This window comes from Elaeis guineensis, chromosome 5, assembly GCF_000442705.2.
Source record: "Elaeis guineensis isolate ETL-2024a chromosome 5, EG11, whole genome shotgun sequence".
NCBI lineage: Eukaryota > Viridiplantae > Streptophyta > Magnoliopsida > Arecales > Arecaceae > Elaeis > Elaeis guineensis.
The window spans coordinates 23,178,833-23,323,011 of NC_025997.2; the positions used below are offsets into that span (position 1 = coordinate 23,178,833).

Sequence of the window (144,179 nt, forward strand, 5' to 3'; positions counted from 1 at the left end):
TTCGATATGCTCCTTCAATTTCGAACGGATTATTTCTATACGTTTATTCGATGATACGAAGCTATAGATATCTCCGATCATCCATCGAATGATTAAATTAAATTTTGATCCTCAGTACCCCTTCCTTCCACTCAAGCTTAAACCAGCACAGAAGGGTATATTTCGATATGCTCCTTCGATTCTTGAATGAATTATTCCTACTTGTCCATTTGATGATACGGACATATCTACACCTCCATCCCATCTATCAGATAGGAAGATTGACTTTTAGTCCTAGATCTCCTTTCTCGACTCAAGCCTAGCTATGTGAAGCTTCTAAATATAAAATTTTAAAGCAAGTAAAAAAATTTATTAATACTGCTTGACTTACCTACTGTGATGGCTATGACAACGAGCTCAGCTGATCACACAAATGTAGATCTTGAGAATCTCAACTACTATATCACACGATGTTCCAGAAGCTCTAAGGTCGTTGACAAAAAAATCTCTGCACGACCTCCTCGACATGTGCATCGCCCCACATTGGGTCGTCGAGGTCTGAGAGGAGGACGTCGAAGATCAATGAGCTGTTGGAGGGTTGAAGCTATGTCCGAACCCTATGATCCGGCTCTAAGTAATCCCTTCGATGTCCCTAAGCCATCCCTCGAGGTCAAGAGGGACTGAGAGGACGGGTCCTCACCATGCCGTGTCATGATGTACTCTGCATAATCCACCTACAAAATTTAAAAATTTATTAGTGCTATTATACATATCAGTATATATAAAAATTTAATAAATAATATTTTATTTTGCCATGATTCATCTGGACTTAGAATCTAAGTATTCATGGTTCTTCTAGACTGATGCGTGGCATCCCACAACTGCAGCTACTGTGGTACATGGCCCTGCTATTGTGTCTACAATAAATAAAGAAATCAAGTTAATAGAAACTAACATATGATCAACTAAAAATAAGATTAAAATAAATTTAAAATTTTTACTAATCTATCTGCAATGACATGTGTGCCAACAGAGCCGTTGATGTGCTTGATCGATCCTATCGGGCGACCCAATTTTGTCGTGCCCTCTGTCGTCTATCCAGGGCCGGCCCTGGGGCAGATCGAACTGAGCGACCGCCCCAGTCCCAGGCCCTGCATTAATGTTCCAATGGGGTGCAAAGATGGCTTTCTACGATATTATGATAAGAAAAATAATTAAATAGATTAATGATGGATTTTACATGCTGTTTAATGAACATATCTATAAAAAATTATTGCATGTAGATTAATTTTTCAATGATAATTAATGTTTAAAGTATGTTAATTTTTAATAGAGAAGTTCATTTTTTCATTTGATCTCAGGTCTAAAAAATGTTAGGATCAGCTCTGCGTCTATCTGAGTACTCTTCACTGCTCCACTAGTCATAGAGGGCCTCCCAAACATCCCTCCTTTATCCAGTGATCTGTGAAAAACTTTCAGTCCGATGGTGACTCGAAACTGGAGAACTCAATGATGGACACCTGAGGTAGTATAGCCCATCACGAAGCCGGCGTGTGGCAACCTTCTCAAAGGTCTGACGATCAGCCTCCTTATCCTAAGGAGTCTTGAATGATAGTATGATTGCAAATAAAAGATGACATATATCAATAAATAGAATATAAGCATATCGTGAATTTAAAAAATTAAACATCTTTGATTTATCAAAAATATCTCCTATATAGCATCACGAGCCCCTGACGACCAATTGAAGAACTCGTTCACCGACCCCAGCATCAATCGTCGGAGGATTCTGATAATGACACGAGACACCCTAGGCTCCCTAAATGTCATGTAAAATTAATTTTAAACAATAAATATTGATTCTAAAATGATAAAAAAAATTTAAAATATTGATAAAAATCTAGTACTTACATGCGGCTCTGAATGTGAATTGGCTCACTATCCTCTGGTCGAGTCGGAGGTGCCGTGAGCCGGATGGGTCCTCTGCCATAGTGATGAGGCTCAGAGCTGACCGTTGCTCTATGTGACTGTGGGATCAATGGTGACTCTACATCGTCTGAATTGAGAGTAGCAAAAGATCATAAAGAATATTATATTAGATAGTAAAAAATAAAATAACCTAATAAAAAATTTTAGTGTTAGATTTTAACTCATGGTGCAAATGCTGTAGAACCATATGAGCTGCCTCACGAGAGCTCTCTTCTCTGGAGTTTTGTCCTCTAGAGCTCTCTCCTTAGCTAGCACAGCTCCATCCTCTAGAAGTACTCATCCCATAATCTCTGAAAATAAAAATAAATAGATTCATGGATTAATTATATAAATATGGCACATAATGAAATAATTGAAATGATGCAAGGCAAGTATGAAAAGCAAATAAAATAATTAAAATTATTCAAAAATGGCTCCATCTACCCTGGGGCTAACTCCTGCTGCGTGCCAGTCTTCTCCAACATGTCGAGTTGACTCCTTTATTTTTGGGGCGACTCCTTCTTTCCTGGGATTGACACTCATCTTCCTCTTCAGATGTTTGGTACTTTTCGGATCCTTCTTCCGATTCCTCCTCTTCCTCTTCTTCACCTTCTTGGATAGGATGCTTCTTAGAAACAAACTCAGTATGATCTACCTCCTCATATTGGCCATCATGTAGGAGAATTTCTGGAGCATCCAACTCTGCATTTATTAAATGCTGATGAACTCCTAATGTTTCATCTTTCTGAAAGTATTCTGGTAAATAGGGCTCTTCTTCTTCTTCGAGCTCGTAATGAACGGCTCGAGACTTAACTTTACATACAACCCACCAATCTTTTCTTTCCTCTCTCTCTTGATGAACAAGGAGTATAATACACTTGAATAGCTTGTTGAGCTAGCACAAAGGATCGTTGATATATGCTTTTGATTCATATTTGATTTCTATAAGCCCATGCTGTGAATCAACCTTCATACAATTATCGGTATCAAACATCGGTACTTAAACAAATGACACTATTACCTCCAAGGTAGGTCAACTTGATCATTTCTTTGAGGATTCTATAGTATGTAGTCACTCTCCGCCTCTGCCCTTTATATGCACATCAATGTTCATTGTACTCTTATGATATCTATATTGCTGCATATGAAATTTGAAATCATTTATGTTACAGCCATTATAACATCTCACGTACTTTGTTGGCCTGTAACCAATGGTTTTAGCTTCTTAAGTATGGATTCGTTCTCTTGCATGACCTGCATATTAAAAAAAAATAAATTAAAAAAAATTAAAACCAATAAAATAACAACGGTCGTTCATCAGTTGATGGAATTAATTTGCAAAGTTTTATAAGCATTGAGTAAAAATTTCCTCATCACTTATCAGTGGATTGTCCTGTCTCAGCATTTCATCATATTGCCTATACATGCATAAGATAAGTACAAGATGATAAATGATTAAAGAGTTGAGATTATGATGGATACTTACTCAATATATGGGTCAACTTTCATACAGTTTAGCAAAATATATGTCTCTGCCTGTCGAATTTTAGTATTAGTTAATACGTAGTGAACCTCGTGCCTAAATTTATGAGCAGGATAGACAAATATTGAGATCTTCGCCTTTGATCCCTCACCACCACCATCATCATTTTGTCTTACTGGAGTCAGCTTTGTCTGCACACTGGGGTTAAAGTAGTGTTAGTTGAAATTAAAAATTTCTTCAATTATATAAGCCTCCATAATAGAATCTTCTACTCTGGTCTTATTTTTCACTTTCTTCTTGAGATTGTGCATATATCTTTCAAATGGATACATTCACTTGTACTGCACTAGTCCCTCGATTTAAGCTTTATATGCTAGATGAATTACAAGATGTCCCATGGAGTCGAAGAAACCAAGAGAAAATATTTTCTCCAACTTGCATATAGTCTCTACACTGCTAGCCTCAAGACTAGAGATGTGGTCAGTAGATAGTTCGGTAGTACAAATATCTTTAAAGAAAAGACTAAGCTCGATCAAAGAACTCTATATAGGATTGGAAAGGAAATCATGTCAAGCCAATAGGAGTAATCATTGTATGAAAACATGACAGTCATGGCTCTTTAGCCCATACAACCTGCAATCTTTGATATTGACGCACCAAACTAGATTACTTGCATAATCATTTAAGAATTTAAAATTTTTGCACCATTTACATATGTCCTTCAACTGCTTCCTCGTTAAGATGTAAGTTGCTTTCGGCTTTAAAATTTTTTCAGAGACACCTCAACCAGCTCTAATAGAGGATAATTGCATATGTTCTTTATATCCGCTTGGACCTTGGATTTGTCCTTCATCTTGCCCTTGATATCCATAACAATGTAGAAAATATTATCGAAGATATTCTTCTCAATGTGCATGACGTCAAGATTATAATGGATCAAATTGATGGACCAGTATGATAATTTTTAGAAGATGCTGCACTTCATCTAGTTATGAGTTCTATCGAACCTTCGAGATTTTTGCTTGTCAAATAATATGCCAAACTAGACTTCATCCATTGAGATACCCTCTGAAATACTTTCATGCCACTGAGTCGCGGGGGTGCCATATCCTTCTTTATTTTATTCCTCCTGAAACTATCTCGCTGCTTTCGAAAATGATGATGTTCGAAAAGAAATTGATGATGACAATCAAACCAGCAAGGCTTACGACCATGCTCAAATTGAAATACTTTTGTATTCTTCATGCAATAGGGACATGCTAGCTTCCCATGAGTGCTCCAACCGACAGCATCCCATAAGTAAGAAAATTACTAATAGTCTACATTAATGCAGCCTTCATCACAAAATTTTGCTTCTTTGATATATCAAAAGTGTGTATACCATCGGACCACATGAATTTCACTCATCAATAAGAAGCCTTAGATATACATCAATACTCTGACCAAGGTGTCGTGGTCTAGAATAACTAATGCAAGAAAGATGTTATATTCTTTCATGCATATCCCAAGTGGCAGATTGTATAGAGTAATAAAGATTAGCTAACATGAATAAGGAGCCGCTGTAAGATTGAACGATATAAATCCATCAGTAGATAGATTCAGTCTGACATTATGTATTTTCTGAGCAAATAAAGGATGGCAAGCATCAAATTTCTTTCATACCTCACTATCTGACAGATGAGTCATCATATCGAGTGCTTGCGAATCCTTCTTTGTGCCATCTCATCTGTCCGATGTACTCTTAGATAAGTAGAGCCTTCGAAAATTAGGAATGAGGGGCATGTATCGAAGAACCTTGTATGGTATGTCTTTTTGATTCTACTTCTTGCCTCAGCTTAAATCGACTTTTACCGCATGTAGCACATGAGCTTTTCGATAGTTCTCCTTATAAAAAGTATGCAATCATTACGACATGCATCTATCTTCTCATATCCATGCCTAATCTTTTACCATTTTCTTTGAAACATAAAAATTCTAACAAGCTTCTCATCCTTTGGTAGCATTTTCTTTATGATTGCTACCATTCTATTATAATAGTTGACTGTCATATTAAACTCGACCTTCAAGTTTAATAACTTTGACACAGCCGATAATATAGTATATATTTCACACTGCGACCATAATGGTTCATCAACATCTCTCAGTATTTGACAGAATCATCACTGCCAGCTTCTGGATCTTCTTCTATATCCCAGTTAAATCAGAACTTGCAGCATTCATAACCATATCTACCATTCTATCTGTGTCCATATCCTACTTATTTCTAATCCTTGCAACTGTCTCTCACGTCTCTCTATGCAGGTACCAATGTTTATCGTTGGGCATAAATTCACTCTTATATAAATGGATAGTCATTGTATCCCTGTCAAGCATTTCTCTATTGCCAATCTCTTACAACGACAATGAGCCCGCCTTGATGGAAGAGTGCCGCATTCCCAAAAGCATACTCACACAAGTACCCTACATCCTCCTTGTATTCAGTAGAAATCGCCCTATCGACTACACGACGGTTCGTCCAACTATGATCCATGACACACTATCTAAGGATTTTACATATACAAATAAAAGATAATTACTAAATGATTATTTTAATATTTCTAATGGCTTATATAATAATTGCATCTTACCATCAATAATAGGTATAGAAGGTCCCATCCTATTCAAGAATTGTATTAATTCTATAGGTCAAATACAGTAATCAAACGATATGCAATAGAGATTGAAAGAAATTTCAACAGCATCTCCCTTTAGTTCTCTCCCACATAGCGTAAAATGTATGAGAAAACTAAAAAAAAATACTGTCCGAAATTTCTCTCAAACCCTCACCATATCGTTTTTACTGTAATGCACTATTTTCAACTGTCCATAGAATTAATGATCTATAGAATTAATTATATTTTTCAAACTGTCCATATTGGACAATCAATTGATCAATATACATAATTCTTCTATCCATATAAAAATATATAAATGTATGAATGCGTAGAATATGTACATTAATTAAAAGACAGATTTATAGTTACATGCAATGCACTATTTTTAAAACTTTTAAATTGGTGGGTTCTAAAGTATAGAGCATCATTGCAAATGGGGACGGTCAAGATGTACGTCTTGCGCATGCGGATTTGGAGCATGCCAGATGATATGCCATGCGAGCACACCAGCATGGCATCTAGATAAATTCCATCCTGGAGGTTCCAAAGTACCGAGCGGTATTGCATATAAGGCTGGAAACAGGCTGGGGTGGGCCAGGCCACACCTCTCCTTAAGTCTGATTCGAAAATTTTTTTGGACTTCGGACCAGGCCTAGGCCTAGAATCCGATCGTCGAGCTGCTCCAACTACCACCGGAGTAGATGAGCTAGCCAGAGCTGATCCGACGGTGGCTCAGCCTCGAACCCCTACTATTGAAGGCAGTAGGGCTACTTTCGTCGGAAAGCTTCCCAGAGTGGTTCTACTTTTCAAGAATCATATCAATTTAAATAATAATATTAATAATATTATTTAAATTAATAATATTTAAATTTAAATATTATTAATTTAAATTAATCATATAAATCTAATTTTAAATATTTAAAATTTAAAAAAGTAGGAACAGAGCTGTCACCGTCGCTAATACTCACTTGCGCATTCTGACGGTGGTGCGGGTTCGACGGCACGGCGCTTCGACAGTTGGGTGCTCCGAAAGGGGGAGGCGAGTGTGCGGGTCTGGCAACGTGACGGGGAAAGAAGGGGGAGGTGGGGCATGGCCGATCCAACAAGGGGAAGCACGATCCGGTGGGGCACAACAGTGGAGAAGGAAGAGGGGAGGTCAGAAAGAAGAGGGGAGGATGGGCAGTGGGACCCCAGCTCCAGGAGGCGGCCGACAGCACTGGGGAAGAAAGGGGTGGGGGCTCGAAAAGCTTCGATCCAGGGCGGAGACGTCAGATCCAAGATGGGGACAGCTGCATGAGGTTGGGAGGAGGAGGCTAAGGGCTCTAGCGACGTGGGGGGAATGGCGACGAAGAAAGGGAGCTGGGGGGGAGAAAGGGGAGCGGCGGGGTTTTCTATGAACCCATCGGAGACCAGAGAAATTATTTAGGTTTTATTATTAAGACGGTAAATTTTGTCACTAAAGCCGTCGCTGATAATAATTTACTTATTAGCGACTTTTAAGCCGTCGCTAATAACAAAATCACCGTCGCTAATAACTATTTAAACTTATTACGACGAATCGATTTTTTATCATAATAAATTATCGATAAATATTTTTATTAGTGATGATTAATTAGCTGTCGCTGATAAATTATTTTTTTGTAGTGACTTTTCAACAAAAGGTCACATAAATCATAATTTTCAGCATTGAATTAAAGCTGTCTTCGATTGTTATTGAATGCATATTGAAATGCATGTCCTATATACATGCTGGGGGTGCAGGCATTCAAAGTTTGCAAGTGGATTTTGTTGAGTCTAGCTACAAATAGTCACAACCTTAACTTGAATAAGACTGGGATTCCACAAAACCCCAATCCTTCCTCTTGCCAATCAAGGTTGAGCCAAGCCAAGTTCGAAAGATTAAATTTGATTTTTTTTATCAATAATAATTTTTATTGGAATTAATGGATCATGGTTCTCAAGTTTCATTACATTGGGTCTAATTTTATGCATGATCCATAATGATCTCTGTGCATCCATCAATCCTTTAATTGCTTCTTCATTGTGATGGAACGAACATCACCGATAAGCAATTAATTATTTAATGTTCACTAGAAGATCTAAACTAACAATCATCTAAAGCCTAATCCAAATTCAAATAATTTAAATCCTGAGAATTAGTAATGCATCTAAAATAGAAAATGATATTATATGCCGGAATGACCGCCGACAATTATATTAGGACCGTGAGTCGTCTTAACTTAAGAACTCCAGAGTCAACTTCAATCTCAACCCGAAGCCACCCATTGGCTTCAAACCCCACGAGATCGTCATATTATGAGGCCACTACAGATAAAAAGCACCTAAAAATTGTTTGATTATATGATTCACTTTTGACTTAGGTGCACAAAAACAAACAGTACGTCAATTGGCATCATCTCTAGGCTTCGCAAATATATTGGCAAGCACTACAAACACGGTTTCTCTGCTAGTGGATCCAAATGGTAGGAAGGAAAGAAATAGAATGATGGGTATGAGAAAATATTTCATGGAGATTCTCTCTTACTTGCAGGTTGAGGTTGTATCTTTCATGCAAAATCGCGACTTCATTCATCTGGATATTGCGTGATTCAGTGGTTGACATTGCAAGGTACAACTCGAACCCTTGCTTGTTCTCGGACACGCTTTGGTGAGAGGTGGGAGGGGATTCTTCTATCCTTCCTTCCTAATTATTAAAAAATAATTATCCAAAAAGTGCTTCGGCCATCATGCAGGTTCAAGTCTTTCCAAACCGGACAACAAAGCATTCCTTCTCCGGGTCCCAACTAAGGAGATTAGGCCACTATGCATCAGATTCCAAAGATTTGGAATGGAGACAAATGGAGTCAAAACCAAGAAGAAAAAAAGTGCAACCGGTATTAGAAATCATTGGAGGCGGAACGCGGTGGGAGGAAAAAGAAATCTCTCTAGAAAGAAAGAGGAGGTGGTGACGGTGCATGGCTACAAGTGGGTTGTCGGTGTTTTAATGTGAACTGAAGCAAATTAAGGCAGCTACAGGAGTCGAGCCCGCTGCCAGAATTTGACCGAGCCTGGGCGATCCATGTGCCTAACCTTGGAATGAAGGCGAAGACCTTCTGACCTTGGGGGCCAGTGCGTTTTAAGCTATCAACACGATATGAACATAATTTCCTGCGGCAATTTGGTTCACAGAAAAAATTTCATGCAGTGAGTTCCTTTACGCACATGAGCAACTTTCATGTCGTAGTTTTTTTTTGTGCAATATGCCAATATTTCTTGATATGATATTAGTAGATCATGTATGATATAATAATACTTCGAGCATCAATATTCGAGACAAGCAAATAAGCAAAATTGTTTCGTAAGGAAAAGATGAGCCAAAGTTTTTGAAAAATGCTACATAGAGCTGGTATAGGAGGATATCCTATGCAAGCAAGTAAAATAGTACTTGTTTGATAGCCATCTATTTCTGATAGTGGCCATCGAGTGTTGTATGATACTTTTTAGTGCACTACAAAGATGATCTAATGTGCCGAACAATGGATGATGTCATCACTGAAATTAGTATCAATCATGGGAAGATTTGATTGATTGTGAAGTTGCTAGCCGGCCTACGCAACAACATATGCAGCTAACCAGCGCCTGAATCATTTCCCGAATCTTTTTATCCCTTTGCATGCATATCTCCGGTAACATTTCTTTCTCTCTTCCAATTTGGCATGTCAACGGGCTGAGTAATGGCCTAACCAGACGTGAAAAATCCTAGCCAACCCATTTTAGTGCCCGAAAATATTTATTCCACGAGACCTCATTTTTTTAATTTCCAATCCCAACCCAACCCAGCGAGTGCAAGTTTGACCGGTTAAATTCTGATCTAATCTGATCCAATCCGACTCTGATAGTGCTGAGTTTTTTTTTTTTTTCCTCCTATAAAAGATATCTTAGTTCTTTTTTTTATCCAAAAAGATATCTTGGTACAGTCAGTTATCATGGTATAATTTCTCATACAAGTTTTAGATGCATCTTATTATGTGTAAAATGTAGGTATTTAAATATTGACCAATTTACGCCAGCCTGATCCCTGATGATTTTAGTAATGTAGTGAGAATGTTACTCGTGGTATTCTGTGAGAGAGTTGCGCATATAACTCTAGTTGGTACTTTCAAAGCCACTCAATTTGTCAGTTGTCACCGCCAGAGGCTACAAAAGAACGAAGACCGGTGAATCACCTCCTCCATATTCACTGAATAGGTCAACAAGAGTGGCTCGAAACCTTTGAACTTGCTTCTTGGCACCGTCACACTAAATTCCACGATGAAAATTTAATTTATATATATATATATATATATATATATATATAGAGAGAGAGAGAGAGAGAGAGAGAGAGAGAGAGAGAGAGATTGGGCTCGATCATATCTAAGCCCAAATCCAATCAACTCCCCAACCCTCAGATTGGTACGACTATCGATGCATTCAATTTTAACTAACAAGGGCTTCCATGCCATTTAGCTAATAAGGTTTTATTTTTTTTTAAAAAAAAGACTCATTGATAATGATGGGACTGTATTGATCTTTATTTGGATAAGGTGACATTTAAAAATAAAAAATATCTTAATTAGGATAGGACATGAAAAGTTAAGCTTTCTTTCAAATGACATTCTTCCCTCTCTTGCAGGCAAAACTCTCCTAATTCTTTCTCCCACTTTGTCTCTCGCCAGTAGAAACTTCTCTTCTCTCTCTTATCCTATAAATACCTTTCATTCTCTCTCATTCCATCTCTCCCGACAGCACAAACTCCTCTCATTCTCTCTCTCACCGTTAAAAACTATCCAAGCTCTCCCTCTCCCTCTCTCTCATCGAAACCATGCCCATCCTCTCATTTTCTCTCTCCTTTCTCTCTCTTCATTAGAACCATCACTTGAGATACCTTTTCCCCTCTCTTTGTCTCGCTAGTCATTAGAATTAATTCTTTGTTCCCCGCTTCTTGAGTGCAAAGTATATGTAACTATTGTTACTTTATTAGAGGATAAGTATTTTTTGAGTGTATGAAATATATACATAATATTTTAAAAAATAAATATTAAATAATAAATAAAATTTTATAACATAATTTCTTTAGCGGTGGATTATGATACAATATTTAAGTGACAATTACTTCAAAGTGCTTGTTAGAATAAGAATATTATCAATTCAAATGCAAACTCGCTCAAAATTAATATTCTACATAAGCTAGTAGTTGCATATTCGAATATGTAAGACAAACATTAGCAAAGGCTATGTCTTTTTAATTAATTTGTTTGTGTTATATTTTGATAGAATCCTTTTGTCGTGACTTACAGGTGATTGTACTTTATGTAGATAGGTGATTTCAGCAATTTATCCAAAAAAGAGTAATTCGACGACCGTGTAGACTCATCAATATTTTAGATCATGTGCTTATAATTTGTTAATTATGATGAGCACTGTTTTGACTTGGATAAGTGCTATATGTAAATGATGTATATGATGTTTTAGCTGTTAAGATGTAAAGATATATGTGCATATAGTTGTGAACAAATGTATTATTGTTACACAATGGTATAATTTATTTTATTTGATTTGTATATTTAACGTTATGTTGATGATTGTGTACTTCATATATTAGTTAGTCTTTATAATAGATGATGCAAAGTGATTCAGTACAAACTGATCCATGTTAAAACTCTATTTTCAAGAATAAGCAGAGACTCTCCATAATAAAAATCTCGAAAAATTAGGTCATCTAATGGTCCTCCATGATTAACAACAAGAGAGGAGGAACATAGCTTCTGATGAAATAAACACAAAATATATAGAAATAAACACAAACTCCCTGGCTAAATACAAACAACTTAAATAAACACAAACTTAAGAGTTGCTCTCTGTCTTACATGGGATCATGCCAAAATAAGTACAAACTATCCAATAATAATATATATTTTATATAATAAATATAAATTTTTAAAATAAATACAAATTCGATAGCGATAAATAGATACCGTCCAAAATAAATATGAACTTGACTCTCTAAAACTTCAGTTATCCAAGGGTTCCTATATGATAAACAACAAGAGTGAATGATCGATAAATACTAACTTTTTGTAGAAAAAAATAAAGTATGTAAAATAAATACAAACTCTCCAAAGTAAATACAAACAGCAAGGATAAATACAAATCTGGGGAGTTACTCTCGATCTTGCATAGAATCATACTAAGGATAAATACAAACTATTACAGAATAAACAAAACTCTATATGATAAATATAAATTCTATAAAATAAATATAAACTTTACAGGACAAGCAGAAATTATCCAGAATAAATATAAACTCAAATCCCAAATTAGATCATCCAGGATCCCCCATGATAAACAATAAGAGGAGAGGATAAACACTAACTTCTGACAGGATAAATATCAACTTTATGAAAATAAATACAAACATCCAAGTAAATACAAACTGGCCCAAGATAAATAAAACTTAGAAAGTTACTCTCTATCTTACATGGGATCATACTAGGATAAAAAAACTACTCCGAATAAATAAAAACTCTATATAATAAACTCTCTAAAATAAATATAAATCTATGGTGATAAATAGAAACCATTAAGAATAAACATAAACTCAGCCTCTAAAAATTTAGATTATCCTAGGGTCCTCTCATGATAGACAATAAGAGAAGAAGATTCACTACAAAAAATTAACTAATAGTGACGACTAATTATCGTCGCTAATAGTCAATTTACTGTCGCTAATGCTATTAGCAACAGCTAGCCATTGTAAAAATTCGATAAAAATATCCTAGTCCTAATTACATTATTACGATGGTAAAATTATCATCGCTAATAATAATAATTAACGATGACATTAGCGATGGCAGTGCCATCGCTAATAATTTTTTTATTTTTTAATTAAAATTTTAAAAAAATATTAAAGTGGCAGTGCGTCGCTAATGATTTTATTTTTTAAAAAATTTATATTTAAATATTTTAAAATTTATTTTATAATTATTTTTTAAAATCTATTATAAATAAAATAATAATTATTTAACATAATATAAATAAAAAATTAATTATATTATATTAAAAATATAAATTTTATAATTTTAAAAATCTACTTTACAAGTTTAAAAATTATATACATATAAAAAAAATAAGTAGCATATGGATGTAGCATCTCCATGATGAGCATCTTAACAATTGAAATCTAAAAAATAAGTACAAGAAGAAAATATACTAGAAAAATTATGTATAGCATGCAATCAAAATAATAAAATGGTATTGAGTGATATAAACTAATTAGGGTTATTATAAAAATTTAACATAGTTTCAACATGTAAAAGAGAAATAAACAAATCATGAGATGCTAGCATTAATAGAGATGGAGATTTTAATGACTTGCTAGCTAATGCATGCTTTGATGCAATAAATAAAAAATAAAAAAATAATATATATAAAATTGATGCTCACATATTATAATAATTTTCCACATCATCCAATATTAATGCCTAAATTTAATGAAAATGAAGTTAACAGAATATCTGAGGAATAAATTTTTCTTTTCGAGGTCATCAGGATTGGCATAGATAACAACAGCCCTTCTAATAATAGAATTTGGTCCACTAAGAGAATCTGCAAAAAGAATAAATATGAAAAAGTTTAAAAGATAGAAAGAATAATATTTATTAAAAATATATTAAACATAAAAAAAAGTAAATAATCTGCTTGTCAAAATGCTAAAATTAACAGTCCTTAAAATATCAAACCAAAATCACATAAACATTTAGTATTCTAGTAACTAGCTATACATAATGCTTCAGTAAACCTACTCAAGCATAAGTAAAACACCATTTCTAATACCAAGTTATCATTTTTAAATATTATAAAACAACAATGCAGCATCATAAAGTGGCCATGAAAATAGATCATACCATCCTCACCAGCAGTCACATTTTCATGATCACCAGTAGGACGGTTCTCATCTTCAGGTGTCCCATGTTCCCTCCCAGTAGGATTAACATTGGGCTCTGTATTTGAAAAAAATATTAGAATAACCCACAAATCAAGTACTTCAATCACAACAATGTTGAATCTCAAAACAAAGCTTGCTACCAGTAGACATGCAATCATTGGTAGTATCACCAAGAGCGTGAATATGGAATCATGAAGCCCTTGAGCCCAAAGATGCTTGCAATTACCTTAATAGGATCGCGATCGGGGCTTGGAGAGGCAGAAGCGGGAGGGGGCTCTCGATGGGGCTCGGGGAGGCGGAGGCGGTCAGGGCTTGGGGAGGTGCCGAGTGCGCACGATCGGAGCTCAGAGAGGTGGGAGGTGGCCGGGGTCTTACGATCGAGGCTTGGGGAGGCAGGAGGTGGTCGGGGGCTCAGAGAGGCAGGAGGCGGTCGAGGGCTGGGGAAGTGATGAGTGCTCATGGCTGAGGGCTCAGGAAGGTGGGAGGCGGTCGGAGACTCGGGGAGGCAGGAGGCGGTCGGGACTCGGGGCTTGGGGAGGTAGTCGGGGGCTCATGGTCGTGGGCTCGGGGAAGCAAGAGACAGCCGAGGACTCGAGGAGGCGACAGGAGGTCTGATCCGTCAAGGGGAGGCGGTGGGGGGCTCGATCCAACAAGGGGAGGGGCGGGAGAACGATCCGACAAGGGGAGGTGGGGGGGAGGCAGTGGGGGGCCCAATCCAGTAAGGGGAGAGGGGGCCAATTCGGCAAGAGGAGGCAGCAAGGGATCGATTCGGCAAGGAGAGCGATGGGGGGAGAAGGGGGAGGCGATCAACGGCTCGATCTGGCAAGAGGAAGCAACGGGGGGCCGATCCGACAAGGAGAGGCGATGGGGGGAGAAGGAGGAGGCAGTCAACGGCAAAGGGAGAGCTCAGGGAAGATGATACGCGCGCAGGGAAGGGGTGGGGGAAAACCAGGGTGCACGAGGAGGGGCGTGGGGGAAAATAAGGGCACACAAGGAAGATAATAGGTGGGAAGAAAGAAAGTTACAAGCGATGGCTAAACACTATCGCTAATAATAAAACAATCCGTCGTAAATAATCATAGGCCAAATTAATAAAAAATCTATCGCTATTTTTCTCTGAATATGGTATAATTTTAGAATTTAAAATCTATCTTCATCATTCATTATCTAAATAATTATCATTAAAGTATCATCACAAAAATTATCTCGATCCGATAGCCCTAGCAATGTCAATCAACAAAATTTAATTTCGACGGTCACAAACAATCGCACGATGATCTGATAGATAGAGACCATCGATTGATCTAAAAACTTACAATGATGATCTCGATGATATTTATAGCATACTATCAAAATTTTACTTCAATCGGACATCATTATCATGATCAATTTAGCATGAAATAATTTCAACTGTTAAATAAAAAATGAGTGATCAAAAGGCCAAACAATATCCGATTAAGATGATTTTTCAGATAAATGGTCTTTGCTACTACTTTAATCATTTGTATGATGATAATCATAAAATTTAAATCATGTATATATGAACCATCCATGTTAAGCAAATCTTACAAAATACAAGTATAATTACTTAAAGACTTTAAGAATGAATATAAGAGACGATAGTTTTGGATCGTTCATATATGCACAGTTTAAATTTTACGATCATCACCGTACAAATAATCAAAATAGTAGCAAAGATTATTTATCTAAAAAATCATCTTATAATCGGACGTCGTTTGACTTTTTGATCACTCATTTTTTATTTAACGATTCAAATCATCTCGTACTAAATTAACCATGATAAATTGTCTGATTGAATTAAAATTTTGATAGTATTCTATAAATATCATTGAGATCATCATTATAATTTTTGGATCTATCGATATTTTTATCTATCAGATATCACATGGTCGTTTATGACATCAAATCAAATTTATAGATCAACATAGCTAGGGCTATCAGATCAAAATAATTTTTTGTGATGATATTCTAATGATAATTATTTAGATAATGAATAATGAAGATAGACTTAAATTTTAAAATTATACTATATTCAAAAAAAAATAAAAAAAAATTATAGATTATTAGCGACGGAGATGCCGTCGCTAATACTCTTCCTACCATAGCTAATAAGTTTAATAAATTTAAAAAAAATTATTAAAATGATGATAATCGTCGCTAATACTCTTTCATGGTCATAAGTTTAATAAATAAATTTTTTTTACAACGGCTAAATCCATTGCTAATAGTACTGTCGTAATAATCATCGTTAATAAATTTAATAAATAATTTAATAAATTTAATAAATTATTACGACGTAAGTATTGCCATCGGTAATATCATCGCTAATATCCTCTATTAGCGACGGTGAAAATACCATCGATAATGACCATCGCTAATAGTCGTTGCAAATATCTTAATTTTTTGTAGTGATAGATACTAACTTCTAATGGGATAAACATAAACCCCATAGAAATAAACATAAACTCTCCAGAGAAAATATAAACTAGCTTAAGATAAACACAAATCTAGGGAGTTACTCTTTGTCTTATGTGCAATCATATTAGAATAAGCACAAACTGCACCAGAATAAACATAAACTCTATATAATGAGTAGAAACTCTCTAAAAAAATACAAACTCTATAGTGCACTGTCTAGAATAAATACAAAATTGATTCTCAAAAATCATAGAATTTGTATTTATTATGGACAGTTTTATTTACTACCATAGAGCTTATATTTATTATATGAGATTTGTGTTTAGTTTGAAGTAGTTTGTATTAATACTAGAATGGTTCCATATAAGACAGAGAGCAACTCTCTAGGCTTGAGATTATCTTGAATTTGTTTATATTTTTTCTGAAGGGTTTGTGTTTATTTGTATGGGATTTATATTTATCCTACTAGAAGTTAGTATTTATCTTCCTCTCTTATTATTTATCATGGGAGATCTTTGGATGATCCAAGTTTTAGAGATCTAGTTTGTATTTATTCTGGATTGTTTCTACTTGTTGCTGTAGAGTTTATATTTATTCTATAGAGATAATTATCATACAAATTTTTGTTTATTCTAAATAGTTTGTATTTACTTAACATGATCTCATGCAAGATAGAGAGCATTAAACATTATGATAATATAAAGAAATACAAATTTCATATAATAAATATAAACTTTATACAATAAATAATTTTTTTTAAAACAAACATAAATATCATGGCAATAAATAGAGCCATTTAAAATAGACACAAACTCATCCTTAAAATTTGGGTCATCCAAGGTCTCCTCATGATAAACAACTAAAAAGGAGGATAAATACTAACCCATGTTGGAATTAACATAAAGTATGTAGAAATAAATATAAGCATTTTAGAGTAAACACAAACTGATCTAAGATAAATACAAACCTAGTAAGTTAGCTCTTTGTCTTACATTTTGGACCATGTCAAGATAAACATAAACTGTCATAGAATAAATAGAAATTTATATAATAACTCTCTAGAATAAATATAAACTCTATGGTGATAAATAAAATTATCTAGAATAAACATAAATTCAGCCCCTAAAACTCAGGTCATCCAAGGATCTCCATGATAAACAACATGAAGGAGGATAAATACTAACCTCTAATGAAATACATACAAATTTCATACAAGTAAATACAAACTCTCTAGAATAAATATAAATAGATCCAAGATAAATACAAATCTAGAGAGTTGCTCTCTAACTTGTATAGGACATACCAAGGCTAACACAATCTATTTCAAAATAAATACTAACTTCACATAATAAGTACAAACTCTATGATGATAAATAAAATTATGCATAATAAATATAAACTCTGTGATTTTTAGATATCGATTTTATATTTATTTTGGATGGTTTCTGCTTATCACCTTATACTTCATGTTTATTCTAAAAAAATTTATTTATTATATTAAGTTTATATTTATTTTGGGATAATTTATATTTATCTTAGCATGATCCCATATAAAATAGAGAGTAACTCTTAGATTTGTGTTTATCTTGAGTTGTTTGTATTTACTCTAAAGAGTTTGTATTTATTTCTATGAGATTTGTATTTATCCAACCAAAAGTTTGGGGGGCCGAGTTTGTATTTATTCATGACGATTTTTATTTATCATCCAGAATTTGTGTTTATGTAAAAGAGTTTATTATATAGAGTTTTGATTTATTCTGAAATAGTTTGTGGCATGGTCTGATGTAAGACATAGAGCAACTCTCTAGGTTCGTATTTATCCTAGATTTGTTTGTTTTATTCTAAAGAGCTTATATATATTTATTTTTATATAGTTTATTTTATCAAAAATTAGTATTTATCTTTTCTCTTATTATTTACCATGAGGGGATGACTCAAATTTTGGGTACTAAGTTCGTGTTTATTTTGGATAATTTCAATTTATCATCATAAAATTTATATTTATTTTAAAAAAATTATATTTATTATATTGAGTTTGTATTTATTCTGAATAGTTTGTATTTATCTTAGTATGGTCCCATGCAAGACAAGAGTAACTCCCTAAGTTTACATTTCTCCTTGGGTTGCTTGTGTTGACTTTAAGGAGTTTGTGTTTAGTTCTACATTTTTTATGTTTATTCCATCAGAAGTTAGTATTTATCCTACTCATTAGTTATCATGGAAGAACCCTTGGATGACCCAATTCTTCAAAAAAAAAATTATGTTTATTATGAAGAGTTTTTGTTTATTCTTGAAAATAGAGTTTAAAATGGGTTAGTTTGTGCTGAATCACATTGCATCATCTATTATGTATGAAACTAAATATTTGAAGTTTATAATCATAAATGAATATTAAATGTACAAACCAAACATTATAAATTCTGTCATTGTATAGGAGTAATATACTCATTCACAACTATTTACAACATATATCTTTACATCTTAATAATTAAAAAATCATGTACATCACTTATATATAACACCTATCCAAGTCAAAATAGTGTCAATCATAATAGAATAAACATCGGTGAGCCTATATGTTGTCACCCAATTCTTCAAAGCAAATTTTGTATTTATCATGGAGAGTTTCTTTTTATTCTGGAAAATAGAGTTTAATATGGGTCAGTTTGTACTGAACCACTTTATATCATTTATTACATACGAAGACTAAATATTTGAAATTCATAATCATCAATGTAACATTAAATGTATAAACCATCGGTGAGCCTATATGGTCGTCACCCAATTTTTCAGGAGCAAATTTTGTGTTTATCATGGAGATTTCTATTTATTCTCAAAAAAAAAATTTAATATAGGTTAGTTTGTATTGAACCACTTTACATCATCTATTACATATGGAGACTAAATATTTGAAATTCACAATCATCAATGTAACATTAAACATATAAACCCAATAGAACAAATCATATCATTGTATAGGAGTAATATATTCATTCATAACTATATACAACTATATATCTTTACATCTTAATAATTGAAAACATCATGTACATCACTTATACATAACACCTATCTAAGTCAAAATAGTGTCAATCATAATAAAATTATAAGCATATAATTTAAAACACTGGTTAGCCTATATAGTCATCGAATTTCTCTTCATCAGATGAATCATTGCTGATATAGGCTTCGAAATCATTTTTCTATGTAAAGTACAATCATTTAACAAATCATAAAAAAGAAATGTATCAAAATATAATACAAACTAATTAATGAAAAAGATGTAGCTTTTACTAATATTTGCCTTGCATGTTCGAATATGCAACTACTAGCTTATATAGAACATTAATTATGAGCGCATTTGTATTTAAATTGATAATAATATTCTATTCTAATAAGCATTTTGAAGTAACTATCACTAAAATATTATATCATAATCTAGCTAAAGAAATCATGTTATGAAATTTTATTTATTATTTAATACTTATTTTTTGAAATGCCATATATATATTTCATACACTCAATGAAATGTTTATCTTTTAATGAAGTAACAATAGTTAAGGTAAATGTTACGCTCAAGAAGTGAGAAACAAAAGATTGTACGATCGACGAGATGAAGAGGAAGAAGGTATCTCAGCTGGATGGTTTGATAAGAGAGATAAAGAGGAGAGAGGGGAAAGAGAGAGAATGAGAGGACGAACTATGATTCTGGCAAAGGAGAGAGAGTTTCAAATGGGGAGAGAGAGCTTCGGTAATTTATGCTGGTGAGAGAGAGGGAGAGAAAATGAGAGAAGTTTGACCGACAAGAAAGAGGGAATTACAGAAAATGAGAGGTATTTGCATCGGAGAGAGAGAGGAATTTCTATTGGTGAGAGAAGAGAGAGAGAAAGAATGAGAAGAGTTTTGCCGATGAGAGAGAGAAGAATGCCATTTAATAGAAAGCTTATCCCTTTCGTATCCTATACCCATTAATACATATATTTTTTGTTTTCAAATGCAAGGTCATCTAAATAAAAGGTTTATATTTTTTTTATTTTCAAACCCACCTTATCTAAATAAATGCCAATACAATCCTATCCTCATTGATGAGCTTTCAAAAAAAAATTTAAAGTCAGATCAACCAAATGCCTGTAGGAGCCCCTCCATTAGTTAAAATTGAGTGCATCGAGTGTTGGGGAGTTGACCGGATTTGAGCTCAAATCCGATCGTCCTGAGCCCAATCTCTCTCTCTCTCTCTCTCTCTCTATATATATTATATATATATATATATTATTTTTTTTTTTTTTTTTTTATTTTATATATTATATATATATATATATATATATATATAAAGCCTAGTCTAGGCCTAGGGTAGGCTACATAATGACCCAAGCCGAACCCAAAAATTTTATAACCTCTAATTTTGATATAAAACCCGATCCAAAATTAGTTGGGCCTAGCCCATAGCCTGACCCAAAGGCGCCTCGGCCCACTTTCAACCTTACATGGGAAGGGAGGAGAAGGGAATAGATCTTTTTCCAAACCCTAGGTCAAGTCTAGTTGGTTGGACTGTAATTAGGTCAGATGTAATCGGGTCAGATTGGGTTGCACCCTAACATATCCAACTTGGACCATAGTTGCCAGGTTAAGGTATTGTAGCCAGATCGCCATCTGACCCAACCAGTGGTTTGGATAATTATCCCCAGGAATATGCGTTTGTTCGGATGAAAAATAACAAATAGATCAGAGTGGTTTATGTATGATGAGTGTAGATGAGTCTTTGAAAGAAACCATTCACATTTGACTGACTATAACATTTAAGCAGAAACAATTGATTATAACCTCTAAAAACTCTAACAAGACACAGGGCCCATTGACATAACCATTTTCGATACAAACCAAACCCTACCAAAATGACAGACATAAACTATAACATATATCTTCAAACAATTTGAAACACATGCTTCATAGATGGAAAAAACATAATATCTACTTAATTAAATCAGCTGTGAAAGTCACACCAGTAGCCGGCAACCATGACAGTCCATCGATGAACCTCCGCACTGTAAAGAAGCTGGCCAGTGATGCATCACGTATCACATGATAACCGGGCCACCGGACTCGCCCACTAAGAGCAGCACCTGGGCCATAGTTCCTGTACTCCCCATACCACAAAGTGCTCAGTCCAAAATTCCCAGCCCACTCCAACCACCCAGCGGTTGCACCTGTGAGCTCAGGAACGACTGCATGAACACGTCCTTGAGTATGGCTTCCATGGTCGGCCGAGGTACGTCGGGTATGTAGCGTGTACAAAGCTATTGTGGATCGAGAAGCCCGTGTTCTGATTTGGATCCTTTCGGCCTTGGGCGGTGATGGTGACCTTCTGGTAGGGCAGTGGCTTTCGGGTGTAGATGTTGCAATGTTGAAGCACAACAAGGCCGTTACCAAAAATGAAGTCAATGGTTCCATAAATGTTGCAATCGCGGTAGAATTGACGAAGGGAGTGGGCATAGAGAGTGTCCTGGTAGCCCTCAATGCTGCATCGGAAGAAGGCCGAGCGGTCCGAGCCAACCCGGAGGGCAACCGCTTGGTGGTTTTGTGGGCCAGCAGTGTTGCGGAAGGTTATGTCCCTGGCAACAAACCCCTGGCCAGAGACGGCTGCATGACAGAAAAATTCTAGCCGTTAGCCTGCAACGATATCTTGGTTCCACTAAGTTGGTGGATTGGACAAATTGGGCTCGGATAAGTTATACGGTAAACGGGTTGGGCTGCCAAAGAGGCATACCAATGGCGCTCATCAAACATGCTGAAAGAAAATTAGGAGGAAGAAAGAAACAGGTAAAGATAGACAAAAGGAAATCAAAAATTATATAGCAGGGGATGGCATAACAAAGTATGTAGTATTCATAACAGAGGATTTGTCATTTGCTTTTTCAATATCCTATTGACTCTGTAAAACTTTGAAAATATAGGATGGGACTAAGAATGAATGTGAAGAAATTCATTACAATGAGCTGAATTTAGTAGTAAGTATTTTTTTTTTTAATTGTTTTCAAATTTAGAGGCCTAAAATGATTTATATCATTTGAACCATACTGAAAACTAGCTGATAAAATCCATGCATAGCTATTGATCTAAGTATTATTGCAATAGACCACGTGGAGAAAGAATTGCATCAAAAAAATGATATTATGTTTTTCCTCATCCATGATCTTCTTTCGCATGCAACTGTGCATATCAAGAGAAAAAAAAAAAAAAAGCAAGGCTTATTAAACGGAAACATAAAATGATGTTGGCGGCCACCCTCGAACATGGAACTAGAATCAGATCTACATTTCAACCTGCTTTGACTGAACCAATTAATTGGGTCGAGTCATTCAGCAGGTCTTATTCTTTAGTGTAGATTTTTTTTTTTTTTTTGGGTAGAAAAGTGTAGATCTTGGTTGATCTAATTAAGGAAGCCCAACCTTTGCATCCCAATTCCAAGTTAGCTTAAGCCTACATTATTCCAATACCTCAATCATAAGCAAGGTAGGCCTATTTTATAATACTAAAGACAAACTTTTGTCAATCTAAAGAAGAACAGAACGAGCCCCTTACCAAACGTGGCAGTCCTGAAAGTGGTCCACCCTTGCATGAAATTCCTACCTCCTGTGATCACCGTCTGGCCAACTCCATCCCCAACAAGCATAATATTGGTCTTCTTCTTCTTCAATTCCACATTCTCTTTATACTCCCCCTTCTTCACATAAATAACGTGCCTCTTTGAGCTCTGACTTGGTGCTCGGTTTACTGCCTCGTGATGGATCTAAACCTACCACTGCCATCCAAGGCCACCACTGCATCCACATGCATTGCCTTTGGATCTGCATGCACTAGCTCTTCTCCAATTTCGACCCATGGTGGCAATTCTAGATCCTGACTACTATCACTAACATTTTTAATTGGTACATGGGGTAATATACTATGCATTCTCTTGTACATCATGAGCAAATTGCTAACAAGTTGTGTCACTTCTCCCAAGCTCCCCTCGATGTAATGCTTGAGCCGGCCATCGGTGCCCTCGAAGCCCTCCAAGCATGTGTCCTGGTTGCTGAGCGCGGCGCTAAGCCATGCACGTAGATTCTCGTCATGGTGCATGTTGGTGGCCTCTGACTGGATCCAACTCATTTCAGCCAAGGACCAGTCAAGTTCATCTACTGAGTAGCTGAGAAGCTCCAAGCAGTCATTGATTGCCATCTCCTCACGAAGGCTATCAGAAACTGCAGTGAGCCCCGATATGTTGTCAATTGTACGTACCACCTCATCGATCGTTCCCTTGAGGGCACCATGGAGGACCGAGAAGGGACCATTGAGCCCCGCCCGATGGCGTTCGGTGTGGATGCGAGTGGTGCAAGTCTCAGGATTTGTGGTGTTGAAGCAAGCTTGGAGTATCAAGGATTCTTCGAAGGCATTTGCTTCTTCTTGAGGGAAAGAGGTATGGCTTGAGAATGCATCAAGGGCGGGAAGGAAGAGGAGGAGGAGGACAATGTTCTTCACCAATGCCATTGGAAAAAATATGATTTTAAAACTATTGGCAGCGCTCTTTTATAGAGGTTCCTTCTTCTGATCCTAAGGAGGGTATTGTTTGCATTGGAAGAAAGGTGTCTTTTTCGCTTTATACTTTTCTTCGTATTCTCCCTATATTAAAGCCAACTTATTCTGTGAGCCTAGGTTTCGTGGCTTTAATCCACCACATGATGCCGCAAACTTTAGGATGTAATCCTTTTGAGCCTTACTATTAATATAAGACATGACATCTAAACTCGAAGGTTATGCATTGGACTTGTACGTGTTGGTGGGTTATTCCTTAGTTTGCTTCAGATGGTTAACTTGGGGATTCTCTCACCGTAACAAACATAGACATCTTTAGGCTATATGCATTGGATTGGCAAAAGTGCTTCAATGTAGGTTTTTGCATGATACTAGATGCAAAACTAGATATAGTTTGGGAAAGGACATGTGGTGCAGCTTTATCTCCATCGAAGGATATAAATTTGCAACTATCTTATGTGTTCAAAAGTAAAACCAAAGGAAATCTGTTTCTATTCAGCACTTCTTTACCACTAATGTTAAGAAAATATCAACCATTCTCTAGAATCGTAATGAACCCTTAATAATTTTCCAAGTTGCACCATGGGCTGAAGAAAACAAATTCCCATTAGAGGGTATGCATACCATGATGGTTGCGACATTTGACGTCAGATCAAATGAAGATATTATAGATAGTTATCATGATTTCGACAATCATCAGTTGGAGAGTCCAATGGGTCCCATGAGCGTCTAATGTGAAGGGCGCCTTATGATGGACATTCCTTGCTCCAGGCAAGGGCTGAGGCATGCTTCACGTCTTATTTTATTCCTTCCACTGGGTCATATGGCATTGTGCAAGGCACGTGATAGCACTCTCTAGATTGACAAAAGTTTGCTACATTTGATAGATCTTAACGTTTTCAGGGTATAGTCCAAAAATAATAGATTTCCACTGAAGTTTTTATGTGCCACACTATTGCTAAAACCAGCCAATATCCTGAAGCAAAACACTGCAAAAAATGATCTTTTCCTGATGGTCATTATTTTGAAGAAAAAAAAAAATTGTGCATCTCTTAGGGACCTGGATTTTTGCGGGATGCTAGCAATAAAATGGATGGTGAAGCCCTTAATGAACCACTTATCCTCATGTATGGCGCACAAATCTAGTCTGGCACTCATTTGAGGTACATGCATGCTAAGGGATGCACGAAGCAGTGCTCTTATATTTATCTACCCATATTGCTATGATGCTTCATTAGATAAGGTGATCATTGCAAATTTGTATCATGTAATAAGGATATACATTAAGCCCAGGGGAATCAATGCACTTAGCCAAGACAAGTGCGAATACACCCATTAGGTAATTTTAAGTACACCGTGACTCGCTAAACATGTTTTGCTTAGCTGATTAGCATTCCTCTCCTAAAAGGGAAGAAACCAAATTCAACTCCATATGGTAGCATTCTTATTGTATTTTTGGCAGCCAAATAGCCAAACTCAGTTTAAGATGGCTTCCAGAAACTAAAGTTATATTTTTTTTGTTTAAAAAAAATTATGAATCTGGTTGCCTTGCTAATTATTTCGTGATTTTAAAAATAATTTCTAATTTTAAAATAATAGAATATATTTTTCTAAAAAGAAAATGTAGCCAGGTTGCCATCTTTGAGACGAGGAGATGTCTACCTGTCCTTTTTGAAAGTCCAGTTGCACTGTTTCTAGATGTGCCCTAAAGAGTGTGGCCTGCTGCCTAACAACACGACAACAAGCACCGTAGCAAATTCTTTGTGCACGGCGGCCGGCGTAGAAAATTTGACATTATCATATTATTTAATTGATTTATATAATTATTATTTTTTAATATATATTTAATATTATATAATAAAAATATTTTTATTTTTTAATAAAATTATGACATTCTATGTCCATATTATAACATTCTGTATTTAAAAAATTATAATTTTTATTTATAAAATATTAAAATCTAATACAAGATGTTATAATATGTACATTATGTCATAATTTTTTTAAAAAAATAAAAATATTTTTATTATTTAAAATTTTTAAATAAAAAAATAAAATTATAGATATTAAATACGTATTAAAAAATATTTGGATAAAAATATCTCTTTCATATTATGATATTCTGAATCATATTATGGTGTTCTGAACTATAATATCATAATTTTAAAAAAAATAAAAATATTTTATTATATAAAATTTTTAAATAAAAAATTAATTTATTAATATTAAATATATATTAAAAAATAATAATTATATAAATTAATCGGATAAAAATGGTGTGCTCCGCGAAGGATTTTCTGCGCGGCTGTGCACAAAGAATTTCTTCGGGCACCGTTAGATCCGGCTGGCCTCGTGACCTCCTAACTGGCTATTGAGTAGGCCTGGCTTTAGCAATCTTAATTAATGCTCCGATTGAGAGGACTGCATGTTTTTTTTTTATTTTTTTGGTAAAAAGGACTGCATGTTTCCACCATTCAAAACAAAACAAAGAGAATATGACAAGATGTTAGGGCCGTACCTTCAGCCGGAGAATATATTTTAGTATGCAAACCACGCCGGCCGGCCTAGTCTGGTGGAATAGAAGATAAAGGAAATAATGTAATAGTTTGTAGTAGTTAATTTTCCAGATTACATCAAAATATTAGGGTAATATTTATATTAGGAGAACTAATAATTATTATTGCATAATAATAATAATAACTAAACAATGATCATTAATTAACTTTATGTTGGACGTATGCATATAAAATGATACATTAGATATCAGGATTCTTCAAAACCATGGTAAGTGGCTGTTCATTTGTTGCCATGTGTAAAATAGGAAAAGACGAACCAAAACTCTAATGTGACACCAAAATTACCAAACAACGTAACATGCATTCCATCACACGTAGCTATCAGTTCACTGTCAAGTCTTTGTGGTGTACCATGCCTCCAAACTGCAAATGGGACAACATCTAGTACAAGCTAGCCCCTCACAGAGTCAAGCCAATCACATTGAGGGCCACATATTATCTGCGACAGAATGAGATTTCCACAGTGAGAGAGACCTTAGCAACTAGGTTGGTGGTTTTCTGGGTAGAGCAACTAAGTTGGTGGTTGATGCTAAGATAAACCAAGATAACAGTTGATCTAGGTTAAGACTCAAGACCAAAGGTTGGAAAAATCAGATTATGAGCTGAGAAACTGTGACACCTCTATCGACATTATAAAAGCATTACCATAATAACCAGCCATTATATTAAAGGTGAGAACACCAACAATTTCATGATATAAATTTAGAACTAGAACACCAACAATTTCATGATATAAATCTAAATATCTGATGGTTGAAATTAATTTCAAATATAATAGATAATTTAAGCGAAATGTCATCAAATATTTTTTTATTATATTAGAGGGGAAAGTGGCATAGATAATATTAATCCGGATCTGTTATCATATCTGAATCACTTGGAGTATAGATAGAAATTTGAGGATCTGATTAATATCTATATCCATATCTATATCCATCAAGGAAAAATAAATATGTATATGAACGACAACTATCCAATTCATATCCGAATATCCGAATCTATCTGTAACTCTATATAATTTTATATAGTATTTTTTAATTTTTAAAAAAAATATACAACAATATAAACTTATTATTAATTTGATTTATCATCTATTTACTAATATCTTTATTTTTACTATCATAAAGTTTAATTATTCAACTTATATTCATAACTATATACATTCTTTCAGTATTCGAATTATATTCATATCCGTTTAAAATAAATATGGATATAAATTTTTGCATTCAAATAATATCCATGCTCGTATTTGTATTTATCAGATAAAATAAATATGGATATGAATATATGCTAGTATTTGATCCCTATCTAATTCAGTTTCAGTTCTATATTATATTAGTTAGTTTCCAATGATGGAGAAACCATGATTCAACTAATCTTATTGCACTTGTTATCAAAATATTAAGAATATTGCTACTGCTCTCTAAGTAATTTCCTATCCTTGGTGGCATTAGACTGTGCAATATCAACACTCTCCCTCCGAGCTTAATGATCCCAAACCTTTGCTGCAATTAAGAATTGATACGACATAATAAGATCCTATTTAGATATTCCTAAAATATGGCCTATAGAAATTAAGTCTATTGTCTGCCTAACCCAGTCCTTAAAGGGTTCACTTAAGTCCTGGTCTAAAATTCTAGCTTATGGGTCTATTAATCCACATGAAGGAAGAAACATAGAAAGACCAATGAAGGATTCTTTTTTTTTAATATTCTTTTCTGCAAGCTTAGAATTAGAAGGTGATGAATTGATATAAACCATATCAAAATGAGCTGCTCAATCTATAAATTTAGATGGAAATCTAAAGAACAGCACCTTGCTTTTTTGTATAATTGGAAAAAGTAGAGAAAGGAGATGGATTTTATTTATCTTTGGACAACGGCTATGAGATTTTTGGTGCTTAATCAATGCTATCTAGCTATTAGGTTCGGGTTCTATTTTTTGTGTGAAAAAATGATTGATTTTTTTTAATATTAATTATTAAATTTATCATATATAATTTTTAAAATATTTTAATTTTTTTTATCTATATAAATTTTTAAATGATAATTATGTTATTCAACTATTGACAACGTGAGAAAAAGAAAACCGTTCTTTCGCACTAAAAATGCAACCCAAGCCTGTAAACATCACTCCCTTTGTAATGAAATCTAGACTTGCAGGTAGATGGCCTGGTGCTCACGATACCAAACAACATAAGAGAAATTTTTTATACACCATGGGCAATGTTGGGATAAACTGATCGATTCTCATAAATTGATTGATCTCCAGTACAAACCGACCGACATTCGATTCTAGTCCCATAAACAGAACATCGATCAACTGAGCGAACCGCACCGATCTATTACCGACTGATCGATTAATGATTCGACTACTATCGATCGACAACAGACGACTCAGACCATCGTATAACAGAACTACTAGCCAATGGTTGCTCATGGATTCTATCGATATATAGTCGGTTCTACCTTCATATGATCAGCTAATCTGCTCAACATACTATAACTATCACGAACGGTTACCGACCGCATATTACGACGCGATGAGTGAGAATTAATGATTCACTACACGATTATGGCCCGATGATTTAGCACCTAAAATATGAGACCACGTCCGACAATTACAAAAACCTCATCTATAAAAGGGGATAAGAGAACAGGACTGGTAAGCCAACTAAGAGCCAAAACTCTGCTATTGCTTACATTCAACTCCTGTTCACCAACTTCCTTCTCTAACTTAGGCATCGGAGGGTCTCCGTCGGACACAAATCCGATCTGCATGGACGCTGTTTTGCAGGTGTTCGTTTTCGACGACAGGTGATGGAGAGTTGGCCGCAACAGATTGGCACGTTAGGAAGGGACAATAGCAATCGTATTCACTATGGTAAAAATCAGGACCCAGTATTCTACTACAACCAGATCGGCGAGACACTCTTCCCATCGAAAAGAGGTTCCTCCCCCTCCTTTAGTAGCAAAGCCTAGTCCTTCATATCTTGTGATCACCACGGATGTCCAGATCGCTGCACTCGTGTAGCAAATGATTGTCCTCACGGAGGCAGTCAAAAGCCTCCAACAGCAACAAACCCAACAGCAACAGCCATCGACGGAGCAACCGATGGCACAATCGATGCCGTCCAGGCACAGTCGCCGTCATCTATGGTGATCACCATCTCCTTCTCCAAAATGACTATCTCTGCTTTTCCGTCAACACGAACAACGATATTCTCGACACTCTCAATATGTCACTCATCGTTCCCGACGTTCTCCCTCTCCTTCCAATCTCAATAGTATTAGGAAGGGAAAACGACCGCGAACGCCCTCCGTGTCTCCTTCAAACTCGTTGGGTAGTTCTACCCCCAGAGTTTCCCAATGATGATTTGATGATTATGAACGTAAATTCCAAGAGATCAATCACTAATTCACTCAACTTCAAGTGAAAGATCGAAAGTCCTCCAATGACTACGACTTCCACACTGCCCAACCACTTTTTCAACACGTCTTGGACCAACCGATCCCATCTCAGTTCAAGATACCTCAGGTGGAGCTATTCGACGGATCCACCGACTCGATCGACCATCTTGAGAGCTACAAAGCTTTTATGACGATTCAGGGGGCGACCGACGTCCTCTTATGCATCGACTTTCCGGCATCTCTTTGGAAAGCTGCTTGAGCCTGGTACTCCGGGCTTCAGTCGGGAAGCATATATTCTTTCGGATAGCTAAAATATTCATTCGTGGCTCACTTCAGCACCAGTCGAAGGCCACTATGAACTTCTAATAGTCTCTTCTCGATTAAGCAAGGAGAGATTGAAATACTTCGAGATTTTGAGGCTCGTTTTAATGCGGCCATGCTTGAGGTCAAAGACCTCAATGAAAACATGGCTATCTCGGCCATGAAAAAAGGTCTGAAGGGATCTCGATTTATATATTCTTTAGACAAAACTCTCTCTTGGACGTATACTGAACTCTTAGAGCACGCGTACAAATACATGCGCACAGACGAAGGAGCCTCCGATTGGGGTCAAACCGAAAGCAAAGGTCAAAAGAAGAAGCAGAAGAAGAGTGGGGCTTCAGTCGAATCAAGTAGGCCCCTGACTAATAAGCAAGCCTCACCCCGACGATAGAGTCCAAGGCTGACATATAATAGGTATGACTCTTATATCCTTCTTTCTGCTCCTTTTACACAGATCCTCATGGAGATCGAAGGGGCAGAATATCTACGGTACCCTCCATCGATGAAAATGAGGAACCACGATCGAAGGAAGCATGTCGGTTTCATCGTGACCATGATCAGGACACCGAACAATACATCTAGCTCAGGGATGAAATAGAGGTCCTGATACGATGAGGCTATCTCAAAAAATATCAGAGAGATCCGCCGACTCAACCTCCAGCCAATTGAGGAAGCTATAAATAATCAACCGACTGCGGGAGTCATCAATATGATCTCTAGACGATTGAACTAAGGGATAACTCTCGAAGAAGAGTCAGCAAAACGATAATAACTCAATGTAATAACTTTCTCAGAAGAGAATATTCGGAGAATTCAAACTCCTCACAACAATGCTGTTGTTGTTTTGACAATTAGCTAATAAAAGCATGATAGATGTTTTATTCTACTCGACTTCCTTCCGAATGCAACTATTCGGAGAATCAACTACTTTAGTGTCAACTATATTTCGGTCCTTTTGCAAAAATTGATGTCCTTATTGTGATTTTAAAGCGACATCAATTATGCAGGCTTTCACTGTAAAAGCTAGAGGATCGACTATCTCGACACCGAACATACTTCGACTTTCACTGTAAAAGCCAGAAGATCCACCATCTCGACATCGAATATATTTCAGCTTTCACTATAAAAGTCAGAGGATCGACTATCTCGACACCAACTATATTCCGATTTTCTTGCAGAACCGACTTATCGACTTCAACTGGAGGCCAGCATCGACGATGCAGACTTTCTCCACAAAAGCCGTGCTACCCTCATAGTCGGGTCTCCATTGAAGCAGCTGGCTAATTTGCCGACTTAGTATCAACTAAGAAAGGCAAAATATCAAGATGACCAAGATCGGATTGGAACTATATTGACATGGCCATAGTCAGTCGAGGGATATTCGGCTTGCCACCGATTATCAAATAATACGGCGTATAAATCAGATCAAGCTTCGGGTAATGGATATTCGACATACCATCGTTATCCTAATTAAATACGTCAGAAATTATACGACCAATAGATTCTACAAAATCTCTGAAATGGTCGGATCTACGATCTACATTCAGAGATTGTCCTACAAACAGACATTGCAGACTCGACGATACAGATGAGCATTTCAGAACAAAAGTACTTCTTTCATTATCAAAAAAAAAAGATTACAAAATTAGACCGAAGTTTGATTATATTTTTTTTTACAAAAAGAGAAATCAAAAACACCGACTAATCTTTGTCGCCGCCCTTCGTTCCACTGAAGAATCGACAGGCCCACCTTGAATCGACTTCTCTGACAAACTCCACCTTCTAGCTCGGGGGACAATACGATTCGAATTAAGCTGTGAAGATGGTTGACCAATCACATTGCTCAGCTAACCATATCGACAGCTTGACCCACTCGTACGAAAACAGAGAGGGTCTCATCCGATCGACAACCACACCCTCCTCATATAAGAGCTAAAGGAGGGCTTCAGATTTTTGTCCACCACTAAAGATGACCTTGATCGTGCAGCTGAGATGGGGATACGGGGTATACGGTAACAGATTGTTGACCCCACCATCGGCACCAAGAGTGAAAAACTGACATCGGTCCAAAGTACAATGCCGCTTCCGAAATCGACCAACAATCGATCTGAGAATAAGAAAACTCTCAGGCCCGACAAAAAATCGTTGGTCGGAACCTCCGACCAACCACCCCCTGCAGGAATCTCACCTATTGGAAGAACTATCAAAAATCCAAATGAATTCAAAGAGAAAACGACAAGGAATGTTTTCACACGAAAGTAGCTCTCTGGCAGAGCTCTCCCACTAGAAGAGACAAAATGAGGGATGGATACCTGACTGACAGCAGTCTTTTATATAGAGGAATGCCCAATGGCTCGGACGAAAGCGGCCAAATCAAGACAGCACCGGATGATGACACGTGGTAGCATCCGGACCCATCATCGATCTGATGGTTCGACGTGCCTGCACCAGATTAAACCACATCACCTCCATCCATGTGTACAGCTCCAACCCAATAACATCCCGACACGTGGAGAAAATCTACATGCCAAAATTAAATCGCACGACGTCGGTTTGCCTTTCCGATATAACGCATGGTGCCGGCTCACCTTCCGCAAATGATGCCTGACACTAAATCTTTCTGCTGATACGATGCTCTAAGACGGCAAAGTGATTGATCGACCGTACTCCAGAGAATGTGGTGGCAGAGTCAGGATTCAACTTGACAAATAACAACTCCTTTCGTTCAAAGCAACTGACCACATGGCAATGCATGCGGCGACTCACCATTGGACTCAGAAGTGGGGGGGCAACTGTTGGGATAAACCGATCGACTCTCATAAACCGACTGATCTCCAGTGCAAACCGACCGACACCCGACTCTGACCCCACAAACAGAACATTGACCAATTGAGCGAACCACACCGACCTATTGCTGACTGACCGATTAATGATTCGACTACTACCGATCGACAGCGGACAACTCAGACCATCGGCATAACAGAACTACTAGCCGATGGTCGCTCATGGATTCTCCCGACATATGGTCGGTTAATTTGCTCAACATACCATAACCGTCACGAAAAGTTACCGACCCAATATCACAGTGCAATCAGTGAAAATTAACGATTCACTACGCGATTATGGCCCGATGATTTAGCGCCATAAAATACGGGACCACATCCGATGGTTACGAAAATCTCATCTATAAAAAGAGGTAAGAGAAACAGGACTGGTAAGTCAACTAAGGGCCAAAATTCTACTATTGCTTACATTCAACTCCTGTTCACCAACTTTTCTCTCTGACTTAGACATCGGAGGGTCTCCGTCAGACACAAATCCGATCTGCATGGATGCTGTTTTGCAGGTGTTCGATTCCGAAGACAGACGATGGAGGGTTGGCCGCAACAGACGGTGTAAAAAATTCAACATAGAGTATACTATCTCATCCGATTGGTCTACGTAGCCTAATCTTTTCAATGTATATTTAGTATTTGCAGATCAATTTTTTCATTTAAAAATTTTATATGATAAAAAATATTTTTTAAAAAAAATTACAATATTTTATATCCATATTATGACATCCTGCGTTCATAATATGTACATGATATTATAATTTTTTTAAAAAAATAAAAATATTTTTATTATTTAAAATTTTCAAATGAAAAAATCAATCTGTGGACATTAAACGCGCATTGAAAAGTGGTTGAACATAAATACTTTTTTAATATTATGACATTTTGAACTATATTATATCATAAAATATTATAATTTTTTAAAAAAATAAAAATATTTTTATCATATAAAATTTTTAAATAAAAAATTAATCTAAATATATTAAATATATGTTAAAAATAATAACTGTACGAATTAATGGGATGAAACGGTATATTTCAGGCTGAATTTTCTACACCGCCTGCAATGCATAAAGAATTTCGCCACAACATCAAATCCAACCAGGATACCAACAACGTCAAACTTTGATTATTAGCAGATGGATTTTATTAAAATTTTAAAAAGTAAAGAATAAAAAAGTTGCAATGGTGGCCATCCGCGGAGATGCTGTGGCACGGGCCTTGATGTAAGACATTGGGGCAAAAGCAAACAACCAAGGAGTATTTTACCAGGAGGACCGTGTCGGTTGGGTCGCGTGAACGCTCAAAACCTACAAGCTTTCTTCATCGAATCTATGTGTCGGTGAGCGCGTGGCTGCCAGTTGTATCGGATTCAAGACTTAAAAGTTCTTAAAAGGGAGCATCTGACGAATGCTTGGTTCCCTTCGACGTAGTACGAACATTTATTTATTTTTAAAACACTATTATACAGTTCATTCATCAGGATATTTGCAATCATGCTTTTGTCTTGTTAACATCATGATCTTTTAATAAAACAAAACAGCTCCGATCCATGGCTGCTCAACTAGAGAAGTTGTTTTTGTGCTGGGTTTTATTTGGATTACTCGGCCAAGCAAGATGCTCTAATAAAAGAGCATGATCAGAATTTCATAAATTATTTTTCTTTGGTGACAAAGATTCCTATATAATGGATGTTTCCACCTCAGTGGGACATATTAAATGGGTTTTGTGCTTCTCATTGATGTGCTCATGTGACATGTTGGAAGAACGCGGATTAATCAAGGACAAGAACAAGTGAGACATTAATACGCATGGACTGTATTTTTGAAGAAAATGTAGCAATATTTACCCAAAAAAGAAAATGTAGCAATAAGACTAGCTGATGGCAGCCGCACAGAGCGGGGAGACGGTCGTAAATTGGAAATTATCGGAAATTAGTCTTTATTGGAATTGGAGATCTGTCTCTAAGAGCTCCTACCGGGATAATAGAGATTATTTGATAGAAACTTAATTTACTTTTAATGTAAAGATAAATATGACAAAGGGTACCAAGTGATCTTAGCTAGCCTATCTAATTACTATCTCCCCACATGATTTAATATTCAAATTTAAATACTTTTGTCGATATTATCATTATATTTTTGAAAAGAAGAAGGAAGAAAAAAATGATGCAAGATGAGCTTTAATCTTTTGAACAGCTGATTAATTGGATGAGAATAATTTTTATTTGGATAGGATGGTGGAGTTCGTGATGCATTAGAAAGCACCAGAAATGAAACACAAATCTTGAAATCCCTTCTTTTGCCCCCATTTTTATAATATAGATGATGCATCCTAATGTGGACTGTCCACTGCAGTGCTAGCGATCCTATGACGGCCCTACACGTGTCGTTAACAACACACAAGAAAGCATCTATTTAGCCTCTACTATGTGAACTCCAACAACCATGCTTAGGAGAACTCTAGAGCCCTCTATCCGCTAGACGACAAGCAACTAGCCATCTCACCGCCGCCCTTCTTTCTCCACTCAGCGAGATCCGTGATTGCAGTAAACTCCAAAATGTGTAGAGCTGTTATTCTGTAACAGCCAAAGCATATCCACATGATCTCCACTTCCTGATTACAGCGCACATACACGCACATTTTGGAAGGCAATAGATACCCACCTTCGTCTATAAAACTCAACTCCCCATGACCCTCCAGGTAAGAGGAAGAGAGGAGAGAAAAGAGAGAAAAGAGGTGAACTCTTACTCCACATGCCAACCTCCTGACATTGGTTCCGCACGAGCTAGAATCCATGCATCTTTCCCTTCTTAAAGCTCTGAACAGCTCTGACTCCATCTCTAAACTCCACCTCTACATAGCATCCTCTAAACTCACACTCTCCACCTTCTCACTCAAACTTACTCTACTTCATATTCGACTCCCTTGCCAAACTCTTTGGAAGAGCTCGGACCTTTTATGTTTGCTTCCATAGAAAACTGACTTAGGCATCAGAGGGTCTACCATTGAGGAACGCCCCAAGTGTGAGGATTTTTTTGTCTTTAATGGTTTTGCAGTATCCAGCTCATGGGATCAATTGAGAGCCAGATGTCGGTGTCCTGTCTGAAGATCTCGCTCGACCATCTTGCAATCATCTTTCTTCACTCTTAGTGACTCCAGCTCAGCGGCCTACACCAGATCAATATATATCTCGATGGTAATAGATTGGTGATAGAGGAAGAATCTAACCCACATCTGAGGTCATGAGTTCTTCCTTCCCTACAATTAAAGTATAAAGAATAAGAAAACTATGGTGACGTCCTCCATCGTCCACCTGGAGGTGCCCGTGGAGCCCATTGACCCCAATCCGGATCATCAGGATCTCAACATTTTAGAGGCATTCACTATCCCAATCATCACCTCTTAGCAATTTCATCAACTCCTGCAACACATCCAAATACTGACCGCCACGATGTGCGACTTGCAGCAGTCAACTCACCAGTCAGTCCTGATGCTGAGTGGACACCCAATCCTAAAGCATCTCGATCCTCCTCCTCCCTCAAGGAGCTTGAGGCAGAGCATCTCATCTTGCCCTACCAGCCCAAAAGGGACTCCCTGGGACTCCTAATCCACCCATCGAAGCTCTGAATGATTTTTGCCTCATCACCACTCTTGCCCCAAGGGTAGCGAATGAGATAAGGAGTGCAAACCCTCTCTTTTTCGCTCTCTTCTTCCTCGCAGGATTTGTCTGCAAGTGGGTCCGCAAGCCATTAGCCACGAAGGAAGCCTCATCGGTAGGATGAGCTGGATCGAAAGATTCAGGAGATAACTGTCTATCTCGAGATCTTCCGCTAGCACCAGTTGATTTTGGGGAAGAGACCTTGTCACTACTTGCCCTCTCTTTTCAGAGCATATTATGAAGGAGCCAATCCTTTACCACTTTAAGGTGCCATCCATGGGAGTCTATGATGGCACCACTGACCCTTTTGACCACTTAGAGAGCTTCAAGATCCTCATGATGCTGCAAGGGACCTCAGATGCACTGTTGTGCAAGTCCTTTTCTGTCACTCTTCAGGGTGTTGCCTGAGTCTGATACACCAAGCTTCAACTGAACTCCATCCATTCTTTTAAAAAGTTCAGCCAAAAGTTTGCAACTCAGTATCAAAGCAATAGGAAGCCAAGGAAGGGTACTAATGCCCTTTTCTCCATCAAGCAAGAAGGCGAAGAATCTCTTCGGAGCTACATGAGTCGTTTTAAGGTGGCCATGCTGGAAGTCTGTAATTTGGATCACTCGATCACGATGTCAGCCTTCAAGAAGGGACTGAAAGCCAATGGTTTCTATTTCTCTCTTGCAAAGAAGTTCTCTTGTGACTTCTTCAAGCTCCTCATCTATGTTGATACATACATTGACGACAAGAAGGGGATGGTAGAGAAGCAGAAAAATAGAGTGAGCAAAAAAGAGCTAGGAAGGACCACCCTACTCCCTAGCCGAAAAAGTAGAAACACGACGGGAAGCCTTCTCGTTGGTCTCGGAGCCCTTGATGCTTCGAGGACCATGGCATTTAGAGCCCTCGATGCTTCGAGGACCATGACATCGAGGATTGATTCCAACTGAAGAGAGAAATAGAAATCCTCATTCGATGAGGCTATTTGCATAGCTTCATCAATTGTCTAAAGGACACCGAAGCCTCAAATCGTGAACTTCATCAGCCTACACTCGAGCCTCCAATCAACGATCAACCCATCATCGGAGTCATCCATGTAGGATTTTATGGTACCCCCATAGCTTTGGAGGTGACCATAGGGATTTAAAGGGATGCCATAAAACAACGATTGGTCGATCATTCTTCTCCATGCCTCCACCATCCTTCTTTATTTAAAAATCATTTTGGCTGCCATTTTTTCATCTCTTCTCTCTCTTCCACTCCTCCACATCTTATCTACGCTAGCCATCTAAACACCCAAAAACCTCCGCAATCCATCACATGCCACCCCCTCTTCCATCTCCAAACCTCCAAACAACTAACCTAAAGATCTCTTCTTCTCCACAAAAATTTCTTCCTCCAACTTCTGAGTTCTTCTCCAAGCCTGTGGAAAAAAGTCTACAGAGTTCTAAGATGAAGATTGTAGCGAAAAGCTTCCCAATGACCGGTTAGTCATCACATTCTAGGAGATCTCTATAATTTTGTTTCGACGGTGCTTTTTATTGTGAAATCTTATGTATTCCTCTTTTAATATGCAATGAAGATTGATTTTACTTGCGTATATTTTTATGTCTTTATTTTCTGTGCGTAAATCTTTAATCTAGAATAGTCTATTATCCTTGAGATGAGCTGTGATCTACGGATACAATTCATGCTCTTGGGATAGATTATCTTTAGATAAAGATCTCTCTTTTGTATCTAAATAATTTAGACTTGCATATTGCATTAAGGGATGGGCCGTGATCCAATGGGTATGGGCTTTACTCTCTAAAATAGACTATATCTTTATTATTTAGATACCTAAGTAAGGCATATTAAAGAACGGTACCAGCTGTGTAACAAGAAAGTAGTTGAGATCTTGAGAATTTCCTTCTATACTTACATCCAACTTTTAATTAATTTTTTTATTTACTTACTTTTTTATCTATCTAAGTAGTCTTTTAATCATCTTTTATTTTGCTATTTAATCTAAAATTAAATTCTTCAAACGTAATTAACACGATCTCTGTAGATACGATCTCGACTCATCCTAGCTATATTAGTGAGTAGAGTTTATTTTTGACCGCTTACGACAGTGATCAGTAATGATCTTTACAGTGCAGTAGCCCATCATTATAGATTCAACCATAGAAGTTGAGTACATAGCCACCTCTGAAGCTGCTAAAGAAGCCTTTAGTTCAAGAAGTTCATTACGGAGCTGGGTGTGATGCCATCAAATACCATTACACTATATTGCAACAATAATGGCACCATATCTCTTGCTAAGGAGCCCAGATCTCATCAGAACTCCAAGCATATAGAGCGACAGTTCCACATTATATACGAATACCTCGAGAGAAATTCGTCAAGATATAGAAAATTGAATCCACATAAAATGTGATGGACCTACTGACCAAGCCTCTCAACCATCAGAAGATCAAAGCTCACTTTGAGAAGATGGGCCTTAAGTATATGGTCAATTAGCTTTAGGTCAAGTGAGAGTTTGTTAGAAGAATATCCTAGAAGTCAATTATTGGCTGATATATTTTATAATTTTAAGACTTAATTTTTACTTATAATATTTTTATATTAACAAAGGATTTTCTTTTTTCAATCATGTTTATATATCCATAATTTATCCTAGAAATTAATAAAGATAATTTTTTTATATTCTCAAAATATTGAGAATTTGAGACATACATTAATTTGTAGTTAATTTCTAAATACTCCTGATCAAAGGATCATCACGAAGGATAGTGATCAATCCATTTAAGATTGATGCACTATTCACCTCTCTTATGGACAGATGAGTCTCGAATCTGCAGTGTAGGGACACTGAGGTAAGAGTATGGATAGTTGTTAGAGAATAACTTATACTGAGCGTGATCAACATAAAAATTTATTTGGATGTCTACTCACTCGTCAGTGGTTATCTCGATGCTACAGTAGAGTGAGTGATCTTTTGATCTGCGATGTCATCGGCTATTCGCGGTGAGGCTACTGAGTTTGACTGCATATTTTTTGGTTTCTAGTCATTCGAATCCTTACTGTGTATGTTGGCTATAGTCGGTTCAGATTCACTGTTAGGAGTACGATGCACCTAAAAAGAATCTATCGATCTTGATAGAAAAAGAGAAGTCCTATGCGATTTGCGAGACTGAATTCAGAAAATCTTTGATCAAAGCAAATATGAATACTGAAAAGAAGTTTTCACGAGATTCATAAGTGAATTCAAGTCGAGTCAATCTAACATATAACTGACGATGGGGTCTGACGAGTTTTTCATGACCTCCATCAAGTCGGGACTCACGATAGAAGGACTGAATCATATGATAACTATACCTAGGAGTTCACACTTTCATTCTACTAGATTGCTACTACATACTACTAGATGTCACTGGTGGATTGTGCGACTCATCGAACGTCGTATTGATGATCGATGACCCTCGAAAGGTAGAGCTGAAATTGTTCCAACTCATCGAAAGTAATTTTGATGATATTGTGATGAAGATCACAATATATCTCACTATCAGATAGAATGAAATCATGAGGTTACATATTAAGAAATTTAATCTTGAATTAACCAATTGGACTTATGAAGTTCTAATTGGATAAGGACTTAGAGAAATCTAATTGGGTTTAAGAGAATCATGCTAACACATGGTTAAACCTAATTATTCTCTAAATTTTGATTCTTTATTAAATAAGAATTAGATCAAGTCCATTACCTTGAACCTAATTTAAATCTATTTTGATTTAATTTTAGCTGGACACCCATTTGAGAGCCCAAAAGGATTGGATCAAGTCAATGAGTTGGCAAACTAATCCTCTTATTTTCTCTCTTATTTTTTCTTTTGTGATGAGGATTAATTGGAAAGAAGAGATGGCACCTGCCCTCGGATAGAACGTAAGATAGAGAAAGGGGCCCACTTCCTCTCTTACTTAGGCGTAGAAGGAGAGAGAGAGAGGGGCCATGCCCCCTCTCTTATGCATGAAAACCCTAAGGGGACGCCAAGTGTTGGCACCCCAACTACCTGCCTAATAATTCATGTGGCGCCCTCTCATCTTGCCTTATAAGATGAGGGTGCCACATCCACTTGACTTTTAAAGCAAGGGCCTTTCCAACTAGGTCTGATTTTCTTAGAAAAAATTAGATTAAAAGGTAAGAAACTTTATAAGATAAGGTCTAACTTTTTTAGCCTGATTGGATAACAATTTGAAATCATGAAAGGTCTATTTAAGGAGATGATCTCCTAAGGTTTTAGATGAATTGAATTTTGGGAATTAAAAACTCCTCCTCTCCTTCTCCACACCTCCCCTCTTCTTCCTCTCTTTCTAACACCTAAGTGTTGGGCATCCCTTCCTCTCACACGCTCAAGGTGAAGGGTGTCTTCTTCTACACCAAGCAAAAGAGAGAAAAACTGCAGTTCAAGTGTTAACACCACAGTCAGAGATCAACGCGTGATCAAAGATTCAAAAGGCTGAGATCTTACTCGAAGAAAAAGGATCTATAATAAAAAGAAGAGTTCAAAGTTGATCCCGATGGATATCTATAGACGCCGGACATGTGGGCGGCTCAAGATCCTTCAGATCTAAGATCATTGGTTGCGATGAATTTTAATCTATGTAAGGAATTAAGATCTGATCTCAATTTTATTTTAATTTTTAGATTATATGTATGTTTTAGATCCAGAACTCGGATAGATGTAGTTTAGATCTACTGCATATAGGGTTAAAGGGTTTAACCTAGATCATTTTTCGCTGCTACTTTAAAAGAGTTTTGAAATCTATACATGCAATCCTATTCGATTTTCTAACACCATGAGGCCCTCTCAAGAAAAGAGATGAGCGCACATCCCCCATAAATATATGCACTCGATTGTATTCCCAAGTTATAGCTCCAAAGAAGCAATCGCAACATTAGGATGAACCTTAGAATTACCATGCTTGGAAGACTCCTACAGCCTCAGAGAGCCAATCTTGATAGCCAACTCCACGTCAAGTATAGGGGCATCCTCTACTTCCTTCGCCCAAGTCAAGGAGATGCCTCGACCTCGAAAGTAGGAGGCAATTGATGCATCCTAATGTAGACTATCCATCGTGGTGTTGGCGACCTTATGACGGCCCTATGCGTGTCCTTGATAGCGCATAAGGGAGCGTCTATTTAGCCTTTGCTGCGTGGACTCCAACAACCATGCTTAGGAGAACTTTAGAGCCTTCCATTCGCTAGGCGACAAGCAACTAGCCATACTGTTGCCAGCCTTCTTCCTCCACTCGACAAGATCTGTGATCTCAACAAACTTTAGAACGTGTGAAGTCATTATTCTCTAACAACCAAAGCACATCCACATGACCTCCGCTTCCCAATTACATCATATATTCTGAAAGGTGATAGGTACCCACCTTCACCTATAAAACCCAACCCTCCAAGATCCTCCAGGTAAGAGGAAGAGAGGAGAAAAAAATGAGGAAAAGAGATGAACTCTTACTCCACATGCCATCTCCTTGAGATAGGTTCCACACGAACTAGAATTCGTCTTTCTCTTCTCAAAGCTTTGAACAGCTCAGACTCCATCACTAAACTCCATCTCCATATGGCATCCTCTGAACTCACACTCTCCACCTTCTCACTCAATCTTACTTTACTTCATACTCGACTCCTTTGCCAAACTCTTTGAAAGAGCTCGAAGCTCTTCTATTTGCTTTCACGAAAAACTGACTTAGATATCAGAGGGTCCACCACCAAAAAAACTCTCCAAAGCAGGAGGATTTTTCTATCTTTGATGATTTTATAAGATCCAGCTCATGGAATCGACTGAGGACCAAATACGGTGACTTCAGCTTAGTGGCCTAGGCCAAATCAACTCCCCAGTGGCAATAATAGATATTAAGTTTTTTACCATGTATACTCCTTTATTTAAACATGGCTCAAGGATCTGATAGTTTTTTCAGATTCTAATTTGTCAACTTAGAATATACATGCTACATTTTCACATACCCCATTATATTTAGGGCATCTTTGGTTGAGAAAAGTTAATTGTGGAAATGAAGTAAAAAAATGAATGACTTCTATTCTAGCTATTTAGTTGAGAGATGATCTATTTCCATTCCAATTCTAAGGAGAGGAATAGGAATGCCCCAATTTCTCAAAATTCACTCTTTCTCCTAACATTGAATTTCGATTCTGATTCCACCTTTGGTTAACGAACTAAACATGCGTGGGGAGATGGCCATTCATATTCCCATTCCAATCCATTCTAATTCTGAATAATTTTTATTCCAATTTCAATCACGAACCAAATGCATCCTTAACTTTTCGATACTGCATTACAGTCAAGAGATGTTTGTTGAGGGGAGTTGGGGCATAAAATGAAATGAGAATGAGTACTTCCTATTCCAACCATTTGGTTGAAGGAAGTTCTATTCCAATTTCGATTTCGAAAAGGAATAAGAATAGCCTAATCTCCCAAAAACTCGATCTCGACTCTCTCTTAAGGATTCAAATCTCAATTTCGATTGTGATTTCGATCACGATTCAAATGTTTCAGAGGATATAACCATTCAAATTTCCATCTCAATTTTGATTCTGTGAACCAAACATCCCCTCGACTCTTCTTCAGCCCCATTGATGAAACTTCAAGTGCCATATCACTATAATTGATTAGTCGAGTCAAATAATGCATAGTTAATGTCCAATTTAGATAGGGATAGATTATGACTCATCTATCAACCTACCTATGAGCGACCACTTTAAGCAAATTCATATTTGACATAAATAAATTTGGGTCATCAATTGATGAACCTATTTAGACCTCTCTAGTACATATGTTTGGTTCAAGTTTAGATCTTTTAACTCATTTAATATATTTTAATCTATTTAACAATTAGATCATATCATAATTCAACCTATTTAATCCATTTAAGATCTATTTAATTTATTTAAAATTTACTAATATATTTCTATCATATTTAACCTCAATTGTTTAACATGTTTAATCCATTTAAAATTATTTAATTCATTAATAATTTACTTAACATATTTAATCTGTTTGAACTGGCCTAACCTATTTAATAAATAAATTATACGGTTTGGTTCAAAATATCTATTTAATCAATAATATTTAGATTTAAATTTTTTATCTATTTAATAAATAAATCGAGTTCGGATGGATAATTTTTTAACCAATCTATATCTAATCCGATACTTATCCCATTTGATCCCATTCAACCGAATGCCATCCCCAAGTTTAGATCCTTTTGTAGCACTGAATTTGCTTTGAATGTTAGTCAATTGTTTATGTCATCTTTCTCACAAATAACATGTTCCAATGGTAACATGTATCATATAGGCAAGAGGCGTTCTCCTTTTTTTTTTTTTTTTTTTTTTTTGTAGAAAATGTCCTTTCCTTATTTGAGCGGTGAGGAAGTTATTTATTTCTCTACATCCATTTATCTCGTAATATAATACCTCTGATTGACTCGATTAAGTTATTTGCGCAAATAACTGGGAAAATCATCCAAAAGAGCCACTCGATCGGTTTCTTAAATGACCCTACTAACATCCGTGAGTAGAGATGGCAATGGGTAGGATTTGGGTCGGATAGTATACTACCCATCCCCAAATCCGAACTTAATACCCTATATCCAAATCCTACCCGATATCCAATCGGATAAGAAAAGAGATACCCATCCCCATACCCAACGGGTTCGGGATACCCGTGGGTAACCCATTTCCCCATACCCAATCCATACCCACCCCATACCCAACCCATACCCGTCCATTCTATACCCAAAAAAAAAGTAAAATAATTTTATGCATATTATCAATCAAAAATAGAATTACCAATTATATATATATATACATACATACATACGCACATACACACTTCTAACACACACACATACATACATGCATACATATATGCATGCATACATATACATACATACATATATATAATTATATATATATATATATATATAGAGAGAGAGAGAGAGAGAGATCATATATATGTGTGTGTATATGTGTGTATATATGTATATGTATGTATATATGTATATATATGTATATGTATATGTATATATATATTCGGATATATATATATATATATATGTGTATGTATATATATATATATATGTATGTATATATATATATATATATATATATATATATATATACATATATATATATATATATACATATATATATATATATATTATACATATATATATATATATACATATATATATATATATACATATACATATATATATATATATATATATATATATATATATACATATATATATATATATATATATATATATTCGGATATGGATTCGGATATTATCCATACCCATAGGTTCGGATCGGATTCGGGTAGAAAATAGCACTACCCATATCCGTACTATAGTTTTCGAATTTTACCCAAACTCAGTCAAACTCTATTTTTCGGGTTTGATCAGGTTTGAATAGAATGTATACCTATCAGATCGGATTAATTTTGTCATCTCTATCCGTGAGTTACCAAATTAAAGCTTCTTTACCCGTTGCGGACCGACTGCGTGTCTCAAGTCCAATGGCCACCAGCTGCGTGATCCAATAGCAAATAAAAGCTTCTTTACCCATTGCGGACCGACTGCGTGGTCTCGAGTCCAATGGCGATAAAAGACCAACAAAAGCTTGTCAGTTGCCAGGCTTGTATACGAGAAATTATTGCCTGCAATCAGGGCTGCACAGTTCTGCACTCAATTGACCTGTGAACCCACTAGCGCTGTCAAGCTGTATGCTTTACTCGAGAGTAGATAGCAGCTTGATGCCATTCTATGTTCCAACGTGCTTCTCCTTTTATGACGAAAAACCATTTTATATATATAATGAAGGACGAAAAACTTTATGTTCCGATGGTCAGTATACATAAAATCTGCAAGCCTCCCTGCCGACTCCATCCACGATTCCGCACTTCAATACGTGGCAAGCCCTAAGAAAAAATTCATATGGAGTGGGTATCAAAGGGAGACTATATATATATATATATATATATATATATATATATATATATATATATATGTTTCATCTAATACTCATTTTAAAGTAGAAATTTAAAAGTTAAAAATTATTTCTACTAATAAAATCATTATTTCTATCATAAAAAATAAAAAAATTAAAAAAATCATGTATAGTATTTTTTTATTTTTAAAATATATTTTTTATCAGTACGTACTATATGATCGGATAATACGCACCAAACATATATATTAATAGTCATTTAGTGGACTAATGCATTAGTTTACGTAAATCAATATATAATTTATAGAATATTATATTCATCAGTACACAGGATACGGTCAGATGGTACATACTTAACAAATTAGTTACCTAACAACTCAATACATACCTTCAAATAAATTGATATATTATTTTTAAAATATTATATTTATCGATATATACTACATAATCAGACATTACATACTTTCAACTTCCTAATACGCACCGCAAGTTTTTTTAATACATACTTAGTAGTGATTGAATACATACATCATATAAATCGATATATAATTTTAAAAAATACTTTTATCTGAAGGTATATCTTAGATTACTATTGACTATATGTCAAAGAAGCTTGAAATATATATTAGGAAGTCGATGAGTATGTATCATCTAGTCACATAGTGTGTACCGGTAAACATGATGTTTAAAAATTATAAATCAATTTGTATGGAGATGTGTATTAAATTACTATATTATTAATTTGCTAAATATGTATCATCTAACCATATGTTATATAATGATGAACATAATATTTTAGAAACTATGTATCGATTCATCTAAATATATATTGATTTTATAGATGGCAAAATTATTTTGTCTATATTATTTGATCATACAATATATATCGATAAAAATATATATTTAAAAAATAAAAAAAATAAATATAATATTTTTTAATCATAAAATGATAATTTTATGTTAATATAAAAAAAATTAGTTTTTAATTTTTATTTTAAAATATGTATAAAAAATTGATAAAAAATAAAAAAGATCCATCTTATATTTCCTTCTCTGATGCCCCATATGATTTTTGCTGCGGCAAGCCCCGTTTCCCCCCACCCATCTCCCCTGTCTCCGTCAACTCCGCGTATTTTTTAACCTGTGGAACGATATCTCCTCACCATGCACGTGAAGCGGGTCCCATGCCCACTCATTCATCAACTTTTCCACCCACAAAACACCGCAAATCCCACAACCCGGATACCGTCACAGTTCTCACCATTACTCTCCCACCTAGACGGCTCGCGTATCCATCCATCCCTTCGCACAAAAATATAAGACCAAGAGTCAGCTAAGAGCTCTCAAGTCTCATCACTCTCCTTCTCTTGCCCTATTTCTGTCACCATGTTAGCATCACAAGCCAAGCTCTTGTTCACTATACTTTCCATCTTCTCTCTCTTTCTACTACTACTAGTAATTCCCATAGAACGAAAACCCTCAGCCAATGGCCGCCGTCGCCACCAACTCCACGTCCATTCCCACCTGCAAGCCGCCGCCCGGCATTGCGACGGCACTCTCTACCCAGACCTCTGCGTCTCGACACTCGCCGACATCCCCAACCTCACCTCCAAATCCCTCCCCGACGTGATCGCCGCCGTCGTCAACCGCACCGCCAACGACGTCCGCTTCTCCGCCTCCAACTGCTCTTCCTACCTCCGCCGCCGTGGCTACATGGACTCCCGCCAGCGCCTCGCCCTCAACGACTGCCTTGAACTCCTCGACCAGACCCTCGACGATCTCCGCACCGCCGCCGCCGACCTCACCTGCGGCAACGCCTCCGTCCACGTCAGCGACATCCAGACGGTGCTCTCCGCCGCCATGACCAACCAGTACACCTGCCTCGACGGCTTCGCCTACGTCAACGGCGGCGGCGTCCGGCCGTCCATCGAGGGCCGTCTCAACCACGTCTCCCACCTCGTCAGCAACTCCCTCGCCATGGTGAAAAAGATCCGTCGCCGGTGGCGGGGAAGGGAGGCGTTCGAGGGGTACGGCGAGGTGGCAGGGGGGTTTCCGACGTGGGTGTCCAGGAAGGACCGGCGGCTGCTGCAGGCGGCGGCGAATGCGACGTCGCCGAACCTGGTGGTGGCGAAGGACGGGAGCGGGAACTTCACGACCATCGGGCCGGCGGTGGCGGCGGCGCCGAACAACTCGGCGACGAGGTTCGTGATCTACATAAAGGCCGGGGCGTACTTTGAAAATGTGGATGTGGCGAAGAACAAGAAGAATTTAATGTTCATCGGGGACGGCATCGGGAAGACGGTGGTGAAAGCTAGCCGGAATGTGGTGGACGGCTGGACCACCTTCAGGTCGGCTACTGTTGGTGAGTTACTCTTTGCTCAACACTCATCGATTCTTAGCCATCTATTTCTTTTTTTTTCAAATTTCGCACTTATCAAATTCTTAACCATCTAGTTTCTTTTTCTTGATAAATCAGTTAAATTAAAATATTCGAAAATATTAAATATATGCATGAAAATTAGAATATAAAATATTAAAAAATTAAGATAGCAGATCTGATGTAGCCTCGTGATATAGTTTTGGTATGGTTGGTCGTTGAAGTTGTCATTCTTTCAGTGATATTGTTAACTTTTCTTGTATTACCTCTAGCCAGAGCATTAACCATCTAGTAAGAAATATATTACTGTTACCGGATAGCGTATAGTTGTTTTACTGCACGGTTGACTCCAAAGGGACACTTTCCTAACCATATTTTTTGTCGGAAAAGGTTTCTCTACGAGGCTATTTTTCCTTTTTTTTTTTTTGTTTTAATTTGTATTCGCTTCAGTGACTCTATGGTAATTTTCTGACTTTACCCGTGATGTGACAGTTCTGTACACTAATGTAGGACATCTGCTCGACTACAATTTAGGTACACTTTGCTCTGAGAGACAGACAGGGAGAGAGACGTAGGAGGTCCCACTACATGGATCTAGAATTTTTTAGGATGTCCCACTCGAGAAACGGAGTCCAAAATGGAGGTAGACCACCGGGTAAATCCCAATTCGTCTTTGCTCCAAGTGAGCCGCAAAATTCTTACCCAAAGGAGAGCCCCTAAAATTCTTGTAATTAAAACGGATAGCCAGAATTTCACACAGATCCATGAATGCGAATTTTTATGTGGTAGAAAATTTAATGTCTATCATGAAATGGACCCAACTCAAACCCTCATGTTTAAGTTGCACGAGTCTGGCTTGGGTCTCTACACAATGGAAAACATGCAATAACTTCCATGTTCGGCACTGAAGATATAGCTTGACAATTTAGCAAGAAAGGTTGCCAGGCTCAGATTTAATCTCTAAAGAAATTTTTGTTAAGAGTAACAATTTATTTTGTGGAACGATCAGGGTGCATTGAGAGAGCCCGTGAAGATACCTCAGGATCTGATATTATTCTATCAAGCGGATGCCACATGAGTTCATGGGTAGGTTAAACAAAAGTTCCCTGCTCGTGACTTCAAATTCTGTCAAATATTAGCTCACAAAGTGTGTTAAAAATAAGATAATCGAGCGAGCTCACATGCATACAAGTGCACAACATGACCCCTGTCCCTTCCCTTTCTTATAGATAAGATAATATTTATGCCAAATGGCATGGGAACATAGGCCAAAGTCATGAGATCAATGCGAGATGATGAGATTGGTTGTGATGTAAAATACGTTTCTCATCTTCACATGTCGCAATAATCTTTTAAATATCATGGCTGGCCCCAAGCACTTTTAAAGTTATGAGGTTTGACATACTTTTGATTTATATCAACAACGTTAAGGACCGGGGCCGGAGAATAACGTGCAACCTACTTAACGCCAAGGAAATTGCCGGCCTGGGTCCACCAGAGCAGTGCGATCTTGGTTAGATCACGGCGCATCAATCTGCGCCCCATGTATCTTTGCAGTTTTGAGTACGCTCGCGAGACATGCGTGGTTTGTCGGTGGGCACCAACTGATGAAGATTAGAATTCTTTACTTTTATATGAATATCACGAGGATTAGCATCTCCATCCTTCTATAATAAACTATAATAAAAGTAGTAACATAATATAATAATCATAACAACAATATTATCAGAATATAATAATATTAATCACAATAAGAACAACATTAATAACAGGATCAGTAATAGTATCAAAAAATATTAGTTTAGTTGAGTTGGATCTGTCTCTTAAAAATTTGTTCTTGAAAAATGTAGAGAATTCGAATTCTGAATGCTGCTTGGAGAAAAAAACTTCGACAGTAACGGTAATAATGTTAGAAATAGTACAGTAATAACAAAATAAGCACAGCTAGTAGTAGCAAAAGTAACACGATATTAATATATATATATATATGTACACACACACACTACAAAACTTTCTATATAATTCAAGTCAAGAACAATGGCTTGTGTGTCAAATAGTCCGGTTCTCTTGAGGGCACAACTTTCATATGAGATAAGATTTAGCGTTTTTTTCCCAGGATTGTCGGGTGTGTGCTGATTATGCAATAATGTGAGATGCAAGGTGACCGACATATAAATTTTTTTGGATTAGAATAAACTTTGTACGTCGAAATAAGACATTTTTTTTTTCAAACACTAGAGCAAGGGTTTTTCAAAGAGTAACATAACGTGTGACACACTAGAACAAGGTATTGAACAAGGGTTTTTCAAAGAGTAAGATAACATGTGACCCAGTTTTGCCAGATGTAGGCTTGACTCAAACAAAGAACTGGATTCAAGTTTGTCCTAATCGCAGTAAAAGATTAAGAAATGATCTGCTCGCTCATGCGGTTAGGATATAGTAGTTAGGATACGTAAGTTAGGGAACAAATGATCATACACGACATTGGACTAATTCACGATTGCAACCCATACTATAACATCATTAGCTTCTCTGACCCTAACACATCTTGAAGATCCTGCCGTAATCCCACCGGCAAAACCCAAATCTTCGGGTTCCTTTAGCCGTTGCCAACCACAGTGGCAACACAGTATTGGGTTAACGTCATGCTCAACCACTCATCCCTGGACGGTGAACTTCGCCACTTGGAGCTATCGGTGTTGAATTGGCACCACGAACAAACGTCCGTCCTCAGGTCACGTCACCTTTGGTGACTTTGGTCCACATTTATAGTTTTCAATGAGCTTATAGGATTGAGCTGTGAATCGTGCATATACAACCACCCCTTTTTTATTTTTTTATTTTTATTTCTATTTTTATTTTGAGAGTGCAAATTAGAATAGGGAGCGAGCTCAAAACCCACAAAAGGGCAAAAGAAAAAAAAAAAAAGTATATAGCGAAAATTGGAACAAAACTTTTAAGAAACTGCACCCATGCATCTCGGCCTAAAGTAAGGAGTTGAGCTGAACTGGAATAGAAGAGTCTTCCATGTAATCCACGTCTCCCAAAATTTCAGCCAATCTGCTGACTGGTTGCCGACATGAAATACATGAGAAGCTTTAAGGACTCGTTTGGTTGGCGGAAAGTAGAGAAGGGAAGAGGATGAAAAGTAAAAGGGGTCTCTTATTTGATTAAAGTTTTAAGAGAAGAAAAAATTAAAAAAAAATTCATGAAAAATTACTTCTCACATTTTATGAAAAGTGAAAATCCATGAGAAGATGGATTTTGGTACTTTCTATGGGATGAAAAATAGTGATACTTTTTTTTTTACAAAATATCCTTTTAAGATCTATGGTTAAGATTTTATAAAATATCAATAGATAGTTATGATAAAATACTGAATGGTGATATAATATTACATTAATATTATAATATTTATTATATTTTAATATTATTTTAATATTTATATTAATATAATATTAATATTAATATTAATATAATATTTATATTAATATAATATTATATTTAATATCGATATTAATAAATTATTATATTAAAATATTAATATAATATTAATATATATTAGTATTATGTTAATATAATAAATTATTATGGTCAAATATTATATTATAATATATTAATATTATATTTTATATTAATATAAATATAATATTAATATTTATATAAAGTTTAGGAGTAAAAATGTATGGTCTTATATCTATTAAAGATATAATAGGTATTTTATATAATTTTTTTAAAAAAATAGATACTTAAGTAAATATAAGCTTCTCTATAATTAGTCATTTTTTCATGATTAATTAAATATATCAAAATTTTATTCTCAGAAAATTAGTTCTTGAAAAATTACTTTCTGAGAAAAAAAGTTCTTCCTACGAAAAAAAATTCTTCCTGCAAGTCAAACAGGTCCTAAATACTTGAACAACTTTAATTTTATCTTTTGAGTAGAGGTAGATGAAGAGGACCGTAATTAAAGGATCGATTAACATCTGATGTACGACTATATAAGAGTCACCTTAGTGGCCTTATACCAGAACAAAACTGTGCAAGTACCTTTCCATTGCTTGTAGTTTAGCTTTGATAATTGTTGATGAGGGCAGGCAAATTGATCTAACATTAATAAATTTTCCATCGTGATCTCTAATCAAGAAGCTAGGACCTGCAAGTTGATCTTTTGTAGAACCATCAAAGTTAACCTTCGATACTCTAAGGGGATGACCAATAAATGTAATCAGAGAAGAATGAGAACGGTCCAAAAGTATATTTTTATGATATTATTATAAATTTATATCTATATTTTTATAATATTATTATATAATATATTATTTTTATTACATAATAATATGATATTATTATTTAGTATTATAAAAATATATTATTTATTATAATATAATTATATTATATTACATAATAATAATGATGGCAATATAGTGTTATATAATATCTTTTATTATATTATTACTATATTGCATCAGTAAAACTATTATTATAAAGTATTGTTCACTTATAAATTATTTTTAAATTATTATTATTTTTTTTAATTCATCATCCGACATCACAAGTAGAGCTTTTATCCAAAAGCTCCAATAGTGGGCTTTTTTCAGATTTTGGAGGATTCAAAACGCCGTTTCAGATTTTTATTAAACGGGCGGTAAATCCAGATGCTCAATTTTTCATGTCAACTATGAAATTCTTCCAACTCAATAATGATTTTATTTGACGCTGAACTGACTGCGGCATGTTTGGTTGGGCTTGGGCTGAGAGGGAGATATGAGGTGAAAAGGCAGAGATGATTATCATATAAAGCAAGTTCTATTTTTGGCGTGACTTAAAATTAATTTCAAGCCTGGATTGTTGATTCAAACACTGCTCATTTTACTTCGAATAGAGCTCCAATCGCGCATGTGAGAGAGAGGCAAGCTCAATCTATTTAGACCATTAGCACCTCCAACTAAACCCAAAGTGTCCAAGTGATCATAGTTCCTTTACAGCAGTTGATTTGATGATCTTTCTTACATGCTCATCCAGCTCATAGAATGAGGAAAAGGGAGGTTTCCCACACATTCATTAAGATTATAAATAGAGATAGAGAACCATGCATCTCTTTGGAGTATTATTGTAAACAGCGAAGAGTACTAATATTGCTGGCTGTGAGCCTGTATCATATATGGAACCGTAATCTTTGCAGTATTTCTATGAATTTGTAACATTTCTGAGAACCAAGGCTCAACTCCAGTGATTCACATCGACGTGGAGGTTTGTTAAAGTTCATTCAAAATTAGTCTTCTATAATTGATCTAAAATATGATCATCTCCTCTGCATTGGTTGCAGCTGTGGTTGGCGATGGATTCCTTGCGCGAGATATCACAATAGAGAACTCAGCAGGACCAAGCAAACACCAAGCTGTTGCCCTGAGGGTTGGCGCTGACCTCTCCGCCTTCTATCGTTGCAGTTTCGTAGGCTACCAAGACACTCTATACGTCCACTCTCTTCGCCAATTCTACAGAGACTGCGATGTTTATGGCACCGTGGATTTCATCTTTGGGGACGCAGCGGTGGTGTTCCAAAACTGCAACTTGTATGCTCGAAAACCCGATCCAAACCAGAAGAACATATTCACAGCCCAAGGGAGAGAAGACCCCAATCAGAACACTGGCATTTCCATCCAGAAGTGCAAGGTTGCTGCAGCTTCTGATCTCATCCCGGTGCAATCGAACTTCTCAACATACCTTGGCAGGCCATGGAAACAATACTCGAGGACGGTGTTCATGCAGTCCTACCTTGGTAGTTTGATAAATCCTGCAGGGTGGTTGGAATGGGATGGTGACTTCGCATTGAGCACTCTATACTATGGAGAGTACATGAACCTGGGGCCAGGTTCAAATACCTCTAGAAGGGTGACATGGCCAGGATACAGAGTCATCACAAGTGCAGCAGAAGCTAGTAACTTCACTGTGCAATCATTCATACAGGGTGATCAGTGGTTGGGTGCAACTTCCGTTCCATTTACTTCAGGGTTAATGTGAGAGGGGATAATTTAGTTATTGAATCTTTGGATTTTCAGGAATAAAGGCTATCCTACTCTATCTTGAGTTGATTGGTTAATTGTTGTAATATTAATGTTTGGGGAATTATGTTAATCAAATTACCACCTTCCGCTATGGGCTGTGATTAATTTGCTCGAAAGAATGTGCTCTTGATTTAATTTTGAAATTTAATTTAAAATGTGGTATGGGATTGAATTAAGAAAAAATCATCGATGTTGGGATCATCCTTAGGGTTGAATTTAATTGAACACTAGAGTCCAAAACCTTTTTAATTAGAATAGGGTACGTTGCACGATATTTTCTTGTAATATTGGCTAGGCGTGGATCCCGTCATAGGCCCATGCGATACAATATGAGTGTAATTAGCCCATTAGATGTTGGACTACATACGACTTTGCGAGTGCATCTTGATGACTCCTTGGACAGGCTTCCTCCCACACTTTTCACGTCCAGCAACCAGACCAAGAAATCCATCAAGATGTTCTTAATTCCATAACTTTTAAACCCTGATCCAAATTAAATCATTTCCTAAGGTATCGTGCCAATATCTCCTAGTGTAAACTTGGTATGTGGCTAGCTTGATTCAGTTGTCCTAATGAATGTCTGGTTATGATCCCTTTCTTAGGTTATTGCAGTGGCCTTTTTCGGCTTAAAAGACTTTGCCGATCCAATTGATAGGATGAGCAAAAATTTTGGGTATTAAATTTAAGGATAACTATTATCACGTTATTAGCTTTGGAAAATCCCTAAACATTTAGCTGTCGAGAAAAGCTGACCCACGGGCGTCAAAATAGAGAGATCATGGGTGGTTGGAATTATTGATCCTCTCAAAAATATTAATAACTCAATCAGTTAAAATATTGATTTAACTTTAAATTTTCAGCATATTGGGACCTGTGGCCTCTTTTCATCTCTCAAGTATCTTGGCATACTTGCTTTCTTTCTCACGCATCTCGCATGAGCTTATCATACTATGAAATAATATAGCATTCTCAAATAATACAATAATTGAACTTGATCTAATAATAGATCAATGAAATGAACTAATAGGATTGTCCCAGCAATCATGCCCCTCTATTTAGCAACCAGAAATTCTCGATAAGGGTCTTGGATTGTGCATCCCTAATAGGGCCCAGTTAAGCATCCTATATATAGGTCTCGTTCTTTTTATCTCAAAAAATAATTATTTAATTAAAGTATCATAAAAATCTATGTAGCATTGTGACCATGGTTTTGGACAAATGGGGCCACAGTGAAGCCTTCGTTGCTGTTAGAATACAAATAGAGCTAATCATGGCCGGATCTCAAGCATAAATTATATATATTTTTTGTCAGACTTTGGCTGGATCTATTTAAAATTTATCGTTGTATGTGCCCAAATCCAGCCCATGATGGGATAAGGATAGTTTAAAGATGGTATCTATTGCCACTAAACTCCGATGAGATAGGTAGATGATTGAACTGGAGATCAATACGAAGACGAGCTGAATGTTCGATGGGAGACCGAGATGAATGGCTCTTTCAATCTATAACTAACAGTTCACTTGCTGAAATTTATTCGATGGAGAATCTTCTTATGTCTAAATCAGTTTAAGGAATAATGAAATGAGAGAAAAAAATGATGAAACATGACCTCTATGTTTAAAAAGACTTACCTAAGGATGTCCTCTACCTCATTATATATAAGAGAAAATACACAAGCTATTACCCTAGGTATTAGGGGTGCAATTAATACATTAATGGATTGAAATCGTTGGTAGTTACCACAGCCACGTTGAGCTATTGTGGACATAATTTTTGCTGAGGAGTCAGATCGATACAGAGCCAAGATCAAAAAATTCACTTATCCCCATGTCAGTACAATATAAATTGAACAAGATAACGGCGGAAAAAGAAAAAGAAAAACGGGGGATGTATGAGACCCATTTTGATACAAGGCCCAAACTTTGTCATAGAAAATGCCCCACCAAGCATGCTTTTCTTTCGTCTATTATTAACTCCCAGCAATACGACCTAATAACCTCACCGCTGTACGGTATGCATCCCATTAAATCTTTTATGGAGGAAGTTCTCTCTCACTTCCTCCATTCCACCCTGGGAAACAGATGCCGGTCCTCAACACTACTCTATTCCCCGTTGGGAGCACCAACCCTCGGTGGCAATTGGTGCGTGCGACACACGGGTAGTGTAGGTGACCAAAGGTACATGGACTGAATCAAGGAATGGACTGGTGAGGGGGAAGCATGCCCTGCGGCATATGCGAAGACGATAACTGGCCGGTGGATGGCGTCACACCAACCCAACCGAGTGAACGAATCCCTACGAGCCACGTGGAATGCAAGCAGTACATCGTAAACCCATGGTATGTTTGGGGCCCCACTACTCTAGTACTCCGGATCTTAATTGAACTTTGGATGCGTCTATAGCGTAACGGCTAGTAGCCGTTTGCTCTCCAACGGCATTGCGTCCCGTTTAGGCAGGGGAGTGGGGTCCGACCGCTTCCACCCCTCCTCTACGGCTCTACCTTTACCTTTTCCCGCCGAAATCAGCCGAAAACCCCGCGACAGAGGCAAAACTGGAGGCCCGGAGAAAAAGGAGACCGCATTCCACGGCGGCAACGTTCACCTTTTCCTCTGCGGGACTCCCAAGGTGGTGAGGGCCTTCTAATCAATCTCAGCCAGTCTCTGCGAGACTATTGGTAGACGAGGGATGGGAGAGGAGCATGTGCGAGATTTCAGGCAGCACATGACCCTAATCAGTGGCTCATGCCGAAGGGCCCCTGCCTTGGCCACCCCTCTATCCGGTCAAGTCTGTCCTCTATGCTTTTTATGTTCTCTGAGTCCTCTCTTTAGCCAACATGCTAATAGGCTAAGACCAGAGAAATTGGGAAATAAATATATCATTTTTTTTTATATATATTCTTATAAATTGCAGGCTATCTGTCATTTGGGGATATGTAATCATCGCTACATTGGAGATTGCTTGCATCGTCCAACACCTGCTTATCTTACTAAAGTCTTATGTTTGACGTATAAATTTAAGAATCAGAAGTTGGCTGTGCAATGGTTAGACTTGCTGCTAGGAATTTGTACAGAATTGCAGGCTTGTGGGGTCTTTATAAGTGTAATTTTGCTTTGGAGGAATTATTAGTAAATTATCGCTCTCCTTTTGTGTTTCCTCATGTTTCCGTACTGATGCCCTTCTTTGTTTTGGTAAAAGGTGGTGCCAGGGGGTCCTGACCAAAATAACTTCTACTTGCGTTTTTGGCAACGCTAGAAGATTATGGCTAAGGATCCTTTACTCACTCGCCTATTGCTTTCTTCTTCTTCATAGAGATTCGCCATGAAAAGCTATACGATTGTTTGTTTTTGTAAAAATGGTCTACTTAATTGAAAGATGGGCAAATAGAGTAGTAGATAGGTGTTTTTCGAGAGCCGGGTCCGAACAGGCTTGGCCTAGGCCATGAGCCAGGGAGTGGTTGGTCTTGGGTCACGGTACTTACGTGCCCTTTTGAGCGTTTCGTCGGATGTGTTCTTGTTATTGGCTACTAAATGTCAGTTCCATTGTCGAGAATTGGGTTCCTGAGCTAAGAGGAGGAAATTAATTAGTTTGCCAATGAACAATGTGAAAGGTTTATATACTGCAGGTGTATTCTTTATAGTTAAATAAACGTGCAGCATTATATTTTTTTTCGTTCGATGACACAATGATTGCTTATTGGTTTTTCAAATGGTATCATGCAGGCAAGATACCCATACCTGTTTTGTTTTGGGTGGACGTGAATTATAACCTGTCTTTGGACTTCTCAGCAAAATTATTATTCTATCTTTAGGCACAGTCTATTTGGAAATATGATAAGACCAAGTAATTGCCATTGGATTATGGACCTTGCACTTGCTAAATTGTCTACAATCAGAACAGTCATGGAGATAAATATTCGAATCCCAACACATGTTCAACCGCATACATTTAGAAGCTAATTTTCACCTCCGGATAAATATGTGAGGTTTTGTGGAATTAATGTCATTCCCTCAGTAGGACCACGCTTATGCTACAGTTAGATGTCAATGCATTATAAAAATCTCGTTTGGCATGATTGATAACTGTCTTTTGATCAGATTTCTAAGAATATGCTGCATGAGTTTATGATTAAATATTATATATCACCGTTCTAGGTGCATTTGTATGATTTACATATCCAAATTGTATTTTCTTCTATCCTTTTCTCAAATCTTTGAATTTTTCTGATTTTTAGTAATATAATATTCTCTGTTTTTGATGCATGTCATATTGTTTAATATGAGTTCAATTGAGACCGCTTTTGCTAGGAGTTAGATTGCCATTGGTTACCTCCAATATGATATATGAATAAACTACTTTATAATTTACATTCTAAACTCTCTCCCACCACCCCCCCCCCCACCCTCACTCTCTCTTTCCGTGGGTAATATTGATAAGGTAGAACTTCAAAAAAATAATCAAAAATTAACACATGAAAAGAGAGAATGAAGAAAAGGGGTGCTTAGGCACACGCGTTTAGATTTACTTTAATGTATATATATTCCCTGATCCTATTGTCAAAACAAAAGGAAAGCAGACCTCATAACCAATCTAAGGCCATGTCACTGTGCATGACTAACAAATTAGAGCAGAAAAAATATACAAAAAACAAATAAATATGAATTTCGGGTTGACATGACTATCATAAAGCTACAAATATGGAGAATGGAAATAAAGTCTACTCAGAACCTTAAATTTTAGATTTTATTTTTTTAAATTTCGAAATTAGATACGAGCTAGAACTAGCTCCCTAGCACAAATTATAACATGAGCAATGTTGGACCTAATCTGTCCTGGTATATAATATAAAATGAATTAACCAATATTGCAAGCATCAAATTTAAAGCTAACTAAAACCATACCTTATTTAATTTCTATGATAGTCCTCTTTTGATAGCCTAAGAGAATCGCAGGTCATAAATCCCCAAAGACGAGATGCATCGATCTATTAGACTATCCTAATAATCAGCATTAGAATTGCACTCCCTTGCCCGAGAACTTCCTCCAGCTAGACTTGCTAAGAGCAGTAGTTACGCAGGTTTAAACTGGGGGCAATATCACAGCCCATTTTAACAATGGTGGGATAGCCCAAATAATTCAGGATTTTAATAAACATAAAGTCAAGAAGCCCTAGCCTAACCATGCCACTCTGACTTCTGGAATTCCAACTAACATTAACTGTAACATAATAAACTAACATGGTAGTTAAAACTTACAAGTCTACAACAACGTTAGGAAAAAACCAAGGCGAAAACCAATCCCACGGTCTGGTAGGATACCCCACATTAAATGTGACCGTTAGAACCCCAAAGCCCTCATAAAGACAGCCTAGTCTCGATCACTGTTTATACACCACCTATACCCAATGTGGGAAAGAAAATCCTAATCTACTAATGGATCCTAATCGGCTAATGGATAAAGTGATAAAGTATATTGTTCATTTCCCTAAAATCCCCTGATACCCCAACAAATTTATTGTGGATAGACTTATTCTAGGTGGGCATAGAGATATTCCATAAGGGCATATTGGTCAAATAAGATAAGCCACGGGGAATTAATTTAAGCCCGGTTCTCTCATGTGACCCATGGGTACACAGTGAAAGACCTAATAAATGAGAGGCGAGGCTTTTAAAGCGTGATTTCCAGTGGCAACAATAATGGCAGAAGAAGAGAGTGGTATTGGGGAGTTTTTGGCTCTATAAATAGAGCTATTTCCTAGAACACTTCTGCACTGCTTGTGTGGCTCATCTCAGTTGGGGTTCAGCCGGGTTGGTTTAACGGCCAAATGGCTCTGTCCCCTCCCTTCCCTCTGCTCCTCTGTTTCCTCCTCTCTCTGTTTCTCTCCACTGCCTTGGCCTTCCCAGCCCAAGGGCTCAAACGCCACCCTCACCATGGCCCCGCCAAACAAAACTATAGAGATGCCCTCGCTAAATCCATACTCTTCTTCGAAGGGCAGAGGTCAGGGAGGCTTCCCCCCAGCCAGAGGATGACCTGGAGGAGGAACTCTGGCCTCTCTGATGGCTCCACAATGCATGCAAGAGCTCTAACTCAAACCATTCTTTGTTCATTGTCTTCTTTTCGGCTCATTTTATGGGGAAAACTGATGTGGTTTTTTGTTGGGATAACGTAGGTGGACTTGGTGGGTGGGTACTATGATGCAGGGGACAATGTGAAGTTTGGGTTCCCCATGGCTTTCACCACTACCATGCTCTCTTGGAGTGTGATAGAGTTCGGGGGGATGATGAAAGGAGAGCTCCAAAACTCAAAGGAGGCCATCCGTTGGGCCACTGACTACCTCCTCAAAGCCACTGCCCACCCCAACACCATCTACGTTCAGGTTTCCCTTCCCTTCGCCCATTCCCTGTCCTGTTCTCATTTCCTCTGTTTTCTCTCTTTCCGAGAGCAATGTGGCTCCTCTGTTGATCTTATGCTGAAGAAGAACTCAAATGTAGGTTCTCTCTTAAAGTGTAAAAATGCAAGAAAGTGTTTCCGAAATATTTGTTTCCTTCTCTTCGTAATGCTGCAATGTAGCACCAAATAGCACTAGTCTTCACTAAGAAAAATGGTATTTTAGAGCTTTAGCTCCTTTGTTTTTGAACTTTTGCGGAGCTTTTGAAGCATGTTATCTTTGGGGGTGTTGGTTTCAGGTGGGAGATGCAAACAAGGACCATGCTTGTTGGGAAAGGCCAGAGGACATGGACACCCCAAGAATAGTCTACAAGATAGACAGCAGCAACCCTGGCTCCGATGTCGCTGCCGAAACCGCCGCAGCGCTTGCCTCCGCCTCACTGGTCTTCAAAAAGTCTGATCCATCCTACTCCAAGCTTCTCCTCAACAGAGCTATCAGAGTAACACCACCACACCCCACCCCTCCCCCCCAAAACTCAAAACAGAGACCCATGTTAATTACCCTTCTCAACACCCCCACCTCTGAAACCACCTTTCTTCTTTAAATGGCTTGCAGGTGTTTAAGTTTGCAGACGAGCACAGAGGCGCCTATAGCAACGGGTTGAAGAACGCTGTCTGCCCCTTCTACTGCTCCTACTCTGGCTACCAGGTTTCTGAGTTTTCTCCTCTAAAATATTTGATAAACCCCCACCACTTATCTATTTCTAAACCCAAATACTATGTTTCCTATGATGAAGGATGAGTTATTGTGGGGAGCTGCTTGGCTTCACAAGGCCACCAGGAACCCAACCTACCTTAACTACATTCAGGTCAACGGTCAAACTCTTGGAGCTGATGAGTCCGACAACACCTTTGGCTGGGACAACAAGCATGTGGGAGCCAGGATCCTCCTCTCCAAGGCATCATTCCTCATCACCTTTTAGCCTTTTCTCCATCGTCTTATCATTGTTGTAACGAAAGGTCTTGTTTCCAACTACCAGGTTCTAACCAAGTTTTCTTTTATTGGGTTTGTAGGCTTTCTTGGTCCAAAATGTGAGGTCCCTTCATGACTACAAGGGCCATGCTGATAACTTCATTTGCTCCTTAATCCCAGGGACTCCTTTCTCTCAAGCCCAGTACACTCCAGGTCTCTCCTCCATCTTATAGCATCGTTAGTAACAATTAATGTACATGTGGCTTTGATTCAGCTAAAAGTGCTCTTGTTGTGGAAATGGGGGGAGAACAGGGGGGCTGCTGTTTAAGATGAGTGATAGCAACATGCAGTATGTGACCTCCACCTCATTCTTGCTGCTGACCTACGCCAAATACTTGACCTACTCCTCCAAGGTGGTCTCCTGTGGTGGAGTCACCGTCAACCCTAATAAGCTCCGCAACATCGCCAAGCGCCAGGTGAGCCCATCCCCGCCACTTGAAGCCGCTCGAGGGAAACGCGTTCCCATGGGTTCCAGCAGTTCCTTGCCGCTCGTTTCCCCCGAATTACTTCACAAGTATTTCCTGGTGATCACGTGACCTGATGCTAAATTTGGTGGGGTTACCACTGTTGCCCATGTACTGATAAGAACCATAACAGGCATCTGGTCACATGGTCACCAGAACGGGGGAAACGTCGTGTGAAATGGACGAGGGAAACGCGACGTGTTAACTTGTCCCGCGGAGTAACTTTTACTGACTGTTTCTGTGCTCTGTGTGGTTGTTGATGTGGGCTCCCAGGTGGACTACTTGCTGGGGGACAACCCGGAGAGGATGTCGTACATGGTGGGCTACGGAGCAAGATACCCACAGCGGATCCACCACCGGGCCTCATCGCTGCCGTCCGTGGCGACCCACCCCGCCCGGATCCCGTGCTCGGCCGGGTTCGCCGCGCTGAACTCGCCCGCCCCCAACCCTAACGTCCTGGTCGGGGCCGTCGTGGGCGGACCGGACGCACAGGACCGGTTCCCGGACCAGCGGTCCGACTACGAGCAGTCCGAACCGGCCACCTACATCAACGCCCCCCTCGTGGGCGCCCTCGCCTACCTCGCCCACTCCTTCGGCCAGCTCTAGACCCAACCACTTATATAACTAATGGAATGTATTAGTCCCAGTATTATCTATATAGTATTATAGACTTAGGTTTAGGTGCAAGTTTGATTAAGAGGTTTAAGTATGGAGTTAAGGACCCCAGTGCAGCTAAGGAGGGCACGGGAGGGTCTGTTATTAAGTGTTTTGTTATGAAGCTTTGTCTAGGAGAGCATGAGTGAGAAGTGTGGATGTCTGTGTAGGTTAGTTGGGGTGTGGTTTGATGTATGGGGTATTATGGGGCACAGGACTCGAGAGGGGTCACTTGGGAGTGTTTGGGGGCGTGAGCTTTGAACGGCGTTTGTACGGGAGAAGGGGAGGTGCGGCATTGACCCTTGTAATTTCTTGTCCACATCAATTTGACAAGGAGCGGAGCTTCTCTCTGTGTGCCATACCTCTAGTCCCTATTGGTTTGGATGGTGTTTCTTTATTTGCGTCAGCACTCTTTTTTTTTTTTTTTGAGACAAATTAAACAGTGGAATCCATTTTCTCGCGGAACAAAAGTATGTTTGAGTGGGAGAAGTTGGAGTTTGAGCCGAAAATAAAAATGACTGCGTGCACTTAGAAGATGCGGTGGTGGAACAGGGTGAGTATTTTTATTCTAACCATTTTATCAGAAGAACTCATATTGATTTTAATTATAAATTAAAAATTAAAAAAATATAATTATTATATTTTTATTTTAATTTATTTTAATTTTAATTATAATTAAATCAAACACCTGATTTATTTAGTCGAGGGAGTTCTATTTACGTTTCCATTCGGGGAGAAAATGAAAGTCTCTCAAAATCTAATTTTTGACCCCCGTTTGGTATTCAAATTCCGACTCCAGTCCAGAATTAAATATGTAAGGGAATACAATCATTTTGATTACAAAATGCACCTAAGAATCCTTGCTATCTTACCATCCCTGATCAACCACATGCATCCAAAGATTCTTTCCATCTTACCATCCCTGACGAACCAATGTGCCGTTTAGGTTTCTTTTGTTTATCTAGTTTGTTCTAGCATCAATGGATATTATATAGTCTTAGTTTCACTCAACTTGGATTTACCAAGGATGGGTACCTCTGCACAGGACACTCCCCATTCTCTTTCTGCAAAGAGGGGAAACGTTGCATGAGCTAATTTTGTTGTTTCTAGAGGAAAACAAGAGTTACTTAAGTTATGCTCTCCACCACATTTAAGTTCATCGTATTATACTCCCTTAAATAGAGTATCAAAGTTCAGAACAAAGCAACTGTTGACAATAGTGCTCACAATCGTCATGCTAAATCCATCCCTCCACTTGAGTGGAAAAATAATAGCCTGTGGCATTGGAATTCATTGGAAGAGAGCAAACTATTGGAGCCATATGAAGGATCAAAGATGTGCCCCATAAGCACTCCTGGATTGTCACCCCTTCGCCTCATTGCAGACTCAAAGTCATCATGATATGCAGTTGTAATACAAAGTGGAATGGAATTCAAGCACGTGAACATCTGTTGTTATACTCATCCCAAATATTAGAGATTTGATATAGTCCACTTGTAACTTAATCATTTAAGATAATTTAAGATAATTAAGATGATAATGAATAATTAAATTTTTTTTGAGATAAAGATAAACTGAGATAAAAAAAAAAGATTCCAATTCTTTGATAGAAGGAAGTTGTATTAATCTACAAGAATCCCTAATCTAGTCTATACATATAGTTTGTAACTCCCCCATCGAGTATAGATATTGAGATCCTTTGGTATAAACTAAAAAAATTCTTTTGTAGGATAGAAATAAAATAAATTCATTTATAAGATTCATCTTCCGATATTCTTGCAATTTTCTTCATCTTTGATTTGTTTTGGACTTGAACAACAAGGCCTAGATGCATATTTACTTTTGTATTCAAAATACATTTTCTATATCTAGTGATATCAGAGCCACCTTTATGCTATTTTGTTCAATCCATTGCTCTTGTTGCTATATGAAAAATTTGTATATACCATATTTTATATTTATTTTTGACATATTAAAGATTGTATGATTATTATTTATGAATAAAATAAAGAAGAAAAAGATTTTTATTTCTTCTTCCCACATCAAAATAGATGAAGTTGACTGTAAGTATTGAAGCCATAGCATTAAATGTAGATCTGACTAACCATCTTAGTCGATCGCTTGAGATTGGAGTTATCTCGATTTGGATCCATTTCCTGATATTGTAACAGATTTGTTATTTATTTATTTATTTATTTAGAGATCCTATGATTTATTTTTAAGGCTTGATTATTGTTTAAATAAATAAATAAATAAGCATTTTGATAAGGGAAGAAGAAAGCTAACACCCTCCTCCACCCACCATGGTGGCCAGGCTTCCTCCCTATCGCTGGTGTCCTCGTTTGATGAGGACAGCCAAACCTCCAGCCTGCAACCACCAGCCACCATCCCTTAATAATAATGAAAAAAAGGAGAAGAAAGGAAGAAGGAGCCATCAGATCTAGTTCACCGATGGTTATTCTTTCAAATCATCGGGAAGCCGAGCAATAAGACGCAGAGGAAGCCGATGGACCATGAATTAAAGGCCTTCATTGGCCGCCAGCCAAGGGAGAAGTGCCAGAAAGCCGTGTCTAAGATGGCAATTAGGGTTTTTCTTTTTTTTCCCATGGCCGCCATTTGGTTTTGAAGAAATTTGTTCGACCCTTCTATCATAAGATCTTGGGAGACAGCTCCCACCGATTAAGGTATTTTCAACAGCCTCCAGCTGGCATATCAGAAAGGAGGGGGCATTCGATTTTCAACTCTTCCGTCACTCCTATTTGGAAGAAGGGAGAAAAAATGGCTCCTAGCAGTCAAGACGGTGGTTTCAGGCCGACCGTCGGTGTCTCGCTGGAAGTCGATTTGGGTGGTCAATCAATGTCAAAAAATGATTTTCAGAGTTTTGATCGAGAGAAACAAGAGGAGGAAGAAGGAGATTTGGATCTAATGGGCTCGGATTTTGGGTTCCAAACCGAAATCCGAAACCCAGTTACCCATTTACTAAAATAGAAAATTTTGTAATTTAACCCTTGATAAGTATATAATCAGTAAAAGCCCTATTAATTGACTGAATCAAACTAATTTAATTTAATTTAGAGATATTTGCAATTTAGTCCCTGATAAAATAATTAATTCCATAAAGATCTTTGAAAATTACATTTTGATCCCTATGATAGAGTTATTACATAAAGATGTTAAAAAATACTATGATTTCGTATGTAAAGTTTAAAAATTTTTCTAAACCTTATGCAGTGAAAATAAATAAATTAAAATATTTTTAATTTAAATATGTACCAGATCTGATTTAAAAATCATAGCTAGGATCTTGACACGAATATGTTACCATGATCTGAAATCTGAAAAAAAAAATAATCGTTAGTAAAATCAAATCGAAAATCAGATCTCCATACCTTGGATCCTGTGGATGTCCGGGGTTCTAATCATAGCCGCGCACGCGCCTGACCTCTGCTGGTATCCACATAGAGACGTCTGATCGGAGCATTGAGATCACCGGTGTGCTAGCACCTTGTAGAACTCACTCCTCAACTTTAAATCTACATCTCTTCTTCTAGATCTTGAAGAAGAAGATCGCTGCGTGAACTCTTTCACGCAGATCCATCGGGATCTGAAACAGATCATAAAAAAGAGAAGAAGAACTTTTCTTCTTCTCTCTCTTTTTCACTCTTAGATCTGATCTCTATCAGATCTGGACGTTGGGAATGAAGGGGAGAAAGAAAGGAGGTGTTGGGATGAAGGTTATGTGGTAAGAAAGAAGACCCCATCACCTTAGCGCACGCCACATTTTTTTTCTAAAAATTTTGTCGCACCCTAAGAAAGTCCTCATGCCCCAAAAGAGATAAGATCATATCTTATCAAAATAAAGAAACTATGGTGTGGAAAAGATGAAGAAAATAAGTTGTGCGCCAAAGAGAAATCGCGTGAGATCTCTCACACAAATCTTTTAGCGCACGCCCACCTCTTCTTATATTTTGTCGCACAAAAAATATCCCACGCCTCCTTTTCTAATCTGATTAGAAAGTTTTCTTGATAAGACATCTATTCAATCATATTTGGATAGTTGTCTTAAAGAAAGAGAGTCCCAGAAAAATGAGGTGCCAACTATTGGCGCCCCTCTTCTCTTCACATGCACAAGAAAATAAAGGGGCGCGTCTCAATGCATTGGCACCCCTCTTCTCTTCACACGCACAAGAAAATAAAGGGGTGCGTCTCAATGCACGTCCTCCCATTCTTGACATAAAAACTAGAGAGAGAGTCTTAGAGAACTTGAGCTCTCTGAGTCATGATTCTTCTGATTCAAGTTGGATCTTAATCGGATTCAAATCGAGTCTGAATCTAGTCAAATTCGAAAGGCTGTCAAGCATGATCCAGTCAAGCTTGAAATCTAAATCTGATTTAGATAATTGAATCCAATTAATATTAAATTAAATTAAGTCTAATTAAATTAAATCTGATTTAAATTAATTAAAATTTAATCTATTATTTAATCAATCTTAATAAAATTATAATATTTATAATTAAGTCCCTGCGCTAACAATTAGCAGCTGCCAAAACTGTAACGATTACAAATTAGCAGTTTCTAAAATTCAAACTATCAATCCGATTGATAATTCGAATACGATCCAAGCCATTGATTAGATCATGCTTCTTTTGTGTGTGACCCCTCAGGTTCTATTCTGTCTGATAGTGAGACATATCGTGATCTCCATCACAGTATCATCGAAACTTTTTTCGATGGGCTGAAACAATTCCAACTCACCTCAACAAGGATCGTTGATCCAAAAATGATCCTAGTGAGTTCTCACGATCCACCAGTGACGCCTAGCAACATGTAATGGCAATCCAACAGAATAAAAAAATAAACCCCTAGGTGTAGTTATCGTGTGATACAATCTCTTTATCATAAGTCCCGGCTAGTCGGAGGTCATAGAGATCTTGTCAAATCCCATCGTCAGTCATATGCTAGATTGACTTGACTCAAGTTCATTTATGAATCTCGTGAAAATTTTTTTTCAGTATTCACATTTACTCTGATCAGAGATTTTCTGAACTCAGTCTTGTGAATCGCATAGGACTTCTCCTTTTCTATCAAAATTGATAAATTCCATCTAGATATATTCTACTCCAAACAGTGAATCTAAACCTACAATAGCCAACATACACAGTAAGGATCCGAATGATTAGAGATCAAGAAAACGTGCAGTCAAACTAAGTAGCCTCGTTGCGAATAGCCAACACACCATAGATCAAAGAACCAGTCACACCACTGCAGCATCGAGAAAATCACTGATGAGTGAGTAGACATCTAAGTAGTTTTTTATGTCGATCACGCTCAGTGCAAGTTGTTCTCTAACAACCACCGCACTCTTATCCCAGTGTCTCTACACTGCAGACTCGAAACTCATCTGTCCTAAAGGGAGGTAATCTGTGCACCGATCTTAAATAGATTGATCACTGTCCTCCGTGATGATCCTTCGATCATGAGCATTTAGAAATTAACTACTAATGATGTATGTCTTAAATTTTCAACATCTTGAGAATATACAAAATCATCTTTGCTAATTTCTAAGATAAATCATGGATACAAATGACATGTTTGGTTATAAAGACTGCCTATCAAGTATAAAATATGTCCTAGAGAAAAGTGTGTATCAGTCAAGATTAGCTTCTAGGGCATACATCTAACAAACTCCTATTTGCACTAAAGCTAATTTGCCATATACCTGAGCCCCATCTACTGAAGACAAGCTTCGGTGTTTAGCTAGCTAAGTGACTCGAGCCCACCATATTCTATGTAGAGTCTACTCTCTGTACCTCCATGTATTTCTACTTGAGGTAATCGCGTATATCCCTGCTCTATGTGCATGGACTTCTGATGAGACCTTGGCTCCTTCACGAAGGCCATGGATCATTATCTTTGCAGTATAATATCATAGCATCTAATGGTATGACATTCAGTTCCACAACTACCATAAGAACCAGAACATATCCTACACATCTATAGCATATTCAGCTTTCCAGTAGTCGATTGCTTGAAATCCTTTCAACATACCGAACCAACATAACTTAAGAATACATGCTGATATAGATATTCTACCATCAGCATCAGTATATCCTCTGACTCTTAGCTCTAATCCTTCTTCAAAGATGATGAATAATCTCTCAGTGCTTCTCAAGTACTTAAGAATATTTTCACAGCAATCTAACGTTTCCAGTCTGAATTCGACTAATATCTGCTCGTGACTTTCACAGCAAGATATACCAAGTCGAGTACATAGCATGATATATATCTATGCCTAAGAGGATAACGGATCTCTTTTGGAGGTTTCAATACTGAACCCTTTCAGCACCTCTTCTATATACATGTCTGTGAAAATCAAATATCCTTTTAGGATCTATCTCTATAGACTTTTATTTTCAGAATAAAAGATGTTTGATCTAAATCTTTGATAAAAAAATTCTATATATAATCATATCTTAATCGATGTCAGTATGGGACCCTCCCACTAATCCTCATAAAACTACATGATTCCTCATATCACGTCGTTGTAGATTTTGAGATCATCCTTATGTTCTCAATCTCCCTCGAGAAATACTTTTTCTTAATCCTTTGTAAGAATACCAAGTACCTTTCTAAAGGATGAGAGATCCTACTAGATCTATGAGGTGGAGGAGGTACTATATATACTGGCTCATCCTAAATAGATTGTATAGGTCCTGTGACTCGTTGTTCTTCAGAGACTTTCTCTTTGGATTCATCCTCCCACTGTTTTCAAGAAAATAATATGATTGTTCACAATCACATTGTGAACCACTGGGAAGAGAAAGTGACATCCCAAACTCTTTTGGGATACCCCATAAATGAGTTCTCACAAACCTATTCTCTAACTTGTCCACCATATCATATCTCATATGGTGTGGTGAAACCAATTTTAGAAGGAACCTAATTTAAATTTTAGAAATTAAATCTTGTTCCTAAAGAAATAATAGTTGAACTAGTGATGTTTATGATGGACCGGATCATATCTCATACAGCACCATTGCTCCTCACATATACATCGTTGAGCTGAGGTGTACAAGGAGAATTCCATCATGAAACTATGACATTCTCTTTAGATAATCAATAAATTTTTTATTTGGTATTGCGTCCTCGATTTGATCGAAGTACCTTTAGAGTTTTTCTGATTTATCTTTTCTACTTCACATCTGAATTCTTTGAACATTTTAAAGTCTTTCACATTTATATCTTACATACATACCTATACCATGACTATTCATCGATAAAGGTGATAAAGTCATAATAATTTTTTAGTCTGGCTCATCAAATGGGCCATTCACATTATATGTGTAATAGGATAAATATCTCAGTGGTCCTATCCCTTTGACCTATAAAGGGTGGCTTCATCATTAATCCTCAAAGAGATGATTTACAGACTAGATATGACTTAACAGTCAATGAGCCCAAAGATCTATTTTCTCAAATTAGTAAATCATTTTTTCTCATACATGATCTAGCTAAAAGAGCCATCTATATACTTCAGGTTATTTCGTTTTGGATCTCTTAGACCCAATGGCATTCACTATTTGCTCAAATAAGTTCACAAATGCATCACTATGCAAATGATAAAGAATTAAGTCCAAAATGGTAATCACTGAGGTTAAGTGTCTATGGCCACAGTGTAACTTTTGCACCATCGCCGACTCAAAAGAGTCACTTTACCTTTCTTCAGTCCTCTTCCTTTCTTAGATCCTATACTAAAGTGCGTAATATGCACTAGAGTCTAATGAAAAGAGAAAATCATAAGATCAAATTTGAGTAATTCGACATACCTTCCAAAGGTGTGTCAATATTTCTTCAGGTTCTCCAGATATATATCTCTGAATTTTTTAAGATCCCTTAGTTACCAGCATATTGATCAATTTAGTTAAGATGCTATAATATTTATTCATATAATAGTTTCACAAACTATCCATCTGAATCAGAAATTGTAGGATGAAATCTATTAGTAATTTCTTATGCATGATCATGTTGAACTTTTTTAGCTCTTCAATATTCTTGATCATTGATCATAGATAAACTGCCCATCACGCATCTCATGCACTGTGCGACTCTGATCATCTCACAACTATTGCAGATGAATCAGTTTGTCATTGACAGTCTACATGTCCTTATGCATATATTAGATTTCATCAACTATGGAGTCCAATTTATAGCACCTAACCTAATTATCAATATCCAACCATTTGTCAAGGATAGCTCGTTGACCATGGATTAGACAAGCTAATGATATTGAGTTAATCTGGTTAAGAACATGGCTTAATTTGTAAAAGCTAAGAACTATTCTTAGATTCCTGAGCCAAAATATGTAATCGATTTTGATTAAGTAGTTGATATCTAGGATTCGAGTAAGAGGATTGGAAGCTGACAGAATTGACCATAGAGAGTAAAGATTTAATTAAATGATTATACTTGTAATAGTTTGTTCTAGAGACTTTAAAAATAAATAAAAATTTTTACTAATTTTTTGAGTTTCTCACACTCCTTGGATAGATAAACGAAAATCCTAACGTGATAAGTGGTTCTAGTGGGTACTGCGGTCCCATCAATGTATGGCACCTCACCTAATAGTTATTGATGACATGTATATCAATGCGTAGATAATTTTTTATCCAGATGCTTTTCCAAGCATATTGCAGCAACTTGATCTCTAAATCTTGTAGTCTTACTTAACAGTTATTGGCATATTTCTTAGTTAAGCCCAACCCACCGTTCATTAGTGAGTGCAAAGCCATCATTGAATCTCTCACCTAACAGTTATTGAGCCCAACCCCATCTTTACCTTGGGGCATCTAATGCCAATAGAGTGGTTTGCCTTCCCGATGCAACCGAACCACTGTAACCATCCGAAAACGATCAACATCGAAAAAGGCATCCACATCTCTACAATGATAGAAGATCAGTAGACTTAATATTTAGTGAAAGATTTAGGTTCAGATCTCTTCTAATTAGTCACATATATATGATATAATGACTAATATGGTTTAGGTCAACATATTTCATGTCTGACCAACCTAGTCGGCATGGGTGAACTCGGATCAACAAGTAACCTAATACAAAATATAATCTTCCAAAATATCCAGGCAAATGAAGATGAGTGGGGGTCCCTCTGTTGCTTTCCTTAGACACCAACGAATTGATCAAGTCAGACAACGAAACCAATTAAAGAACCACCATCTAATACTTATCTTAGACACCAAATTGATTGATTAGAATGAATTAGGTTAACCTATGGATCCGGACTCGAACCGCTAAGCCAAATTTGGTCTTGACTTAATCAATTCACATCAAATGTGAATCAATTTGGCCAACTACAACTAAATTCAATTTTAAATCTTTTTGACCTAATCCTAATCAACTCTTGATTAGGTTTGATTAACTGCTCAAAATCGAAAAGGATTCTAACATGATCTAATCAATGACTTTAGTTGTAATTTAGTCTCTAAACCTAATTTGTTCAATCCATATCTGAAATCTATATTTTATGCATTGAAATTTAGATCTTAAATTCATAATTTTAGATCTTATAATTTTGAATCTTAATTCTCAATTAAGTACATTATTTACATGGATTTAAGTTTAGATTTTGAAATAATTTCTGATCTAAACAATTTATATAATATCTCATACAATTTTATTGTTTGCAAAATCTAATCGATTCATCTTAGTACACGAATTGATTTGTGTCACATTGAGTCAGTATAATACTAAGATAAATAAAAATCTGTAGACCTAACCTGCACAATTGAGTCGGCTCATCAGCAAATGAGCCGACCTATTAGGGTCTTGAGTTGACTCTAATAAAAATAAGTCAACTCATCAAGCACTCGAGTTAACCCAATGGAGAATCGAGTCGACTTTACAGACATACCAGTCACAGTTTCATATTTTCATACAAACAGAACATAAGGTTCTAGATCTAGGACTTTGCAGAACTTAAATTTTAGATCGTGTGTCAAAATAATATATCACATATAATTTTAAGTGATCTAAAATACATAAAAATATATGCATAATCTGATTTAAATCTAAAAATATAACACATACAATTTTTCATTTGCTATTCATCTTCATAAAAAATATTACAGCGGTATCCCTACACGTCATAAGAGAGAACCCATCGAATGGGCAAGAGAAGAACTTTAATCCCTTTATCTTTCTATGATCGGATGGCCATGATAATTATCCCAATTCAATTATTAAGCTACTAAGAGATTAATCTAATATATCACATATGTAATTAATTAAAAATCAAATCTAATTATCTTTCACATGTCAAATATACGACAATAATATTAAATCTATGTATGTAAAAAAAAAATCAGTAATCATACTAGATCCAAATTAAATTTTAATTAACATATTCATATCTAAAATTAATTTCAGATCTGAATAATTTATGATTTATTTCATATCTGAAATAATTTTAGATTTAAAATAATTCTGTAATCATATTACAGCATGCAGAAAAATTAGATCTAACATTAATCGATGTTCTACATCATTTTAGGACAACCGTTCAGTATATCAGGATTATACCTGGGCAACCTTATTTTAGAATAATGTTAATCATCTTACTAACCTTCAGATCTGATTTTTACAAATCAAAATTCAGATCTGAAAAATTTTCATGTCTGTATCAGAATCTGGCTCTGATACCACTGTTAGAAAATACTATGATTTCATACGTGAAGTTTAAAATTTTTTTTAAACCTTATACAGCTGAATTAAATAAATTAAAATATTTTTAATTTAAACACATATCGAATTTGATCTGAAAATCATAGCTAGGATTTTGACATGAATATGCTACCATGATCTGAAATCTGAAAAGAAAAACAATCATTAGTAAAATCAATTCGGAGATCAGATCTCCATATCTTGGATCCTGTGGATGTCTCGGATTCTGATTGTAGCCGTGTACGCACCCGACCTCTACTGATATCCACACGGAGATGTTTAATCAGAGCATCGAGATCATCAGTGTGCTAGCACCTTGCAGATCTCGCTCCTCAGCTTTGGATTTGCATATCTTCTTCTAGATCTTGAAGAAGAAGATCACTGCACGAACTTTTTCATGCAGATCCGTGGGGATCAGAATTAGATCATGAAGAAAAAAGAAGAACTTTTCTTCTTCTCTTCTTCTTTCTCTTTTTCACTCTTACATCTAATCTCTATCAGATCTAGGCATTGGGGATGAAGGGAAGAAAGAAAGGAGGCGTTGGGATGAAGGTTATGTGGTAAGAAAGAAGACCCCATCACCTTAGCACACACCACACTTTTTATTCTCAAAATTTTGTCGCACCTTAAGAAAGTCCTCACACCCCAAAAGAAATAAGATCAAATCTTATCAAAATAGAAGAACTATGGCATTGAAAAGAGGAAGGAAATAAGTTGTGCGCCAAAGAGAAATCGCGTGAGATCTCTCATGCAAATCTTTTAGCGCAAGCCCACCTCTTCTTATGTTTTGTCGCACAAAAAATATCCCACGCCTCCTTTTCTAATCTGATTAGAAAGTTTTCTTGATAAGATATCTATTTAAATCATATTTGGATAGTTGTCTTAAAGAGAGAGAGTCCCAAAAGGATGGGGCGCCAATTATTGGCGCCCCTCTTCTCTTCACATGCGTAAAAAAATGAAGGGGAGCATCTCAATGCGTGCCCTCCCCTTCTTGGTGTGAAAATTGGAGAGAGAGTGTTAGAGAACCTGGGCTCTCCGAGTCATGGTTCTTCTAGTTCAAGTTGGATCTTAATCGGATTCAAATTGAGTCCGAATCTAGTCAAATTTGAAAGGCTGTCAAGCTTGATCTAATTAAGCTTGAAATTCAAATCTGATTTGGATAATTGAATCTAATTAATATTAAATTAAATTAAGTCTAATTAAATTAAATTTAATTTAAATTAATTAAGACTTAATCCATAATTTAATCAGCCTCAATAAAATTATAACATTTACAATTAAGTTCCCGCGCTAATAATTTGCAGCTACCAAAACTGTAATGATTACAAATTAGGAGTTTCTAAAATTTAAACTATCAATTCGATTGATAATTTGAATATGATCTAAATTATTCATCAAGTCATACTCTTTTTGTTATGCGATCCCTCAGGTTCTATTCTGTCTGGTAGTGAGACATACAATGATCTCCATCACAGTATCATCGAAACTCTTTTCGATGGGCTGAAATAATTCCAACTCACCTTAATAAGGATCATTGATCTGAAAATGATCCTAGTGAGTTTTTGCGATCCACCAATGATGTTTAGCAGTATGTAGTGAAAATCCAGCATAACAGAAAAAAATGAATCCCTAGGTGCAGTTATCGTGTGATACAATCTTTCTATCATGAGTTTCGACTAGACAGAGGTCATAGAGAACTCATCAAACCCAATCATCAGTCATATGCTAGATTGGCTCGACTTGAGTTCATTTGTGAATCCTGTGAAAACTCTTTTTCAGTATTTACACTTACTCTGATCAGAGATTTTCTGAACTCAGTCTTGCAAATCGCATAGAGCTTCTTCTTTTCTACCAAGATCGATAGATTTCATCTAGATACATCCTACTCCAAACAGCGAATCTGAACCTATAATAACCAACATAATAGTAAAGATCCGAATGGTTAGGGACCAAAAAAATATGCAGTCAAACTAAGTAGTCTCACTGTGAATAGCCAACACATCACAGGTCAAAAGATCAGTCACACTACTACAGTATCGAAAAATTACTGACGAATGAGTAGACATCCAAGTGATTTCTCGTGTTGATCATGCTCAGTATAAATTATTCTCTAATAACCACCTACATTCTTACCTCAGTGTCTCTATACCACAGACTCGAGACTTATTTATCCTAAAAAGAGGTGATCCGTGCACTGATCTTGAATGAATTGATCACTATCCTCTGTGACGATCCTTCGATCAAGAGTATTTAAAAATTAACTACTAATAATGTATGTCTCAAATTTTCAACACCTCGAGAATATACAAAATTATCTTTGTTAATTTTTAGGACAAATCATGGACACAAATAACATGATGGTTATAAAGACTGTCCATCAAGTACAAAATATGCGCTAGAGAAAAGTATGTGTCAGCCAAGATTGGCTTCTAAGATATACATCTAACAAAAGACCCTTGGATTATTATTTAGATATAGTAAAAATCATAAAAAGATTATAAATTAAAGTATAATGACATGCGAATAAAATTATAATTAAGTTATTAGAGATAATTAACTTGATCCATATGGAGTGATTATTTTTATGATTTAATTAGAATAAGATGGTAATCTAAATATTAAGGACATATTTTTTCTAGACCCACAGATATAGAAATTTACTATCTTTTGACATCTATGTTGCTAGTCTTATTAAAATTCGTTGAAAATTTTAATAAGAACGTTGAAAATTCGTCCGTCCGCTACCGTACTTTTTCCTTTATCAAGTTATAGTCATTCTTTTTTACCAGCTTCCGATCCCCCTACCGCCCGAAAATGGGGAAAGTTGGGAAGTTGGCAAAGAAAATCCATCAGACAAGGGTTCCAAGCAAAAGATACCAAAAGGGAGTGGTCAAGTCTTTCTGGCTAGTGCCGAGATACTATCAAAAGATCTCTCTATTACTTCTATTCTATATCCTTCTAAAAGGAAAATTCAAGCCGTAGCGCGCGTACTCTTCTTTACTGAGCGACCCATTACTTAGAAAAAGTGAGCCACCGCCCTGTGGTTCTGCACAGCAAAAACATTTGGATTAAGGACATATTTTTTCTAGACCCACAGATATAGAAATTTACTATCTTTTGACATCTATGTTGCTAGTCTTATTAAAAAAGTATGAGTAAATTCTATGCATAATGCATCTCTGTCCACAGAAAGATTAAAATTTACTACTACCATTAATATTGATTATTTCATATTATAGTTTATGCTTCACAGCACTAAAGTTTTTTATGCTTATTGATTTTACAGCTAATCATACTACATATATTAATGATACTGCTCTTATTCCAATGCTAAGTGGCGATAACTTTTTTGACTAAAAAGAGTGTTCTTTACACTCTTGAGTATAAAAATATTGACCTAACACTTTGATGCGTAGTCGTTGATTGCACCAAAAATAACTCTACTCACTACGTAGGTAGGATGAGTTGAGATCGTATCCTCAGGGACCTTGGGCTAAGTTGAGATTGCAAGATAAAAGAAAGAAGCGTTGTTTTTGATTTAAAAAATAAATTATCATAAAATTGAGGTAATTAAAAAATAAAGAGCTCGGAAGTTTTGAATTAATTTGCACTAGCAGAGTTGTATCTCTTTTTTAACTAAATAGATGTGATTAATCTTAAGAAAAATATCTGTCTTTCCTCGGCACACTCCGTACCCGTAGATCACGGTGCGTCTTCGGAAAGTACTAGGTAACCAACTCTTCTTTCCTCGGCACGCCCCGTATCCGTAGATCACGACGCATCTCCGAAAAGTAAAAGTTGTTCCTAATATTAATCTAACAAGAAAGCATAAATAAAAGCATATGATAGGGAGCAAATAAAGAACTCATGATAATTTAAATAAAAAGCATAATCTTTATTGCATATAAAGAAATACAGAAAAGTTTAGAACAATAAACCATCTCTGTGTCGTTACAAAATTTCTTCTCCACTCCCAAGACTGCTAGCCTAGCTGCTCATGAAGTAGTCCCTTTCTATTCCTCTATGCAAGGCTCTAGAAGAATTTCTGGGCTCCTCCCTTCCAATGAGAGTACAAAAGTCTTTTTATAGGTGTTAGGAGGGAGGAGTTTTACATGATTTTCCGATGTGGGACTAAAAAAATACAAATCTTTCAAAATATTTCTAAATATTATTTTTTTCCTTATTTTGAACTTGTCTGCCGTGCGCCCACACCCGCATCAGCGCCCGTCCCGCTTCCACGCTGCGTCCCGCGTCCGCGCCCCGCGTCCACGCCGCGTCCCGCGTGTTCACGCGCGCCCACGAGCCCATGCTGCCCACATTCACGTGCCAGCTTTCTTTTGTTTTGAATTCACGTCAAACCGCGCCCAAAGCTTTTGAATTCACGTGAAACCGCCCAGAGAAAATCAACGTGAACCACCTTTTCACATACCAAAAAGTTTCTTTTTGGTATACTTGAATTTTGCTCGTCCTCGAGTAAAATAGATATATCAGCATTGTGTACTGACTCGGTTTTGAATCAAAAATTAGGTTAGGCATCCCAAAAGGTAGATGATACTTGGTCAGACCATTAAAAAGATATTTCATTGGATTATCAATTTGACCCAATTAGTGGTTGAGTATTAACTAAAGAAATTTCAGAGCTTTTCTTTCACCAACTCCCCACTTTACTCTTTAAATCCTCTAACTTAATGGGAAAGAGGTTTATTATCTTCTTGCAATTTAGTCTCCTTAATATATATATTATTATTTTTTTTTATTATTATTATTATATAACATTGCCTACCTTTTTACGCGAACCACAATGCTTACTTAGGCGAAAGGGCCCGGTTACTCAGTAGGAAACCAATATTTTTTTTTTTTTAAGGAGAATTTTTTTTAAGGAGAATTTTTTTTTTTTTTTTTGCATACCTCGATCTTTCCACCCAATTTCTCATGAAGCAGATTCTTTATTGAAATCAGTAAGAAGAGGGTTTGTAGAATCACTCCTAAAATTTGATCTAGTTTAAATCCTACCATTCATTGGGTTTTCTTAATAATTTATTCTTCAGTATCTCTAAAATTATCTTGACCGTTAATCATTCATTTATTAGGATGCCTAATAAAATTTGAATCCACAAAACTAATTATTTCTGACCATACTCGAGGATTTGATTAATTTCCTCCCCCCCCAACTTAATCTACATTGTCCTCAATGGAGTAGGAAAGCAAAGAAAATAAAAGGAGAGAGTGCACCTGGGATAATTTTGCTTTGGAAGTTGAAGATAGCTTCATTGATTAATAGGCTCTTGTTCTAAATTCCTGCAGCTGCGGTAAAGTAAAAAAAAATATGAAATCATTGGGTTGCCTCCCAACAAGCGCTAAGTTTTATGTCTTCAGCCAGACGTCAAGTTTATTAACAGACTCTTCCATACAGAGTGGTCCTTTATTCTTTAAAAAAATGATGATCAGTTAAAATAAAATAGAAGAAATTTGGGTTGCCTCCCAAAAAGCGCTAAGTTTTACGTCTTCAGCCAGACGTCATATGCAATAAAACCAACAAAAGATGGGTAATGGCTCATACTTGATTGTCCATGGAGGAGTGGTTTTATCATGTGGTGTATCCAACAATATGTTAACTTCTTTCATATATCCCTTAAAGTCATACACTCCAAAGTGAGCCAAGCAAGTATCTAAGGGTTCAGGTGCTAGAATTGTGGGTGTTGCATCTTCTATAATATCTTCTAGTGTATCTACTTTGAAGCAAGTATCCATTGATGGTCCTTGAGAAGCACCAAACACATTCAGTCTCAGTTTCTTATTCCCAAACGATACGTCCATGACTCCTGTCCTACAATTGATGCATGCATTTGCCGTAGCTAGGAAGGGTCGTCCTAAGATAATGGGAATTTGTCTGGGGTTGCCACTTAATTCCATATCAAGAACCAGAAAATCAACTGAAAAGTAAAACTCATCTACCTTGACCAAGACATCCTCAAGCATTCCACGTGGTTCCTTAATTGATCTGTCGGCTAATTGTAATGTGACTGATGTGGGTTTCAGTTCTCCGAATCCAAAGAGTTCATACACCGAACTAGGTAAAAGATTCACACTTGCCCCTAAATCTAGAAGAGCTTTTTCAATGTGATAATCTCCTATAACACAGGAAATGATGGGGGCTCCTGGTCCTTAAGCTTCGGAGGAGTGGCATGCTGGAAGACAGAACTAGCCTGTTCAGTGAGACGTATTTTCTTTGGGATTTGTGATCTAGATTTACGTTTTTTGATGCACAAATCCTTCAAAAATTTGGCATAAGCAGAGACCTGTTTGATTGCGTCTAGAAGGGAAAGATTAATTTGGACTTGCTTAAATAATTCCAACATCTCATCAAGTTTTCCTCCCTTCTTATCTGCAGGAAATGGGGCTTTCAGGGCATCCGGAAATGGAGCTTTAGGCAAGTAAGATGACTCCGGTGCAGTTGGTTCCTTCTCTATTTTTAGGTCCTCTTTGTTCTTGGATGATTTGGATTCGGTTAGAGGTTTAGGGTCGGTCTCATTGGTTTTACTAGTGTGTTCAATGACCTTCCCACTTCTCAGAGTCATGATTGATTTGGCATGTTCAGAAAAAGTTTCTGGGGTATTAGAACTCTCAATCATAAATTGTCCTCTTGGGTTGGTCTCGGGTTGGCTAGGTAATTTTTCTTCTTCCCTCCTACTGAATGCAGTCGCTAGTTGACCTATTTGGGTCTCTAGCTTAGCAATGGATTGTGTGTGGGAGTTAAGGATCTGAGTGTTGACTTCTAATCGTTCTAGTGCTTTCAGAACTTTTTCCTCAAAAGCTGAGCTATGACCAGTAGTAGATGGTTGAAGCGCATTTTGAAATTGATGGTATGATCCATGCCTATATGTTGGATCCTGATATTGAGGTCGAGGTGTGGCAGGACCAACCACTGGTTGTGGTCTCCAGGAAAAATTTGGATGGTTTCTCCAGCCGGAGATATAAGTGTTCGAATATGGATCATTTCCTGGTCTGCGAGCTTGTTGGACTTGAGCTTGCTGAACCTGCTCGTGCACAAACTCAGAAAATTGAGGTGCGGCTGGGCATTCACTAACAAAATGGTTCGGACTTGCACACAATGCACAAACTTCTTGGATTGGATTAGGTGGAATCGGGGATTGTCCAGTGTTTAGAAGACGATCTAATTTTTGGGACAGTTCATCTACCTTTTGATGGATATCTATGGCATTTTCTACTTCATATATTCCACCTCTTTTTGAGTTTAACATGGGTTTATCTCTAATAGAGGCAGACATATGATGTAATGAATTTTTACTTAAAATTTCAAACAGTTGCCATGCCTCATCCTCACTTTTCAGCATAAATATCCCACCGCATGATGCATCGACCATTTATCGATGTCTTTCAGAGAGCCCATCATAAAAATATTGGATTAACTGCCACTTTGGTATAGCATGGTGGAGACATTTTCTAATAAGATCTTTTAATCTCTCTCATGTTTCATGAAACATTTCTCCATCTAATTGGAAAAAACTAGTTATGGCTTTCCTTATTTGATTAGTTTTTCCTATGGGAAAGTATTTCTTGAGAAACTCTCCTTGCAGCTGGTCCCAGGTTGATATAGTCATGGAATCCAAAGTATGTAGCCAGTATTTGGCTTTGTCCTTAAGTGAAAAAGGAAATAATTTCAACCTAAGAGCATCATCGGAGAAGTTGTGAATTTTGACAGTTGAGCATATCTCAAGAAATTCTTCAAGATGTTTATAAGGGTCTTCATTACTAAGTCCATAAAATGAAGGTAACATTTGGATTATACTGGACTTAATTTCATATTGAGTGGCCTCCACAGGGAGCACTTGAATACAAGGAGAGTAGGTATATGTGGAAGGAGTAAAGTACTCCTTCAATTGCTTGGGTGGATCATTCTCCTGATTTCGGTCCATCTTTTTATGTCTGTTGGCTCTAAGGGTTCTTTCTATTTCTGGATCAAAAGGTTGGATTTCTGGTCGTAACGATCTACGGCCAAGCATACACCTTACAATTATACTGTAGAGCACACACAGAATTTTTTTATTTTTTATTTTTTATAATATATATTTTTATAATAAAGTGAGAAAAGAATGAAGAAAATCTAAAGAGAAGAACCTAAGAATCTTAAATCTATGAAAAGGGAGAAATTAATTAATGTTTAGATGTTAATTGCAATCAACTTAAACAATCATAAACTCTCTATCCTAAGGTTAACTTAGATCTAGACAGCTCCTAACTTTCAAGACCGCCTTTGAGCACTCCAAGCTCAAGACTGACTAACTGACTCGGCCAGATAAGCGTAAGATGTGGGAGGTTCCCTGCTCGTTGCTTTCCTTAGACACCAACTGAGTTGGCCAGGTCAGTCAATGGAACCAATTGAAAACCACTTTCTTTAACCACTTGCCTTAGACACCGAGCAATTAACCAATCCGCACTCGGTTCAACTCTAGAGCTTTCTTATCCTATTGAGCTCGAAATTCCTAGGGCTGACGTCTAGTTGATTTTAAATTAAGGTCTAGGTTATGCAAATGCAAGGGAGTGATTTGTGGGCCAAGGAAGGGTGATCAAATCTCCACCTTATCTGGTTATTGGGTTATTGCCCTTAAGATTAATTATGGAGATGCAATGCAAGGAAACAAGGTGTCCAATCAGGTTAGAAATTTTTATATTTGAGGTTACGCTATTTTAGTTAAGTGTTATGAAATGTCAGTGGCTTCTTTTTTTTTTTTTTTTTAGTTTATAGTTTTATCTTTTAATATATTTTTTTTATTTTTATTTTTTATTTTTTAGTTTTACAAGAAAATAAATTTAAGTGATTAAGTCTAAAAAATAATAAATCATTAGGCTATAAAAAGTAGCAAATTATTCTAAGCAAAAAAATTTCTAAGATTAAAAAGTAATAAATTATTTATGCAAGGTAATTATGTAATTATACAAATAAGATTATCTAGCTAGAAAGCACTGCAAAAAAAAATTAAAAAGAGAAATAAAAATTGAAAAGTATTTTTTTTTAAAAAAAAATTTAAAAAAAAATTTTCAAAAATTTTTTTAATTCAACCGTGCCAAGATCTCCGACAACGGTGCCAAAATTTGATGCGTAGTCGTTGATTGCACCAAAAATAACTCTACTCACTACGTAGGTAGGATGAGTTGAGATCGTATCCTCAGAGACCTTGGGCTAAGTTGAGATTGTAAGATAAAAGAAAGAAGCGTTGTTTTTTATTTAGAAAATAAATTATCGTAAAATTGAGGTAATTAAAAAATAAAGAGCTCGGGAGTTTTGAATTAATTTGCACTAGCAGAGTTGTATCTCTTTTTTAACTAAATAGATGTGATTAATCTTAGGAAAAATATCTGTCTTTCCTCGGCACGCTCCGTACCCGTAGATCACGGCGCGTCTTCAGAAAGTACTAGGTAACCAACTCTTCTTTCCTCGGCACGCCCCGTATCCGTAGATCACGACGCATCTCCGGAAAGTAAAAGTTGTTCCTAATATTAATCTAACAAGAAAGCATAAATAAAAGCATATGATAGGGAGCAAATAAAGAACTCATGACAATTTAAATAAAAAGTATAATCTTTATTGCATATAAAAAAATACAGGAAAGTTTAGAACAATAAACCATCTCTGTGTCGTTACAAAATTTCTTCTCCACTCCCGAGACTGCTAGCCTAGCTGCTCATGAAGTAGTCCCTTTCTATTCCTCTATGCAAGGCTCTAGAAGAATTTCTGGGCTCCTCCCTTCCAATGAGAGTACAAAAGTCTTTTTATAGGTGTTAGAAGGGAGGAGTTTTACATGATTTTCTGATGTGGGACTAAAAAAATACAAATCTTTCAAAATATTTTTAAATATTATTTTTTTCCTTATTTTGAACTTGTCTGTCGTGCGCCCACACCCGCGTCAGCGCCCGTCCTGCTTCCACGTCGCGTCCCGCGTCCGTGCCCCGCGTCTACGCCGCGTCCCGTGTGTTCACGCGCGCCCACGAGCCCATGCTGCCCACATTCACGCGCCAGCTTTCTTTTGTTTTGAATTCACGTCAAACCGCGTCCAAAGCTTTTGAATTCACGTGAAACCGCCCAGAGAAAATCAACGTGAACCACCTTTTCACATACCAAAAAGAAACTTTTGTTTCTTTACAATGATATCTGTATCCTTTTGGACTCCTTGCATAGTATCTTCATTTTCTATAATACCGGATGCATCTTTCTTTTATTTTAATTTTATTTTAAGTCCAAATTTCTTCAAACTTGAGTCTTTTTGATCTATGAATCGGACTCTTTGTATCGACGATCATCTTTCCTGTAAAACATAAAAAGAAGCATCAAATTCTTAATAAATAAAATAAATTAAATATGATTTTTTGCTTTAAATGACTTAAATTATGTGTTTATCACACTTCATGTGGATGAATTATCTATTCCCATGGATTCAAGCATACTACAATAGATTTTGGTATATGAGAAATGGAAGCGATCCAATCGCTTCAGTTTGATGCTCATCAAGTCTCAAGTGCCTAAAAGTAGTAGAGAGTCAATTCCTCGATATGATAATAACATCAAAAATTTTATGAAGGTCATTTAAGAATATAATTTGTAAGTTTTGATAAAGCATTGGCCAGTACCCTAATGAAGAGGCTTTCAGGTATGAGGTTTGACAATTCTAAAGATGTATGTGATCGTATTATGGAAACGAGAGATATTGATACTCAACTCAAATCTTTGAAAGTTAAGATTTTTGATTCTTTTCTAGTTTATTTATTTTTAAATTCTCTACCTACAAAGTATGGCCCTTTCAAAATTTTCTATAATACATATAAAAAAAATGGCCTATCAATGAACTTTTGACCGTGTATTCAAGAGGAAGAAAGATTGAAATAAGAGAAGTAAGACATAAAGCATGAAAGTGCTAATCTTGTTATCATAGCAAAGAAAAAAAGAAAAAAATATTCCTAAGAAAAAGAAGGATACAACAATGCTAATAAAGTGCTATGATAATAAAGATGCATGCTTCTTTTATAAGAAAAAGGAACACATGAAGAATGACTGCATAAACTATAAGAAATAGCTTGAAAAAGGAAAGATACTTTTATATTTCTAGTGTGTCATGAATTCTTTTTTATTGATGTTCCTAATAATATTTGGTAGATTAATTTTGATACTACAATTCACATTGCCAATACTATATAGGACTTTCTCAATCTAAGAGACTCGATAGGAAGTGAACAAGATATCCATTCAGACAATCTGATACGTTCACATGTGAAAATTGTAGGAACCTTTGGATTGATGTTGAATTCTGATTTTATTTTGGATCTTAAAAATACTTTTTATTTTTATGTCCCTAATTTCTCTAGAAATTTAATTTCTATTTCTAAGTTGACAAATATTAGTTTTGATTTTTATTTTGAGAATTCTATAGTTAACTTTTTTTGGAATAAAAATATTATTGGCACTGATTTTCTGATGGATGATTTATATAAATTAAATTTAAATTTGAATTTTAAATGTAATCGTTAATTTATGCATGGTAATAATATTGACATAAAGAAGAACGTTATTAAAAAAAATTCTTCAAGTTTATGGTACAAAGATTAACCCATATCTCTTTAAAAGAATAAAGAGGTTGGTAAATGATGGCATTTTAAAAGATGTTAATTTTATTAATTTTGACACTTATTTGAGTTGCATAAAGAAAAAGCAAACTAATAAATCCTCTAAAGGTACCAAAAGAAGTTTTAACATTTGGAAAATCATACATACTAACATCTGTGAATCATTTTTTGCTCTCTATTTTAATGGTCATAGATATTTTATCTCATTCATTGATGAGCATACTAGATATATATATATATATATCTTTTCTTTGAAAAGAATAAGGTACTAGATATTTTTAAAGTTTATAAAGTAGAAGTAGAGAAACAAATGAATAAAAAAATAAAGATCGTAAGATTTGATAAAGGTAGAGAGTACTATGAAAAATACACTAAAAAGAGTCAATTGGTGAGCCCATTCAATAAGTTCCTTGAAGAAGAGGATATTATTATCCAATATACAATGCCTAGAATATCATAACAAAATGGTTTGATGGAAAGAAGGGATCGTACACCAATAGACATGGTAAAAAATATGATTAGTAATTCTTATCTTCATTTATCTCTTTGAAGTGAAGCATTAAAAATAGCAGTCTATATCTTAAATAAGGTTCTATCAAAGACTATACCTAAAACTCCTTTTGAGTCATGGAAAGAATGAAAATAGAGTTTAAGTCACTTACACATTTGAAGATATCTAATTGAGGTGCAGATTTATAATCCATACTTAAAGAAATTAGATTTCAAAACGGTTAGTAGCTATTTTATTGGCTATACCGTAAACTCCAAGGGATATAGGTTATATTATCCTAACCATGTACCTAAAATAGTTGAAGCTTGAAATGCTAAGTTTCTTGAGGATTATGAATTTAGTAGGAGTGGTTTTTCTCATAAGGATGAATTTGAAAAAATAAAGGATCAAATTGATCAACCCACAAAAGATATGGAATTGATTGTTATTGAAAGAGATCCATAAGATTATGAACAACCAATTCAAGAATAACCACTCCATAAAGAGCAAGTTCATATTGAGCCTACTACTGAAAGTACTTAAAATATAGCTATAGTAGGATTAAGAAGATCTTTAAGAGAAAGAAGACTTGTAATTTTTAGCTGTTATATTATCTACCTGTAGGAATCCAACTTTGATATGGGACCTGATAATGATCCTAAGTCATTTTTATAAACCAAGAGTAAAAATAAATCCATATACTAGTATAATATCATGAAAGATGAGATAGAATCCATGACTAAAAATTAAGTTTGAGATCTCATTGGATTACCTAAAGGTACTTCAGTCATTGGCTGTAAATGATCAATAGGACCAAAAGAGACTCCTCAGATAAAATTAAATGATATAAGACTAGATTTGTAGCTAAGGATTTCATTCAAAAAGAAAGCATTGACTATCATAAAATCTTCTCTCTAGTTTTAAAGAAGAATTCATTAAGAATAATTATGACTTTAGTAGCTTATTTTGATTTAGAGTTATATTAAATGAATATAAAAATGATATTTTTGAATGAAAATTTAGAAGAGACAGTGTATATGATTCAGTCTGAAAGTTTTTATACAGTAAAGATAGTCACCTTGTCTGTCAGTTAGAGAAGTCCATATATAAACTTAAACAAACCTCCCACCAATAGTATATAAAATTTCATTATGATATTAGCTCTTTTGACTTTAATGTACATACCTTAGTATTAGTGGGAGTAAGTATGTATATCTGATTCTTTATGTAGATGATATATTACTTGCAAATAGTGAGTTTGATTTGCTAAAAGAGATAAAATTATTTTTTTTTCAAAATTTTGAGATGAAAGATATGGGTGAAGCTTCCTATGTCATTGACATAGAGACAGATCCCACGAAGGATTTCAGATTTGTCTCAAATAGCCTACATTGAAAAGATTTTGGAAAGATTTAAAATTATAGATTATACTCCTATAATTGCACCTATTGTGAAAGGTGACAAATTTAGTCAGAATCAATGCCTATAAAATGAATTAGAAAAAGAGCAAATGAAGAACATCCTATATCTATTTGTGGTGAAAAGCTTGATATATGCACAAGTCTGTATAAAACTTGTTATTGCATATGCAATAAAAATTTTGGGTAGATACCAAATCAATCCTGACCTTGATCATTGGAAAGTTGCAAAGAATGTTATGTAATATCTATAAGGAGCCAAGTATTATATACTTACGTATAGATACACTGATCACTTGAAAGTAGTTGGTTATTCAAACTCAAATTTTAGTAGATGCGTGAATACAAAAAAGTCTACTTCATGATATATTTTTCTTATTATTGGAGGTACTATTTCTTGGAGAAGTAATAAACAATCCATAGTTACTTCATCTATCATGGAGGCAAAGTTCATTATATGGATGAAAAATCTCATTTCTGATTTGGCAGTTATCAATTCTATTACAAGATCAATAAAGATTTATTGTGACAACTCTGTTGTAGTTTTCTTTTCTAAGAATAATAAAAATAAAAATCGCAATAAGCATATTGATATAAAGTATCTTATTATTAAAGATCATATCAAGAAGCATTATAATACCCTAATTTCAATCAAGTCCCAAACAAAAAGAATGGCATAGAACCTAAAGCAAACAAAAAAAAGGCCAGCACGTGCAATGCACGTGCTGAAAATCATCGTGGAAAGGGACTCATGGAAGAACTCTCGAAGGAGTTCTTCACCGATTCAAATCCTAAAACTTTTAGGATTAAGAGATCAAATTAAACTCAAATTTCTTCCTATTAGAAGTCTATTTAAAAGCCTCATATCTCTTAGATTTTTTTGTCACAAAGATCGTCATTAATCATTGTTTTCTTTTCTCTTCTCTTCCCATTTTTTCGACAATTTGCTTTTAATTTCGCCGTCAAAAATCAGCTCAAATCCCATCTAAATCAGGTAACTCACTTCTATCTTATTCCCTCAATCTTTTTTGATTTTTAATGTTGAATTTTTGCTAAATCTTTCTGCCAAAATCCTTGAAAATAATTGTTTTTCCCAAACCTCATGTTTTTTCATTTTTTCTATCGTCGATTGCTGCCATGGGTCGTCAGATCTGGCTCGTGAGTCACCATATGACCTTCCTCTTTTGGCCATGAGTGTTGTCGAGGGAAGGGGGAGGTCCTCTTAGTCCAAAAATAAGGGAAGAGCTCCCCTATTTCATGAAAGAAAAAGAAGAAAAAGAGGACGACACGGGTCCTTTGTTCTGTGAAAAAAAAAAAGAAAAGAAGAAAAAGAAGAAGAAGAAGAAGAAAATTTTCTACCTTTGTCCCTCTCTCTTTCCTCTTTGATCTTTCTCTCTCTATTTTCTCTCTCTAGATAGTATAACTCTCTCTCCATTTTTTCTCTCTAAGATTCTCTCTATAGATTATTTTTCTCTTTTCAATATTTTTCTTTCTCAATCATGTTTGTTGTTTCTCTCTTTTTCTTGGGATTAGTAAAATTAGAGGTCCATCCTCCATGATTAATTTGATCTGAAAAATACATCCAAATTTTTGATCCGATATTAAGTAAAGTTTTGATTTTATATTTATTTAGATCTAATTTTGAAATAAAATTAATATAAAAAATATAATTTTGAGTAATAGGTTCTGAAGAATCTCCTAAAGGTTAATCGATCTGTTCATTCGGTGTTCTGCCAAAAAGTAAAAAATAAGTCATCTTTCCAAAATATTTCATAATTTATTTTGAAATCAGATAATTAGCTTTTGAATTATGCATGACATATGAAATTATGTTTTGAATTGAATAGTGATTTAAAAATTTAAAATTTTTAAAATATTATGATTTATTGATTTATTAAGGAATATGCATATGTTCAATAAAATTATAATATCTATATCTTATATTGAATAAGTGCTTGACATAGATCAGATTTGTGCTCTTAATCTAACTATATTTCAGTAGGCCCCATCAATGAAGATTGTACATTGATAATCAGTGGGCCTCGTCAATGGAGATTATACGTTGATACTCGTGGACCCCATCAATGGAGAGCACTGGTAATTAGTGGACCCTGTCAGTGGGAGTTGTGTGTTTGTATTCAGTGGACCCTGCCAATGGAGGTTATATATTGACTATAATTAAAGGCTATTAAGTTATATATATTTTTTATTCAAATCAGATTTATGATTATGCTTATATATGAATAATTGAAAGATTTGATTAGTATTGAATTAGCGTGAAATATATTGTTATGTTATTCATGGCATTTATTTTCAAACATCATATCTATGATAATATTTGAAATATCTACTTGAGATGTTCATTACTTACTGGACTGCTAAGTTCATTACTCTCTTTTTATTTTTTTCAGATTTAGATAATTAATTACAAGCATAGACAATAATTTTGAGAGAGAGCTTTTAGAGATGAGATTTGGCATTGTCAAGTGTCAACTTCATTGAATTTAGATTTATTTTTATGTTATTTTTAGTGAAACTTTATTTGATGTAGGATATGATTTAGTTATTTGAATTAAAATTGAATAATCATTATTTAAATTTTACTCCACTGTAATACATTGATATCATGATAAGATGTCTTGCATGCTTATAAGAAGAGTTGCCTACGAGTATGCGACGATTGTCATGACCTTCAACTCACAATCTTAGATCAGAAGCATGACAAACATGAAGTAAATATCTGATTTATCAATACTGAATTAATGATTGCAGACCCCATGATTAAAAGATTATCAGCCAAATAGTTTAAAGATCATATGGATCATATGGAAATCATTAGTTCAATTCTTGTTTGCTTTGCTTCTTTTATAACATTTATGATATTCTTAGAAATAAAGGATATGGTTTTTATTTTATGCACATAAAGTTCGTATCATAAATAAAACTAAACTATGAATGGCTTTTGAGAAGTTATTTATAAACAAAAGTATAAAGTGTTTAAATAAAAAATTTCATGCATTGTAATATATGGAAAGAACTATTCAGTTTATAAGATATAACCATCATAATTCGTATATTAAAATTCTTTATTTAAGTAAGAGTTTTGACTTGAGTTAATTTATTGTCATATTATAGTTTTATTTATCACCTATTTGGTATCTTGATTGTGCATATAGATCAAGTGAAAGAATATTGTATTCGTCCCAAATATTACGAACTTGATGTAGCCCACTTGTAATCTAATTGTTAAAGATAATTTAAGATAATTAATATTGGGGTAGATCCTCGTCGCTTAGCCGATTCAGTTGAGCCGACTATATTCTATCAACTAAGCTGAGCAGACTATGTTTCGCCAACTAAATTCAGCCGACTAAGATCGACATGCAACTGACAATCATGAATAATATTCGACAGATGACACACCGACTATCTTGATCTAGAAAAAATAAGAATCAAACGATGGTTATTCAGCACAAGTATTAACTACCCACGATCATGGGGTTGTGGGATGTAATAATCACCCACTAATGATCCATTACTCAATTTTAATAATAGTTAATGAGGTAACCGCTCAGTAAATATCATAACTCCCATGTCTCAAATATTTAGGGATGAGAGTTACCCAATAACGGCATCACCTATCCTATAAATACCGATAAGCAATAGGAGATCTGGTAAGCAATTTTTGGCTAATTATAAGCTTTTGAGCTCTCATTTTGGCTCTCTGATTGATCCCTTTCTCCAGCTAACTTAAGTATCGGAGGATCTCCGCCGTATAACTTCCGATGAGAAGATTTGTTTTGCAGTTTTACTACCATTTACCGTTCAGGCGTAATAACTTGACTTTCGGCCGGCTAATTTATCGAAGACAGGCTGCAACAAAGATATATAATAATAAATAATTAAAGCTCTTTTGACATAAAGATAGATTTGAGTTAAAATAAGAACTCAACTATGGTTACGATTCCTCGATGGAAGAAAGAAATTATATTAATCTAAAAAAATTCTTAGTCTAACCTATAAATATAGTCTGTGATTTTCATCAAGTATAGACATCGACATCTTCTAGCATAGATTAGAAGAATTTTTTTACAACATTCTTTTACAGGATAGAAGCCAAGTAGATTCATCTTTCGATATTCTCACAATTTTTATCTGTAATTCATTTTGGGCTTGAACAACAATAGCTAAGATATGTTTATTTCGGCATCCAGGTTAAATTTTTTACATCTATCCGTATAACTTCTTTCAACATCTGGTGAGCCCAATATCATAGTTAACATATCTTCTTTTTACTAAAAAAAAAAAAAAAAGCTTTTCAATTCATATACAACTAACAATATTGACAAATTTGTGAAAAATATCTTGACATAGCGGTGAAAAATATATGTAATTCCTCGACATAAGATGCTCATTGCTAGACTACAAATCAAAGAGAGCCCATTCTGCCATCGGCAAACTGTCAGGTTTGAACGTGTCAGGTTTGGCAGCTGATGCTGTTTTGGTCGTCGTAGTTGCAGCAAAGTCCACATTACTTGGAAAGAGAAAGACGGCATTGGCAATATTTTATGTCTGTGTCCATGAGGAAGCTGCCACCATTAAAATAAGCTCCATGGAATACCGAGATTTAAGGCGTTTGACAGGGGGGCAAAGATTTGTATCAGTCTCCTGGTCAGGCGTATATGTTGACTGAGCGTCCTCTGACAACTGAAAAGTGTTCTGGTACAGTGAAGACTATCTGTCTCTACAACTTGGTCAAGTGTAAGCAAACAGGAAAGAAAAAACAATATGAACAGCTTTATTATGGTGGCTAGGGTTAATATGTCAAACATGTTTTGTTTTTTCTTTTTTTTTTTTTTTGGTAGATATGTCCAACATGTTTACAAATAGGAAGCACCACTAGATTAAAAGTTCATCTAAAAATCATCTTTCATGATAGACGTTGAAGTATGGTGTATAAACTTTTGTTTTTATAGCTAAAAAATAATGATAACACTGCATAATCTCACTAAGAGGTTTGGTTTACAAACAGAGCAAGGTAATTTATGTGGCAGATCATTCTATGACATTGTTTGGATGGACTATTCTTCTACTTCTTTTCAATTTCATCAGATTTTTTTTTTTTAATAATATGATGGATTGTACTAAAACTAGAGAGATTTAAATCAAATTAAGACATGAAATGATGATAAAACCCATTCTTTTCTTACAAAGATGCAAAAAAAAAAAAAAAAAAAGGAAAAAAAAATGACAGATCTCATCTGCAGAAGAGGACCACATTGCTGGAGTCATATGGATGAAGATATGTGTTTGCTTTGTGGGATCCCTATGGATGCAGAGAAAAGTTTTTTGCAGAGATCAGACTCAAGAGGCTAGATAGAATTAGACTAAACTCCATGGACTATATGCAAATAGATCGATTGGATAAAATGCTTCTTCCCTTTTAAAAAAAAAAAAAAAAAATCTGAGCAGGTTATCCATTTATGCATCCAAAGGTACTACTACAAAGCAGACATGGACCAGGAATGGTTTGAAGGACATGTGAATTGAGCACATAATTGACCCCTGGTGCTGATAGGACTGAACCATAGCATATTAAGGCATGTGATGTGGACCTTCCAATCATGTGTCAGCAGAGAATGTGCATGAATCCATGTGAAGCTGAACATTTCGAACATGGGCGCAGTACTCCCCACAACATGGGGCAGGACTTCGGATGTATTCCCCAACATGGCAGACCATAAAACATTCCATTTAATTTAAACTTTTAAGGAATTCCCACCCCATCTAGCCGGTTGCCTACATTGCCCTTCATAACATATATGGAAGAAACCAATAAAGTTGAAATTTCTATCAAGAGCCAATATCATGGAGCACTAAAAAAAACCTCAGAGATCAGAGACCTTGATAGATTCTTGGCTGCAACCTAGAGGAGAAAGGAGCAGGATGCAAGGACTAAAGAGGAGGAAGGGTACATATTGGATAACTTTATCTTTCCATTTGGTTAATAGAACTTTAGACTAGAAGGCACTCCAAAAGTCAGACAGGCATGGGAGAGAGAGCAGATTTTTGCAGTGAAAGCCAAAATTATCGGCCGCTGCCTGCAATCTCTGGACATCTGAGACTTTTCAAAGGGATATGAGAATCCAAAGCACCAAGAAGTGAGACTTTGTGACCAAAAGGCCCAACTGAGGGGGAAATCTCAGACTGTTTCATGCTAAAAGATGAGAATCCTAGGCATCAAGTTGCGGCTTGCACAGGTGGCAGAATCAACAATCTAATTGGTGGCCATCGTTCTCCTGACGGGGTCATCATCGAATCACACCCGATGACACCAGTGGCCATTGTAATCATACCTAAGAGATCGTATATGGGTAACATGGACTAATGAGAATTAAAAACTTACGGCCTGTTTGGAGATGGTGGTGGTGGTGTCATTTTGTGTTCCATAACCCGCAAATTAAAAAAAACATCGTGTGCACTGCATGGAGATTGATGTTGAAGATGGCATTGTTTGCAAATTTATTTTGGAAGCAATATATTTTTGATACCAAAAGCTTTAAATATTTTACAAAATTTTTAAAATAAAGAATTTTATCATATGTGATTATTCAGTCTAATTCTTTCTCTTTTTTTTTTGATTTTTGAAAACAAAAATAGAAAACCAAAGCAATACCGAACAAGCCCTCATGTTTACATATGCTCTTATGTTACAATGATGTTTAAAGGGCAAGTAAGATAGAATGGTAGTTTGTTAAAGTAATCTCCTAGTAGAATTAGTACTTGCATATTCAATAATCAAGGATTCATGGATATTTATGCAAAATAGTCCTTTGGGCTTATGATACCAAATACACGAATATATTATAAGAAAAGTAGTCTGAAACTATTTGTCAAAAGACTAGTTCATGCAATTCAAACCAATGGACCATGCATGATGATCGGAGAACAATTCACACGGTAGGAAGCTGGAATAAATTGAAGCAAAGGAATAAATCGCTAATTCATGATTAATTTGGGAATTAGGATGAAAAATATTAGAGATTGAAAATATTGAGGAATAAAAACAAAAGATCTTGCTGGAGAATGAGAACAGTTACGCGCAAGGATCCATGGCTCGGCACATAAGGTATTATCCGTTTTGGTCCATAGGCCTCACAGTTTTACTCTTCAAAAGGTGTCTCACGTGGGAAGGATAATTCCTTCTTATATAAGCTAGAGTTTTCCTTGACTCACTACTGATATGGGATTATTGGTGTCCTCCACATTATTAGAACCACAACAGAGCTCTCCAGTCAAAGGAGACTCCGATATGTACCGTCCGAAGAGTCTCATAGTCAATCGAGGCAGATCTCAGTCCTAAAAAATTAAGATGAACCTCGACCCCTATCTAGTGCACTATTATTACGGACAAAAACTCATGACTCGGCACGTGAAGCATTATCCACTCTGATCCATGGACCTCATGATTTTGTCCTTCAAAAAGTACCTTATATGGGAAGGATGGTTCCCAGCTATATAAGCTAGATCCTCCTCGATTCACAATCAATGTAGGACTATTAGTACCTTCTACATTATTAGAACCATAACATGAGCGAAAAAGAAAGAAAACTCTACCATCTCTATTTTTGTCCGTTTTGTAACTAGAAGTCCCCCGCGCCCCCCCCCAAAAAAAAAAAAAAAATCTGATATTTATTATAATTTATTATATTGGATTTTAAAAATAATCTTTTAAAAAAATACTCCGCACATCTCATAGGTCCAGTATTTATGATGTTGGTATTAATAATAAAAATTTGTTCGTAAAAACTCACCTAATGTGGAGTTCTTTGCTTCCTATGCGGACGCCGATATTAACAACGGGAGTTTTTGCTCAACAATCTTGAAAAGAGTCTGCAGCTTTATGTGTTTCAAAATCTGGAACCTTTTATTTATTATAATTTATTATATTAATATATTATATTTAAAAAATAGATGAATAAAGAAGTTAAAAAATAATACCTGCAAATCGTATGTTAGTTTTGTTCCTAATTCAGGATATATGGCTGAAAGAGAAGCTTTTAGTAGGCCTTGGCATATTAGACATTGATCTACACGTATTAATTCTCATGTGTAGATTTATCTTTTGAACCTCCAACTCAATTATCATGAGATGACCACCACTTCCTAAATGTAATTGTATCCATAGCTGTCAAAAAGGAAATAATGGCGAGCAGACCAAATGAACTGGCCATGCATAGCCTGATGCAGACATACAGGCAGTGTCTTTTCCCAAAGCGATAATGAAGGCTTGCTGATCCCATATTTTAAAAGGGTCATCATTTTCTCACGAACCAACATAAACACCATGGAGGAATGCATCAGCCTTTAAGGAGACGATTGATCGAGAAAGCATCAAACTCTAGTCAGCTTGAATTTGGGAAATAGAGGAACCAAACCCGTTCCCAGCTTTAAGAAGCTTCATTTCATATCTGGTTCAGCTCCCACTACATGACGGTGGTTTCAGCTGAGCTTTACTGAAATGGGCAAATCTGATTCCACTGTGAACATACAAATGTTTTAAGTAGCCTAAATGCTTCGCTGACGTAGTTATTGGCCTGTTGGGGACCTGATAGCTTGATGACACAGGCATTTAGCATAATTGCAATGAGCTCAAGCAGCATCAAAGTTGGCTAAGCCTTTTTGTAGTTCTATCTAAATCTTGTCACGGCCAGCACAAATTCAGGCCTGGAAGTAATTCAAGAATACCAACTAAAGGCGAAAAAAATGCTCCAGCTATAAAATTTGGTATAACATGGTTTTCCAATAGAGATTTCCAGTTCATTTCAAGCAATGAATCTATGTTCACATCCAAATCCATGCCAGCTTTAAGAAAACATCCACCTTCGCAATCATAAGTATAATGAATCACCAGTTACCTTATGCGCTCCCCAACCTTTCAAGTCCTCACTGCTTCCTGCCTCTGGACTGTTTTATTTTGGTTTTATTGAATACCCTGTATCTTTGAGAACTGGGTACCTTCGAAGGCATCCATCAAGGTCAAGGTCTTCACAACATAGAGTTTTATAGCCTGGCTCTTTGCAGTTCTAGCTTACCTATGGTTCCTAGATGGACTTCATCGGGGCCATCTGCAATTCTTAAAGTCCGTGCGGTTGCCCATAAGTGAGACAAAACAGTGTCCGATGATAAACCAGCGGCACCATGAACTTGCATTGCCATGTCGAGCACCTTCAAAGCCATATTTGGTGCTGCTACCTGCCAGATAGGTGATTGGTTTTGCTTCTCAAGTCGGTAGGAAAAAATGGGAATATTCAGGTAGAGTTCTTGATTGTACCTTAGCCATAGCGATGGTTCCACGGGCCTTTTTGTTCCCAAGCCGGTCGAGCTGATCAGCTGCTTCCAGAACTAAGAGCCTTGCCTGCTCCAGTTCGATTCGACACTGTAAAACCCAATGACAGATCATGCTGTCAGCATTTTTCATCAAAAAAGACACTAGATTAAGATGACCAAATGTTAAAAAATGGCTGCACAGAAATTAAAATTGCAAGAGTTTACACACTTTCAAAGGATATTCTATAAACAGAAAAGAGCAATTGTCATTTTTATTTTCTTTCAATCTAGAATATGGATTATGATGAAAGAGAGTGACAATCAGTTTCACTTAGCCAATTTCTACAATTAAATGATTCTGGGTCAGGACGATAGATCCTAATATAACTAAAAATGTGGATAAAAGTGGATGTGAACCTATGCGGTTTGTTCGCTGCATGCCTTTGAGACTGCAGAAGAGTAGTTCACATAATGGGCAATAATAAGGGCCCAGGTATATACTTGTTTCACGCATGAACAAGGTGGATGTTCAAGGAAGAACTGGTGGTGTCAAGAATGAAGCAAATGCACAGCCTGCAAATTATAAGGCACTCACTGAGATGATACAAGTATATGCAGAGACAATCTGCAGCCCTGGAAAGGAGAAAGAAGATAAATGGAAGAGTTTGAAATAAGTGAACACATAAGATAAACTGGAAAATAATAATGCAGAAAGATCTCAAATAGCATGCATTTAAGTTTCTGGTTGGTTGCAAGGTAAACTTTCGAAATGCAAAAGGAAAAATAGAATTTTCACATGGAAAATACTTCAGGGATTTGGAAATAGATATGCCAAAATTTTCAATATTTTATTTAAACAAAAAAATGTAAAACTAGGATTTTCAAAGGAAATTTGCTTTCGACGCAATTCCCCTACCTACCAAGTAGATCCTAATTCAGAAGGTAGTCCATAATAATGGATAGCAGATTTAGGTGCTTGGAATAGGAGGCTCATAGGTCATGATTAATTTCATGCAAAAACCGACATGCTAGAATTTATGGTTTATATTAATTTTCCGAATACCTATGGTTTATAACTTGCATTCGTTTCAAGCATCCATTCACTTCAACAAAGATTCTGTGTAAAGAATCAAACATTAGCACTATGAAATGGTAGTCTTAAAAAATGATGGCAGTCCATTCATTCCAAGACACTTAACTTTAGAACTATCACCACTTAGCACTAGTTCTCAAGTTTTCTGCATTCTGCGTTAAGGTGGCTAACCTAAGTCCTCAAAACCAATATTTAGTGAATGCATCAGCAAAAGCATTACCTTGGCAATACTAGACAAAAAGGAACCTTGCTGTGCAATCAACTTTCCAAAAACTTTCCTTCTAAGAGCCCTTTCAGCCATCATTTGCATGCCACGTTCTGCTGCTCCTATCAGTCTCATGCAATGATGTAATCTTCCAGGACCCAGCCTACCCTGCAAAGATGAAGATGTTCAGGAATTTCAAGTGTTCAGGAGCTCTTTAAGAAGATATTAACTAATGCTTACTTGAGCTATCTCAAACCCTCGTCCTTCTCCAAGCAGGATATTTTCTACTGGCACACGCACATTTTCGAAAGTTATTTCTGCATGACCATGAGGTGCATCATCAAAACCAAAGACCAATAATGGTCTATTTATCTGCACACCAGGAGTATTGATGTCTACTAAAATCATTGACTGTTGTTTATGCTTAGCAGCAGTGAAATCTGTTTTTCCCTGCATGGCAATTCATATCTTTGGTTTACTTGGGGGTAAAATAAAGAAAGAAAGAAAAATAACATCATTCATGTGTCTCAGCACCACTTGCGATGACAACAGTTTTAACTCACCATAACTACAAGAATTTTGCATCTAGGGTCCATTGCTCCACTTGTCCACCACTTCTTTCCGTTAATGACATAAAAATCTCCCTGTCTGCATTAAACATCATTGCAGCAACAGCTAAAGGTAAAAATCCATGTTGGGTGCATCCTAGGGCAGTTGCCAATTTATGAGACAACAGAACAGGTAGATGATTCAACTTCATGAATCATGACACATGAAGAGCAAGAAAAAGAATGCATCAAAAAAATGAAATAAAACAACTCCGTGCCATAGGAAGACTACACATTATTCATATTAGTATACAAGTATGCAATCCAATTCACAGATGTTCTGAACAACCTCTGAACAGACTACAAGTTATTTTTTATGTCAATGACCATGTAAGTCAACTGCAGTCTTCTCCCCACAAAAAGGTGCATCTAGAAGGAATTGACCTCCCGTCATAATAGATCATGAGGTTTCTATCATTATAAAGGTTCATTGCCATAGCCAAATTTCTCTTCTTCCTTCCTTTCTTTTCTTCTTCTTCTTCTTCTCCTTCGTCCTCCTTTTTCTGGAGAAGTTTGCTCTTGTTTTCAGTCAAGTGGTTGGCATGGAGTCAAGCAAGGATGTTAAACAATCAATTAGTTCCTTCTTTCTTCATTTCCCCCATTGTTAGATTCAAACAACCCATTAAAGAGTTACATCCAGGCAATGCCTTTTCTTTTCTTTCTTTCTTCCTTTTTTTTCTTTTGAAAAAAAGGTCTAAGCTAAATACCTGGGGGCAATTATTTATGGGCCAATGCCTGAGACATACCCCAAACTAGCACCGGCAGCTCCACTAACTCTGTAAAACAGTCAAGAGAGAGCCTTACAACTCATTTTGTTTCATATCACAATGCCGTAAATCAGTTCTTGTTCAAATATCTTAAGACCCTTATGTTTTTGTACATTCTTTCATCTTCCAATTTACGACTCACTTTGTCCAACTTTAGCCAGTTACATCATCAAAAATAACACATGCAAAACAGCAAAAGTTTTTCTTCTCAAACATTTACTTTCTGTTCATCGAGTACAGTGCAAACATGTGACTTCTAGTGGAAATTCATTGAACAGGCTCAACTACTGAACTAGGCCTGCTGTAGAATTATCATACAAAATTAGATTATCATGCAAGTTCTTGGACATCATGGATCTATTCATTTAGATTATCTTACCAACAAAAAGCATTTAAATTATATCAATTATCACTTTTATACAAAATTTCCAAGTCTAACCATCCTTCAAAATCGATGCAGCATGCTTTCTATCCTCCTGATTAAGATTGACTGGTTCTACTTCATAATGAAAACAACCTAATCCAAAAGAAGCAGAGATGATGCTTTTAAGTTTATAAATCTGAAAACAGTGCCCATAAGTCTGCTTATGCTAACTAAAACACAGTATAGATCATTTAACTAGAAAAGCCAACTAAATTGAATTTGGATAAAGAAAAATGCATTGCTTGAGTATGCAGAATGTGGACACAGTGAACTACCGAGTATATAATATATATCAGGCAAATAATTATTTGATATAAATATATGGCACTGGCTGTTGTAACAGAAAATAACCTACAACCAATGTAAAAAATAATGAGAAAAAACTTTAAACGATCAGAAAGGACTGAAGTACAAGATTACCCATCCAACATCCCAATTTGAACAGAACAGTAACATTATGAAAGTTGCTTTATGTACAAAAAATAAAGGTTATTGGAATACCACATGAACACGAAAATGGATGTAAACAATATGCAAATTGCATGTTATACCAACTAGACAAAGAAAAAGTATACAAAAATTCCATAAACCCAAGAAACAGTGATGAACCAAATGCTTGCAGCATAAATGGAAGGCAAATGATGAAAGTTTAATAATTTTGCATGTGATATGCCTGGGAAGACAATATATAGTGTTTTTGCAAGGAATTTGCATCTTTAAACCAAACATTGTTTCAGCCTGCCATATGATCTTACCTAGTAATCGAGCATTCAATGTTGGTTGCATCAGAAGATGCAACTTGTGGCTCCGTCATTGCAAATCCAGACCGAATTTTTCCTTCTAGTAAAGGAATAAGCCACTCTTTAAGTTGTTCCTTAGTTCCATATCTCAACAATACCTAAAACAGAAAACCATAGTTGGAATCAGAATATTTATTGTCACACCATATGTGATCATTGAACTTGACAAAGCACTGAGACAATGACATATCAGTGAACTTGAATATTCTTTCTTCCACATTTTAACAATATGTCTTTTAAGGTCTTTCTAGTGGCTCCAAATTCTAACTATTTGATTTCATGCACCCACCCCCACCCACCCACACCCCCCCCCCCCCCAAAAAAAACCTCTTTCCCTTCTTTTTTGTGCCTGTGGGGGAGGTGGGGGTGAAATCAAATAGTTAGAATTTGGAGCAAGTAGAAAGACCTTAAAAAACATGTTGTTAAAATGACAAAAAATGAGGAGAGATACAATGATATCCAAGAGTTACAAAGATTGCCTAGTTTCCTCGATGGCAACATATTTATTTAAGTGTAAAATGTGTTAAAGGTTGAAAAGGATTTATAAGCTTTTATATCAAATCATGGATCACAAATACTCAATTGTAATATTGACATGATGAAGAAAAGGTGTGGAGGAAACAGCAACTATCACCATATTATGGCATGTTGAAATTGATTGTCATTTCTAGAGTCTGATATATATTTCATAAGTACTTTAAAAATCAAATTTTCAAATCATGGTCTACACCCTCAACATGAACTTCTCCGACTATAAATGTGAGACTAAATGTCAGTCCCTGAGCACTCTATTACAGTCTGCTTGTCGAGCTTTCATCAAGTAATAGATTCCCTTTATTGTTTAAACAATATTTTAATCATACAGGAGTTTGTTCATCTCAACAGATACAGAGCCACTCGGTGACAAAAATAATACAAAACCCAACAAAAAACATTATCTAGTATCAGTTTGCTCAATGATGGCAGGGCTCTTCAAGATGAAATGTCAACTGTAGTGACCTTAAATAAATTTTGCAGTCATTTCATAATTCCCAACTACTTGAATGAGGATAAACTATTAAATTGTCAAATAGGACCATCCCAGATCACCCCTATACCTTCTTCAGAGCCTACATGCTCTCCTGATCGTCTGGTTCCTCATTTCTTGCCATCCCTTTGAAGCAACAGTTAATTCTCATGTCAATTTTCTTGTCATGCTCATCCTCAGAGCCATCTTTCTGCTGATTGTCCCCCTAATGCATTGCCCTGCTAGGCTTTTTTGACATAGATGGCAATATCGCATCACCATCCAAAGGACATAATACATGCATTGCAACCACTGATTATTTCTCAAAATTGAGTCATAGTCTCTTCCGGTAGCTGTTCATGCCAAACAGGCACCACAAGCTTATCAAGAGGCTATCCATAAAAATAATGTCTAACATCCAAATGACAAGCACCCATGTTTGAGGAGAGCGTATTTCAGCATTCCTTAGACCATACTCCTTTTCCAGCAGAAGAGTCCCTGTCAACAAGTGCATCAAGAGACTCAACATGCCAATGATAGCTCGGCAAAATGCAGTAACCTGGATTCTTTGATTTACCCAAAACTTGGAAAGATTTAAAGGATCCACACTTACAAGCCCACAACCCCACACTCATACCCAAGCCCATGTAGCATTGCTGAAAGCTTCATCCAAAAGCATGGCATATAAACTATGATAAAAGTAAAACCATTGATCCTGCAGTAAAGATGGGAACAGTTTGTAATGTCTAACAACAAGGCCTACAATATAAGCTGTTTATGTTATGGATTTCCCTAAGGATCATTCACATCAAGGGTATCAATGGGCTAGGAAAGACTCAAGCCTGAATAGAGCCTGTGGTTTAAACCTCAGGTCAGAGGCTGACCTGGCTCAAAGCCAGACCAAGGGTATAAGGCCCAACCTGACTGGAGTTTGGATACTATTTCCAGGCAAGGTCAAGCTCAAATTGGGCCACAGTTCTTTTCCAACATGTTCTCAAACAGCCCAACAAGGTTTGGGCTTTATCCTATTTCGGGTACAATAGGGCTTCAGGGATCAAAATTTGAACCCAACTCATTTCTACAGGTAGGGACTCTCAGTCCACTTGGAATGGCTCTACTAATTGACAGCCCTACTTAGCATCCATGTCTATTAAGACTTAACTGGGCTTTGGTTTGGCGGTTGGGGGCGGGAAGGCATGAATGTTCCACGCCGACGAGTTTATTTATAACAAGTCAAAATGGAGTTATGTTAGTTGATATTGTGGTGATCATTTAAACATCACTTATCTTATTTAAAAAGTTCCCGGCATTGATTTTTTCATTAAACTTCAATAGCTCAGGGCCCTTTAACATTTGCATATGAGACCTCACTTTCTTGCTTTATAATTCATTGAAAAGGTAGTAATTAGGTTTATCATTTAAGTATATGGATTGTTGCAGTATTGATGCTGAAAAAATCTACTCAAAATTTTAAGGTCATTTTTTAGGAAAAGAAAATCTCCTGAAGTTGTCGTGTATCAAATATTTGTTCAATTCTAATGAAGATTCCCAAGGACATTTTCCATCTAATAATCTTGATGCATAAGTTTAATCTAAAATATATTTCTGGTGCCTGTGAAGTACTGGTAGAAAACAACACCTATCTTACAACAGCAAACATACTTTTATATCCTTTCATGCAAAAATACTCATGACTTTCCGCTTAGACTCAAATTCAGTCCCCAACTTGAGTTTCTTCAAACTAAAGCTAGATGTCTTATCTAAATTAAAGTATTTCCCAATTCTTTTTGAGTCTACTTATGACCAGGTGACCATAAAGGGAGCAAATGAAAATTTTGCTACTTCACTGTCAATATTAAAAGATATCACAAAACAATCCATTGAATGTATAATGATGTAATTCATCAATGTAGTAATCATTAAGCAGTCACAAAGCAAAAGAAACCATAAATATGAATTACTGCCATTGATAACAAAAGACATTCCTGACTGAAACTATGACAAATGTTATGAGAGGTTCACCAGATTAAAACACAGTCACTAAAGCATTTAGGACATAATGGGTGCTTTTATGTACCTCCATATTACCAGTGTCCGGCGCACCACAATTAAAAATTTGTGGTGCCCAAACAGAACGGCCCATTATCTCACACAAATATCCATACTCAAGGTTCGAAAGCCCTGCACCTAGCAAATGATCATTCCAGTATCCTGCAGAAGCATGATCTTCTCCATCAAAAAGCAGTTTCCTTGCTCTAGCAGCACTGTCCAACTGCACATGAACCACAGCCATACACAACTAATTACCAAAAAAATATGCATCACTTCATAACCAAGCAGCAATTGCTTAAAAATAAACTAATAGAAGTATAATTGAAGAAAGCAATGGATCAAAACCAACAAAATTTGTTTCACCTATAAGTGGATCACAAAGATAAATGAAAATAAAGAGTATATGGATAAGATACATACAGGGATCCACAAGTTCCACAGGCCTTCTCTCTTTGCTAACTCTTTTAATTTCTCTTCTTGTGGATGAATTGTCCAGCGTGCAGTTGATTGTGCAAGTTCATAAAACTCGCTTTCCATTGGGTAAATATGATTTTCCATAAACATTAGTAATTTATTACGAAGTTCCAAAACCTTTTGACTAGGTACAAATTTGCCCTGTTCCTTTGCAGGGTATGAATCTTCTTTCTCTTTATCCAACTTTTTCCAAGAAACTTCTGAATCCTGAATACCTGAATACAAATCCCAAGAGTGACATGTTTGTAGATCTCTGAAGCAACTAAGATCTTGATGTGGAAAAGATACTGATATAGTATTTATAAACCATACATGCACACTGAACAAAAATTAAGTTTCTTATCTTGATATCCAAATGAAAATATTGCAAAACTATTAGAGACTAGATTTTGGTTCGAGTCATTAAGGTCTTCTTCTAACAATTTGACCTTCTGCATTGAAAAATGAGAATTAAATGCTGGCATTAATTTGCTACCATGCTGTCAAAAATGAGCCTAAAAGAACAGAAGTTACCCAGACAAATGACCACAGTAACTGAATCAACCACAAACTATGAGCATATGTTATGTGAATTCTTTTATGCCATTTATTTCTCCATGAGGGGTACAGCAATCATCAACCTAAGCCACAGAACAGTTGAACTTGTAACAACGATTTACAGCATCTTTCACAATATAGTGTTTATCAAGAGTATTGTTAGATGGAGTTGTTCAGAACTCAGTCATGATCTTAAAAAAGTAAGAATGCAGGAGATCTGGAGTGAGTTTTATCCAGTTAGTAAACAGCATAAATAGCAAGTGATGCCCTGAAAGCATAAGTTTTCCTAAATAAGCTTCCAAGACCTTCAACTATTACTCTTTGAGTAGTTCAAAAATGGGGTGCCATGATAATGTTTTAGGAAGATGATGCAGCTTGGGCAAAATCACCTAAACCACATGGTTTGGCCAATTTAAAATTTAATGCTTTAAAAAATCCCAGAGTTTTAAAACAATAGGTAAGCTACCAGGATTAATTTAGTCAGGTTTTGTTCAATGAGGTGATTCTGTCCACTTCAAATCAGTCCTCATGAAAGTACGCAGAACTAGAATCAGATCCCATGCTGACCAGTCGGCGGTATGGTTCGATACATCCCCATATCAGACTATACCAGGTCCCAACCAACACGGCAAACAAAGTTGAGGTGAGGGAGAACTAAAGTATTAAAAAGAGAGAGGGAGGGAGGAAGACAAGGAAAGGGAGGTTGGCGGAGACACCGGCAGTAGCCATCAGAGGGCCATGGAGGGAGAGAGAGGAAGAGAGAGAGAAACGAAAGGAGGGGGAGGCTGGTGGTGGCTGTCGGAGGACCGCGGAGGCCTCCATAAGAACGGAATCCCCCCCCACCCGAGGGGGCTTCCATTGGTTTGAAACAAACTGTTGCCGACTTCACTATGAATCAGGGCAAAAAAAAAAAATTGCCCTATTCGAAACAGGGACAATCACCCATGTTTCCAATTCACGAAAGTCGAAGGAGATTTCAGCCTTCCAAGGGCCTCAGCGGCCCTCCAATAGCGGCCCTCCAATAGTCACCACCGGCCTCCCCCTCCTTCCATTTCTCTCCCTCCCTCCCTCTCTCTCTCTCTCACTCTATCTATCTATCTATCTATCTATTTTCATCTATTTGGACTTAGACAGAGCTCTGGAGGCCTCAATAGCCCTCCGATGGTCTTGACAGGACATCGATGGCCACCACCAACCTTCTTCTCTCCTTCCCTCCCCCCCCTCTTCCTCTCTTTCCTTCTCCCTTTATTTTCTAGGTGTTCTAAATTGAAAGCCCAAACCACACCGGTAGGCCGTTGGTATGGTTTGGCATGCCCAAAATCACTTGGCTCGAGATGGTTCGGCGAACCTTAGCCCTCACTCTTATGAAAACATAAATGGTTATTGCTGTGAAATTTTCCTTGATGGAAGTCAATAGGAAAAGGTATAGCTGATATACTAGGTGATGAATGCTCAGCATTATCATCATTTGCCAGCAGCATCCTCAGAAGATACCTAAGTTCTAGGAAATGCTTCTACTGGTACAAAAGCGTTCTACATATTAATATCTAATAAGCAGATTATCTCCAATATCTAATATGCTTCTGAGGAACAAAGTTGGTCCCATGATTGATATAAATAGTTTTTAAGATATATTAACTAATAATCTTTTTCAGTCTCAAAATATATACCATATTTTTTTGATGAGAAAAACAAAAAATATCAAATCATATGATAACTATTATCTACATGCATGGTGCATCCCTCCATATATCTTTCCATTTCTGCCAGAAAAAATAAAAACGTACAGCCTCTATTTCATCCTTCTATCTTCTACACTTCTAAATGTTTTAGTCTAATCTCAGAGTTTCTCAATTTCCATATTTTCTTTTCGTCCTTTGGTTTTAAAGAATTTTGAAATATGGATTGAAGTCAATAATCAACACTGTGGCTGAAACAGTTCTGCTCAGCAATAACACATGATTCTAAACTCCATTTGACAGAAGTTCTTTATAATAAGAATACAACCAGAACATCTAACATACACAAGAATGCTCACAGAAGTAAATATTTACTGGCATGAAAATAACCACTTGACAAGATCTGAAATTAATTTTGATAACATAAGTACCTTGTGGGGGCTGAAGAGGAAGCACAGATTTTTTATTAATAAATGCCCAGGCATAATCAATCAAAACATTAGCTACGTTTCCAGCATATCGAGCACGCTCACCACCAGAAGCATTACCCTGCATTTGTGTTTGGCATTTAAATACAAATAAACAACATGTTGAAATTTTGCATTAGGGAGGGTGAATACCAAAGTCCATCTGTGATATACTCCTGCATAAATGGATGCCCCTCGGAACAAAGAAAAGGCAACATAGAATTTCCAGCCTGCAGCTGGCCAAGGTTTTCCCTGAGATCAATTTCAGATAAAAAGGTTAGCAATAGTAAGTATGGGACGAAGGGCCAATGTGATAAATGAAGTCACCACCAGAAGATTGCTAAAAACAGAACCATCAAGTCAGTGCTTACTGAAGCAGAGCAGTATACAGCCAGGTATTCTGCTAAAGAAGGAATGCCTTCTGGAGTACCATTAAATTCAAATCCTCCATATGATTCTCTATCAACTAGCATCACGTCCACAATATAAGGCTGCAAAAAGTATTAAGTCAAGTTTGACTTGACACTATTGTGTTCAAAAGCTTTAGACAATCATTTCATGCTTTGCAGGCACTATTTTAAAATATTTCAATTGATGGTAATTACAAAATATAAACTCTACATATTTAGAGCTAAAATTCATGATAGTACTGATTAAATGATATGGAAAGATTGAAATTATACCAGACATGCACCATGTAAGAGCATGCCAATTCTTTAACTAGTTCTGTGACTTCTGTCAATGTTGCTAGTGATACATGTGATGGATTTTTGCAGTATCCGCTATGATGTTTCTTATCCATCAGCTGAGTACATTTGAAAATGATTAACCCACATCTTAGCTGCCTGAATTGGCAGCACATGCAGATATAGTGAAGCATAGTTAAAAAATCAGAAGCACCTAAGAAGCAGTAATTTAGAAAAAAAATTGTTCCAGCAATAAATGATGATTGATCTGAAAGGAAGTCGCAGCAAAGAAGGTGACAACCAAGGCATGCCATACTGTACCGAGCCAAGAGGTATGGGGCATACTGTATTGTGTTAGTTCAGTACCTGCATGTGGTACAGGGGACATATCAACATGCGGTATGCCAAACCAACCTCAATACCAAGAATACTGACACAATAACAGGGTAGCACCAGTACAGGGCCTGGTACTGAGATGACGTACTTCGATGACAGCATTCAGAAGTGGGTGTGAAAGAAAGAGCAAGCATTTGAATGATTGAATAGGGCATGATGCTCTGGTTAGAACAACTCAAACTAATAAGATTCATATACATTAACCTAAATGCAAGACTATGTAGCACAACCTGGATAAGAAATTCATTCTCTCAAAGCATTCATCTAGTAAAAGAAAGATGAGCTATGGTATATGGGTTGAATGACCTATGAAATGTATATGATCATAGCTATGTGTAAAGCATGTTCCTGTTATACAGAAATTTTTGGCATATTTAAGTAAATATTTTTCCATCACTCATTCATTACATTATTGCAAATGTGAAAGTAGCTGAAGTAAATTTTCAAAGTGACAAACTAATCCAAAAAAATTAAAGCACCTGAATCCTGATACATCAAATTTTCACCACCTGAAAGTAATATGGAAGGATCATGGCCTATTAAACACTTAAGCCATAATCAATAGCCTCCTAGAATTAGAGAAATAACAAGTTAGAACTACAACAATGCAATCCATGATGACACGAAATCCTTTTAATACTGGAAGATAGGACAAGGAAACGAGTACAAAGGAAACAGGGTCTGTGTATGTTATGCAAGAAATGGATATCATAAATTACAGAAAATGTAGTAATGATATAATACAAATAAAGCAGTATACTTATAAGTATAATACAAAAGAATGAAAGAAAGGAGAAAGTACCAAGCTGCTGTATGCAACATCACACATTTGGTTCCCCAAAGTTGATAGTTCCCAATCAAGAATACCAATAACTCGATCCTGTAGAAGAAATGAAGGAAAATCGTGAGCCTTCTTGTATAAATATCAGAACAGCAGTATATCAGGTGCTTATTAGCCCCAAGGGGCGTTCATCACTTTTCTGGATGTCAAACTGATTGCTGCCTAGTGTAGATATCTCAGGGCCAATTATAACATCAAAAGGCACATAAAAAATGGTGTAAAGTATGAGAAGAAATGCTACACATTCATTAGCCCATTAGCAGGGATACAAAAAAAGATGAGATAGCCATTACTCATTTTAAGATAGTTCGAAGTCAAAAGCCAACTACAACATGCTATAGAACCCTCACAAGAGCCATATTTAAAAGTTGTATCTTTCATTCCAGTAATTTTTGTTGGAGAGTGGGATAGTCCCACGTCGGATAGGCAAGGGACTTTAGGTGGCCTTAAATACACAAACCCACCCTCCTATAAACTTAAGATTTTGGGCTGGACTGCTGACATGGCATCGGAGTTATCATCCTTTAACCATCTCATTTCACTTCATTCTCCCCCTTGCTTTTCACATGTTGATCTTCAGATTTTGCCCTGCAGGTTCTCCATGTGCAAAGGGGTGCTAGAGATTGGGATAGCCCACATCAGATACACAAGGGACATTAGGTGGCCTAAAAGACACATGAGCCCATCCATCTATCAGCTTAAGCTTTTGAGATGGGTTGCTAACATGGTATCAAAGCCAGCCACCCCTTAGCTATCCATTCGCTCCCTTCTCCCCTATTGCTTTCAACATGTACCTAAAGTCCCTTGCCTATCCAATGTGGGACCATCCCACTTTCCATCATTCCCTCGGACATGGAGAACCAACAGGATGAAACCCGAAGAAGGGAGACAAATGAAAAACAATGAGAGAGAACAAAGCGAAATGGACAGCTAAATCCAGACCAAAACCTTAAGCTGATAGATTGATGGGCTCATACGTATTTCAAGCCACCTAATATCCCTTGCCTATCTGATGCAGGATCATCCCACTGTCCAACAAGATCTTGTTATTGTGGTTAAAAAAGAGAAGAGATAGATCAGACTCCAATAATATGATAACTTTTAGGCATACAAGAGCCAGCCTATCATAATGTTCCTCCCCCCTTCCATAGTTCCAAGGAGATCATGTTTTATCAAGCAAAACAAAGAAAACTCATAAAATGGCCCCAGCAATAAGATCTGAACTTGTGCTTTTGGGGATTACTCATACAGTCATACACATATGTAATCATATATATGTGTGTGTATGTATGCACGTATGTACATACATACATACATATGTGTGTGTGTGTGTGTGTGTAACCTTCAAAATTTTTCTTTTCTTTAGTTTGTAATATGGAGATTTTTAAGATGTAACAAGTGTATTTTAGTTTCTCTTTATGGAAAAAAAAAAAGTATAATTTTAAATGTACACACAATAAACATAATCATTAAAAGTGTAGAAAATAGAGATATCTATTTTCATTATAAAGCTATCCAAAATAGTCGATTATGTAAATTTCAATTGAATGCACACCAAGCGACATAGGCATGGAAAACAATACTTATATTATATCCTCTCTCTCTTCCTCTTACTCTCCCTAGTATGCAGCTATTTGTTTGAATAAAGCAAAATGCAAATGCAATAGTTGAGCATATATGCAAATAACCAACCTCAACAGGATGAAAGACTAGGTTATCAATCCGAAAGTCCCCATGAACAAGACCAGTGCCTGATGCTGCTGAGGAATCTTCCTGTGGAATATGTTGCTTCAGCCAACTAGCCAGATCTAGCATCTTAGGATTTTGATCAGGTTTTCCTTCACCAGTTGAAGCGAGATATTGCTTCTCCCACCTTTCTACCTATCACAGACAGATGAGCATTTTCATTGAAGCATATCAACATTAATTTTTCATGTTTGTCTAAAAGTCTGCGAGTATATTAAGAAACCTGATATAGTTCTATGCTATGCCCTGGAGGTCACAAGTTCGAAACATAGAAACAACCTCTCCAAATATAGGGGTAAGGCTGTGTATATTTAACCCTCCCCAGACTCCATGATGGAAGGAGCCTTGGGCACTGTGATGCCCTTTATTTAGTATTGCGAGCAAAATTAGCAATATGCCTAAGGTAATCTCCATCAATTTACAAAGTTTATTTGATTCATGCAAGGTATTCGGACCCAATTTCACTAGTTCAAGGAATGACTACTCTTAACTTTGCCTTTATTTGGTTAATCTAATATATACTTCTGAAGACACCCTTATTTAGCAGCATGCTAATATCAAAAAGCACACCAACTTGCATAGGTTAACAGACACACATCAAGGCACCAAATACCAGACCCATGCAAATATGCTTCTCACACTCCAATTAGCCCAGCTCTGACACTTGGTCCTCAATGTGAATACACAACTAAGGAGGTAGAAGTTTAGCATATATTAGCATATATGAATATCATAATCAATAAGAGACTGCCAAAAATAACCAAGCCACCCCAGATGCTTCACTACTTTATCCTCGAACCACTGAGCTTTCCAACTTCCTCTAATGTACATATGTTTTCTCTATCCCATGTGTATTACCAAAAATCCATCACAACAATCTCTCTCTATGCCCTTATTATCATATTTTTCCACACTTCTTCCTTTCATGGAACAAAAAGGTTCACTTATTTAATAGTAAAAAATCAAAATAAAACAGTAAAATAGTCATGAAAATAAATGATCCAGTTTTCACAATCCATTCAGGCAATGGCTACTGGTTCCACACTGAGAGCATGAACTCATTCATAAAAAGGCTTTTTATAATAAGATGCCCACCAGAGAATTTGGAGGCATCCTTATACACGGACAGGAGTACAGGTAAATCATAGTTCAATAGTTAAGCCATTTGAAGTAAACAAGTGAACTTACCTGTCTCTTGCAGTAGTTTTCCCTCCTCCCAAATTTTTGTAGCCCAATGGAATCCACATTAACTTTGTGTAGAGAAGCTAGAGCTCTCGCAGTTGCTTGATATATTGCCTTCCTCCTTTCAGGGATAATTCCCTGTCACAGAAATGAAGGATTAGTTAAAACATTCATCTATAAAATTTAAAAAAAAAAAAAAAGAAAAAAAGGTACAGAATAGCAAGCTCAGACCTTCCTAACCCAGGTATTCAATTTGATATTGTAATAACATATGCTAAACTGTTACCAACTTCAGAAAATACAAGCAAATCAAGGATCATGAATCTTACTGGTAGCTTATTATCTAGAAACATCCGTCCCTCCAAATACTCCATTATATAGAAAGATGTTCCGAGTATGCTCGTATCAGTGCACAGACAAAAAACCTTAGGAACTGGAACATCTGTATGAACACCTAATGCCTTGAGAACCTGTTTCATCATCGAAAAATCAAATGGAAACAGTGGAGAGGCAGGGGAAAAGAAACTAAAATAACACATGAAACTGCAATGCAATTACTGAATTAAATGGAAGAACTACTCGTTTTACAAATTAGCCTGCGCAGTGTCATTATATCAACTCATTTGTACCCTGTTTGGTTAAAAGAACCATGCACAAATATTTAATAATCAACCAAATAAAGGTGGAAGAAAATAAGGCCAGTGCATGACAAATATCACATTGTAATGGAGATCTATCTATAAATTGAAGATTGAACAATGACTAGAATGCTTCCCTTTACCTTTTTTTCAGAAAATAATATAAACACTTTGAGCTAAAAATATTTGAACTAAGATAAACATTAGCTAAAAGTGAAGATCAGCATGTAGGCAAGTCAATATGCCAGAATGCATGACAAGTTGACAACTATTGAGTTATGAAAACTAGATATTAACCGCTGAGCAAATAGAACTACCAAGAACCTAGCCTTTTCCGGTTCAACTTGATAAGCACAGACTCACTGTTTATTCTTGATATATCTTACTGAAGAAATATAGGAAGTAGCTAGATGGGGTGAATGAAGAAAAACAACTATGATTTGCAAACTCTGGTTTGTAATCAGCGAGCATGTGATTTAGGAGAATCTTACATAATGGCTGAATTGTAAAATGTTCTAAAGAATCACATTTGCTAGAAAAAATGTGTTCAATTGCAAACATAAAAACAAAGCATAGAGCTCAGCAGTCCCAAACTTCCAGTGCACACTTTTTGATGATTAGTAGGGTTGAAATTGGATCGGATATGGATCGGATACCAGTATATTCATATCTATATTTGTTTTTTCTAACAAATACAAATATAGATACAAATATTAGTCAGATTGAAAATTTTATATCTATATTTGTCTTAAACGGATACAAATCGGATACTGCAAATATGGATATAAATATGGATATAAAGTGGATAATTAAACTTCATAACCACAAAATCAAAGATATGACCAAGTGGATGGTAAATCAAATTACCAGCATATTAATGTGGCTATATATTTTCTTTAAAAGTTAACGAGTGTTATATAAAATTAAATAGTATTATAAATAGAATCAGATACTTGGATATGGATCATATAATTGCCTATCCTTATCCATATCCATTTTTTTTTGATAGATATTAATATGGATACAGATATTAATTGGATGGTCAAATTTCTATCTGTATCCGAATAGATTCAGATACAAAAATGTATCTGGATGGATATTATCTGATCCACTTTCACCTCCAAGGATTAAGGCACAATGGAAGTGAGGATATAGGTTCAGTGTCAGGGGCAATAAGCCATACTACGAGAACAAATCACTTCTCTTGTTATAACTGTCGAAATAACGCATCAAGATTCTCATAAGCTTATTTCATGTCATACCAATTTTTTTCTCCTTTGAACTGCATCGAAAGGTGCAACCCATTTGCGCGAGCAATAGTCACCTCTTCAGAACTCGAGATGTACTCGCCCAATACAAGAAAAGAACCCACCATTTCTTTTATCAAATTATAAAATTAACTGGTGCTGCCAGAAAAAAGTCCATCTTTTATAACGATCGTTACATGCGAGGAAGCATAAGGATCCATAATTCCACTTCATCCCGAACCCAAAATTCGGTCTTTTCCCTTTCCCAAACAATCATCGCATATAGAGCTCACAACCGAAGAAAATTTGGATATAAAAGATGAGAAGGAGAAGAGCGAGACCTGGAACTCCCTCTCAACAGCATGAGCGGACTCGAGGAGAACACCGGGGGGTTTCTTTCTTAAGACGTAGCGCTTGACAGCCCCAGGGAAGACTCGGGAAACGGCTTCCAAGCAGAAGGTGGGGTTGGATTGGCCGTGGCCGAACTGCAAGACGGTCAGGTCCACCGGCGGCGGCGGGAAGCCCTCCACGTTGGCCGCAGCGTAGCGGAGCAGCGCCGCCTCGTCGAACCGGTGCCCCGAGTTCACCGGGTCGAGGAGATTGGAAGTGAGCATCGCCATCGGAGAACCCTTGCTAGCTCAGAACGCCGAGAGAGAGAGAGAGAGATTTGAATGGAGGGCAAAAGAAAAGGGAACGGAATTAAAAAGGGGGGAGGTACGGCAATAGGATGATAGGGCCCGCGTGTGGGGCATCGACGGGGTTATCCTGTCCCCCGCGGGTCGCCTGGGAGGAGAGTTGGGGTTGTATTTTTCGAGCGAAAGATGAATGAGAAACTATACCCGATGCGACGTGCACCACGTGGCGGTTATTCTAATAACGCTGTGGGTCCCGCATGAAAAGGACACGCCTTTAAAGAAAAATAGCAGTTATTACGGGATATATCTTTTATTTTGAAAATATACATCTTAAAAATAACAATATATTATTAGTGTTATTATTTTTACTAAAATGTTATTATTTTTTTATTAATGTATTAAAATATAATCTTTTGGACCTAGTGTAAAAGAAGTTTCCCAGCTTTACCAAAAAAAAAAAAAAATCCTAGTAATCACTGTTGCTACTAAAGCAGAAGTCATAAGATAATTATTTTTTTATTTAAAAAATATACTATCATTAAAATATTATTTTTATTAATTATTTAATTATTAAAATATATTTTATTAATATATAAAATATTTATTTTGTTAATAAATAATTTTATAAGAAAGTTCAAGAAAAATTTCTTTTGAATCCTCCTGAAGATCCATTCTCACTCCATTTTTTTAATCAGCAAGGCCTTTAATATCTTTTCTTTTGAAGTTAATGCACATAAATAAATATTTTATAAATTATTAATAAAAAAATATTAAATATTGATAAAGAAGATAACAATTTATTATGAATGGATGCGAGACATCTGATAGGTGAAAAATTTATATGTGGTTGAGTGCAATACCGGATGGATATGAAGTATTCTTATTTTATTCTTTGTACATCTTTCTTGCTTTGTAATGCAATCTAATTTTATAAAATAATTTTTATTTTATTTAAAAAATATATCATCTCTTAAATATTATTTTTATTAATTATATAATTATTTAAAAAATTATATATATTTTATGAATATATAAAATAATATTTAATTAATAAAAATTTTTGTGAGAAAGTTTGAAAAGAAGTATCCTTCAAAAGTTACATCCTCATATATATATATATATATATATATATTTAATCAATGGGAGATTTAATGCCCTTTCTTTTAAAGCTAATGCACATAAATAAATATTTTATAAATTATTAATAAAGTCAACATTAAATATTAACGGAGAAGAGAACAGCTTGTTACGGCTGGATGCATGACATCTGATAAGAAAACAACTTACATATGATTTGAGGCAATGCCGGATGGACAAAAGATCCTCATTTTATTCCTTACAACTCTTCTTCTGCTTTTCAATGCAATCCAATCTAATCCAGAAGAGATTTTGTATGGCATGTTATAAGAACATTGGTAAACTTTCCTGAATTGGACCAATGATCAATTACTTTTTTTGGAAAGTTTGAGTAATTTGTGAATACAGCCTAGCCTACTAATTCTCCACCACATCGACACCAAATCTCCAACCATGAAAACATACCAACAAGTAAAGTCCGTCTAGGGGGCCCACAACATGCGTCTCTATCGGTGACAAAGTTATGTTTTATTTCTGGTTCTAATTGCCTTGCCAATTTAACCATAATGAGTAGGGGAGAGAGCGAGCCAGCAAGGGGACTTGGCGATGGGCGAGAAAGCGCAATGTACATATGGCGGACGGAGGCTCTGCCATATGTAAGATTGGATATGATATCAAATGGACAAAAGCATCCTTATTTTATTTTTTATAATTTTTTTTTGTTTTTCAATGCAATCCAACCATCGGATCAGATATTTTTTTTTTTATTTAAAAAATATACTATCCCTAAAATATTATTTTTTTATTAATTAAATATTTATTTAAAAAATAATATATATTTTATCGATATATAAAATATTTATTTAATTAATAAATATTTTATGAAAAAAATCCGAGAAGAAGTTTCTCCACACCCTCATCCCTTTTTTGATCAGCGGGACCTTTAATGCAATCCACATGAATAAATATTTTTATGAATTATTAATAGAGAAAATATTAATATTAATAGGGAAGATGATGGCTTGTTATGGTTGGATGCAAGACATCTGAGAAGAGGATAGCTTATATATGATTGAGTGTAATGTCGGATGGACAAAAGCATCCTCATTTTATTCCTTGCAACGCTTCTCTACTTGTCAATGCAGCCCAATCTGATCCTACAATAGTTCTTATACGACATGTCATGAGAACATTAATTGGTGAACCAATAATCAATTGCAAACTTTCCTAAATTGAGCCAATAATCAATTGCTTAGGAAAATGAAAGTGTTTTGTGAATACAGCCTACCCTACCAAATTCTCCATCACATCGACACCAAATCTCCAACCGCGAAAATATACTAACATGTCAACGGACTTGGAGAGAGAGGGGCAAGATAAATTTATAGTCTATTTACTGATACTGATAGCCTTAACAATTTAATTATCACGGGTAGGCGAGAGAGTGCGGGCTCAGCAAAATGACTTGGAGAGGGGAGCGAGGAAGCAAAGCATATATGTGGCGGACAGAGGCTCTATCTCCATTTTAATATATATTATTAGTATATTAGTTTTTTATCTTGCATCCGGATTATAAAATTATTATGTGATAAAAAATTAATTTATTAAAAAATATTTTGGATGAATAATAAAAGCATGTCCATTCATATTCCAAAAATCAATAATAGTAGGCTTTAATCACCTAATTAAATAAATATAAGTTGATTTCAATACCATCCATTAATGACATAATGCTTGTATTTAATGTTGGAAGAATGGTTAGATAGATACGTAGCAAATAAAAAATTGATTTTGATCCATATGATATTTATAGATGAAAATTTGTTGTTAATGTGGACAGCTTATTGAACACTCTATTTTTTTTCATTTTCTGCTTTCATATATATATATATATTAGATTACCCATATGAAATATATTTTTTATTTATTAACTTTTAATAAATATTATTGTGGTGAATATCTATTAGTCCTTAAGGTAAATTGAAATGATATGACCCAGAGGTGCCTCACCTTATTTATCTAGAAATGATGAATTGAAAATTGTCATAGCCCAAACCCAAGCCCAATCCAGCAAGACCCAAGCCCAGGCAAAAAAAAAAAAAACAGAAGAAAAAAAATCGAGAAGAAGACTCCCGATAGGAGTCTTTTTCTCCGGCGAGATCCGAGCAAATTGGGAGTCCTAGGACCTCTCGAAGTCCTAGGGCCCTCTATAAGAAGACCCCCCTTTCCCTAGAAACCCAACATCGGCCCCCTTCCTCTCTCTTTCTCCCTGTTTTTTTCGATCGGAGCCGCGGACACCGTTTTGATTCTCGCCGTGATTGCTCGCCGGTGGGATCACCGGAGGCTGAGGTGAGTCTTCCTTTCCTTCCTCTCTTCCTTCCCCTTCCTCTTGTGCCTTTGTGCGCGGCTGCCGGCGACGGGAGTCGCCAATTTTTGGTCGGAAAAGAGACCTCTGTTTTGGTCTCTTTTCTCTTAGATTTTTCGACGCCGGCGATCGCAATCGACCGCCAGCCATGCCTCTCCATGACTGGAGGAGTGACCCCCCTCTACCGCCGGTCTCCGCCGCGACGGCCGCGGCCTGAACGGCCCGGCCAAGGAAGGGCCTTGCCGTCCCCTGTTCCGGCCTGGAAGAAGCCCGAGAAGAAAACAAAAGAAAAAGAAGAAAAGAAAAGAAGAAAAAGAAGAAAAAGAAAAGAAAAAGAAGAAAAAGAAAAAAAAAAGAGAAAAGAAAAAAAAAGAGAGAGAAACTTTCTTTCTCTGCTCTCTCTCTCTTTTAGATTTAGAAGATTTATGGAATTAATTAAAAAAAATAATAAAAATAAATAAATATAATTAGGGTGTCCATGGATTAGTCCGAAAATCTTCGATGCTGTCGTCAAGTTGATCCTCATGGAGACATTAGATTTTAATAATTTTAATTATTTTTAATTCGATAAAATTTTAATTAAAAATATGATATTTGACGTATCAGGTTCAGAGAAGGATTTTCGAGATTTCTAGAATTCTTAGTTTAGATTTTCTTTTGAGGTAAGTAGTGTTTACTTTTATTGAATTTATCTGATAAATTATAAATTCTGAATTAAATAAATTTATGCATGCTTGTGATTGAAATTATTTATTGACATAATTGTTGAATTTATTTATGATTAAAGTTAATTGTAGAAAATTATTTATGATTGAAGTTATTTGTTGAACAATTATTATGATGATGTATGATCACAAAGAATGATATGATTGATTTGACTCGAATATCATTTATTTATATTATTTTAAAAATAATATATGAATTGGAAGACAATATGAAATTGACAATCTGACTGTGTTGAGGACCCCGCCAATGAGGGCATATACGTTGGCAATTGACTGTCCTGAGGATTTATGTCACCAGCGAGACCAGCGACATGTCGCTAGAGAGACCAACGACAAACCGCCAGCGAGACCAGCAGTTCCAAAGGACTTGACTGCCAGATGATTCGCAGCCCACCGCAAGCAGATACGCGGTATTATGACCCTGCCACAGGGATAATGTGGTCATAGTCATGGTTGGTAAGAAAAATTTAAGAAATTGATGAATTTAAGATAAAAAGCATAATTTGAAATTATGATGAATTGAATTTTATATAGGATTGATAGTATGATTATGATTTCATGAAATTACATATTGATTTTATTATTATCAGTAAATCGATATGTATAGTATTAATTGCCTGATTTATTCAGTTAAAGGTATACACTGCTTACTGGACTGTTTAGCTCATGATGAGTTTTATATTTTTCTTACAGATCCAGAAAATTAGCGTGATGCGGGATTTCGGTTGGGAGAGCGATTAGAGATGGAGTTAGCTCATTGATTTAGGATTTTCTCAGAATTGATTCAAGACTTTTATTTTTTTTAGTGTTGACTTTGTCAGACAATTATTTTTCTTTTGGACACTGAGTTTTGATTTGTTATTTGAACTAAGGTTTGATTTGTTAAAAAAATTGAAAAATTATTTAACTTTTTGTGTAAGATATCATGATGAGATGCCTTGCATGCTTATGGAAAAAGTTTTCTATTAGTATGCGACGGTTGCCATGACCCTCGATTCACAATCTCGAGTCGGGGGCGTGACAATTATTGTGGTATCAGAGCATAAGTAGATAGATAGAGACATGTAGAATAGAGTGAGTGAGTGATGGGTAGATATTAGGAAATTGAAAGGTTAGTTATGATGATTATGATTTGACCTGTCACAAGTAAGTTATAACCTTATTAAGGATAAGTTATTATCTCAAATCTATCATAGGTCAATATGCCTCCACGATGAGCGAAGAATACTCAAGGAGCGATAGGAGGGACATCAAATCCACTTGGCGATAACACTCCCCAATTAAATAGCGGCACAACTCAGCAGGAGGGAATCTTTGATCCTACCGATAATACTCCGACAGTACAGGAGGAGCCGAACATGACTCAACTAATACAAACTCTGATCGGAGTAGTTCAAACACAGCAACAGTTACTTCAACAACAACATGCACAGCCCCGTCAGTAATTTCCACCAACACCTGGACATGGAGAACATCCGATGCAGAGAAACAATATCATCGAATTTAAGAAACTAGCTCCTCCAGCCTTCAAAGGGACCATCGAGCCACTGGAAGCAGATAACTGGATTATGAAAATGGAGAAAGCATTCGCCGTGCAAGAATGCCAAGATGAAGAGAAGATCCGCTTCACAGTATATCTGTTACAAGGCGAGGCATACAACTGGTGGCGTATACTGGAACAAAAATATGAGCACGATAGGATACCACTCACTTGGGAGAGATTCTGAAATGAATTTTTTGATAAGTATTTCCTCCGAAGTATCAGAATACAGAAAGAGCAAGAGTTCATTCACCTGAAACAGGAAAACAGATCCGTTGCAGAATATGAAGCTAAATTCATGGAGTTAGCCAAGTTTGTTCTAAGATTAGTTGAGATTGAGCAAGACAGAGTACACAAATTTGAAATGGGACTGAAGACAGAAATCAAAAAACAAGTTGTACCCTATGAGCTAACTACCTATGCCTCAGTTGTAAATAAAGCTCTAATAATTGAGAGAGAAGTTAATGAAGCTCATGCGGAGCGAGAACGGAATCAGAAGAAGAGAAATAGGTTTAGTGGAACTCAAGGACGAAATTAGAACAATAAGGGTCCAGCAAAGAAGCCAGCAATTGATAAGAATCGTGAGAATGAGGCAGCTAGATGTTCGAGATGCGGCCGAAGAGAGCATGAGTCTTCTAATTGCCTATGGAATACTAGTTCTTGTTTTAGATGTGGACAGAAAGGACACAAAATTGCAGATTGCCCCCAGATGGATGAAAATAGAACCACACAAACAAAGAATGGAGGTCAAAGGCCGAAAACTCAAGGAAAGATCTATGCACTCACACAACAAGATACTCAGGCCTCCAATGCGGTGGTGACAGGTATCATTCCTGTATCTGGTATTCATGCTTCAGTTTTGTTTGATTCTGGTGCTACACACTCCTTTATATCCACTACTTTTATTAAACAACATGATATAGTATGTGAACCTATGAAAACCAAATTATATGTTGAGACACCAGTAGGTGGTATTTTGAGTACCGAAAGTTAGGGCTGGAACTGGGCCGGGCTGGGCCGGGTTCTACCCCTGCCCGAGCCCGGCCCGAAAAAAATTTTCGGGCTTCGGGCCGAGCCTAGGCCTGATTTTTTTGAAAAAATACAGGTCCAAGCCCGGCCCGAGCCCGGGCCCGAGATCGGCCCGAACCCAATTGGGCTGGCCCGATTTATTGGCCGTTGGCTGTTCACCAGCACCGAGTTCTTGGCCGGCAACAATTCTAATCACAAGGGAAGAAGAGGGATGGATCGGCTCAAGGTTTGGTGTCCAGAGACGGAGGGGCAGGTGGTCGAAAAATGGGGAAAGAACATCGGAGCCCCTTCTCGATGGTTCTTGGCCGTTGACTATTCACCGGTGCTGACTTCTTAGGTGATTTCTTGGCCAGAGACAATCCTAATCACAAGGAAAGATGATGAAGAGGGGGATTGGGGCTCTTACCGGCTCCGATGGCTGCTGCAGGCTTGATTTCCGACAGCCATAGTGCTACAAAACATTGAACTTGAAGAGAGAGAGAGAGGGAGAAAACAAAGGAATGGATAGTGGTTAAGGATCTTTGAAGGTAGAGGGATCTATTTATAGAGCACCCTAGGGTCCGGTGATCGGACTCCGACTTCATCCGGGGTCGTCGAAGTGGAGGAAGCAACGGTCGTCTTCCACTGCTCCGCGTTGTGGTCCAGGTGGGCCAAGACTTTGGGCCTGATTCGGGCCTGACTTTGGGCCTGATTCGGGCTTGGGCCCGGGCCGGGCTCGGGCCGGGCCAAAGGTTTGCCCGAGCCCGGCCCGAAAGCAAATCGGGCCCAATTTTTTAGGCCCGAGCCCGGCCCGAAAAGTTTTGGGCCAAGATCGAAGCCCGGCCTGAAGCCGGGCCGGCCCGAGCCCACTTCCAGCCCTACCGAAAATGTGTGCAAGTCATGTAGTATCAGAATAGGAGAAAGAGAATTACCGACAGATTTGGTGGTCCTGGATATGCAAGATTTCGATGTCATTCTAGAAATGGATTGGCTGGCTACTTATCATGCCTCTGTAGACTGTCATGGAAAGAGAGTGAACTTCCACATACCGGAAGAATTAACTTTCAGTTTTGATGGAAGTACAGGAACCACCCCTCCACGTATTATTTCATTTGTGCAAGCTAGACAGATGCTAAGAAAGGGATATAGAGGTTACCTAGTATTAATAAAAAATAAAGAACATGATGAATTGAAGTTACAGGATATTCCTATCGTAAATGAATTTTCGGATGTATTCATTGATGATTTAGTCAGACTACCATCAAACAGAGAAATTGAATTTACCATTGAGTTGGCACCCAATACCAGTCCGATTTCTAAGGCTCCTTACAGAATGGCCCCTATGGAGTTAAAGGAGTTAAAAGATCAATTACAGGATTTATTGGATAAAAGTTTTATAAGGCCTAGTGTATCTCCTTGGGAAGCTCCAGTCTTATTTGTGAAGAAGAAGGATGGTAGTATGAGACTTTGTATCGACTATAAAAAGTTGAATAAGAGTACTATCAGAAATAAGTATCCTCTACCTCGAATCGATGATTTGTTTGATCAGCTGCAAGGTGCACAAGTCTTTTCTAAAATTGATCTTCGTTCAGGGTATCATCAGCTAAAAATCAAAACAGAGGACATACCAAAGACTGCATTTAAAACTCGTTATGGACATTATGAATTTCTAGTGATGCCTTTTGGGTTAACCAATGCTCCAGTAGCCTTTATGGATTTAATGAACAGAATATTCAAATCCTATCTTGATAAGTTTGTTGTCGTATTTATTGACAATATCTTAATATATTCAAGAAGCAAATTGGAGCATGAAGAACATTTACGGTGTGTGCTACAAATATTGAGGAAAGAAAAGCTTTATGCCAAATTTAAGAAGTATGAATTTTAGCTGGACAAAATAGTCTTTTTAGGACACATCGTATCTAAAGATGGAATTTCTGTAGATCCAGCAAAAGTGGAAGCTGTGATGCAGTGGAACAGACCTACAAATATCTCCGAGATTCGAAGCTTTCTAGGAATGGCAGAATATTACAGACGATTTGTAGAAGGATTCTCCCGCATAGCTGCACCTTTGACTCTTCTTACTCAAAAAGGGGTTAAATTCGAGTGGACCGAAGATTGTGAACAGAGTTTTCAAGAATTAAAACAACGATTAGTTTCAGCCCCTATCCTTACTATACCAACAGGAGATGAAGGATTCACAATATATAGTGATGCATCTAAAAAGGGACTCGACTGTATATTGATGCAACATGGTAAGGTAGTGGCCTACGCCTCAAGACAATTGAAACCATATGAACAGAATTATCCGACACATGATTTGGAATTAGCTGCAGTGATTTTTGCCCTAAAAATTTGGAGACATCACTTATACGGTGCGCAGTATGAAGTGTTTACTGATCATAAGTATTTGAAGTATATTTTTACGTAGAAAGAATTAAACATGAGACAGAGAAGGTGGTTAGAACTATTAAAGGATTATGATTTAACAATCCATTATCATCCGAAAAAAGCTAATGTTGTTGCTGATGCCCTTAGTAGAAAATCTGTGAGAAATTTGACAGTTTTAATTACACATCAAAGCCAATTATTAAAGGATATAAGAAAACTGAAATTAGACATCCGAATATATGACTCAACAATACGATTAGACAACATGAGGGTTCAACCAACACTCATTGAAAGAATTACAGTTGTCCAGAATGATGATCCACAACTAATGAAAATAAGAAATTCAGTGGAAGCTGGTGTTCAATTTGAATTCAAGATACATGAAGATGGTTCGTTGAGATTCGAAAGCAGGATTTGAGTACCCAATGATTCAGCACTCAAGCATGAAATACTTCAGAAGGCACATCAGACCGGTTATACAGTTTATCCGGAAGGTACTAAGATGTATAGAAACTTAAAGAAAATGTACTGGTGGAATAATATGAAGAGAAAGATCGCTCAATTCGTGGCTCAATGTTTGGTGTGTCAACAAGTTAAAGCTGAACATCAGAGACCTGCAGGACTACTTCAACCTCTTGATATTCCAGTATGAAAGTGGGAACATATCACTATGGATTTTGTAACTGGACTACCGAAGACTCCAAGTAAAAATGATGCAGCCTGGGTGATTATGGACCGATTGACAAAGTCTGCATATTTTCTACCAATTAGAGTTGGATTTATCTTGGAAAGACTAGCAAAGTTGTATATGAAAGAAATTGTAAGGCTACATGAAATTTCAGTGATCATCGTATCGGATCGAGACACCAGATTTGTGTCACAGTTTTGGAAGAGCTTACACAAGGCATTAGGAACAAAATTGAACTTCAGTACAGCTTTTCATCCACAGACTGATGGTCAGTCAGAGAGAACTATTCAGATCTTAGAAGATATGTTGAGAACCTGTATTTTGGATATGAAAAGTTTATGGGATGAGCATCCACCTTTGATTGAGTTTGCTTACAATAACAGTTATCAGGTTAGCATTGGTATGGCACCTTATGAAGAATTATATGGTAGAAGATGTCGATCACCGATTCACTGGGATGATGTTGGTGAGTGAAGAATATTGGGTCCCGAACTTGTTCAACAAGCAGTCGAGAAGATTCAATTAATTAAAGAACGACTTCGGGCAGCACAAAGCAGACAGAAAAGTTATGCAGATAACAGAAGACGAAAATTAGAATTTCAAGTCGGTGACCATGTATTTCTCAAAGTATCTCCTTCAAAAGAAATCTCAAGATTTGACATTTGTGGCAAATTAAATCATAGATATGTGGGTCTGTTTGAGATTTTGGAAAGAATTGATGAGGTGGCTTATCGACTTGCCTTACCCCCTTCACTTGCAGGAGTACATAATGTTTTTCATGTTTCTATGTTAAAGAAATATTTACCAGACTCAAGTCACATCGTGGAACTTGAACCAGTGCAAGCCAGAAAAGATCTAACATATGAAGAATATCTGATACGGATCATGGACCGTAAAGAACAGGTGCTGAGACGTCGCAACATTCCTTATGTCAAGGTACAGTGGAGTCGACATTCGGAAAGAGAAGCTACTTGGGAGCTAGAGGAAGAAATGAAGCAAAAATATCCCCAGCTCTTCGAGACCACAGGTATGAAAAATTTTGAGGACGAAATTTCTTTTTAGGGGTGAAGAATGTCATAGCCCAAACCCAAGCCCAATCCAGCAAGACCCAAGCCCAGCAAAAAAAAAAAAACAGAGGAAAAAAAATCGGGAAGAAGATCCGGCGAGATCCGGGCAAATTGGGAGTCCTAGGACCTCTCGAAGTCCTAGGACCCTCTATAAGAAGACCCCCCTTTTCTTAGAAACCCAACATCGGCCCCCTTCCTCTCTCTTTCTCCCTGTTTTTTTCGATCGGAGCCGCGGACACCGTTTTGATTCTCGCCGTGATTGCTCGCCGGTGGGGTCACCGGAGGCCGAGGTGAGTCTTCCTTTCCTTCCTCTCTTCCTTCCCCTTCCTCCCGTGCCTTTGTGCGCGGCTGCCGGCGATGGGAGTCGCCGATTTTTGATCGGAAAAGAGACCTCTGTTTTGGTCTCTTTTCTCTTGGATTTTCTGGCACCGGCGATCGCAATCGACCACCGGCCATGCAGAGGTCTCTTTTCTCTTGGATTTTCTGGCACCGGCGATCGCAATCGACCACCGGCCATGCCTCTCCGTGACCGGGGGAGTGACCCCCCTCTACCGTCGGTCTCCGCCGCGACGGCCGCGGCCTGAACGGCCCGGCCAAGGAAGGGCCTTGCCGTCCCCTGTTCCGACCTGGAAGAAGCCCGAGAATAAAACAAAAGAAAAAGAAGAAAAAGAAAAGATGAAAAAGAAGAAAAAGAAAAGAAAAAGAAGAAAAAGAAAAAAAAAAGGAGAGAAACTTTCTCTCTCTGCTCTCTCTCTCTCTCTTTTAGATTTTTAGGATTTATGAAATTAATTAAAAAAATAATAAAAATAAATAAATATAATTAGGGTGTCCATGGATTAGTCCGAAAATCCTGGATGCTGTCGTCAAGTTGATCCTGAACATTAGATTTTAATAATTTTAATTATTTTTAATTCGATAAAATTTTGATTAAAAATATGATATTTGACGTATCAGATTCAGAGAAGAATTTTCGAGATTTCTAGAATTCCTAGTTTGGATTTTCTTTTGAGGTAAGTAGTGTTTACTTTTATTGAATTTATCTGGTAAATTATAAATTCTGAATTAAATAAATTTATGCATGCTTGTGATTGAAATTATTTATTGACATAATTGTTGAAATTATTTATGATTAAAGTTAATTGTAGAAAATTATTTATGATTGAAGTTATTTGTTGAACAATTATTATGATGATGTATGATCACAAAGAATGATATGATTGATTTGACTCGAATATCATTTATTTATATTATTTTAAAAATAATATATGAATTGGAAGACAATATGAAATTGATAACCTGACTGTGTTGAGGACTCCGCCAATGGGGGCATATACGTTGGTAATTGATTGTCCTGAGGATTTATGTCGCCAGCGAGACCAGCGACATATCGCCAGAGAGACCAGCGACAAACCGCCAGCGAGATCAGCGGTTCCAAAGGACTTGGCTGCCAGATGATTCGTAGCCCACCGCAAGCAGATACGCGGTATTATGACCCTGCCACAGGGATAATGTGGTCATAGTCATGGTTGGTAAGAAGAACTTAAGAAATTGATGAATTTAAGATGAAAAGCATAATTTGAAATTATGATAAATTGAATTTTATATAGAATTGATAGTATGATTATGATTTCATGAAATTACATATTGATTTTGTTATTATCAGTAAATCGATATGTATAGTATTAATTGCCTGATTTATTCAGTTAAAGGTATACACTGCTTACTGGGCTGTTTAGCTCATGATAAGTTTTATGTTTTTCTTATAGATCCAGAAAATTAGCGTGATGCGGGATTTCAGTTGGGAGAGCGATTAGAGATGAAGTTAGCTCATTGATTTAAAATTTTCTCAGAATTGATTCAAAACTTTTATTTTTTTTAGTGTTGACTTTGTCAGATAATTATTTTTCTTTTAGACACTGAGTTTTGATTTGTTATTTGAACTAAGGTTTGATTTGTTAAAAAAATTAAAAAATTATTTAACTTTATATGTAAGATATCATGATGAGATGTCTTGCATGCTTATGGAAAAAGTTTTCTATGAGTATGCGGCGGTTGCCATGATCCTCGATTCACAATCTCGGATCGGGGGCGTGACAAAAATTATGGCATTGTCAAATCCATAATTAGATCTATTCAACCATGATCGCATAATTAAAGTGGTTATGATCATGCTATAACATGGAAATATATTACAATGCTATTATTGTACAATGGAGGCCCTTGCTAGGGGGTTCGCCTACACTTGACTTATCTTGATAATGATCTTGATAATGAGTGTGACGTGGGATGGACTAAAGCATCACCATTTTATCTATCATTAATTTTTTCTACTCTTCACTATAATTCATCCTCCTCCATGGGTATTATTTCTCCCATTCTATTATTTTTATAAAAAAAAAAAGTGAAGACCAACATAGGTGTAGGAGAGCGAAAAAAAAAAGAAGTGCTTGTTTTACCTTCTTCCCTCCTTTCCTCTTTTAACAGTACGTATCTCTCTTGATATTTTTAAATATTATTGGACTTCTAAAAATATTATTTTTATCAAAATAAATTATTTTTATTAAAATACTATTAGTATTATCAATATTATTATTTTTATTATTTTTATTAAGATATTATTATTTTTAATTAGTATATTGAAATATAAATCATCTTTACTAAATTATTTTATCTTAAATTATAAAAAATGCCCTCTATGAAAAACTTCTGGATGAACTAAAACACCGAAAGCTGCATAAGTTGAAATGTCCTTCATATTTTACTGAGCTACAAGAATAATCTAATAATACTTTACACTTCTAGTCAGATTAAATGACCGAATGGGAGATGGAGGGTCTCTATTTTAATATATATAATACTAATTTTTTGTCCCATGCATCGTAAGTGGGTTATAAAATCACATCATTGGTTATGTGATAAAAAATAATTTATTAAAAAATATTCTAGATAAATAGTAAAAACATGTTGATTTATATATCGAAGATCATAAATTTTAATCATCTAATTAAATAGATATAAATAGATTTTAATACCATCCATTAATGATATAATATTTGTATTTAATGCTGAAAGAATGGTTAGATAGGAGAGTTCTAATACGTAGCACATGAAAAATTGATTTTGACCTACGTGACATTTATGAATAAAAATTTACTCCTGATGTGAACAGCTTGTTTGATCACTTTATTTTTTTTTTCTCATTATATATATATATATATATATTAGATTCTAGATTATCCTCCCGGTTGGTCCCAGTGCCGGTCAGGCAAATAGGAAATAGAGGAGGATTTTCCGGATGAGTATTGATTGCTGTGGGTCTCACTGCGCGTATGAAGCATCAATTCCCCGGTTTCATGATTAGCGGTGCGGCATCGCTTGGAAATGAGGTTGGGATTGGATCAGACCAAAATTAGCTTGGGGAAACAGATGCAAACGCTAGCTTGCGTTGGACTATTACAGCATGCTTTTAGTTGTTTGGACATCACCGTCATTGGTCTTAGATAAGTTTGGGGTGGCTTTGTCGCAATATAATAAATATCACCGATAGAAGGCGACGTTAACTATTTTGTTAATGTATTTTGTTCCATTGCGGACCAACCAACCATCCAACTGCCAAGCTGGGCCCAGTCTTCCAGCTCCCTGCTGACTTAGAACGGATCATGAGTGAGTAGCGTTTTAAATTTTATATTTTGTATCGTCAAAACAGTATAACTAACCAGTGCCCTCTGCTTTGCTTTTCGTTGTCATATTGATATAATTTAAGACGCATATCACAAGGATAATGAATAGGTTAAATGTCAATATTTTGCTTTTAACACCAACTTTTTCCAATTAAAATATTTGCCAAGAACCACTATGATAGTAACAGAATAGTTGCCAACAAGCATTAATAAGAATTTTGATTTTTTTAGCCAAAATATGGTATGGACTGACAAAATTTCAGATTATGGGCATCATGAAACTACAGCACCATTATCATAACAATGGGAAATAAGCAGTAAAAACGTTGAAGTTGATTTGATGAGTTCGAAGTGCAAACAATTTGAGAGGTCCATGTTGGGTCAGCAGGAGTTGGAAGTTGAAATCCATTGGCAAGTTTGTCTCGACCAGCTACCAAGTCTACTTAGATATCGGTCAGGCCTCTGCATCTTACCCTTGTGTAAAAGGCTAACCTGAATTTTCTCCTGCCAATAGAAGAATGAGGGACATCATTCCAATCCAGACCTGAGATTCATATAGTTGATCAATGTCCGGTAAAGTTGTAACGACAGATACACAAGTTAAAACACAAATCTGACAATTTTATACAGAAAAGTGGCCGTCCAGCTTAATCCTTGTTCAGTTCACCTTATTTTCCAACACATATATACAGTAATACATCCATGCATTCAACACTATATCGTGAAAGCAACATTGTTCCTGGTGGAGTAAGCTTTCCAATATACAAACACATCTTGCCTGAGGAGGCATTGCTCAAGGCTATACACTTGACAGATCTTATTGGAAGGAAGCATCAGGAGGGGAGGCAAAAGGTAAACTGCTGACTCGAGGTTGGAGAAGAAGGCATCTGCCCAAGGATATACTTACCAGATGTCATTGGAAGCATCGTTTAAAGGAGGAAAGGTTAAGCAAACTGCTGGCTTATATGCCAGGATTATCATACGTTGACCCATTATAAAATCCAAAGGTGATTTGCTGCCTCCAGGACAGTCTATGTACAATCAGACTTGCACCCACATAGCCACAAAAGTTTTAGTTTTAACATCCAGGGAATGACATTAATGTCCATCATCAACTGCAAGGGGAACAGATTTGGCCTGGTAATAAAAGAAAAACAGCAAGGGAGATCAGAACTTGCAAGGTAAAAAGGAAGATAGATGTGAATCCAATTGAAAGAGAATTTTTTCAAAGTACATACATAAGATTTTAGAAAATTGACTTCCTCATGCTGTGCATTCTTTTTATCAAGCAAAGCATTTCAGGAGAATACTGCATGAAAATTGGACTTACCAAGTCCCTGAACTTCAATATGTAGAACATCTCCAGATAACGACGTGTCTCGCGCCTTTCAAGTTTCGAAACATACTTCCAGAAACCATAAACCCCAGCCAATGTCATTAGCCTTTCAGAATAGATTTTCCATGTATACCTACAGTTTTCAAATGAAATTGTTGCTTTTATCTATGATAGGCCGATTCATGAAAGATGATGCCACAATTAGAAGTTAAATGCAGATGAAATACCTTTCATGGATTCGACGGAGCCCCCCTTCAGATATCTTCTTCCAATAACCAGAGTCTTTTTTGCATTTCTCAAAGAACTCAGCCATGAGTTCACCAGCCTGGTCAGGATGATATGGGTCTATATGGAAACCTGACACCCCATGCTCAATGATTTCTGCAGGCCCTCCATGACAAGTGGCAAATGTGGGAAGACCACAAGTCATGGACTCCACAACAGTGAGTCCAAAAGCTTCATAAAAAGCAGGCTGCAGTGAAATGGAGCAATAAGTTATGATAAATTATATATGAAACATCAGAAAAGAGATGAATGATGTTAGACCATACCTGCACAAATGCACCTCCAGTATCAGCTATGTAGCGATAAAGCTCACCATTGCGTGCCCTATTCATTTGGGCAGAAATCCAGCGGAACTGGCCAAATAAGCTATAGGTCTTTATGAGTTGGTGCATCTTCTCGATCTCTTGAATTTCTTCTCTGTCACTGGATTTCTTCACATTGTTGGAACCAGCAACTACAACAAGATTTACCAATTCTCTTAATTGAGTGTTTTTAGCAAAGCACTCAACCAGTCCTGTTATGTTTTTCACCCGGTCAAGTCTTGCCATGGAGAAGATGATGGGCTTAGACCGGTCATCCAACCAACCACTGTATTAAAAGAAACAGAAGTAAACTTATCAGGTACAAGCATTTGAATGACTACCCATCAGCAAAGAGCAAAAGTTATTGCCCAACCCATCGTTCAAAAGAAATGTTTTGAAATTATTATACAAAAAAGATTCTTAAGTTCAAAGATTGTTTCATAAAGAGAAACTTTTGCAGATGTAAGCTGCATTTCTTATTGGACCTTTTCTGGCACAGGATCATTCATAAACAAGGCCAGCAAAAATAATAGTTGGTCAACTGGCATTATATGGTTCAAAGTCACTATCTGGTGTCAAACAATCACAGATAGAGCTGTCAGAACCGGATGAAATTTCCCACATGTAATAATGGTCCACAAGCTCCTTAAAGTTGAGTACTAAACTAATGTGGTTATACATTTTATTTTTCTTTTCTAGAATAAATAACTAAATTTATGATGACAGTATCAGGCAAAACAAAACATTCAATTCAGTTATTCAGTTATCTAGAAAACTTCCACATACCTTACAACACATCAAAATGTACAATACATAGCTTGATACATCACACAGTTTTGACTCAAATAAATCCAAAAATCCTTAAGATTAAGTTGATTCTGCATACCCCAAGTAGGACATGCAAATGGATTGGGTTGGCTCTAGATTCTGCATGAGCAAGATGCAACCAAAATTGGTCTCTGAATAGGAAAAAATTGCAGAACTAACCAATTTAGCCAACTGATTCAGGTTGGGTTGGTTTTGAGCCTGAACTATATTTGTGCAATAGGCCTCTTATATTAACTAAAAATTGTCATGTACAACTGCAAATGATGCTTTAGTTTTGAGAACAAATGCGCTAGATAAGTGGAAGGGCATCATGGACAACTAAGAAGGCCAGTGAAAAAAAACTCAGGTACAGGAGCAGGAGAAAGGACAGAAATTTTGGAAAAATAACAGTAAAGTGTGACTCCTCAATAGTCATGAAGTTGCTGAGCCAAATAGGAGCGTGCATTAAATCAAGAACAGAACTAAATTCAATCCTCTTAGCCAGACTAAACCCTGGTGGAATGGAAAATTGGACCTATGTATAAAGACTTGCAACCAAACAACAGACAGATTCTCGGTCTCAATCAGAACCATGTTTAACTCTTTTGCATCTCAAATCCAGCCAGGTTTTTTTTGACCTATAATAGTAATGACCCACTTTCTCAAATGCTATTTTATCTTAATTCAATATCTATATGTGTATGTCACACCCCTGTGATTCATCAACACTAGGACACACCAACCGTAGCAACTTGAAAGGAGTCATAGAAACTCATTTCAATATTCATAAGCAAAAAAATCAAGGAACTCTGCAGCATTAAATAAGTTAAATAGAAAGGGAAGATGATCCATGAAAGAGAGGGCGAAGTTTCCAAACGGGATGCAAGAGCAAGAAAAGATTTTATAGCCAACTCCACCTCATTAGAAGATGGCTACTCATTAGCAAACAACCTCACATGGCAAATATGTTCTCCATTACTACTCATGCTGGTGTAATTTTCTCTTTTCAAATCTTATGATTTTATTTCATGCACATCGCTTGCATACATGCATGAGACTGTAATCCAATGATGAAGCCATTGAAATGGTAAGCATCCTTTATCATTCTTTAGTTCATAAATCATGGTTCTTCTAGATCTAATCAATATAGTACTTACATGTAAATGATCATGAGTGTGCCATCAACACCCCTTCCCCTTTCCTGTTTAATTTTTTTTAGGATAAATTAAAGGAACACCATCTCAACTTTAGCTCAATTTCACTTACACCCCCTGTACTTTAAAAAGTATCAAATTAACCCTTCTAATTATCGATATGTTCTAAGGTGGTCCAGCTGTCTATCTTCATTAATAAAATTTTCTAAAATTATAAAAACACCCATCTCCTTCTTCCTCCGTCCTCCTTCCTCTCCGATTGATCCTCTCCTCTATGGCCGGCATCCCTCTTTCTTCCTCCTCTTCTTTCTCACCCATTTCTCCTCCTCCCCTTCCTCCTCTTTCTCCCTCCTCCTTTCTTCTCCTCTCCTTTCTTCACCCATTCTCCTCCTTCCCTTTCTTCTCTAATTTCTCCACCCATTCTCCTCCTCCCTTTTCTCCTTCCCTTCCTTCCCATGCACGTCTCCTCCTCACCCTTTTTCTCCAAACCACCCACAAACTATTCCTCTTTATAGCGGCCTCCTCCATCTTCGTCCATTTTTGCCTTCTTCATCTTCATCCTCTCCATCTTCTTCTCCTCCCCTTCCTCCTCCTTCACCCTATTCCTTGCCGGCAGCCTCTCTCCCTTTCTCCCCTTCCTTCTCATTCTCTCTCTTCCAAACCAACCCATGAGCCCAATTCCTTGAGATGGCCCCCTCTAAATCTGTCCCTTCTCATCGGCAAAGAAATCCTTCTCCTCCCCTTCCTCCTCACTCATTTCTCTTCCTTCATGATGGCTCCCTTCACGTCTTTTTCTTCTTCATCCATTTCACCTCCTCATCTTCTTTTTCCTCTAAACCGCCCATAAGCCATCCCCTTCACGATGGCCCCTTCCACCGATAATCCATTTTTTCCTCTCTTCTTCCTCCTCACCTTCTTCTCCTTCTTATCCTTCTTCTTCTCTTCTAACCCATTCCTTATCCGTGACCATTCTCCCCTCCTTCCCTTCCTCCTCATCCACTTTTTCTTCTCATCTTCTTCATCCTCCAAGTCCATCCGTGAATAAAGAGCATTTTCGTCCACTGAGAGAGAAATCTAACACCGTTTATTGATAAAATGAACGGCTGGACCACATTGGAACATATCGATAACTAGAAGGACTAGTTTGACACTTTTTGAAGTACAAGGGGTTTAAGTGAAATTGAGCTAAAATTGAGGAGGTGTTTCTGTAATTTATTCTTTTTTTTATTCATGAGGCAAGCCAAGGTGCACAACATGTAAACATCATGCAATGTGTACATATTCATCATATTTCAATTGCCTGATCAGAGGTTAGATAATATAAATTTTTGGATAAGAAAAAGGAAATTAAGGTTTCTTGTTAGCTCGGATCAAGTTGATATATGATGCATACACAGTTGAATATGGTAAAATCCTGATGGATGAAGTGAACATTTGCTTTTAGAATGGTAGTTGACTGTCAAGAAAAATTTGGCCCTGCTAACATGGGAATTTGGGTCTCCAGGCACAAAAGATAACGACTGCATATGATGACCACAGCAATGTCAATGCGAAGAAGGATGTGTCATAAAACATGTGGATGAAGCTTGATATGGTTACAGCAAGACACAGAGATAGTCAGATCGTGTTTGTTTAAGGATCAGAAGAAAAAGAAGGATGCAACCTTTGATAAAAGTGAATTATGCAAAAGGAATAAACTGATCTTGAATCGGATAAAGTTCATGGTTATTACGGCATGGCAGAGAAAAAAGAGACAGTACTCTTCATCCAGAAAGCAGTGTACAAGATCCTCAACATCTAATATTAGCAAAAGTCCAGAATATCATGATGGTCAAGTAAATACCTTCAACTCAGATTCACATTTTTACCGGATATCAACAGAGAGACTCATTTGACAATGCAAACTTCAACCGATCAACTAACAGTTTGTGTTAGATAAGAGTGGGTTGCACACATGTTTGTTACAAATTGCAGAAATTCACTACTCTTAATTTTAAGTTTATGATCCCAAAGAGACAAAGTTCAGTGATCATTGCAGCTTTCACAATGAAACATAGAAATTCTTGATCACAAGGTTCACTATATCAGGACTGCCTACCATACTGATACAGCATGGCATGCACACCATACCAACATATGATCCGAAGACTTAGCCATGGTAGTGCCCACAAAGGGCAATACGGGATGGTATAAAAGAGAACCTCCACTTGTTCAGATCGATTAGGCCCCTGTACCATACTGAACCTCAAAGCTGTACTAATACCTTATGAATACGGTATGGTATCACCTTGTTTGGGGCAATACAGCAAACCTTGGTTGATCATGCCTACAGTGACCAATATCACTGTGATAAGGTGACAAAAAAATTGTCCCAAAAGCAAGTATAAGACATTAAAGCATGAAGCTTTGTCACATTTCATCATCGAATTCTCAGATATACCTCTCATAGAAAGTAGCCTAAATTCATAAACATAAAGACATGGGAAAAGAAAAGGGGTGCACCTCTCCTACAAATATCAGGGATAAAACGTGATGTGTTATTTACTCATGAACTTGGATATCTAATAGGCTAATACAGATTTTTTACATTTTCATATGTTTTAATTAACACCTGGGTGCTTGTTTCTACCTTGAATCAGCAAGGTGGGCAAGTTAGCAAAGTAGTTTTCATAAAGGAGTACAAAGAATGTAAGGAATCTTTATTTGATATTTAAAGATGGAATAAGAAACTTAGAAAGCTAGACAAATGTTCATGATAAGGCTTACCAGTTAAAGATAATTGTAGGCATGGTTCGCTAAATCGACCTGAATTGGATGGTGCATGTTGAACCATATTGGCGGCCGACTGGGATGATTCCGACATTCAAAACAAGATACCAGGGAGGGGGAGGGGGAGGGGGAGGGGGAGAGGGAGAAGAAAAGAGAGGAAAAGAGAGGGGGGCTAGGAAGGAGAGGGAGATAGGGCCTCTCGAGGCTGCTAGAGCACTGCCGAGCTCATTGCACATGATGGAAGCCAGAGGTGGAGGGAGGGAAGGAGAGAGAGAAGGAAAAGAGGCCACTAGAGGCCTTCAAAGAGCCGACAAGGCCTCCTCGCTGCTGTCAAGCTTGGTGAAGGATGGAGGAGAGATCCTTCCTATCAAAACAGCGGCTTTGACCCTCATTTCCATTTTCTTTTTTTTTTTCGATTTATCAAATGAAGTCAAGAACATGGTTGCTGATTTCACTATGTTTTTCTATTTTTTGAGGGTTTTAGTTGAAGTCGACAACCTCAATAAAAAATCTCAAAAAAAAAAATAGTGAAGTGGGCAATGTAGTTGCCAACTTCATCCGATAAATTGCAAAAAAAAAAAAAAGAAAACAGGGGCCGAAGCCCTTGTTTAGATTGAGAGGAGAGCAGAGCCCCCTCCTTCAGCCTTTCTTGGCCTTGGCGGTGGCGAGGCAGCCTCGTCGGCCCTTCGAAGGCCTCCGGCGCCCTCTAATGGCCTCCTCTCCCTCTCCTTCCCTCCCTTCGTCCTCAACTTCCAAGGGCTTCGGCCCCTCCTTCGACCTTCATTGGCCTCAGCATTAGTGAGGTAGTCTCATTGGCAATTCGAAGGCCTCCAGTGTCCTCTAATGGCCTCCTCTCCCTCTCCTTCCCTCCCTTCGCCCTTAGCTTCCATCGTGTGCAATGAACTTGGATGCCCTCTGGCAACCTTCGGAGACTCTCTCTTCCTCTCCCTATCCTCCCCCCCTCTCTCTTCCTCTCCCGTTCTCCCTCTGCCCTCTCCTTGTATTGGTTCGGGCTTGATATGGACTGGCATAGAGGCATACTAAATCATACCGTCGATCGACCGGTCCAAGCTCTAGTACCAATATAGCAAACCTTGATTGTAGGATTACAAAAACTCATAGAATTCACTTAATGTAGATTAATTTCCTTATAGAACACATTCATCCATAGTTGGTATAAGGCTTACCACTTAAAGATTATTGTAGGATTATAAAAACACAAGATTATCTTAATGTACATTAATTTCCTTATAGATATGCATGCATCCATAGGAGCTTTTCAAAGGTATATCAATCACAACCTGCCCATTGTAGTTACAGTTCAAGCACAATGCTCTAGAATGATGGCATCCTCACTAACCCTTTTTTTTTTGAGAAAAGCATTGTCACTAAGATCTAGTAACAGTAATCATGTGGTCATGCTTATGTTTGTTGAGTTGAAAGGAATGATCTTTTTGTTAAATAAAACACCGTGCAGTTAAGCTTTTTTATGTGCAACCAATGGATTCAGTGCCATAGCACTTCGGATGAGTCATTTTGCTCCAGAGAATAGGCCAAATAGATTACACTATTTGATATTGACAGAAGAGGTCATTACACAGGAATCCTACTAGAGAGTAATTTCTCTATAAGATACCAATAAAAGATTCTTAGTTATTCCACAAACAGTATTATGTCCTTGACTATCTATAATTGTTGCAGATATTTTTTAAAAAAAATAGAAGACAATTTCAAGTTGACATTATAAAAAAATGTTGTGTAACTGTTTTGTATTATGCTCGTTGTTATATATAAGAACTCGAAACCCAACACTAAAAAGGCATAATCATTTCTTAAGGTAGTAATGCTTAAGCTATTCCAGGATGAAAATGTAGCACAAATCTAGGAACAACAGCTCATGGAACAAATAGATATTAATGAAATGCATGCACAAGTTAAACTGCATAAGCAACATGTTTTCAGTGATCAAAATCAGATAAGCAGCACATGAATAGTAATTAAGTACTCACATGTGCTCATCATTTTGCTCTGGATCATACAACAGCTTTTCAATTGAACTATGAAGAGAAGTAAGCCTCCTTTCCTTTTCCCAGTATGGAAAGTAAATAGACATATCTGCTCCCGGGGAGACAATATTGAACTTGGGATCAAAAACGTCAATGCCATGGACAACACGGTACAAACCAGGAAGAGTGAAAGCAGTGTGGCTCTCATACTGCCCAACTGTATTCTTACTGAAACAGAAAATATAATAGTTCTTGTCTAACATCCAAGCAGCACTAAAACAAGCATCTAGCATCAAACAATTATAGAAGAGTTTTGAAACGAAAATTGAATTTAAAGTAGTTTTCATTTTTTAATGTTTCACTTACATGGACCACAATTAATCCCATTTTAAATAATAAATGTCATCTTTTTATATGAAGGATACTAGCATTACACCACTCATAGGTGAACGGCACCTATATCGACCATGCAACCTCTAGACCCATAGTTGTGAAGGTCTGACAATGGAGGCAAAACACACACACACACACACACACAGCCACACAATTATAGGATAGATGCGGTACACAGTGTCGGGGCTATTCACCTAAAGTAAGCATAGTGTAGTACCTTCAAACATCAAAAAATGATTGACCAATGATAGTTTATAAAAGTTTCAAGATATACATGTTTAAGTTGCTGAAACACCCATCCTACAACATGTAGCGAATTCACATTGAAATCCTAACATCCATATAGCAATTCGACGAAAGGAAAATCTTACAAAGGCAAACTGAATTTCAAAAATTTTTATGATGACACAAAGCAAAATGTTTCAGACTTTCAATAAGTGCCACATGTACCTTAAGATACCAAATCACATGCAATCGTGATGAGTGGTATCTACCAATATTAAGTCAACATTGGACACCTCCTGCACCCCACCAAGGGCCAAAAAACAAATAAATCATGAAACATGAAAAAGACATTCATGTCTTTTCCTTTTTGTCCTTCAACCTGTTTCATTTTGTGATGGCAACATTCTTGATGATATTATTTTGAATAAATTTGAAACCTCGGTTGCAGAACATAGAGATGACAACATACATTTTTGACAAAATATCACAAGACAAACAGTTTAACAAATGGAGAGAAAAGTCCTTTTTTTAAAAAAATGTAACAAGTGGCTTGATAATCTTTCAGTAGAGAGGAAACCTAGTTCTGTGCCAAAGGCAGAAGGGTAAACAGAGCATATACAAGGCAATAAATTTATTACTGCAAGAATCAAAAGAACATGCATACTTGCTTTGCAATTATGTAAAGATTTTGTAGATCCAAACCTTCTAATGAAAAACTAGGACATCAAGTTAAGAATGCGTTGAATACCGAACTAGGCAGGACAAATACCTTCCAGCAATCTCCTGATAGGTGCTAGTAATTATAAAATCTGCATTGTTCATGGCAATCAGATCAGCAGTGAACTGGCACGAGAAGTGGTATTTGTCCTCATACTTTTTCCAATATATATCTGAATCTGGATATTTTGTTTTCTCTAATGCATGAGCAATGTTGCACTGCACAAAGTTTATCAATCAGAACAGTACAACAATACAACCAACGGAAAACATGCAGCAATGATGTCAGCCTAGAGCATACCTGGGTAATTCCTAATTTGTAAGATAACAAAGATGCAACAAGATTTCCATCACTGTAGTTCCCGATAATTAGATCTGGGGTGCCACGTAACTCTGCAGCAATTTCACTAGCCGCATCCTATTGATAAAATAAGCTATTAACAAGTGTCTGAATAAATAAGCCAAGAAGAAAAAATTTATTTACAGTTGAACTTGATCGAAGATATCATGGAGAAAGTATATAACAAGTATGCAGTGCCCAGGATCCATATACGCTTGCATATCAATAAAGAGGAAATATTTTAATTAAATTGAGAAGATATTATGTAAAAACGCAGTTTGGTGCAGCACAGGGTGCATGATAATGGCCATTATATTCCCCCGCTAAATATACAACATAATAGGAAGGTGTTGAAACTATTATAATGGACATAATAACGGTCATAATGCAGTTATTTAAAATTTAGTATACATAAGTCATCTTTAAGGCAGCCCATGTAAGCTTTGTACGTAACCTACTTGATAATTGTTTTGTTTCAATCACACAACAGAAAATCATTCAAAAAAACACGTACGTACTGAGGTATCCACTTTCATGCAATTTTGTCTTCCATCAGTCCTTTTCTTTCTTGTAAATATTTCTTTTGTTTTCCTCAACAAGTCATTAGAGGTGATTTTGGTAAAGTGCTGAGCAACATTTTGACATTCATGTAACTTATAAGATCTACAGATCATTTTCATGATTGAGCTGCTTGATCCTTGACCGCAACGGGCATTAAATTACTAATGAGTATCATTAATGTGACTTGCAAGATCCCTACTGAAATAAGAATCATGATAAGAGTTGAGTAACAAGAACTTCAATCCTCGGATGAGAGGATGTGTGTAGAGAGATGGACATTCTAATGCATACATCAAAGTTCTGGATAATTGTCTCCTAGAGAATAAGAAATTTCAGCATCATATCCCTCCTTTTTTTTGTCCATTTGTGTGGAGTTTTGGAGAGGTATTAGAGACAAGGGATGATTGTGAGGAAACCAAAGTAAAAGTCATTACCTTTACAACAAGGGTGCCTGAATAGCCAAACAAAGGATGAGGAAAAGTAGGTTGAGCTAGGCTCAATCTTACATTAAAGCGTGACCATATGATATATGTAACATCTCCATCAAGGGGCTATTTTATTAATGCATTTTGACAGGACATTCTGTTCGTGAATAGTACTCTAGGAGCTTTCCTTGAATAGATCATTTAGTGTTCTCCTTATGAGAGATGAGATGGACCACTTTGCTTAAACACTATTTAGGGTCTATTCTTTTAAGGGTAAAAAATTTATCCAAAAATTTGTATTTTTTTGGATAAGTATTTACAAACAACATTTAGACAGAAAAATAATTTATCCATATTCTTTTATTCTTTGAAAAATGGCTCAGAAATCTGTTATCTATATTCTTTTGCATTACTAGTTTCCTGGATGAGTTGCTAAGAGTTATCCATATTTTTCATAATACCTTTTATTATATAAACATTAATATATGTAATAATATAATATGATATATTATATTATAATATATCATATTATAATAATTAATATTATTATATATTACTATATTAATGTATTATAATATATTCATATATTATATTATTTTATTATTATATATTATTATATTATCATAATATATTATAATAATATACTATATTATATAATATCATTATTCATAATAATATAGTATAATATATTATATTGTTATATTATTATATTATATTATATTATAATACATTGAGATATAATAATATATATAATATAATATAATATTATTATAATATACTATATTATAATATATTATATTATTGTTGTTGTTATTATTATTTGGTTAAGGATATATTAGGAATGAATTAAAAAGATTATTTTTCTGATTGATGGAAAAATGATTTAGTCACCCTCTAGGTGGATAAGATTTTTTTCATTTGATGGATAAATACCACCCATGGAAAAGTAACTTACCTATTTTGAAAAGCATAAGAACATGAAAAAGTTGAAAAACTTTTTCATGATATTTATCTACAAAAAAACAGGCCTTAAGGCAATTCACCTCCAACATAGGGCAGAGTATCAGCCACAGGTAAGAAATATATATAAGGAGGTAACAAACAGGAAAGGGTATAAGCTGGAGTTTCCCTAGAAAGAAAACAAAATTAGAGTACACCAATATTATTAATTCATAAATCTCGACTTAATCATGGGCTGGCTGATTGCAAAATATATAGCCCAAGTTTTTTTAGCCATAAAATACAAAATTGATCTCAGTAGATGAACTAATCAAGCAACTCTCAAAATTTTTCAACACAAAAGCATCATATATTTCTTTTCCATGGATCACATCTTCATGTAAGTGCATGCTTAGACTTTAACCTCCAAAACTAATAGTAACGTATGAAAATTATGTGATTCGGTAGCTATAAGACTCTAAGTTAACTTTCTAAATAAAATGGTCACATGCCATAAGGACAAAGAACATGCTTCGAAAAGATGGTAGCCCAAGAAACCATCAGATGTCACTTCTATTTTTTTTTTTCATATCTTTTTAGCATTGCTTTCTAATTAATGTCATGGAGAAGCAATACTCAAGACAAAACACACTCAGATTTCTTGCATAAATTCATGTATCTCTAGTAAAAAATATGAAGAGGTACGCATCCAATCCATTAATCCAGTTATGACTTATCTCGGGCAGATTGTAAAATTATACATCGATAGATTACAAGAAAACAGATTTTTTTTTTAAAAAAAAAAGAACCAATATTCTCATTTTCCCAATTACAAGAATTCAACTAGACCATTTCTATGAATATCATTTTCCACTCATCAAGCTCCAAAAGATTTTTGATCCATGCATATGCATTCATATAATTACATACAAATACTTTTTGCTGATGCAGAGTGACTTCGGCGCCAGCCACCCTATTTCAAGAAATTTCCTAGAGGCCACCTAAGTAAAATCCATAACACTTTCAGGAAGAAGATTCTATCAAATAAGGTGTTTTTCATGGAGAATGTCAAACTAAAATCATGACATTTCATTTGAGGGAATTAAAAATTATCTATGGAAAGTTACCTCGGCAAAGGTTTCCAAGTAAGGCCATACATCAAATCTTGAAATCCATTTCCGAAGAATCCCCTTTTCAGTTCTAAAAGGCACCCGCAGGATGTAAGTATGTTGTGTTCCAGAAATTCTTTCAAGACGTTGATTGCATGTTGTTCCTTTTGCATCAGGTATCAACCTAGTCACCTTCAAGTAACAGGAAATGGCATAAGAATTTAATTTAAAACAAAAAGGGAATGAAATGGAAAGAATTACAAGCTAGCTACATGAGTGTAATGAGGCAAATGCGCTAAATATAGTTAGTGATAGAAGGATGACATGCAAATATCATATAAATAGAAAAATGCTAGTAAATTTAATGGTTAGAACATGGAAATTATACATTATAAACAGGAACAGGAATTTTCAAATATACTTACAATGAGAATTTTGGGATCAACATTCAGCCCCTGCTTTTTTATTCTCAGAATCATCTCATTCTCCAACGCACGAACTTGATCCAATATATAGACAATCTGAGCATCATATGCACAAGCAAAGAAAACTTCTTCCAGTTAAACCGAAAACTTCTTCCAGTTAAACCACAAACTTTCAAACACCCATAAAGAAAAGCATCTCCCTAATCAAAGTATACAGCAAAATAGAGAGGAAAAGCAGAATTGGAGTTTATTAAATAAAACAGTACCTGCCCTCCAGTGTCCGGCAAACCTAATACATTAGCCTGGCCAAAGTACCCATGGGGAGAAAGAATTACAACATTGAACACCATCGGTATCCTCCCAAGAAATGTCTCCAAAGTGGAGGGATCAGGAGCTTGAAGAATATCCAGCAGAAGATGAATCATCTCCAGCACTCGTTCAGCTGTATCACCCCAACCTTTCTCCAAACCCATCTCTTGAAACCTGCAAATTAGTCATTAACAGGGCTATCAACAGGCTTGAATTGACTTTAATCTTATAAAAATATAGATCCTAAAGTTCCTTGTCTATAATCCCATGCGGTATAAGCTGTTCCTTACAGGAAAGATTTTAGAAACAGGTAGTCAATACTAAAAAGTCATGATCTAGGATTTACTGAAGGCAGCTTAAACACCCAGATTAAGCAGAGTTATGAAATTTTGGCTAAAATATTGGTCATTACAAAGGACTACTTTTGTAACACCTTCCATAATGGCATGATTGGCAAACTATGTACAAGAAAAATAAGCCTTTCTCCCCAATCGAGGAGATAATACACTGATAAACTAGTTTTATAGCAGCCAGATGATCAACCCTGGCTGCTGTATTCACTCACCTCCAACTCAAAAACATAAAAATTGGTACTAAAACACGGTGTGCTGCCATACTGTTTCAAGGTTAAATCTACTCTAAATCTATGCAAAAAGGTACAGTTTGCATTTAGCACCATATTCGTAAGCTAGTAATTGACTACAATTGTTTCATATAAAAAATTTACTAGACCATGATATCTCTACCATATTAAGATTATACAAGTGAAGCAAGCTATTTTTCTTACACGTGAGCAAATTCAGAAAATGGCGTTGAACGTGGGAGCTTAGACAAATGCTCCTCAGCCTTTGCGAGCACAGACTGAAGCCTGGACACGCTATGTATCCTATCATTCAGCATCATCACCTGTCCCACCCCATATATCCGATTCAATCCAATGATCACATACATTACAATGAAAAATTCTCAGTTTCACTGCAAGCCACACTTACATGACCCTTGAAACTGTGGGCCCGGAGGAAATCAAGCAGGGGTTCCAAGCAGTCCTTGTTCCGAAACATAATAGACGAGAGGTGCCGGTTGAGGAACTGAACTCCATTCCCGATGGACGACGACCGGTTGGGCCGTGGGAATGAGGCATTAAAAGGCTCGAAGTCGAGCTCCAGCACAAAGTGATCATTATAGAAACTGAAATAATTAACACACGCGAAGTTCAGATGAGATGGGAGAGTACAGAAATACAAATATAAAAAACTTGAGGGCTGTATGGATCGTTACCGCTCATCGACGAGCTCTTCCTTGAAACGGAGGTACTCGGACACAGTAAGCTGCTCGACGCTAAGCTCGAAGACGTTAACCCGCACGTATTCCCAAACGCCAGGCCTCGGCCGCACGGCTATGGCCACAAAAGGTGGTAGAACTATGGCTTCCTAATTCCCAGACGAACAAGTTAACATCAATACCGACAGGGAAAAAAAAAAAAAGGATACCCTTTTGGGATGTGGAGACAATAGAAGAAAGGGGATGGGGATTTAAACCTGGGCAGATTTGAGGACCTCGTAGAAGGGGC

At 36.5% G+C, this 144,179-nt stretch overlaps 5 protein-coding genes and 1 non-coding gene across 6 annotated transcripts in view; 3 read left to right on the plus strand and 3 right to left on the minus strand.

The window, feature by feature from the left end:
- Positions 1-21,334: 21,334 nt before the first annotated feature.
- LOC105045173 (putative pectinesterase/pectinesterase inhibitor 22) lies at positions 21,335-24,034 on the minus strand. Its single transcript, XM_010923344.3, is given in 5 exon segments — positions 21,335-21,702; positions 21,705-21,740; positions 21,743-22,144; positions 23,087-23,287; positions 23,290-24,034. Coding segments are annotated over 5 exon segments (1,611 nt in total). The 3' UTR covers positions 21,335-21,475.
- Positions 24,035-47,155: 23,121 nt separating this feature from the next.
- On the plus strand, positions 47,156-54,442 carry LOC105036793 (pectinesterase). The gene is made up of 2 exons (XM_073257751.1): positions 47,156-48,254; positions 53,599-54,442. Exons 1-2 carry the CDS (start codon positions 47,279-47,281, stop codon positions 54,291-54,293), a joined length of 1,671 nt encoding a protein of 556 aa, XP_073113852.1. The 5' UTR covers positions 47,156-47,278; the 3' UTR covers positions 54,294-54,442.
- A 5,641-nt stretch (positions 54,443-60,083) lies between these two features.
- LOC105045147 (endoglucanase 3) lies at positions 60,084-63,237 on the plus strand. Its single transcript, XM_010923315.4, has 8 exons — positions 60,084-60,408; positions 60,505-60,711; positions 61,022-61,222; positions 61,339-61,431; positions 61,520-61,681; positions 61,797-61,908; positions 62,008-62,171; positions 62,493-63,237. The coding sequence occupies exons 1-8, from the start codon at positions 60,160-60,162 to the stop codon at positions 62,823-62,825; spliced, it is 1,521 nt and encodes a 506-aa protein (XP_010921617.1). The 5' UTR covers positions 60,084-60,159; the 3' UTR covers positions 62,826-63,237.
- Positions 63,238-81,051: 17,814 nt separating this feature from the next.
- LOC140858233 (small nucleolar RNA R71) lies at positions 81,052-81,157 on the plus strand. Its single transcript, XR_012141801.1, has one exon. It is a non-coding gene; the product is annotated as a small nucleolar RNA R71 (small nucleolar RNA).
- A 14,748-nt stretch (positions 81,158-95,905) lies between these two features.
- LOC105045148 (probable acyl-CoA dehydrogenase IBR3) lies at positions 95,906-114,020 on the minus strand. The gene is made up of 16 exons (XM_010923316.3): positions 113,673-114,020; positions 111,776-111,916; positions 111,453-111,584; positions 110,211-110,399; positions 108,480-108,557; positions 106,967-107,086; positions 106,749-106,847; positions 106,560-106,677; positions 103,859-104,127; positions 103,464-103,658; positions 100,336-100,478; positions 98,345-98,429; positions 98,022-98,231; positions 97,797-97,949; positions 96,488-96,592; positions 95,906-96,408 (listed from the first exon to the last, which is right to left on the minus strand). The coding sequence occupies exons 1-16, from the start codon at positions 113,949-113,951 to the stop codon at positions 96,217-96,219; spliced, it is 2,508 nt and encodes an 835-aa protein (XP_010921618.2). The 5' UTR covers positions 113,952-114,020; the 3' UTR covers positions 95,906-96,216.
- A 15,087-nt stretch (positions 114,021-129,107) lies between these two features.
- LOC105045149 (sucrose synthase 4) overlaps positions 129,108-144,179 on the minus strand; it is a 15,511-nt gene continuing 439 nt past the window's right edge. The window contains exons 2-15 of the mRNA XM_073257752.1: positions 144,148-144,179; positions 143,888-144,039; positions 143,602-143,797; positions 143,397-143,515; positions 142,567-142,783; positions 142,301-142,396; positions 141,894-142,067; positions 138,803-138,919; positions 138,554-138,720; positions 137,170-137,394; positions 130,395-130,716; positions 130,071-130,315; positions 129,838-129,976; positions 129,108-129,644 (exon numbers count right to left, since the gene is read on the minus strand). The exon at positions 144,148-144,179 is cut by the window's right edge and continues 95 nt beyond it. Of these exons, the coding sequence (XP_073113853.1) occupies positions 129,606-129,644; positions 129,838-129,976; positions 130,071-130,315; positions 130,395-130,716; positions 137,170-137,394; positions 138,554-138,720; positions 138,803-138,919; positions 141,894-142,067; positions 142,301-142,396; positions 142,567-142,783; positions 143,397-143,515; positions 143,602-143,797; positions 143,888-144,039; positions 144,148-144,179 (2,240 nt within the window). The 3' untranslated portion in view covers positions 129,108-129,605. The remainder of the gene's footprint in view (positions 129,645-129,837; positions 129,977-130,070; positions 130,316-130,394; positions 130,717-137,169; positions 137,395-138,553; positions 138,721-138,802; positions 138,920-141,893; positions 142,068-142,300; positions 142,397-142,566; positions 142,784-143,396; positions 143,516-143,601; positions 143,798-143,887; positions 144,040-144,147) is intronic.

Coding starts and splice junctions, on each gene's coding strand:
- LOC105036793 (XM_073257751.1), top strand. CDS start 47,279: ATGTTAGCATCACAAGCCAAGCTCTTGTTCACTATACTTTCCATCTTC. Junction 48,255..53,598: donor CTTCAGGTCGGCTACTGTTG/GTGAGTTACTCT, acceptor CATTGGTTGCAG/CTGTGGTTGGCGATGGATTC.
- LOC105045147 (XM_010923315.4), top strand. CDS start 60,160: ATGGCTCTGTCCCCTCCCTTCCCTCTGCTCCTCTGTTTCCTCCTCTCT. Junction 60,712..61,021: donor CCAACACCATCTACGTTCAG/GTTTCCCTTCCC, acceptor TGTTGGTTTCAG/GTGGGAGATGCAAACAAGGA. Junction 61,682..61,796: donor CCAGGATCCTCCTCTCCAAG/GCATCATTCCTC, acceptor TTGGGTTTGTAG/GCTTTCTTGGTCCAAAATGT.
- LOC105045148 (XM_010923316.3), bottom strand. CDS start 113,951: ATGGCGATGCTCACTTCCAATCTCCTCGACCCGGTGAACTCGGGGCAC. Junction 106,678..106,748: donor TATATCACAGATGGACTTTG/GTATTCACCCTC, acceptor ACACAAATGCAG/GGTAATGCTTCTGGTGGTGA. Junction 96,409..96,487: donor GAACCATCGCTATGGCTAAG/GTACAATCAAGA, acceptor CCTATCTGGCAG/GTAGCAGCACCAAATATGGC.